General features: G+C 33.9%; 15 protein-coding genes and 4 pseudogenes across 28 annotated transcripts; 9 read left to right on the top strand and 10 right to left on the bottom strand.

The window, feature by feature from the left end:
• Positions 1-2,500: 2,500 nt before the first annotated feature.
• On the top strand, positions 2,501-5,258 carry LOC114373504 (peroxisomal membrane protein 13-like). The gene is made up of 5 exons (XM_028330978.1): positions 2,501-2,642; positions 3,218-3,442; positions 3,538-3,821; positions 4,291-4,383; positions 4,696-5,258. The coding sequence occupies exons 1-5, from the start codon at positions 2,624-2,626 to the stop codon at positions 4,915-4,917; spliced, it is 843 nt and encodes a 280-aa protein (XP_028186779.1). The 5' UTR covers positions 2,501-2,623; the 3' UTR covers positions 4,918-5,258.
• A 3,436-nt stretch (positions 5,259-8,694) lies between these two features.
• Positions 8,695-9,492, bottom strand: LOC114377060 (SKP1-like protein 14). Its single transcript, XM_028335441.1, has one exon. It carries the CDS (start codon positions 9,490-9,492, stop codon positions 8,695-8,697), a length of 798 nt encoding a protein of 265 aa, XP_028191242.1.
• Positions 9,493-15,691: 6,199 nt separating this feature from the next.
• LOC114375183 (B3 domain-containing protein REM20-like) lies at positions 15,692-18,489 on the bottom strand. Of its 6 annotated transcripts, XM_028332947.1 has the most exons (7): positions 18,294-18,489; positions 18,042-18,093; positions 17,517-17,609; positions 16,802-17,270; positions 16,567-16,700; positions 16,238-16,327; positions 15,692-16,115 (listed from the first exon to the last, which is right to left on the bottom strand). In XM_028332947.1, the coding sequence occupies exons 3-7, from the start codon at positions 17,586-17,588 to the stop codon at positions 15,870-15,872; spliced, it is 1,011 nt and encodes a 336-aa protein (XP_028188748.1). In that variant the 5' UTR covers positions 17,589-17,609; positions 18,042-18,093; positions 18,294-18,489; the 3' UTR covers positions 15,692-15,869. The 6 variants fall into 6 exon arrangements, with proteins under 6 accessions (XP_028188748.1, XP_028188746.1, XP_028188749.1 ...); XM_028332945.1 differs by having other exon boundaries at positions 17,720-18,489; XM_028332948.1 differs by lacking the exon at positions 18,042-18,093 and having other exon boundaries at positions 18,157-18,489.
• A 2,782-nt stretch (positions 18,490-21,271) lies between these two features.
• Positions 21,272-29,954, bottom strand: LOC114374427 (ribosome biogenesis protein BMS1 homolog). 2 transcript variants are annotated; one of them, XM_028332062.1, is made up of 17 exons: positions 29,524-29,954; positions 29,337-29,427; positions 29,136-29,254; positions 28,794-28,984; positions 28,476-28,686; positions 27,558-27,795; positions 26,754-27,196; positions 26,355-26,451; positions 25,938-26,134; positions 25,359-25,711; positions 24,473-24,572; positions 24,186-24,404; positions 23,511-23,750; positions 23,171-23,380; positions 22,772-23,041; positions 22,446-22,655; positions 21,272-21,689 (listed from the first exon to the last, which is right to left on the bottom strand). In XM_028332062.1, exons 1-17 carry the CDS (start codon positions 29,821-29,823, stop codon positions 21,528-21,530), a joined length of 3,651 nt encoding a protein of 1,216 aa, XP_028187863.1. In that variant the 5' UTR covers positions 29,824-29,954; the 3' UTR covers positions 21,272-21,527. The 2 variants fall into 2 exon arrangements, with proteins under 2 accessions (XP_028187863.1, XP_028187864.1); XM_028332063.1 differs by having other exon boundaries at positions 25,938-26,131.
• A 2,516-nt stretch (positions 29,955-32,470) lies between these two features.
• Positions 32,471-38,550, top strand: LOC114375745 (TBC1 domain family member 22B-like). 2 transcript variants are annotated; one of them, XM_028333591.1, is made up of 10 exons: positions 32,471-32,792; positions 33,623-33,779; positions 33,890-34,073; positions 34,384-34,454; positions 34,856-34,993; positions 35,082-35,173; positions 36,200-36,471; positions 37,291-37,376; positions 37,521-37,622; positions 38,129-38,550. In XM_028333591.1, the coding sequence occupies exons 1-10, from the start codon at positions 32,710-32,712 to the stop codon at positions 38,288-38,290; spliced, it is 1,347 nt and encodes a 448-aa protein (XP_028189392.1). In that variant the 5' UTR covers positions 32,471-32,709; the 3' UTR covers positions 38,291-38,550. The 2 variants fall into 2 exon arrangements, with proteins under 2 accessions (XP_028189392.1, XP_028189393.1); XM_028333592.1 differs by lacking the exon at positions 32,471-32,792 and having other exon boundaries at positions 33,664-33,779; positions 33,858-34,073.
• Positions 38,551-38,811: 261 nt separating this feature from the next.
• LOC114375747 (peptidyl-prolyl cis-trans isomerase FKBP16-3, chloroplastic-like) lies at positions 38,812-42,757 on the bottom strand. Of its 2 annotated transcripts, none has more exons than XM_028333594.1 (7): positions 42,604-42,757; positions 41,862-42,130; positions 41,000-41,083; positions 40,289-40,338; positions 39,866-39,914; positions 39,637-39,711; positions 38,812-39,130 (listed from the first exon to the last, which is right to left on the bottom strand). In XM_028333594.1, exons 1-7 carry the CDS (start codon positions 42,653-42,655, stop codon positions 39,011-39,013), a joined length of 699 nt encoding a protein of 232 aa, XP_028189395.1. In that variant the 5' UTR covers positions 42,656-42,757; the 3' UTR covers positions 38,812-39,010. The 2 variants fall into 2 exon arrangements, with proteins under 2 accessions (XP_028189395.1, XP_028189396.1); XM_028333595.1 differs by having other exon boundaries at positions 39,017-39,130; positions 39,596-39,711.
• An 832-nt stretch (positions 42,758-43,589) lies between these two features.
• Positions 43,590-51,206, top strand: LOC114377543 (membrane-associated 30 kDa protein, chloroplastic). Of its 2 annotated transcripts, XM_028336097.1 has the most exons (11): positions 43,590-43,801; positions 43,928-44,034; positions 44,126-44,236; positions 44,439-44,503; positions 44,587-44,668; positions 45,288-45,362; positions 48,831-48,901; positions 48,999-49,081; positions 49,719-49,783; positions 50,486-50,560; positions 50,827-51,166. In XM_028336097.1, exons 1-11 carry the CDS (start codon positions 43,684-43,686, stop codon positions 50,941-50,943), a joined length of 969 nt encoding a protein of 322 aa, XP_028191898.1. In that variant the 5' UTR covers positions 43,590-43,683; the 3' UTR covers positions 50,944-51,166. The 2 variants fall into 2 exon arrangements, with proteins under 2 accessions (XP_028191898.1, XP_028191899.1); XM_028336098.1 differs by lacking the exon at positions 43,590-43,801 and having other exon boundaries at positions 44,118-44,236; positions 50,827-51,206.
• A 5,208-nt stretch (positions 51,207-56,414) lies between these two features.
• LOC114377049 lies at positions 56,415-58,294 on the bottom strand (annotated as a pseudogene).
• A 3,185-nt stretch (positions 58,295-61,479) lies between these two features.
• LOC114374207 (endochitinase PR4-like) lies at positions 61,480-63,143 on the bottom strand. The gene is made up of 2 exons (XM_028331822.1): positions 62,766-63,143; positions 61,480-62,086 (listed from the first exon to the last, which is right to left on the bottom strand). Exons 1-2 carry the CDS (start codon positions 63,064-63,066, stop codon positions 61,680-61,682), a joined length of 708 nt encoding a protein of 235 aa, XP_028187623.1. The 5' UTR covers positions 63,067-63,143; the 3' UTR covers positions 61,480-61,679.
• A 3,203-nt stretch (positions 63,144-66,346) lies between these two features.
• LOC114377047 lies at positions 66,347-74,410 on the top strand (annotated as a pseudogene).
• A 155-nt stretch (positions 74,411-74,565) lies between these two features.
• On the bottom strand, positions 74,566-76,212 carry LOC114373437. The gene is made up of 3 exons (XM_028330899.1): positions 75,762-76,212; positions 75,140-75,244; positions 74,566-75,046 (listed from the first exon to the last, which is right to left on the bottom strand). Exons 1-3 carry the CDS (start codon positions 76,104-76,106, stop codon positions 74,744-74,746), a joined length of 753 nt encoding a protein of 250 aa, XP_028186700.1. The 5' UTR covers positions 76,107-76,212; the 3' UTR covers positions 74,566-74,743.
• Positions 76,213-78,194: 1,982 nt separating this feature from the next.
• LOC114373435 (B3 domain-containing protein Os11g0197600-like) lies at positions 78,195-80,528 on the top strand. Its single transcript, XM_028330897.1, has 5 exons — positions 78,195-78,376; positions 78,526-78,823; positions 78,924-79,094; positions 79,675-79,844; positions 80,058-80,528. The coding sequence occupies exons 1-5, from the start codon at positions 78,254-78,256 to the stop codon at positions 80,307-80,309; spliced, it is 1,014 nt and encodes a 337-aa protein (XP_028186698.1). The 5' UTR covers positions 78,195-78,253; the 3' UTR covers positions 80,310-80,528.
• Positions 80,529-85,711: 5,183 nt separating this feature from the next.
• LOC114373433 (putative B3 domain-containing protein Os03g0621600) lies at positions 85,712-88,930 on the top strand. 2 transcript variants are annotated; one of them, XM_028330891.1, is made up of 7 exons: positions 85,712-85,931; positions 86,100-86,397; positions 86,504-86,668; positions 87,018-87,182; positions 87,524-87,637; positions 87,830-87,996; positions 88,429-88,930. In XM_028330891.1, the coding sequence occupies exons 1-7, from the start codon at positions 85,800-85,802 to the stop codon at positions 88,690-88,692; spliced, it is 1,305 nt and encodes a 434-aa protein (XP_028186692.1). In that variant the 5' UTR covers positions 85,712-85,799; the 3' UTR covers positions 88,693-88,930. The 2 variants fall into 2 exon arrangements, with proteins under 2 accessions (XP_028186692.1, XP_028186694.1); XM_028330893.1 differs by lacking the exon at positions 87,018-87,182 and having other exon boundaries at positions 85,715-85,931.
• A 2,758-nt stretch (positions 88,931-91,688) lies between these two features.
• Positions 91,689-95,476, top strand: LOC114373434 (B3 domain-containing transcription factor VRN1-like). 3 transcript variants are annotated; one of them, XM_028330895.1, is made up of 4 exons: positions 91,689-91,739; positions 93,580-94,255; positions 94,352-94,551; positions 94,649-95,476. In XM_028330895.1, the coding sequence occupies exons 1-4, from the start codon at positions 91,701-91,703 to the stop codon at positions 95,003-95,005; spliced, it is 1,272 nt and encodes a 423-aa protein (XP_028186696.1). In that variant the 5' UTR covers positions 91,689-91,700; the 3' UTR covers positions 95,006-95,476. The 3 variants fall into 3 exon arrangements, with proteins under 3 accessions (XP_028186696.1, XP_028186697.1, XP_028186695.1); XM_028330896.1 differs by lacking the exon at positions 91,689-91,739 and adding an exon at positions 91,821-91,946; XM_028330894.1 differs by lacking the exon at positions 91,689-91,739 and adding an exon at positions 91,973-92,300.
• An 8,718-nt stretch (positions 95,477-104,194) lies between these two features.
• Positions 104,195-105,724, top strand: LOC114377038 (annotated as a pseudogene). Its single transcript, XR_003659034.1, has 3 exons — positions 104,195-104,695; positions 104,797-104,930; positions 105,252-105,724. The product of XR_003659034.1 is annotated as a B3 domain-containing protein REM20-like (transcript).
• Positions 105,725-107,257: 1,533 nt separating this feature from the next.
• Positions 107,258-108,645, bottom strand: LOC114373436. Its single transcript, XM_028330898.1, has one exon. The coding sequence runs from the start codon at positions 108,511-108,513 to the stop codon at positions 107,623-107,625; it is 891 nt and encodes a 296-aa protein (XP_028186699.1). The 5' UTR covers positions 108,514-108,645; the 3' UTR covers positions 107,258-107,622.
• A 5,252-nt stretch (positions 108,646-113,897) lies between these two features.
• On the bottom strand, positions 113,898-116,372 carry LOC114373432 (annotated as a pseudogene).
• A 125-nt stretch (positions 116,373-116,497) lies between these two features.
• Positions 116,498-118,428, bottom strand: LOC114373438 (diphthamide biosynthesis protein 3-like). The gene is made up of 2 exons (XM_028330900.1): positions 118,054-118,428; positions 116,498-116,807 (listed from the first exon to the last, which is right to left on the bottom strand). The coding sequence occupies exon 1, from the start codon at positions 118,319-118,321 to the stop codon at positions 118,061-118,063; it is 261 nt and encodes an 86-aa protein (XP_028186701.1). The 5' UTR covers positions 118,322-118,428; the 3' UTR covers positions 116,498-116,807; positions 118,054-118,060.
• A 1,691-nt stretch (positions 118,429-120,119) lies between these two features.
• On the top strand, positions 120,120-135,956 carry LOC114376988 (serine/threonine-protein kinase SMG1-like). The gene is made up of 15 exons (XM_028335342.1): positions 120,120-120,439; positions 120,554-125,504; positions 125,593-125,781; positions 126,206-126,320; positions 126,489-127,539; positions 127,856-128,303; positions 128,703-128,756; positions 128,872-131,701; positions 131,793-131,906; positions 132,050-132,180; positions 132,803-132,895; positions 133,034-133,303; positions 133,580-134,237; positions 134,783-134,858; positions 134,936-135,956. The coding sequence occupies exons 1-15, from the start codon at positions 120,237-120,239 to the stop codon at positions 135,033-135,035; spliced, it is 11,283 nt and encodes a 3,760-aa protein (XP_028191143.1). The 5' UTR covers positions 120,120-120,236; the 3' UTR covers positions 135,036-135,956.
• Positions 135,957-139,826: the final 3,870 nt, after the last annotated feature.

Genomic DNA, 139,826 nt, shown 5'->3' with positions numbered 1-139,826 from the left:
TTTGCTACTCCACTATTTGTGTATATTAGAAAATAAAATGAAATAAGGAGGTAAGTCACAAAGACTTAGTAAGAGCATAAAATACAAAGCGAACAGGAAGAAGAATACAACACGAGTCTTTACATCCAAAAAGAATTTAAATGACATTAAATAAAAGCGAAATGAATACAACTTACTTTTAGAAACTATTATATACTCCCTTAAAACTTTTAGAACTACATATAAACTTGTATTCAAGAACAATAACTTTATAAACAAACTTTCATTCTGTTATGTGCACATAGATTATATTATCTCTTCGTTGTGATGAACGGTAATTATAGAACCATGACATTTAGCTCGTAGGCTGTATTATCTCTTTGTTGCAGCGAACAAATCTTTATGAACTATGAATATTCAACCCGTAGGCTGCATTCTCTCTTCGTTGCAACAAATGGAAAAAAATACATACATACATACATACATACATACATACATACATACATACACACACACACACACACACACACACACACACACATATATATATATATATATATATATATATATATATATATATACACTATGAGTATTTAACTCATAGACAATATTATCTCTTTGTTATAGCAAACGGTAATCAATCATGAACTCACAATAAATAAAATAAACTATAATCTAATATTCATTCTTAAATACCTTGTCGAAAATCTTAGAATAAATTACAATCAAGCGAAAATAAATATTTTACTTTATTCTCAAGAACTCCTAAAATTTCAAAAATCACAAAAGAATATATTTTGAAGTTTACTTGCTTCTCCTAAAAGAATTTTTAAAAAATGACGCTGAGTAGGTTAACTACTCACTCAAAATGAACAAAATTAATGTCTTTCAATGCCGTTGGAAGGTTCAACCATTGCATTTTTTCATGGGATATGAGCCTTTAAAATAAAATAAAAACAAGAGATTAAGCAAAATTCTCAAATTTAACATATTCAGGATTTTGAGGAAACCACAATAATCCTTAATACTTAATTTTCTAACCCTTCTCACACAACCAATAACTAAACTGTTATAGAATAATTATCTAATACAATAGGTTATAAATTTACCCTAAAAAGATCAAATAAAAATTTTAAGGAAAAAGTGGTGTTTTTTTTACTCCAATCACCTTCTCATGCTTGAGAGTGACACAAGGATGTAATAAATTTGATGAATTTTAAAACAATGGAAAAAAATGAGTGAAAGGTTGAGAGATGAAAAAAATTGAAAAAAAGAGGAAATGTTTGAAGAATAGGGGTGGATTATTGAAAGAAGGGAATTAGGAAGGGAGAGAGGGTGTCGCGCGATTTTAAAAAGGGAGGGGTGATTATATATATATATATATATATATAGAGGACATATGAAGTTAGATAAATATTTTATTATGAGAGGTGAGAAGATTAAATAACAGCCTTCAGATCAAGATAGAAGGTTCAGATTTACTTATTAATTAAAACTAAACGTGCATTTTCAAGAATGAGAAAAACACTGCATTTAATATTGATTCTCTCAAATGTAGTATAGTTTTAATTAACAATTAAATTTGGACTTTTTATTTTGATCTAAAGAATGCTGTTTTTCATGATAAAGACTCCTCTCACCTGACCCCTATATATATATATATATATAGTAATTGTTTCTAGAAGACAGAGAGATAAACTCACATGGCAGCACTAGCACTAGCATGTTAAATATGTAGTTTTCTCCATATGCTAAGATTAAAGCTGCATAGAAGTCTACAGTTGTAGACAGGACATTGTAAATAGCTCAATCTTCAGTTTATACAGATTTGTAATTTGAAAATATGATAATAAAAAAAATGTATATTTGAATCCTTGTTTCTTTTTACTTACCAAATGAAAGGAAGTTCAGGAACATAAATAGTGGAGTTATAACCTCCTTAAAAGGGAGTTGTGGTTAGACAAGTTTCAGCTACCATAATTATATGGAGTACTATTTTAATATCAATTCTTTTTAAATCGGTTTTAATAAAAAACAAAACATATTTTTACTTTCTCAAAAATATAAAATAATGATTAAATTTGTCTTTTTATGATAGTACTACTTTAGTTTTACAAAAACAAATATGTTAACAATAATAATATAGTGTAATCTTTAGGTAACAATTAAAAGCGTCGAGTAAGTGAAATTTGAATTTTTGAAATTACTAAAGCATTGAGACGAGAGAGTCAATGCTCAATAGAATTCACGTTGTAGAGAATTGCCTTCTCAAAAAACGAAAAACACGTGTTGGATTAATAAAAGTTGGAACAATCGAGACGAAGGTTCTTGCCATGATGCCAGGGTCGGTCAACACTATAAAATACGATGAAATTATCCTAATGTTTATTCTATAAAATAAATAAAAAAGAAAAATCAATGAAATGTTTCACCGCCAGATCCACTCACCAATGATAAATCAACGGTTGAGATACAGCTATCCCAAGTAATTAATATTTAAATAACTGTTTTAGATATTCTAAGACCAACCAACCTAAGTAAATAACTACCAAAAAGAAAGGAAAAAAAAAAACTAAACATAAGAATGCATTCAACGCGTTGAGTTGTTGTCTGGAAGAGCTTATGCTGTTTGTTCGCAATTCGCATGGAACCATCAGTTTCAGGTTCAGTTCGCCAAACCCTCAATTCTAATTTCTTGTTTTTCTAATTCGTTGATTTTCATTCCCATTCATGCGATTCTTTTCTTAATTATTATTTCTATTGCTGTTCTATTTTTCCTTGGTGAAGCCAAGAAAAAGAAAAAAAGGTAACACCAATCATTACCTTGTTCCTTTGATTCACCTGATTTTTACGTAGATTATTAACAAATTAGATTTCATGGTGTGGCATCTATTGACTTTGCAATTCTTGAGGTTCAGTCAAATGGGATTGATTGATTAATAGCTATATTACTCTCTCCCAAAATGTCTGCAGTTTTAGCCTTTGAAAAAAATTTCAAATTGACTGATGTTCTCACTCTTTAATGAGATATTAAAACATCTATTCCAATTTTATCCTGTAATAAATAATGTTGTCTTGGAAGGCTTAATAATTTTATCCAATGAGATATTCTGAGCATTCTCAAAATGAAGTTTTAATTTGTGGTTTCCTGAGTGGTGTGTGATCATGAAATGTGTCTTCTCAATTCTCATGCCTCTCTCTATGGAATTTCCAACAATTTTATAGCTTTGTGTTGCAGCTCCACCAAAACCTTGGGAGAAAGCAGCATCATCATCTGGGCCAGCACCTTTTAAACCCCCATCAGCAGGTAGCACAAGTGATGTAGTTGAGGCTTCAGGGACTGCAAAACCTGGCGAAATAGTTCCAGCTTCCGATAAGACTGCAACTGTCAATAGGAATGCTCTTGGGAGACCCCTTCCCACAAGGCCATGGGAGCAGAATAATGGAAGTACCAGCTATGGAGGTGCCTTTTTTATTTTAAATTATTTCTAGTGTCACATATTTTGCCCTCTTATTTTACCTATTTTGATGAAGCTTTTTGCTTGGGCTATAATACAGGTTATGGTTCCACAATGAATTATAATTCTGGATATGGATCTTATGGTGGAGTGGGAGGGTTGTATGGCGGAGGAATGTATGGCAGCAGTATGTACAGGGGAGGATATGGGGGCCTCTATGGTTCCTCTGGGATGTATGGAGGGGGAATGTATAATGGTGGCTTTGGTGGTCCAATGGGTGGTTATGGTATGGGTGGTGGTGGTCCTTATGGAGCTGAAGATCCCAATAATCCGTACGGAGTTCCTTCATCGCCCCCAGGATTTTGGATTTCTTTTATGCGTGTGGTGAGCTATATCATTCTTTGTCTAACTTGGTTTTCTTTTTCGTTATTAATCAGCATTGGTTCTCACATTTTGGGTTACTAATTACTAGATCATGAAGTAATTTTGGGTTGTATGATCTTGTGTTTTGATGTTGGTAATAATCACAAGTAACTGAGCCATGTGAGACAAGATGCAATGCAACAGAAACTGGGATAGTATTAATCTTCATAGTTGGGATTATAGATCCATTATGAAACATCTTGTTTTTAGGAGTACTTGTTCTTCCAATCAGCATCTGGAAAGGGAGTGTTATTTTATGTCCTTTTCTTTTTTTGGCATATTCTATTCACTGTTCTCATTCTTTGCCATTACTTGTCTCTCTTTTTACCCTTCCCCCTGGAATTGTTTCATATATATGGGTTTTTCTATTGTACTTTATTGACGAAAACATTGCTTTGCATATGTTGAATTTATTTCCCTTTAATTGCAGATGCAAGGTGTGGTTAACTTTTTTGGCCGGATTTCAATGCTCATAGACCAGAACACGCAGGCTTTCCATATGTTCATGACTGCACTTCTTCAGGTTTTGTATTCATCTTTCTTTTTTCCATTTTATGCTCATTTGTTAATATTATATAGACTATGCTCCTATGGCTCTTTGAAGATCAAAATTAGACTTAAATGAAATAATCTATGCTCAAGTTCAATACTTTGAATTGTGGGAATTTGAATAGCTTGTTAAAATCAAGTTTGTGGGTTTGTCCAAATTAAAAAAAAAAATCAGTAAAAGGTAATCAAGTGATTTGATCAAATCACAATTTGATTTATGCTTTTCCCCCTTTCAAGTGGTATGAATATTATATTAATGCTATATGGATACTTGGTCTCTTTACAGCTTTTTGATCGTTCTGGTGTACTGTATGGAGAGCTAGCTAGATTTGTGTTGCGGTTGCTTGGAATCAGAACTAAACCAAAGAAGATTAACCCTCCAGGTCCAGATGGACTTCCACTACCTGGGCAACACAATTCCTCTGTAAATCAGAACTTCATTGAGGGAACAAAGCCTGCTCCAAGTGGTTCTTGGGACAATGTATGGGAAAATGACGCCAAAAAATGATGATGCAAATTTGTTTTGCTGATAGAGCAAGTCCAAATACAAACCAAGGAATTGAGGAACAGATGAAGCAATACAAGTGAATATACTGAAGCTGTGAAATCGATGCTTAATCTGGAAGTTTAAGTTCATTATTGCTTTGCTTAGATTGCTCTGATAAGAGAGAACAAACTAGCAATACAGTTGCCTTCTAAGCATTTGTTCTGAATCTTGTAGGATGCTATTTGTATAGATAGTTGTATTACTTTGTATTTCAAATGTTTCTTAATCTTTTGGGGGCGACAAATTGAAAGAAGTAAATTGAGTGGAAAAAAAATATAAGGCATGTTTGATTCACTTATCAATTTTTGGTTTTAAGAACTGATTTCTAAAATAATTTTACACTACTTAGCAATTAATTTCTCATCCAATTTCTATTAACTTTTGAAAAATTGTTTTCAAAACAAGTATTTAAAAAACAAAAAAACATAAATAGTAAGAGATATTCTCATTTTCTTTTTCAAGTGTCATGTTGAAGTGTTTTGGTATAAAAATTGTGCTTCAAATTAATTTTGATACACATTTTATAGTATTTAAAAGTTTACAATTAATTCTAACTTCAAAATAAATAAACTCAAAGTATATGTTGTTCAATTACCTGAGAAACTCCCTATTAAACTCGAAAAGAGAAAAAACAAAAAAGTTATGCACTGTAAAACTAAACTCATGAAAATTGCTTCTTCAAAATTCTCGAGATAGTTTAATTAATAGAATCGTAAATATCATCTTTTTTTTTCTTGTTGGATCTCCCATGAGGTTCTTCAGAGCTTACTAAGTGACAAAATACATCTGTGCTTCACAGTTCCGGACCACTGAGCAGACCTTGATAATAAAGACAGAGAATTATACATGGACAACAAATTATATAATAAAATATACAACTAAGAGAGAGAAAGAGAAAAAAGGAAAATGAATTTGAATTCAAAATGTAATAAGTAATAGAAAGGAGGAGAGAAACAGACACAAAATATAATGTTGTATAAATTCAGTACATGTATAAATTAGATAACCTCTTAGCTTTCAAAAATCAGGAGCAGACAACACATCCATTTTTTCACAATAAATTCAGTACAGATGAAAAGCTCCAATTTGACTAACCAAAAAGTCCATGTCATTTTCCTTAGTCGGTCATTTTATTGAACTCCACTCTACATAATGGCTGTTGCACACTGTTGCATTCCCGCATATTGAATTTTCTGACCAAAATATACATTCAAATAAGGCCTAAAACTCTCGAGTTATGAATCAGGATGCTGCCTTTCTTCTTAACATCGCACTATATGTGGGTGTTTGCGATGCTATGAACTCAATGGAGAGGCTAACTGTAGTATAAATGAGTAAACAAATATGTAATTGAAAATACTCCCTGTTAGCATGTCACATTTTTTCTTTACTGGACTTCAACTTTTACAATCTATATAATATAGCAAAAAATTGATTGAGGCTTGCAAAATTCCTTGGTGGAGAGATTTTTCGGTTTTAAAGAATCAATTGAGACTTGTAAAATTCCTTGGAAGGAAGCAGCAAAGCCCTTGCTAAATAAACTCACAAATGGGTAAGCTCATTTCAAAATGCTTTTCTCTGTTTAAACCTGAAACCCTGAGTCCCATTATCATAAGCCCATCAGCAACTTCAATCTTTCCATGCTACTGCAGAATCCAAAACAAAAGAGTTACTCATACTTAACAGACATAACTTTGGCTTGTTTACTATGCTCTCATATGGCCAAGTAATCATCTAATATATTTGCTTTGAATCTGAGTGGTACTCCACACGATGCAAATTTATAAAGCAAGTTAGAAGTTTTCAACTAAAAGGGTTAACTAGAAAAATAAAATCATGCACATTACATACACCACCTTTAGTTATGCCACCATATTTGAGGAAAGTAACATATGCCTATCTGGAAAGGAAGGAATCAGCTCTTCAATTACTTGAACAAAATCTCTTGCATGTTTCCCAGATGATGACTGCTCTTCTTTGCTGCATGTAATAGAACAGAGTAATCAATTTAGATTGCACAATTATCCTAGCAGTATCGGATGTAACTTATCAAATCTCTATATTCATAGTTGATAAATGTGTGCCAAAACACTAGCAAGATGTTATTCACAATAAATTAAACCAGTGCACAAGGCAGACTAGTAAAAACATAATTTGTTTTGTTATTTTGTCATTATATAACTATTCCAAAATCTCATTTCATTTTCAGCTAAAAATACGAGAAAAAAAGGCACACGGTAAAAGTTAAAAATGAAAAGCAAGGTGATCACTAATCTTCATTGCTTCACCCCTCTTGCATTTAATACAATATGTAGTAGCAATAAATTGGTAGAAATAGTGTAGTATATATTATATGTTTTGGTTAAAATAGGTAAGATAGCAGAAACTTTGAATACCTTCAACATCTTCAATCCGATTATTTCCACTGAGGTATAAACTCTTGCTCAAGTTTAAATCTAGGCATTCAATCATGACAAACTCTTCCAACATATGACCTATGAGATTGTATGCAAGCATACTTGTCTTATCACAAGCATACTTGTCTTATCACAAGCATCTTGGATAGCGAGTTATGGGTTCTTGCATTCACTGTACATAGTGGGCATGGGTTCTTTCTCTTTACAAACCAAATTAGCTGCCTGTTGCATCTACTTTAGTATCACATTCAGAAAAATCATTTCTCTTCACCACATTTTCGTCCAATTCTCTGTCAGGCGAAACAACCGAAGAATTATTGTTCTTGCAGGCCATAAATGGATGAAAATGCTCTGTGCTTTCTCTTTGGCATTGGTCAATAAAAATGTTGCGTTGAGTGATGTGAACTTTGGATTCCAAATCCACCATATCATAGTTGCTTGAAGTTGTTCAGAACCACTATTAAACTTATCACTAGTTGTAGGTGGGGAGGATTAAACATTATTTTTGACACATGATTAGCTAATAACTCAAACTTATATGTACCTGTAATATGAAATTACTTAAATAACTTTAATTATATATAAGTTTAAGTTGTTCTAATACAATATGCTTCAAATTTATTTGTTTTCAATTTATTTATTTTTTTTAATTTTTTTAATAGATATTTATGAATATACTTACCAGCATGCACGCATTCATGCATACACATGCACGAACATAAAGAGATATATATATATATAAAATAAAAAACATTACAAATATATCAAATATTATAATAATATAAGAATTTGCAAAATGTAAACCTAAGATAGGCCAAAGCTAATAGGTAAAGAAATCTATACAGTCAAAGAAGGCCCCTGTTCCGCTTCTAAGATAATAAATATCACTTTTCACAAATTATTCATCATCTCCATTTTATTTATTACTTACAAGCTTATGAAATCAAAGAAATAGAGATGAAAAAATGAAGTGAATCCATATAATTAACCAAATGTAATGTAAAAATCATAAAAGAACAAAAAAAAATCATTAATAATACAATTTTAAATATTTCAATAAAATCTCTATTTTTATTTCTTTATTTCCCAACAACACTTGTAAGCATTTGTAAAAAAAAAAATTAAAAAATCAACAGTAATGAAAAAAAGGACTATTTATTCCTTCTAAAGAATCACGAAAAGTTCATGTTGTCTACTATATATTGCGAATTGCGAAGATGATAAATTTTAATCTATAATAATCTCAGTATTTTCACCACTAAACCCCTAATTTTAAAGATAAACTTCAATCTATAATCTCAATATTTTAACCACCAAAACCCTAATTCCTTGAATCCTCATCGACGTTCCGAAAGGCCCAGGCGTTCGTTTCGCGATACTGCGCCTCTTCCTCCGTCGTGTAATCGTTCGTAACCCCAAAATAATCCCTCACGAACTCCACGCTCTTGTTCTTGATGGCTTTAGCAATGCAACGACTCAGAGACTCGAGGAGCTTCTTCGTGTTGAGGTAATTCGCAGCGATGATCAGATCCTTCATCTCGTAGAGGTTCAGCGCCGCCGCGAACCGCTCCTCGAACTCCTTCAGGTTGCCGGCGGAGACGGAGGCACGGCGGTGCTCCTTGCAGTACTCCACCATCCGGGCGAGTTCGCGGCCGGCAACGTTGTGGAGCGGAATTGCGATGGCGGCGGAGGTGTCGGCGGAGGTGTCATCGATGTAGGCCTGCACCGTCTCCATCTCCTTCGCGATCCACGCTTCCACCTCAAAGGTGACACCGTCTAAGGTCTTTAGCGAAACCTTCGCTTCTTCTTTCTCTCCCTCGGTTGTTGCGGTTGCGGCATTCTTCGATTCTTCTACCTTAGTGATCGAAAGCTTCTTCGATTCTTCTTCTGTAGCCGCAATCGGAACGTTCTTTGATTCTTCGTCGGTGATTTTCTGTGTTTCCGTCTTGGATTCTTCTGCCTCCGCGGGCTTCATTGTTACCGTCTTGGATGATTGTGCTTCTGCCATTGCTTCATTGTTAATCTCTAACATTTCAATCTTGGATGATTGTGCTTCTGCCATTGCTTCATTGCTAATCTCTAACATTTCAATCTTGGATGATCCCGATTCTTTTGCCATTGATTTGCTTTTGCAAGAGAACCAAGAGAGGAATAAAACAATAAATTTAGTGAAAAGGGAATTCCACAAATAATTTATATTTGCGATCGGAGCTATTTTGTATGTTATAATTTTTTTCCTTTTAATCGTTGCGGTCCAGTGGGATTTGATTGTGATAAGACTTTTATTTTTTTAATAAGGAAAGATGTTTTTAATTAAATTTGGGCCATGACCTCCCCAAATTTTTTGCAATATCTTTATACATATGAAGCACACATGAACAAATTTAAATATGAAGTAGCGTGCATTAATTTAAATGCAATAATCAATTTGTGAGTTTCCCTTGCTTGACCCTAGTGGTCGTGGAAAGACTTGTCCATATTATATTAAAAACTTATTGTTTACAAAAATATAAAAGTGGAAATATGGGTAAGTATGAAGAGTTATGAGAAGATATGTAAGATTGAAAAAAAAAAGAGAAATTAAATGAGATTAAGATAAATTAAATGAAATTAATTTTTATTCAGATATATATCTCAACATTTAAAGTTAATTGTCAATTTTTAGAATTACATAAAAAAATTAAAAATAAATATATTTGACAAATGATCAATTGATTTTATTTAATATATTATTTTGTATTATGACTAATAATATAAAAAAATTAAAATCTTTATCTGAATAATATTTTTTTTAAAAAAAAAAGAATAGAAAGTTGGTGTGCATCAAATTCTTGGATGTAAATTAATACAAATAAAGTGTAATTGATTATTTTAATTAAATATTATTAGCACATAATTAGTAATTGAATGCTAATTAATTAATTGTTAAATATGATATATAAATTTCTAATTAGTTATTTTGAGTCTCTAAATAGGTAAACTTAAAAAAAATACAAAATAGACTTTATAAAATAGTTTAATAGTTTATGTTAATAAAATAAAAAAAAATTAATAAATGAAAATATAAATTGATATGTAAAATATTTAATTATTCAAAAAATTAAACTTTGGAAATTCTTAAAAATTAAACTTTGTTGACAAAAAGAATTGGGTATGATTTGAATATGGTATTTTTCTATATTTAATGTTAAGTTATAAAATCGTATTAATTATAAAAATTATATTTATAGGATAAAGAATTAAAAAATATACTATATTATTTTTTATTTTTTTAATGGTCAATTAAAAAAATTAATAATAATCTTATTCAGCAAATTGTACGCGCCCAAATTAAGAATAAAGTGGGAATTTAATATTTACATAGATAAGACTAATAGTAATTAATTGTTTGTGATTATATATCTCTATATTTAAAATTAATTACAATTTTTTATACTTAATTTATACTTCTATATAAAAAATTTAACAAAAGTTAACACGGTTAATATATTTTTTAGATATTAATTTTGTATGATTAAATTTACATTATAAAATTTAAATATATTTTCATATATAAATTCTTAATAATGATTTTTCTGATAAAAAGTTTTGAATATATTTATTTGTTGAAAAATGTATTATCACTAATTAATGAAAAAATTATTAATGTTACAGAATTTATCTGTTATTAGTCAATTACAATAATCTAACAGATAAATATTCAATTCTAAATATTTAAATCAAATATATGTAATTAGGATTGTTTATCTTTTCGGTTTGATTATTTATTAATTATTTAAATTAAATTAAATAACATTTTAAATGTATTTTTTATCCATCCATTTATGTGTTTTGCTTCCTTTCTCTTGCTACCATTTAATTTGTATTGTCCTTCATTTTGTTTTGTCTCCTTCATTTTTCACTTTCTTTTATATTGCTTTATAATTTTTTTCCTATTTCACATGTGTAACAATTGGTGTTCTCATCAGGTAATGATTTTTGTCTCTTTTCATTTGTCACATGTCACTTTAAAGAAAAATTCTTTATGCATCCTCCACTACAATAATGTTAAGATTGATTTCTTGTGTTGTTGTTTTTTTAAAGATGGCAGCATAATGCGATGAGTGTGCATGTATAAAACAAAAATGGTGATTATTTTTATAAATGACATTGATTATGATTTTAAATGACTGATATATATAATGTAAAAATATTATTTCATTTGTAAGTCCTCAACTTTTGTTTGATTCATCTTTTAATTTGGGTTAAGTATAACAATTAGAGATTATAAAAATAAATAAAATAATTTGTACTCTACTTGATTGTTCTTGGAACATGAGTAAATAATAACTCAAACTTACATGTACCTATAATATGAAATTACTTAAATAACTTTAATTATATACAAATTTAAGTTGCTCTAATATAATTTTAGTATAAATATAAAAATTCAAAATCATGTAATTTTAGTATAAATATACGTTTTAAAAATATTTGTTTTAATATAACAATACGCTTTAAATTTATTTGTTTTCAATTTAATTTATTTTTTTAATAGATATCTATGAATATACTTGCAAGCATGCACACACTCATACATAAACATGTAGGGGATTCACTAACTTCTCCATCACCAAACGCAGCCTCTGGGCAAGGATCTTATAATTATCTTATAGGTTACATTACATAAACCAATTAGTAAAAAATCCCTAAGCTTGGATACGTTTTCCCCTTCAGAATATGGGTAGTAAGGGTGTCATTGGCTTGTTCCACCTTGTGAGGCTCTTGGAATATGCTTTTCACAAGTTGGCACAAGTCCTCACCCACCACATCGATCCCATTGGGACTGCTAAAAGAATGCTTGTAACCCATCCGAACTAGGAGCTTTATAGCTCCTCATCTCGTGAGAATGGTCTGTTGGATTTCCATCGACTTTAACTACTTACCAATCGCCAATAACTCATGAGCCTCAAGTCTGGGGAAAGAGGCAGTGAAACAAAACGAGGTATATTGACCATCATCAGTGAATAACTTCTTGAAGAAGGCACTAATATAGGCTTCAAGATCATCTACCTTGGATATCCATTCTTCTTGCTCGCTTTGAAGTACATCCACCCTATTTTTCTTTATGTGAATAACAGTCATACTGTAACACAGGGCATTACGATAAAATTCTCATAATAAAAACATTATTTAATAGTTAAATAATATAATTTTTTTAAATTACAATTATCTAAAATACCTCAAATATTATAAATAAAATTAAATTCTTACAAAGTACAATATTCTCAAATATGGACATCTAACGAACATTAACAATATAACAAAATTAACTTAAAGAAGATTAAGTCTTCATGTCTCCATTCTAACAACTTCTTCCTTGTGTTATGAAAACAATACTTCTAATGAGATATAATCTCAGTTAATAAAATAAGTTCTACAAAAAATTCAAAAACAATGTTGTTCTCAATTGACATAGTAATTTTGAAAGTTCAACCATGATACTCATAATAAAATTTTAAGATATTAAAGCAGCCTTCAATAAATATTTTAATAAATAACATTAACATCTTAAAACATTCAAATCAATATCTTAGACACAACAAGACTCAACTCTTTGGTTCTTAGAATCAATGTGAATTTAAATTCTTCAAAATGCCTATGAGCTCATATCCATGCAATGATAATGACATCCCAATGACTTTTCCATCATAGATGAAGATATTCAGAATCTATTCTCATCCTAGATTGAGATATATATTATCATATTCTAATAATAGAACGTTTACCATCATTCCTTCTCAAAACTTAATGATCGACTCTCACATGATTATCAAATAATTCGTTAATTTTATGCGCTCAATAATAATTCAGAAAATCATACCACAACATTATATAATTAACAATCTATGAAATAAATAATACCTACAAACACGTACATAATTCACAATCAAGTTATAATAATCACGGAAATTTATTAACATCAAATCACCAATCACCTCCACGTTATTCATCTTACACACAAAAATGACAAGCACCATCACCAAAATTTGAGGACAATCACAAAACCACCGAATTACATTTATTAGCTTTGATATAATTTTTCCTATCAAGAACCGAAAAGTTATACTTTTCAAGAAATATACCATAGACATTTTGAAAGATAAATATTTTACTCACCTCTTAAAAATAAGTAATCTTACTTGCCTCAGCATATTTTTTCATTTTCTTTCTTTCTCTGGATCTTTGAGCAACTCATTAGTACTAAGAGAGATGTTTATGTGTTTATTTAACCAATGATTAACTTTTTTCCCTGATTGGATGATTTTCCTCTATTCCCAAAACGGTTACCTTTGTTAACTAGCATCCAAGGCCCATAAAGTGAGAGAGGCATGTTGACCCTTGGATTCCGTTGGTGTATTCTCAACCCATGTGATTCAAATCTAGGGTTCCCCGGCCCAACGTCCTCCTGCATAAGAATCATAGGGACGATGCTACCATCCGTCATCATTGATGATTCATTCTCAGTCATCACCCCCTTACTTGGTGGTTGAACCTTCATGTGTATACCAAAGCCACCTTCTAGTTTTTGCTTTTCAAAACAGGTTGCTTCCTTGTGGCTATACTTTCCACAGTGAAGGCATATTGCATGGAGACCCTCATACTTCAGTGAAATAACATGACCTCTTGCAATGAATTTTGGGATAAGATCGAGGTTTGTCGAGATCTAATTCAACACAAATCTGGGCAAACCTACCCCGTGAATGAATGGACGTAACCCAGTCAATCTTTAGCATGGTCGCTAACGTACTTACCACTTTCCATAAGAAGTTTTCATTAGAGTACGATGAACAAGTCATGGACCTTCACCCAAACCGCAACCTTCCTATTTTCCCTTCACTTTCTACATGAAGCCTGATTTCCATCTCTGTACTAGAAGATAATGCACCACCAGGATCAATGGCCCTTCAAAGATAGGATGCTTGAAATCTTCCAATCTCTTAAATTGCACCAAGTAATAATTTTTTGGCATGTCTACGATCTTAATAGTGTCTTTCGAAGTCTAGTCCCTCGTCAGCTTTAACTCAATAACTTTGAAATGGACCCACGTTCCCAAGACTTTATTCCGCTGCAACTTCAGGCATTTCAAAAGATAACCCTTTCAGCCACTCATCATCATCGATCAGCCTTGATCTTATTTTCATCAGCCTTCCGTTTCTCCATCACGCGGCTATGTTGCAGCAAATCCTCCTCCTGTTCAGACTCCTCCTCCAAAACCCTAGCTGAGCTCTCACACTCCATCCTCCGTACAAAATTCTGTGAATTTCACTACTTATAAATAAGTTTCTCTCACAATTTCATATTTTTTTAATAAATTTTAGGATAAACTATGTGTTTTTAGTCCTCAAATTTCTTGATATTTATTTTGTTGGTACTTAAATTTTTTGGTGATGTGGGACTTCCTAAGTGGACTTCATTCCTAGTATTACTATTTGCCGTGTCTTCGTTTTCATGGTCATTCTGTTATTATCTTCACCAGTTATAACCATCCAAATGATTCTGAAGCACAATCTTCAGTTCATGACTGCTTCATAAATTCCGATAAATTTCATACGACAGACTGCTGGTATTGGACTTCTAAATTATAAGGATGTTTCTGCGTATCAATTGAGAGTTTGGTTTGTTGGTTGCATTCATAAGGTTTTCTTTTTTTGTCTCTTGTTGCAAAATTTCTGGTTTTCATTTGTGTTTTGTTATTATAACAAAGCAAAAGCAAACTGAGAAAATATGAAAAGGCAAGAAAATAGAAGACTGGAATTTTATAATTGCAAGCACACTGATTACAAAAATATTATTGCTCTTTATACATGGCTTAAGCATAACTTACAATTAAAAGAGAAACACCAGAAATCAGTGCTTTTATTAAAAGACTTGAAGAAGGATACAATTTTGTTTTATATTAAGACAATAAATAAATTAATCAAATAAAGTTTATGAGATTCTCACTCAGCCTCTTCCAGAGATGCTTCAACTCAAAGAAGAACAAATCCTATGGCAATTCCAATAAGAACAATCCCATTCATGATGGATGCAATCTGGAAAATCACAGTTGCAGCAGCATTACATGTTGTTATCATTATTTTATAAAATGAGGGTAGAAAATATAATAAGGAATTATACACACTTGACCATTCTTACGATCTAAATTGGTTCCAACAAGTAGCAAAGAAAACAATTTTAACAACATTGGTTCACGAATCTCAAATGCGCATAAAAATTACGTTCATATTTGTCCAATTAGTAGCAAAGTAAAAAAGACAAATGGATAAGCAGTGAAATAGTGTAAGCTAAATGATTGGAACCAACTTATAGATAAATATGGTTATCATTCCATGAGAAAATGGACGAAACGGTTACATAAGAAAATTATAAGTACTATCCAAAAAATATTTACAGCATGTAATTAAAAGTAAGCAATCAGTCCATAGTTCAAATCACTGGCAGTATTAGTGTTGTTCATCTCCTCCTGGCAACATGCACCTCAAGTGTTCTTACTACTTGGTCTTCCCCTGATATTACTTCACAGAAGCATGTATCATTTCTTTCAATCTTATTCCTTTTAGAAAAGCTTGCCCAACCCTTGATGCATATTCGATCTTGCCACCTACACACTCTTCCTGTCACTTCCTGATACTTTTTGCGGATGTGTGTCTGTTGTGTCAAGTTATGATGATAATCTCCCAATTCATTCATTGGAATGTCCTGTTTTAACAAAGAAAGTAACCAACTGTAAGTTCAAATTCTCAAGACAACCCAATTAATACACAAATGATAGTCCCTAACATATAGTTGTCAAAAATGTTAAGTAACTATTAGAATTATACCTTGCGCTGGCAGGGTTGACAACATATAAGGGTAACATAATTTTCAGGAAAAGTAAGGGAAAATTCTTGAATGGAATTTCCTGGAATATGCTGCAATAGGGAGGAATCAAATCATTCAATAAGTGAAAAGTACAGTAGATGAAAGAAGGAACATGTAGAGAGATTAAAAGGGCTTACAAACCAAACCAAAGGGAATTCAATTAGCAATGGGAAGAAAGACTTAAAACAAATGGACTCATTCGTCTAACAATGCTTTCATGTCTAAAAAGCCAATATCTAGATACAAGTTAAAAGGACAGAAATAGAAGAAACCAGATAAGAATTCTAACCAATTCGTTGGGTCTAGTTCTGTAGAGCTTTGCTTTAAAAAAATGATTCTCACGCTGAATACACATTTCTGGATCAAATACATATTCTGGAAGAGGATCTTCAGCATCGGGGTTGGAACTTGATGCAGTCTCCCCTAAACAAGACAGAGCAATAGGTAAAGGTTGATTCTTGCACTCATGACACAGAAATGTGAAAATACCAAAAACTAGTTTTCAAGATGAAGCTAAAACTTACTTTTGCAAGCTCTTCTATGATGACTTTGACTCTTGAATCCAGCACCGAATTCTTCTTTACTCTCTTCATCATCATCAAAATCACTGTCATCGCTGTCGTCATCATAGTTCTCATCCTTGGAAGAACTGTCTTCCTCCTCCTCTATATCACAGTCCTCAGCATGTTGCGCTGCTGCTTGCTCTTGTTCATTCTCCTCCTCCATCTTTACCACAGGCTTTTGACACTGTGTTGATGATTCAAGGATGAGTACCTTGAACTCATTACTTCGGTCATGCTTGAAGACAAGAAAGTCTGCATGTCCTAAGCAGTTTTCTTCGTGGAAAGCATTCCATCCATCATCAAAATATAGTTTCTCTCCGATATAGCGTGTTTTGACCTGCCACACTCTCCCACTTATATTTCTGAGGATTACATCCTCAGGGATCCTTCCTTGTGACTGTGGCAACCTCACAAAAGCATTTGGTATAAGCTGCAATTGAGAGAAAAGAAAAAAGTGTAAGCCTCCTCTTATTATGATTTATGACACACTGAGCAGAAGATCAATACTTAGGTAATGTTTTGAAATCAACAACTGCACTGCATTGGTATGGTACAGTACTTCTAAAGCAATATAGAGATAACTATACATACAATGTGTTACAATTAATATTCAATTCAAAGTAGTAATATGAGGATATCAGTATTATAGTTGCAGGAAGTATAATCAAGAAAATACCATTCTTTCAGAGTGCCGCTCGGGAAGGAAGACTTTGAAGAAATCAGGGTATCTCTCAGCACCAGTAGTCATCTATCCAGAATTATTTCTAGTCTTGAAAATTTGAAATGTCCAAATAAATTTGTCAAGAATTGAAATAACAAAAGAGATATAATATACCTTTGGCATTAATATTATACAAAGAATATTATTAATTGTTTTACCAATGTTAGATCTTTGATTCTTTATTCAGACCATTGTATATGAGAATTTTAGGTGTTGGAAAAGTTAATTATCCAGTAGGAGCAAAGACTGACCTTGAGGGATTCTACACTAATCAATTCAAAAGCAAGTTAGTATTGTATTGTTACAACATTGTCCAAAACATGTATAGAAAGAATAACTTTTGAAAGGAAGGGAACTATTAATGATCCTTTTAGAATAAATCACATTTAAATGAATGCACATATAACTTTTGAAGGCTTTAGCACCATACGAAATAATTTTTGCCCATCCAAACATGCATCTAGATATATAGATACCAACCCTGTCTCAAACAGAATTCAGATAAAGTGAGTTGATATGTGCTCTGACTTGCCTGCATCAGTGGATAAAAATGCAAAATCAGGCCTTTAATATTTACCCTAAACACTTTTCTTACTTGGCATTTAAATTTGAAGCCGAGAGATTTGTGGCAAGCTAAAAAATGGTGGGGTGAGAGAATCATGGAACAACCTAACAAAAACATCAAAGTGGAAAAAGTGAGTGAGTGAGAGAGAGAGATAGTGGAGAAGTGACCTGTTCACAGGTACAGGCTCTTAGATAGATCTGTTTGTTCAAGTTTAATTAAGCTTTGAGGGAGAAGAGTAGTAGTAGTAGTAGTAGTAGAAGCTTGTATATATGTGTGTGTGTTGGCTTCTCAATCTCAACTTAACATCAGATATTAATTATATTGAAAGGTGTTGCTGATGTATGATCTTGCTGTTCACAATGGATGCTCAATTTCTTTTGTTTTATTTCACTCAAAACTCCACAAAACTTGTCTCGTGATTCTTTTTTTTCGCTCTTTCTTTTTCTGGAAACTGATTGATGCTGCATGGTGCATGTGCAGTACACTACTAATAGTTATAAGTCAATGCTTATGATGCTAATTAATCTGCCCATTTTTATTCCTGTGGTGTGGTCCCTCACTATTAATGATTTTTAATTATAATATGCTATTTTTGAAAGTTTAACCACCACAAAGCATCTTTCTTTTGCTATCTCATTTCTACTTTTATAAAATAATAATAACGTGCGATATGGACAAGGTTTTATTTCACAATATACATGACTTTCAAAAAGTTTAATTCTTGCTGTTAATTTCTAGAGAAAAACGCGTGCTGTGTTTTGAGAAATACGAATTTGGGAATTAATATATCAATACAAGAAGATATTTAAAAAGAAAAATAACAAAAAAGAAGAAGAAGAAGGGTGTCTTAGAAATAATGGGGGATTCAAAAGTAATTAAGACCAATCATGTTCCATTAAGAGGGTCTAACGCCTAAGATATATAAAACAAAGACCAGAATAAAACCAAAAGAAACCAATTTAAACATATTTATACTTCCTATATTTCGAGATTCTCTGCAACCGGCTCTAGTAAAATTGGAGGTCATGTTACATCAGTTATTAAAGCCACGACGAGATAAAAAGTAAATGTGAATCAACCATCTCAAAAAATTGTTCTTCAAATTCAAGTGCCTTAATTTTTTTTTCTTGGTCTTTTTTATTTATTTAAGGAACAAGTCACAATCAAACTACAGAAAAACCTCTTTTTTCCACTCACACATAGGGAAACTTCTTATGTTTCACTCTCACCGTACGTTAGAGAACTTCTTCGCCTTGATGGGCACATTTACCTTCCCCTGGTTTCCTGGTTGACATTAGTGTTTTTTTTTTCTCCCACCATTTGTAAATGTATGCCTTAGTTCATATACCCATAATGCAATGCAAGTGAAACAGGGCTTTAAGTTATCGTATAATTAATAATACTAATACTAAAACTCTTCAAAAATATATATTTTTAAGAAGGTTAAATTAATTATTTAATCTTTATAGTTTCATGATTCTTACTTTTTTTAATTCTTATAATTTAAAAATGATCTTTTTAGTTCTTATAATTTATATTTTTATTCTCTTTTAGTCTTGTAATTTTATGATTCTTATTTTTTTAGTCTCTATAGTTTAAAAGTGGTCTTTTTAGTCTTTATAATTTATATTTTAATTCTCTTTTAGTCCTTGTAATTTTAAAAATGATCTTTTTCATCTCTATAATTTCATGATTCTTATTTTTTTAATCCTATAATTTTTAAATTATAGAGATTAAAAGAGAATTAAAATACAAGATTAAAAAAAATACTTAGGGACTAAGAATTAAAAATATAAACTATATGAACTAAAAAGATCACTTTCAAACTAAAAAAGTAAGAATCATGAAACTATAAGAACTAAATAAGTAATTTAACCTATTAAGAATAAATGTGTACAACATGATAATTATATTTATATATCTTTATTTAAATAATTAATAAACAATATTTTTGATTGAACATCTTTCATAAATAAATATAAGCTAGAGAAAAAGTAATATATACTATGACAGAATAAAAACAAAATTCACTCTCATTTAATTAAAAATTAACATGTTTGTTAAATTTGTTTACTTTTATAATGTTTAGCTTAAAAATCATATTTATCAAGATTTCGTATGAATTGATAGTGTAAAACTTTCGCATTGAGAATGCATAAAAATTATAATTTTACGCAAAAAAATATAAGCATCAGTAATATCACAAACTTATAAATAAAAATATATGTACATATAAGTTAAATTTGAATTGAATTAGAATTATTTTTTTAAAGTTAAATCTGAAATTCAATTCAACCCAATAAAAACATTTAAATTTTCTTCCAACACAAATGACTTGATATTGATACTTAAGGACCAACCCTAAATTATTTGGTTAAGAAATACAAGTTACTATTATTTAAGTCAATGTTGTTGATTTTTTTAAAATTTATTTATGTATAAGATACGGTGAAAATAAATAATATAAAAATTATATTAATTAAAAAATTGAAATTCTAAAGTTATTGCCTTTTAATATTTTACATCATGCATAATGAGATGGAGCAGAGGGGCACAGGCATAGGAATCAAGACAACCCTGTCACATGAGAATAAACAGAACAGGCAAAAGTATCATTATTATTGGAAAGCAAGAGTCAAAGGAGAAACAGAATTGGATACCATTCCCAGCGCAACATAAATCATTCCTCACTCAATTGCTCTAATAAATCCTCATAATTTACCTATTTTTTTATATAATAAATCTATTACAAAAAGTAACAGAATTCTGAAGACTGTTAATTACTAAAAACTGATCTATAAAACGCATAGAAGCTCCACTTAAAACTCTTATTTAATTTAATTTTTAAAAATAAATACAAAACAATAAATTAACATAGTTAATATGTTAATCTTTTATTTATTTTTATAAACATTACATTACTTTTAATTTAAAAACAAAAAATTATCGTGTTTCTTTCTAAAACTTCACTTCTAAACATACCCTAAGCTTAAGATAATTCAATGGAAAGGAAGATAATTAACCATGTAAAAGCTTATAAGCACAGTTCATAAACCAATAGAAATTATTTTCCATGGAATTTGAAATAATTTTTTTACACAAGCACGGTTGAAGGTCAAATCCTCGATCAAAATTGATGATATTCAGGATAGTAACAACATGCAAAACAATTTTATTATAAATTTGTGTAGTAATACATGTAACTAACATGATTTAGAAGCCGAAGCACGCTTAATTCTAAGCTCACTAATTTCAATCCCCAAGCATTTTTATCTATCAATGTTGCCCCGTAATTCCACAAATCCGTAGAGCAACATTTCAAAAACAAACGACACGATGCTGAATACGTGAAATTTCCTCTTTCATTTTTCTCTTTTTTGGAGTTGGTTCAAGTCGTAAACTCAAACCTCTGCTCTCCGAATTTTCTTATTCTGCTTGTCTTCCTTCCGGTATTTGTCTCTTCTCTCCTCTCTCCGGCGCTTTCTCAACAACAGCTCTTCTTTTGCACTCTCTGCTTCAAGTGCTTTCCTCTTATTCTCTTCCTTAAGCTTTCGCTTTTTCATCTGAAAGAGGCTCAGAAAATAGGTTTATGTCAAAAGACATGCAAAAGTAGTGCTTTAAATGGAAAAAATTAAGCTGCGTCATAACAATGACACTTGTTATGAATGGTATTGCTACAGAACTTTGGGAAGAAAAAAAAAACTCAAGATATCTCTTTTAAGCAAATATTATTTTTCTAAATAATATTATAAGCATCAATAGCAGGAAATTACACCTTAGTCAACATGAAATAAATTTCTCAACAGGAAAAATCTATAGGATGGTTAGTAATTAATACATTGACGATTGACCATCAATACCTTGAAGCAAGAAAAGGAATAGATATAAACCATCAAGAGTTGCAATTGAGTTTTCAAACTTACAGATTAATCCATGACTATATTATTCAGTTAAAAGGAAGGTCCAACCAAAGACCTATATGTGATGGAAAAACATTATTAAATGCACTGTAACTGCTGGGTTAGGAATAGAACCCAGGATCAAGTATTTCCAGAGGACGGCAGCCATTAAGCTACAAAGTCATTGGCTAATGGCTAGTGAAAGCTTTCTTAGAATTTTAGTGAAATAAAAGGAAGATTTAGTGTTTGTAGTTGAGGCACTCTCAAATTTAAGAGACTTGCCATCCAATAAAATGGAACAGAAATACTTTTTAGCAAAGGAGTATAATCCCAAGCCAATTTCACAGTCTGCTAAGAAATCCTGAATAGAAATTCAAATAACAAAAGTCAAGCAAACAAACTATCAGCTAACATACTTACCTTCTCCCTATCTATTAACTGGAGGTGTTGAACAAGAGTATGAACTTTGCGCTCTCGAGGTTCCATGACAACACCCCTTGCCCTTCTCTCCTCAAGTAACGGCTTTTTTCGCTTGGAAATATCCTTCGGTTTTGATGCAAAGGGTAGACTCGCTTGTAGAGACTTGGGAATCACCACTGGATTGAATTTTCTAGGTTTTCTTTCAATTTTCTGCCAAAAGAGAAGGAAAATAAAAATAAGTAGACACAACCATAAGGGAGGAGAGAAATGTATCTAAGTGCATCAGGCAGGTAAATGATCCACATTGGTATCAAACTAGAAAATACCTTGTAAAGTGAATCTTTATTTACAGGAATAGCAAGATTATGCTCTCTTCTCAATTCTGCAACAGTTTTCATTCCTTTCCAGGTCATGTCACGAGGCTGCAATGCTGTTGTCAATGGATTATAAAACTGAGGAACTTCAACTTGAGTCCATGCACGCAGGAAAACTATGTCACTCATCAGAATTTTGTCTTCAAAAGTGCACCTAGCAATTCCTTCTTTGGTTTGCCCACCCTTCCTTTTCGCTTGATTACCTATCTCTTCTTTTGCAGCCTGCCAGATTAAAGAAAATAAATTAGCACAAAATAGATGGCAAATTAAATTATACATGTCCAACAGAAACTACCAAAACAAATCATCAGTATAATATATGGCATTGTCTCAATTTGACAATTAACAGACCTTCTTGACCTGCCCCCTAATCCCACTGACTGTCCGAATAGCTGCACCTTCAAAACGAGCTACTTCAAGATCTGAGGTAAACATATCCTTGATAAGTGCTGTCTTCTTGAATATCTTGCATGGATAACCAACCAATTTGATTTTCTTCACTATCCTTGCTGCATGATTAAACTCAAGTACAACTGCAGTTGCAGTAATCCTAAATGTTGCCTGATAAACAGAATACATCCTCTCAGGCACTAAGCACAATTATAACAGAAAAACCTACAAAAATAAACATCCCATAGTTTGAGATGGAATTAAAGGGCATATAACAGCAAAAAGGAATGTACTGCCTGACCTGATTGTTTGATAAGTTCTGAAAGGCTACAACCCCAGTGTTGGGAGGAGCAAGAGGGCCCCAAAACATAGCAAGGCAATGCATGTGTTCTGGAGTATATTTTAGCATACGATCCCTTCCATTACTATCCTCAATGGCATAAATTGGGGTTGTCTGGTAACGCCTCCATCCAACAGATACAATAATTGGGTCTCTAGTCTTCAAAACTTTCTTGTGCCACCTGTGCCGCTTTAACCTGGCCTGGAAGCAAAGAGGAAACAAAGACAAGAAAGTTTCAACTTTCAATCAACTTGAAAAATTAAACTCAGGATGCTAATTAACATGTAATAACATGTTTTTGAAGCCAAGTTATCACTTCTACACAAACAGCTCATTACATTCCATACATATAGATGGTCCACGTTACCATTCACAAAACAAAGAAATTATTTTGTCTCTTCAACATCAACAGGAAGTCTCATTTTGATGCTCTACCAAGTTTGGTGATGGTGACACATCTCTTGTCTTTGAGATTATTGCATTAAACAATCAAGTCAAATAGAAATCGCAACCAATTTGCTTTGAATGAACATACATTTTCCTTATAATATTACCGCCCAATTGTAGACATTTTTGGCATCTTAGTTTTATTGACTTAAACTTTATAAGGAATTATGTTTTAAAAATTCCACTGACCTGCATGTATCCAACATTTTCCTCCCCTATACCAATCCCTCCAACCAATATTGGATGGTAGGGATCAAAGTATTCAACCATCTCACAAGGAACATCATGAATCTCCAATCTTAGATAAGTTCCTGTTCGGAAGCCTTCTATCTCCAATCGGGTAGCCTCATCAAGATCGTTGAGTTCAGCTATATTCATTTGTTTCTGGAGTTCAATCTCCTCTTTCAACTGGCAAAAACCAAGAGTTAGTAGCCATCATATAACATGGAAGTTGAGACCTAATATAAGCAATTTACCTTGTCAAAATAGCTACTTTCATTAGCTTGACCACGACGGAACTTGTCTTCATTTTCATTACCAGTATCTTCCTCTGATGACCCAGAGTCATCATCAAATGTGAATCACAATTAAGGTAACAAAATATAGAGCCAAAATGCACCCAACAATTTGCTTTTAATAAAATGAATCAGGACCAAACAAAAAGTAGAAGCTTCATCCATATTGTTCATATCAATGGTTGAGCCATAGGATCCATATTATTACTCAAGTTTAGGAGACAGGGCCTTGATGAAGTTTTCTATGCGGTCCATCCATGGCTGACTTAGCTAGGACCTTAACTATGGAGAAAAACATCAAGCATTGGCAGTGAGGAAAGTGAAAGGACAAGAGAGACTCAACTGAAAGAAGCTCCACCACTAGAACCCAGGTAACAAGTGCAAGACAGCATTAGAAAACATAACAAATTGAGAATGTTGCTATTATACTATATCTACTTTCTAGTGCCTGTTTGGATTAAAAGTTGAGAGAGCTCAAAAGTACTTTTACTTCAAAAGCAACAAATCTTTCCTTCTGAATTCATGCATTGGAACACGCAATTTTGTATTGGAATTTGTAAAAGTACTTCTGTAACTTAAAATCAAACATAGGCCTAGTCCTCCAGAGGATTTTTTTTTGCATGTTGGAGAGGGGAGAGGGTGTTAACCTTTAGATAAGACAAACAATGTATGGAATTTAAAGTCATGATTCTATAAAGTCAGAACCTAAAAGCAATAAATGTGGCATTCTCCCTTATTCTGAGAAAAACTAGTCTTTTTACAGGAGGGGGGGTGGGGTTATCAGAAGTAAGTCAAGTAATGGTTCATATTAATTAAATAAGTATACGAAGAGAGATAAAAAGGATATTGAGAGTCAAACTTAGCACGAAGAGCAAGTTTCTTAAGCCTCCGCTCCTCAGCTTCTAAATCATCTCCCTTGTGTGTTGTTGCAGCCAAAGCATCATCCGTCTGATGATTCTCATGCTTTTCTCCTGTTTCCAAATCTTCAAAGTCACCATAGACATCATCATTTTCCTCTTCAGTATTAGCTGCTGGTAATGCATTTCTAAGTGCAGCTTTTGCCAAATTGCCAGTCACAAATCGATTGCGAATCTCCTCATTATCATTCTCATCCCATCTCTGATCCACAAATTGTGTACACTTGGAACAATCCTCAGTGTTGACCATCCCATCGTCATTCAATCCATCTCTCACGTTTTGCTATAGATTTTAAAGACAAAAGGAAACACAGATACTTAGTTTATGAAGCAAATAAGGACAATCTGAGGGCTAACAAATTTAAATGAGGATTTTTAAATATACCAACATATACATTTCAAATGTTGCTTTTTATAATTGTCATTAACCAGAAAGAAGCATAGCAGAGCAATAATTACATGAGAAATTTGGTATAAGTCCTGCAACTGCAAGGTAGTAAAGGACCAACCTTTTTCACTTCTTCTATGGGCTTAAAAAAGTCATCATCACTTTCCTCATCCCCACTATTATCATTATCTCTGTTTATAGTGGTGGAATTAATTGTAGATTCCCCGTACACAAGTTGCATCAAACTAGGAGTTTTCCGTGAGAGATTTCTTTCTGCCAAAGACTCTTTCCATTTGGAAACATTACCCATGTTATCTTCTATGAAAAAAAACAAGAACGAAATGTCAGAAAAAATATAAACCCTCCAGCAACAAGTTACTGACTTGTAGCAATTAACACGGGATAAGAATATTGATTAATTTACAAGGATTTACCAAGACCTAGTACTGAGATGAGAGCATGAATACAACACATTTATACAGCCAGATAAGAACAGACAAGATAAAAAATATAGACAAAGATAGGAGGAAAACTGCACCATTTGTGTCATCATTATCATTGTCATCTTCCTCCTCCTCTTCTGAAGATTCTACATCATCATCACTGGTATCACCATCATCATCCCCTTCTGAATCCTGTCAATGAAGTCAGTCTGAAATTATGAGTAACCCAGTAGAGTACTATTGATGCAAGCCGATACACATATCACAAACAAAAGTAAAACAGAAGAAAAATAATTTTATAGACTACACAATTCAATATAAGTTTTAGCTTGGTCTAAAATTCAATATAGTATAAGCTTGATCCTATGTAAACAGATTCCAGGTAAAAAAATAACTGAAAGGGAATGGCCATAACACAATCTAATTTCTTTCCTGTGGCCTGTGGGTATAAGTGAGGCATGACTCAAAAACAAACACAATTGCTTAAAGCTCACCATCAGATCATTTTGATCAACATCATTTCCAAATATTGCTCTTCTCCTCTGTCTTCCATCATGAAACTCAATATGTTCTTGCAAATGGACTCCATTACTAGCATTACTATTTGGTGCATCTTTGTCATCATCATCAGAACCAGAGGGTTCTCTGTCTGTGGCATCATCTTCATCCTGATCAGATGATTCTGAACCATCCAAATCCATTTTGTTATTATCTTCACCAGTTATAACAGCCCCAGGCTGATATTTATCCAAAGCTTCTGTTTTGCCATTTGGTTCAACTTCCTTGTTTGTGCCATGTGCATCACCTAGAGCTTCTGATGACACATTTGTCTTTTGACCAAAAATATTGATAAAGCTGTTCTCTAGTTTTTCATTAATTGAGTATTTGATATTCTGTAGCGATTTCACCAAATCCTCCCCAATATCTCCACCCTTTCCTGTCCAAAGCGTACGAGAATTTTAATGAAAATAAAATATTTGAATAGGGAAGAAATTGGATAAGTAAAACAAACAAGTATACTATTGTAACCGGCAATTATATTAAAATGATACAGGTAAAAAAAGAATACTATAGATAGCTGGCACGTGTGATCATAATGACTTAATGATAAAAGTTCCATGACACAATACCTTGAAATTTTCTGCAAAAAGATCTGTCATCATATGATCATAATATAATTTCACAATCAAAGATAAAATGCATGAAATATATTCAATTCTGCTACCATATGACCACAATATGATTTAATGAACAAGGATAAAAATATGATGCATGAAGAAAAGAAACTATCCACTGACCTTTACTCGTCATAGCAGAGTTTTCATCAACTTTTGAGAATTGAACAAGGTGATCATTAATATTTATGTATACAGCATCTTTGTCGTACAAAAGATCCCCAAGGCCAGACATGGGAGCATAGAATAACTTTTCCTTATCACGCAGTCCTTTCTTTTTTGCGGCAGATGGAAGAGGACAAGGATCAGGTAAAGCAGTAACAACAGCTAAACTATAATCACCCACTCCTGCTATGTGCACCTGATTTCCAAATTCCAACTAATTAGACTACCAACATTTGGGAGCACATAAACATAATACTTCTGAGTACCATCTGATCACTGTATTGATCTAAGAAGATAGTCTAAAGGAATTAAACACTTCTAGCAAGTATCAAAGCTAAAACAGTGAAACTATGCCATAACTAAACTCCTTTTATGTAATATATACATTGAAATCCCTTACGGAGAAGGAAAGAGTTCTTGGATATTTCAGGGGGGAATGGTTACTAACTATAGTGCATGAATAGAGAATAAATAGCAAATTAGTGGTTGATAAACATGTATCAAATAAATGCACTGAAGTGATGAAATTAAATTTAAGAAAAATTATTATGAAGAAAATTAGAGAAACAAATAATAAGATTAAGATCACATGGAGATCATAATTTCTCCACTTTCGACTAATTGGTTGTCGACAAACATTATACTGCAATAGAATCAGCAAATAAAGCATGAATTTGTTTTAAGTTAAAAAGGACAAAACAATGTGAACTTTGAGCAGACAATAACATGAGGAATATTAATATAATCAAAAGTTATTGCTCTGAACCATCTTAAGTATCAATTGAGAACTATCAGTGGCACATTCTTCCAAAAAGCTCTAAATGATGAATTTAGTTTCAGCTAAAGGCAATAATATAGTTCAACTGTTGAACTCACCTTATTGCCCATTTTCAAATTGCAGCCTCTAAGATAGCCATAAAGAGTGACTTTTCTGTCACATTTATTATTTGCATGCACTTTTTCAGGAGGAGTGATGTCTTCAAAACGATCTACCATAACATAGGGGTGAGAAGTTCGCCAAGATAAAGGATGAAACTTCATGACTGATATAAATCGAGCAAGATTGTGAACTTCACGCTTGACATACCTGTTCAATTAAGGAAAGTCAGTATTATAAAGTAAAACTAGTAACAAGGCTAGACAAATGTAAAAGAAGAAAATGTATAACAAAACAGATTTCTGGTAACAACTTACTTTCCATGAATAAGGCCCGATAAGTAAAACAGTTTAGCGCCATCATATATTTCAGTCCAGAACCGGTGCTTGAGTCGCTGTTTTGTTTTCCTCAACTTCTTCGCATCCTTGAATTTATCAAGGTGGGTGAGAACCCCCATGACCTTAGGGAACCCATGAACTTGCAATATGTTAAGGAACTCAAAGGTTTCCTGCACGTGAAGTAACATCTCAAAAAAACAGCATCCTTATTTTATAAAAACTAACGCCGAACCAACTTCAAGAAAATCACACAGTAGCACCACGACATGAGTACAAACACATTCATTGACAAACCTATCATCATTCAAAAAACTAACTCACCATTTCGAAACCATAACTTCCATCTATAAGAAGAAGTGCTAGATCGGCAAACTTCGCGGCATCTATCATGCCATTGATATCATTCGGACATTCCACAAACTGCACCCGCCTTTGCTTCCCTGACACGTGAAACAAAAATCACCGTTAAGCAAGTCCAAAGAAAACAGTGAAATACACACGCATATATATTGAATCACAAACCTGATACGATGGTAATTGGACCTCTCACATCAGGCAAATTATGTTTCGTGTAATGTTTAACCAAAGACTTAATCAACAGTGACTTCCCAACCTGAAAGCGAACCAGTATAAAGCAAGATTAACAACTAATTGCATTGTGTTGTGTTGAATTGGAGTGAAAGAAAAGAGAAGAAGAATAAGCACGCACCTGAGGAGGGCCCTGCACAACGACGACGTAGGGAGCGGGTTCGTCGTAGGAGCGGTCGATGACGGGAACGTGGAGGCGGCGCTGCTCTTTCTCGACGGCGCGTGATTGCAAGCGCTTGGCTTTGTTGGAGGAAGTGAAAGCGAATGCCTTAGGGTTTCGGTTCTTAGGATCCTCTAATCCTCCGGCGTCATCGGGATTCTGCTTTTGCTTCTTCTTAGTCTTCTTCTTCTTGTTGGTTTTGGCACCAGATTGACGAGTCCTGTGAGACTTATTGGATTGATCGGCGTCGTTGACGGCCATCGAAAGGGCTTCCCTCAATGAAGTCTCTCACCAGTCACCAGTGTAGCGTTTGGTAAGGTTTAGGGTTTATCAGCTTCCAGTTTCAGAACGGTAATGGCGGCAACTTTGTACAATGGTTTAGACCCGGAAAACCTACCCATTTACCCGTTTTTATTTATTTTATGAATACACATTGAAATAATTAAATATAGATATAAATTGGAATACAAATATTATTAGTCAACAAGAACACTCTGTTCAACTTTGTTTGAAATTAGAGTTTTCAGTCATGCAATTAGATAACTTACGCTTAAATATTTGAAAGAAAAGTAGTCTATAAAAAAATATGGAAAAATGACAAAAAAATATAGTAAGTTCAATATAAAAAAGCTTAAATACAACAATTTTAAAAAAATAAACAATTATAAAACATAATCTAATTTGTATTCGATATTTAAAATTATTTATTTGTTCATTTAATTCTTAAAATATTATTATTTTAATTGGTTGTGATGTAGAAATGGTTTCGTAAAAATAATAATGATAAAATAACTTATTTTGTGAATTATTTTTAAAAAAATAATTAATTTTATCCGTCTCGTTAATTGAGAACATCCACTTAAAATAAAAACGTAGCAGTAGTGTTTAACTTAATATTTTTAAGTCTTTGCTTTCTTTAAAAGAAAAAGTTAGACCAAACATATTTAAAAAAATCTTAAAAATAAAAACAACAACCATATTTTAGTTTTTAAAATTTAGTTTTAATTTTTCATCTAATTTTTAGTTTTAGAATAAACTGTTTTAAAACAAAATTTATCTTGGTAAAATTAATTCAAAGATATATTTTGTGAGAAAAATAATAATAATAGTGATAATAATAACAACGATGATGATAGGAATAATAATGACGATAAAATTAATATTGATGATATTAATGGTAGTGATAGTGATAATAAAAATTAAACATAAAAAATAAGATATATCATTAATATGTTAAAAATATTTTTAGAGTTAATTCATGATGTTTATTGGATGTCCTTAATCAATTACATGTGAGTTCATGTTCTCCTGTAATTATTAGGATCACTAACACCTACACCACTACTATCTCTTACAACAGTGAATCTGTTGGTTTAAAATGTTAGGATTGAGTGAAGTTGATCAACAGATATATAAGAAATTGTATTCCAAATGGTGAGTAGTTGCACCGGAAGCGAAGACGAGGTCCCAACAAAAAGTATGCTTTGATATTATGTTAGATTTCATCTTAAAACCAATTGATATTAAGTGAAGTTGTCCAATATATATATATATATATAAAAGCTACACTCCAAGAAATGAATGAGATAATCAATGTGAAATTTGGATATTTCCCAACACACCTCCTCATGCATAGTATTTCTTAGACTTGGTGCATGAAGCAAGAGGTCACATGAACATAATCTAGCTCTGGTACCATGTTAAAGTTCGGTTAAACATGAAGTTGTCCAATAGATTTTAAGAAATGAGACAGTTAATATAGGACTTAGATATTTTCCAATAAAAATATTACTATAATATATATTTATACAAAATTTGTCTAGCTTGTTGTCGCATGGCAGCTGCTGGACAATGCATTTTTTTTTTCTCAATTTATTTTTTTAAAAAATCGCATGGCAGCTGCTTGCTCCTAGTTTATATAAAAGGATATAAATAGACATAAAAGTCTTAAGTATACTCTATATTTTACACTCTTAACTTAAACATTGAAACCTTGCATTTTTATAACTGGAATTCAACTCATGCATACTATATTTGTTTTCGACTAAATATTCTTCATCATTAAATTGTTATTAAACAGTAATTATATATAATAGAATGTACAAGGTTTAGACATATATATATATATATAATGTAAATATTTTCCCTATTATATAATTTATTTCATATCTAAAATAAGAATTCAAATATTAAATTACTTTAATTAATTAAAAAATAAATAATTATTATTTATGTCGATCATTATTAGTTCAATCAAGTATATTATATTTTATTTTTGTTTGTTATCATGTTATTAGTGTGTAATATGTTTTATTAATGATTAATATTTATTGAAGAATTTCACTAATTATCTTTAATAAAACTCTTTTATTCTAATTATAGATTTTTTTATCCACGACATTTAAATGGGAACCTTGCTTGCTTAAGGACACATACTTGTGCTAAATCATATATTATATATTAGGTAGCGGCTTGTTTGAAAGCAAATAGTACAAATTTCGTTTCAGATATAATTGAGCTCAATTATATACTCCATTAGGTAGCGTCTTTATTTTTTTTATTAAAACATTTGTGAAGGATTCAAAGTAAAATAAAATATTTTGATTTCTTCAGATATTAAGTATATATATATATATATATATATATATATATTATTTAATTATCTAAAATAAAATATTTAATAATCTAAACCTTTTAAAATAATATTAGCAATTATTTTTATTTATTTTTTAGATTTAATTATTATTTATAGTTTTTAAATTTATTCTTTTTAGTTCTCATAATGTTTGAAAATTATAATCACTAAATAAATAATTAAACTTTTTTTTTTATTTTTCAAATTTATCATTTCATTCAATGAAATAAAAAAAATGTACAGTATTCTGTATTCCTTGAAACGAATGCACGAAAAGCCACTGTCGGAAAAGAATGATCAAAATTATGCAACGCGATTAGGAATTAAAAAAATACAAAGCTTAGCGACGCGGGTTTCTTCCATAATTAAGCATAATTAGTGGAACAGATAATGTTATTTTGGCGGTAATAGATTAGATGCTGAATGATGATGGACGAATGAGTGTTAGTTTCAGCAATTCTCTTCCGTAAGCAAAGAGCAGTAGCTGAAACAAACAAACGAACACTGTAAGCATGAACAAGCGCCAAGAAGATTTGCGCAACATAGCTACTACCCTCGACTCCAGATTCAATCAGACCCTCAGAAATGTTCAAGGGTAACCCTCAATTCCTCTCTTTTTTCTCTTTTTCAGATCGAGGGTTATTATTGCTTCATCGAGGTTAATTTTATCCATTTTGTATTTTCTAGCTGATTCAAAAACTAATTAGTTTCTGACAGTTTTGACTTTCCTCTTCTTTAGTAGATTGATTAATTGTACAATATTTATTATTTCCCCCCTTTAATTTTTGTATTCAGTTTCGCCTACAATTGGAAGTACATAGCTTACTAGCTTAGCTTCATGTGTGTTTTTGGATAAATTACTTAATTAAGCATTTAATGCATAAGGTAAGCACTTATTTATAAGTTGTTTCTATAACTGAGAAGTAAATAAGATTAAACTGTTTTTCATATATTCCCTCCAGTTTCATGTATAAGAAAAAAAATCTGTTTCATGCTAACCTAGAAAGTTAGTCAATCAAGTTTAGTTGCATCAATCTCAATTAAAAATTAATTTTTTCCAACTTACCCTTCATTGGAACTTGTTATAAGAAATAAAAATGAGTCATTGGAATTAACATCTCAATTAAATGAAAGGTATTTTAGAGAAAGTAACATTAAATAAAGTGAAGTTAGTTGAAATTTTCTTATATTTGAGACCGAAAAAGTGTTTTTTTCTTATATTTAAGTCTGGAGTAGTACTTTGTTAGCTGTTTTCAAAATAAAGTTATCATAAAGAGCTTATTGCATTAAGTTGAAATAACTTATAGACATATCATAAGCTATATTGATAAACTCTCCTAAACACTTACACTAGTGTTTATGTCATAGTGAATGCACCCTTGCGATAGTTAGTAGCAATATAATCTATGTTCTCTTTCTATCAAGGTTACTCAAAGGTCGAAGCATACCCGGTAAAATATTATTGAGCCGTAGGGTAGATCCTCCCGATAACTCAAACTCGAAGATATCCTCACCAAATTACAAAAGGAGCTTTTCTCACAATGATGCTGGTACAAGTGATAACACATCTGGGGCAGTAGAGGTGATATCAGTGTTATTCATAACTATATCATTTCATAGTATATGTCTCTATAAGACTGACATGAATGGTGGGGATCAGTTCATCAAGTGGGACTTCTACTCTTGATGCAGGAGGAGTTTCAGAGTAAAAGCAAACCAATTAGTATTGCCAATGCCAATAAGCTAAAAGTGTCGACCTCCCTTGGAGGGAGCCCACCCGAAGAATTCCACAAGTCTACCATGGGTGCTAGAGCTACAGATTCTGCAAGAATTATGAAGTTCACCAAGGTGCTTTCTGGGACGGTGGTTATATTAGGTATTTTAACTTTCTATATTTCTATGTCATTCATTGACTTCTTCCTTGTAACTCCTACTTTGCTGCATCTATTTCTGGAATTATTAGCCGTGTGCTCATATGAACATACCCAAAATGTGGTAGCCTTTTCCCTAAAGATAATTTTGGCAGTAAGGTTCAAAAACAAATTGCAGCAGGAATTGAACCATGCCCATGATATTGTGTATAATTTGAATTTTATCTTTTCCTTTTTTTTAAGCCATTAAGCCTTTTGGAAACCTAGGGTTATCTACCACAATAAAACATTTCCTCCTTGAAATCTATATTGTAGACAAGTTGCGGGAATTAGCTTGGAGTGGTGTTCCAGACAATATGCGTCCTAAAGTGTGGAGACTTCTGTTGGTAAGCTCTATGGCCTTCATCTATTTCTCTGGCTCTAGCTCATGCCTCCGATGGTAGTTCTTACTTCTTATTCATACAAAGTGCAACGATAAGGAGCTTTTTAGTGCGTATACGAAATTTCCAGGACTTTGTGGATTCTTATTTTATTTTGGTGATGCCTTAAATGAAACTCTTGTTCACAGAGGGTGAGCCATGTGAATATTCTTTCACAATAGATCTAGATGTTGTTACATAAATGTTTTTCAACGAGACTATACAGAAGATTTTAGAACAGAAAATTGAAGTGATTTTACTATAGAAAATCATTTTAGTAAGGGGTCAACATTATTGACCCACAGTCACGTGTGTTTTTATGGATAGCATTTTGTCTTCCTGGAAATTTAAAGATATACTGACAACAGGGATATGCACCACCTAATTCAGATAGAAGGGAGGGAGTTCTAAGAAGGAAGCGCCTTGAGTATCTTGACTGTATTTCTCAGTATTATGATATTCCTGATACAGAACGTTCAGATGATGAGGTCAACATGCTTCATCAGGTATTCCGAGGTTTAATATATTCCTATCCTAATTATTCATGAAAATAATTGTCCTTGTTTTTGACTGTTATCATTGTATATTTGTTAGATTGGTATTGATTGTCCAAGAACTGTTCCTGATGTTCCATTCTTCCAGCAGCAGCAAGTTCAGAAATCATTGGAACGTATTCTTTATGCATGGTTAGATATTGTTGTTACCCATTTGTTGGCCAGATATAATTCTTAGTCAAGTGTTCTTTGTTATGGATTTTTTTAAAAGTTGAAAGATGACTCTTAGCTTGGCTATGAAAGTCACGCAATGTGACTTCCTTAGTATTGGGTATGTACCAATGTGTACCCAACAAATACTGGTACTGGATCTGTATCCATTACATATGTGACAACCATTTGAGTACATAGCAGTATACTCACTTTTTGGGCAATGTAGTAAGTGTAGTCTGAAAAAAGTTAGGTGTTAATGTGTTATTGATCTAGGTATAATGTGTTCCCATAGTTGCTACATCTCCTTTAGGTAAACTGGTAACTGTTTTATGATACTGCATGATACTCATGAGGGCCTAGGGAGGGGCATGATCACACAACCCTTCTAGAAATCAGCAAGATGGTTGGCTACCTTCTGATGCATATGTACTTTGCATTCAGAAGATGTTTAAAATAGTTGATCTAGTCTTATGTGCTTTTGCTTTCTTCTTAGCAGCAGTTTTGAGCAATGACTTGGGAGAAAATGAAAAGATGCCAGAACCACAATAGGCCATTGTGGTCTAGCTTTCCCATTTTATGTTCATTGATCTCAGAGTGATTTGAACTATTGATTATGAATAGAAAGTGTGAGAAAATATAGGATTGTAGAGAGAGAGAGCAGAAAGAAAAATAGGAAGAATTGAAAACTGAAAATGATTTTTGATGTTATTAAATCTCAATGGTAATACAGAGGTGATTAGTCTTTATACAAAACAAAATCCTAGTGCTGATAGTATAACTAATTGACAGCTCTCAATAACAGGATGACAGCTGGATGAGAATAAGCCTGGCTTAGAAGCTGCTGTATATACTGTAACAAATATGCAGACATGAATTGTACTGGCTTCAGTCTTTATCCATGATAGATGCTCTGCAACTCTTTAACCCTTGTCATTGACTTACAAGTGCTTACTAAATTTGTTCTCTTATTTTGTTTCACTAACACAATTCCCAATCTTTTACCAGGGCCATTCGACATCCTGCAAGTGGATATGTTCAGGGGATAAATGATCTTGTTACGCCATTTTTGGTTGTTTTCTTATCAGAACATTTTGAAGGGGATATCGATAATTGGTCAATGTCTGATTTATCTTCAGATATAATCTCTAATATAGAGGCTGACTGCTACTGGTGCTTGTCAAAGTTGCTTGATGGTATGCAAGACCATTACACATTCGCTCAACCTGGAATTCAGAGGCTTGTTTTTAAGTTGAAGGAATTGGTCAGGAGGATTGATGGTAACACTTTTCTAAGGACATTTTGTTTTCCTCCAAGCATTGTATAATTTTATGAAATTTAAATGCCTTACTATTTTTTATTGATTTGATACCATTTTTATTCTTAAGTTTCATTTTCTATTTTGAAAGTGTTATTGGTTCTAAATTTTAGCAATATTATTTGTGTGTTGAATATTTCATGTTTCACTCTGAAAGTGTCACACGAAGATGTATTTGGTTTGTTACAATGTTGTTATTGTTATATGCTTAATAGTATATAAGCTAAACTACCCTGTTTGCATCATAACATATTAATAATTAGAAATAGGTGAATAGGTGACAGAAGCTGACATGTAACATTACCATGCTACCCTCAGCAATAGAAATAGGTGAATAGGTGAATAAAAGAGCTTTTGAAAACTTTACGTGGTTCACATTGTATAGATTGTAAAGCATCTGCAATTTCTGCCTTAAATTCTTCCTTTTGAAATTCTCTAACCTGGCGTGTAAATGAGTATATTTTATGGTTGCCAGTGGGTGTTTGTAAATTAATTATGACTGGTTAAAATTCTGTGTGATCATTTTGGATTTTTTTTCCTACATAGAAGAGTATGATCTGTTTGGGTGTCATCATGGCTTGAAAAATTCAACTAGACATTCCCTACTATTTGCTTTTACATAGAAGTGTCAAAATTTGATCATCATCTTATTTGTGTTCATTTATAAGGAATTCATTGAATGAATTACCAAGCCTTCTCCTTATTTTTGTTCCTATATTATTATTTGTATGTGTTCAAATGTAATCTGATGTGCCCTACTGAAACTTTTGAGCTGCACCAGAGCCTGTTTCACGGCACATTGAGGATCAGGGACTTGAATTTCTTCAGTTTGCTTTCCGCTGGTTCAACTGTCTTCTCATCCGTGAGGTTTGCAATGATATTTTGTTCTCTTATAAGGGGGGAAGTTTTCTCAACATATAATTGATAACTTGACAGAATGGAAACATTGGTCTGAGATAAATTGGGATGATTTTGTGCTTTTTTACTAATGATGTCTGATTATATAATTAGATACCATTCCATCTCATCACACGCCTTTGGGACACATATTTAGCTGAAGGAGATGCCTTACCAGACTTCCTAGTATATATATTTGCCAGCTTCCTTCTAACGGTGAGCTAACTTTCCTTGGCATTTTCTCATAATCTATTTGAATTCAATTTCATATTGTAGCTGTGCTGATTGTGAGTAGTCTTTGTTGGTCAATTTGTTAATGGATATTTCCTTAACTCTTCTGGCACGTAGGATAAAGCTAGGCATGATTTGTATTTTTCTTTGCCATAACACACACTTGTCTTTTGCTTTTCCACCACTTTCTACCACTTAAGTTAAATGCCTTTTGTAGAGATTTCCTTCTGTGAATTAAAATTGGTTAGCTTACTTCCAATGTGCATTAAACTTGCTTTACAAAGGATGCAATTCTAGCATTCCTGGATATACTTTGTATTCCCTGCTTGTCTACTGCCAGTCTGCCACTGCTAAACACATAATCTTTTATGCATTTCTTTGTTTCCTGATGAATTTATGTATAGTTGCTTAGGTTATTTACACGGTCTTGTTGCTTTTGGCAATGCTTAATTTAGTAGGAACTGAATTTTCTTTTTACTTTTTCCCTTTAGTGGTCAGACAAGCTCCAGAAACTTCATTTCCAAGAATTGGTAATGTTCCTTCAACACCTTCCAACAGAGAACTGGACTCACCGGGAGCTTGAGATGGTGCTTTCCCGAGCATTTATGTGGCACACCATGTTCAACAACTCTCCTAGCCATTTAGCTAGCTGAGCAAGCAATTGTGGTTTTCTGAATTTAGTCCCCTTTCAATTTCTCCGTTTCTTTTCTTGCTTTCTATCACTTTTGCTCTTGCTCAGTGTGGTGCTTTTTGTTAATTTTTTTAACCAATTTTACTTGTACGTTACATTGTAATATTCTGTAAAGGAGATACAAAAACAATTGTTAGATAGAGCGAGTCTATTTTTGTTGTATTAACGATATATATTCCAGAAAAGCAATCAATATCCAGTTTGTGTACGCAATTTTTTTTTAATGGATTCTTGTATAAGCATTATGTGTACGGAAATGCTAGTTAGCACGAATTGGCGAATTTAACTTGACTATTTCTCACCCAAATGTCATACATGCCCAACATAATCGTTGATACCCTGTTCTATAGTTATTAATGTGGCTGAAAGTTCCACGTTTAACGTTTTGACCAAACCCCCAAGTGGGACAAAGATCTCGTCTTCCTCTAGGACAGCAGATAATCCAGCATAAACTATCAATAGAATGTTTACTAGCCCATTAAGTAGAAACATAAGGAAATTTTTTCGTGATATTTGAACTCAGAAGTCAGAACAATGTTACTCAACATAGCTAGGAGATTTTTGCGAATTTCTCAAAAAGAATTAACGATCGTATAGAATGGTGATGGTGCCAGTGACAAACAAAATTAAGATACAAGATTGATTAGGTACTACAATTAAAGCTAGAATGGACAAACTCATTTTATTCCTCATCCACTTCAAGCCCCGGTATGTATTCCAAACTAACATCAAATATGACTGGACTGCTTGGAGCCACCCTTGGTCTTCCAGGAGCAGAAGTAAGGCCTTTTGGGAATGCCAGCTGCCAAATTAAAAAGCAAAGAAGAGATATGTGGCTAACAATTAGAACCGAAGACTTGTCATTTTCAATTAGTAAAGAAAATGACAAATGCTAACTAGTGCTCTTAAGGCATTGGTTAAGAAACTTAAAGTAGAAATGTTTTTATTGGAAGACAAAAAATTGCACAGCCCATGATCATTTTTGCGCTTTCCTATGATTTCCACAATAAATGTTTTCCCCTTTTAGTTCCTTAACCAATGCGTCATAAGGACACCTGTTAGCAAGACTCAAAGAAAATTATCAGAGCACCAAGTGATTGCTATAGATTGTCAATGCACACTGCTCATTCTCATAGCCAATGGCCACGGAGAAACTAGGAATATGGAAGCTTAATATTGAAGAAGTTGTACTATGCTTCACAAGGAAAAACACACGTTGTTTAAGATTTTGAATGTGTTACTATGTTGGGAGATGCTACAGGCTTACACATGGGGAATCTAGCATCAGCTATCAAGAAAGAAGCTTACTGATCCGGGTATGTACAGTCGACGTTTCCCTCCTACTTTCATGCTCAGAATACCTTCATCAAGTCCTTGTATCACCTGTTACTCATTGGGTTGAATATCAGTTTATCTTGAAAAGGATTATCCAACAATTGGCCCCAAAACTATTGTTTTTCAAGTTTGAACACTAATAACTACAATGAAGGTTAAATTCTTAAGTTTGATAACATTAAAAGCAACATCCAGAGTTTACCTGACCAGAACCAACACGAAAAATATAAGGCTGACCTTTCTCCAGTGAACTGTAAAATTGAAAAGGGGGGAAAAGAGCAACACATAATGTACCTGCCTATGTCATCTTCAAAGGCTTCAAATTCATTTTTATCAAAGTGCAAACATGATAGTACACATATAATTGTAATCAGGGTTAAAAGTGAAGATCTTCAAAACAAAAATTGGAAGGTGACAAAAAGCTGAAAAAGGAATGGACAAGTTAGCAAAATATAGCTGATTGACGATTCTCTTAATAACATATTTAGAAGTCCAACATATGATTAGGCATGGCTGTACAATTCTGTATAGTCAAATAAAACTTCTCATGTATACACAACAACAAACACCATTCCACATCTAGCAATTCAATGACTGAAGAAAGATTGATAGAAATTTGTAATACCTATCAAATATTTGTCCGGAGGGAACCATTGCAACATAATTAGCAGCCACCTGTAATTACATTTCATCAAGGATTATTAGAGTCATCAGAGAGGCACATGGAAATGAAGTCAGTCTTGCCATATTGAGAACAATATCACCTGCTGACAGAGGACTTAACTCTACTCCAGACAAAAGTCACTTTTAAGTTTATTCAAGGGTGAAAAAGTGAAGATATATTACAAACTTTAGCTAGTTCCTACTTTAGAGTGGAGGAGGTAGAGAGGCCATGCCTGGACCAAAAAGCATGCCATTGTGAAGAAGTTTGGCTCAGTTGTGGGACAAATGCAGCTGCTGCCTCAAATGATATTTTTAAAAAAATATGCCTACAGTGATTCAAGTGCTTGAGAAAGTTATGCAGTGCCCTAAAGATTAATTTTGATGAAAAAGGAAGCATAGAATGGCAAAGTGAATCTGCAGAAGCATATGTTATGTTGAAGAACTTAGTAGATGGCAAGCCCATATAAGATAAGGCCATCACCAATATTTGTAGAGTATTTTCTACATAAAAGGTAAAAATAAATATACAATCAGACCATTTGTCAAGAAAAAACATATTCAGTTGTCTAAGTAGTTAGGCGTTGATCTAGTTCAAATTTGGAATCGGTTGCCATTTTGAAAGGTTGAGACATGCATACATGAGAACCTGAACAAGTCAGAAGACTTTACAGACCTGAAATCCAATTGGTGGACTAGGACCTTGTCCAACTTTAATATCCTTGTATTGCAAACCTGATCCAGTAGTTACCGTAGGCACCTGCATTGCATAAAATATTCAAAAACAGCATCAGTCAATAACTATGGAAATTAAAGTGTTAACAAAGTAAAATTCACTGGCCTAATCATTTTTATTGATGGTCAAAGGTTCCTAAAAGTGTGTCCCTTTGAATTCAAGTGCTATCACGTTGATTAACTATTTCTAACAATAACAGATTCTTCATTGCATAGCATGCACAATTGACAGAATCTGACCCTATAACAGAAATATTGAAACTAAACTGAATATTAGACCAATTATACAACAGTATCATATGTAGAACTATAGGAATCTATGCACATTCCTCTTAGAAAGTTAGATTCTGTTTGCTAGAAACAATGTGGGGGTAGATTAGACACTGTGCAAAAATATTAATTCTTAAATTTCAGCAAGTCAATAAAGCTTAACTGCCAGAGTTTTTTGGGTCACAAAACTTGAAATAAAGGGACAGCACAAGGTGAGCCTTGGTGATCTCTTTAAGACTAGCAACAATTTGTTAAGAACCTTATCAGTGGGGGCTATAAAATCTCTAACCACTTTATATGGCAAGAAAGTTTAATAGAAATTATCATATCTTCAGCAATATTTATATAAATGATGTTTCAACTTTCAAGTCCCCAAGATTTCAGACATGATTCACCTTACAGAAAGTGATTCAACCGTATGAAAGTGAATGCATTCGAAGCAACATACAGCAATCAGTACCAGCAATGTTTAAAACAAATGGAGAAAAACATAGAAATAAGGCAAAAGAAGGGGCTATGTAATCTCACCATACATTTTCAAGCTCTTTCTCACAAGTGTCATCACACAGTTTAGGCTTTTCCTCTGGGGGCAAACCAGCTCCATTTGCATCCAGCGAACCGATGAAGAGACCCGAGACTCCTAAAGCTAACCCAAGAAAGTCTCTACGTGAATTGGCATTAAACATAGCTGTGGTGCATTCCCTTGTCTCTGAGGACTTGACTTTAATCACTAATCTTCGAAGTTTGTCAACCAAAATGCTTTGAGGAGGAGCAAAAGAGGGACTTTTACCACAAGTAGAACCTAGCAAAAGGTAAACTAAGTTCAGAAAACAATCATGGCATTTGAAGAAGGGAAGTTGGGCCAACAACACTATGCAGAAACTGATTTCTTTTTTTCCTTCTATCGGGCAAATGCTAGTTTTTGTTAGCAGGGGACTTGAAACTGCAATCTCTACCCCCTTCCCTTCTCCCTTCACCACTAGATCAACCTTATATGAATTCACATTCTATGAATTTCTACTGCTTAGTGCTTATGAATCCACATTCTATGAATGTCTACTGCTTAGTGCTTGCCATTGACAGTATATATCAACACGACATTTTTTTTTTAATTTATAAAAAGCAATTTTATTTTTAAAGTACATACATGTCATGCTATAAAAAGGTTATAACTTGTTGATGGGATAGAAGAGAATTATACATTGTTGAGATAGAGAGCAAAACAAAAAAAAAAAAATGCAAATTTGAGGAAGAGAAGTGAATGGGATTGATTACCAAGTTGGAGAAGCAGAGAGGAGGCCATGGTAGGCATAACCAAGGATGTCATGTGATGATGTCCGCAAAATGGATAAACTGAATCTTCTCAAACATGGTTTGGAGCTGGAGCAAGTGTTTGTACCTACCACGTGGCAGATAGAAATGAATAGAGGGCACTGAATTTGTATGCACGTAACTTAATATTGCATTTGTGGGCACTTTTTTAATGTATTTTTTTATACAAAATTATTAGAAATTACAAAATTTTATGAATCTTACTTATTATTTAGAGTAAATTACATAAATTTTATTTGAGATTTTGTAAAATTACATAAATTTTATCTATTTTTTTTAACATTTACACTAATTTCCGTTCGGGGATCCCTATATAATGTTTTTCAAGTAATTAAAAAATATTACTATATTAGTGTATACTTTTAAATAACTAAAGAGGATTAATATAATGTGTAACATGGTGTAAATGTATATTTTCAAATAATTAAAGAAAATTAGTGTGAGAATAGATAAAGACAAAAATGTCTATGTAATTTCATTAAATTTCAAAAGATGTAAGTATAATTTATTCTATAATTTAATGTGTTTCAGTTTTGTAGTTTTCTGATAAAATTTAACAAATAATGATAAATTTCTTATAAAACTTTGTACTAATTTCCTAAGATTTTTTTGGTACGATTATCTTCCACTAGAGATAATGTTACTTGATAACGGTAAGATCACACTTTTCAATATAAAAATGATCAATTCAAACTATCAAGTCAAAACTAAAAATAAATAAATTCTTAATTAACAGTTAAAAAACTCTTAACTAATCAAATTAATTCATAAAATTTCAGTGGTTCTTTCTCTGGTCGAAAAAGAAAACTAATGATTCCAAATATACGGAGCAGATTGCGTGGACTCGAGTGCAAAAATAGGCCGATCCAGGAGACGGGCCCAATTCGTTTCGGCCCATTCCAAAAGGAAGGTGCTGGTATCGAGGAGCGTGAGGAGGAGCAAGGCTGAGAGGAGTGTTCCCAAAATCGCAATATCTTCAACTCTATCTGCAACAGCCAACTTTCTCGTTCGTCGATCACAAAAATGGCGGCGAAACTTCAAATATTTACGGGATTGCCCCCCGCGCCATTTCAATCTTCCTCCTCCACTCTCTGCGTACTCAAGAAGCCTCTCACTACCTCCTTCTTCGGCACTGCACGAGGTAATTTACTATCCTCTCTCTCTTTCTGCTACTCGCAATCGTTAATTTCCGTTTAATTTACTTAAACGCTTCATTTATAACGTGATTAGTTTAATTAACTTTGTTTCGAACTTCTAATCGTTGCAGTGGAAGTTCTGAAACTTCGAGTGATGAGGATTGCGAAGCCTGCGCGCGGTGGAGGTGCTCTCGGTGCTCGCATGAACCTCTTTGACAGGTTCGCCAGAGTTGTGAAGGTGAAAAAAGCACTGAAACGACAGTCGCTTAGCTTTAATATTCTCATTGTCGTTGTCGTTATGGTTAGATTTTGTCATCTTAGTAATGCAGTCGTACGCAAACGCTGTCTTAAGCTCGTTTGAAGATCCGGAGAAAATATTGGAGCAAGCTGTGCTTGAAATGAACGACGACTTGACCAAAATGCGTCAAGCTACTGCACAAGTTAGTTACAATTATTTTTAGAAAAATGTTGTTGTATTAGTTGTTTCCTTGTGTTCTTTCAATCACTATTTTACTCTTATAATTGTTTTGCTTGTTTGAGTTTATATGGATTATGATTATACACAAACTATTTAGCTGTAAACTGACTTCAAAAAGGATTGTTAGTTCAACTTTATTTTCATTGAACAATTTTTGTCTTCAGGTGTTGGCATCTCAAAAGCGGTTGGAAAATAAATACAAGGCTGCACAACAAGCTTCTGAAGAGTGGTAATGTATGAAAGAGTTATTATCTTAATTTTCTAATGATGTATGGTATATAAACATGCCTTTGTGCTTTTTAACTGATGTAGGTACCGGAAAGCACAACTTGCTCTTCAGAAAGGTGAAGAGGATCTTGCTCGTGAAGCACTTAAGAGGCGTAAATCTTATGCGGTACATTCTCATTTTGTTGAACAGTTTTATGCTAATATTTGTTTTGAATTTCTATGTTAGGTTTTTAATATGGCTGTTTAATTTGTGGAGTGTAAATGAGTCAAATGAAGTTGTTGATTTTTTCTTCTTCCTTTCATATGGTTATTAAATGTTTTGGCAATTTGTCCTCCTGTCATTGCTTAATAGTATTGAAACATTTAATGCTTGCTATTCTTATATTCCCATTCCTAGAAGCATATTAAAAGCTTGATTGGAACTGTACCCTGTGTTCTGAAGTCATTTTACCAAATCTATAGGTCTATGAATTGGATTAACCATTCAGATTGTGATGGGTTATAATGTGTTTTGATTAGCTTAAGTTGTTAGAATCTTTGGATGACGACACGACAGACTTCACAGTAGCTGACTCTTTAAAGTGCTTTCATATGTACATTTCAACTCATGTCAGATTGATGAAAATTTGAATGCTGATGACAGTGTTGTAGATTAAAAAATTGGAGTTTGCCAAAGTTTGATTTGAACTTTTATTCTATGATTCAAGAAAGTGCATCTTCAAAATAGTGCCTTATATGCATATTGCATAACAGAAAGCTCATTATATGCTTTTAATATGTTGCAGGATAATGCCAGTTCTTTGAAAGCTCAACTTGATCAACAAAAGACTGTTGTTGAGAATCTTGTCTCTAATACAAGGGTAAGCTAAATCTTGTTTTTTCCCAATATGTCAAAACACTGGATTTTTTTTTAATCAGCAAAAATAGTATTGTATTATATATTAAACAGTACAAGTTGTACTGAAGGGGTTACACAGTGGCCAGTTTGAGTAGGACTATGGTGTCCTAATACATAGTTTACAACATGAATTAAGAAACCATAGTTCTGACATTATACTTATCTCACAGTTACCCCCACTTATATAATTATCCCACCCTAATCACATAAAGGCCTCCTTCATGTTGCTGGTATAGTGATGAAATGGCATGTTAAAACCTTTATCCAGATTTTTTAGCCAAGTCCAGCGGATAAATATAGCATCCTCCAACAGCTTACTATCATTAAAATTTTCCTCTTCAAAAACAATCTTATTCCGATGCTGGCAAATACTCCAAGTCAAGGAAATCCACCAGCATTTCCATTTTTGAAAGCTGTTACCATTTTCTTTGCCAGCCACATGCTGGAGGAAGTGCATTCTCTGGTTCTGTGGAAGTGGTGCTGAGATGTTTATCCACAATGATGATTCCCACCAAAGCAGCATGATTTTGCTGCAACTAAAGAAGAGATGTGCTGCATCCTCTTTTTTATTTTTGCAGAATGGGTATGTGGGATCATGTATATCCACATTCCTCCTGCGCAGGTTGATTTTAGTTGGTAATCTGTCCCTGATTAGTCTCCACACGAAGAAAGTGACTTTACTAGGGACCTTGACCTTCCACAGCTCTGAAAAAGTACCTTCCCACCAAACCTGTACCCATTCCCGGCTGTGTATACACCCGATACATCTTCCTTACAAATCCACTTATCTTCTCGATCCAGGTGAATGCTGGTGCCTTCTAAATCTTCTAAGAACCTCACAGTCATATCCATCTCGCCATCAAAGAGTTCGCGTCTCCATTTGAAGTCCCATTCCCATCCTTCATCTATGAAACTGCCCATTTGCTGAATGACATGATTTTGCTGCTTCGATATGGAAAAAAGTGTAGGGTATTTCTGCTTAAGTGATACTCCATCCTCCTTCCATCCATCCTCCTAGAATTTAACCTTTGCTCCACACCCTACTTTTCATTTTATCCCTTTAGCTAAACAACTGCCATCTACGCCAGCAGAAGCTATGCTGTTTATATCCTTCCACCATGCTGATACTCTATTACCCCTTCTTTCTCCCTCCAAATTACACCAGTCACCATATTTTGAAATCAGTATTTTAGTCCACAATTCTCCTTGGTTCACCATATTTTGAAATCAGTATTTTAGCCCACAATTCTCCTTGGTTATGGAAGAGATTCCACTTCCACTTTTTGAGAAGAGCATAATTAAACTTCCTAAGGTCCCTAATTCCAATTCCTCTTTTCTCCTTTGGTAGACACACCGATTCCCACTTCACCCACGCTATCTTCTTATGCTCCATACCTCCACCCCACAAAAAACGCCTATGTATCCACACTAGTTTGTCCAGAATGCTGTTTGGGGCCCTGAAAAAAGAAAAGAAATATATAGGAATAGAATTTAGGACAGACTTTATGAGTGTTACCCTTCCCCCAAATGATAGTAGTTTTTGTTTCCATTTCGCCAATTTTCTCTCACTTTTCTTGACGATAGGATCCCACAACTCGAAACACCTTGGGTTTGCCCCAATCGGGATACCCAAGTATAGAAAAGGTATGACCAGTAGCCTGCAATTTAAGTAACTAGCAGCAGTCACCTTCCAACTCTCCGACATCCCAATTGCCCCAAAACTACTATTTGAGAAGTTAATTTTGAGGCCTGAGACTAGTTCAAAACTTCTTAAAATCACCTTAATCGCTTTCACATTTTCCATGGATGCTTTCCTAAGAAAAAGTGTATCATTTGCATACTGCAATATGCTAATTTTGACCTCATTTTTGCCCACAAGGAAGCCTTGAAACAAGTTTTTGTCCATTGCTTCTCTCACCAATCCATTTAGTCCCTCCACAACAATGTTAAATAAGAACGGAGCTAAAGGGTCCCCTTGTAGTGCATTTTTTAGACAGTATGGATATAGAAGCGGATTTTAGACAGCCTTCAATCCATGATATCCATTTTGCACAAAACCCAATCCCCTTCAACATATACAGCAAGAATTCCCAAGATACTGAATCATAAGCCTTTTCGTAATCTACTTTGAAAACCAAGCACGGCTTGTTCCTTATCTTTGCTTCATGGATCACTTCGTGATTCATAAACCTTTTCGTAATCTACTTTGAAAACACTGGATTGTTATATAGAGACATCAAAGTATAGAAGTCACTAGTGTCAAGAATGCCTAAGTCATAGTTGTAGGTGTATATTCCTAAAACCTTGCTAAATCATAGTTCTATCTTTGGTTCTTAGAAAGAGTAAGCTGTGTTTCTTGAGTTCATTTTTATAAATTTTTTCCTAGGCATGTCTTACTGCCACTAGGAGTTATACTTTGCTTTGGTCCACATTATTTAGGTATGATTGATTATTTTTTAATCCCAAAGTTTTTCTTTTGGGTTTGGACTTTGGTTGCAGTAGAAACTGGAAATTTTAATTTTTTAAGGTTTGGTTCTTCATTCTCCATCCATTTACTTGTAGGATATATTAACGGACTTCTATTTAAACATTGTAGTGCATTTTTTAAGATGAATGATTATTTTAATGGATTGTTGTAGAAAATTGCTATATTCTTGGTTGTGTGGATTGTGGAGAAATCAAATTGTAGCTGTGAAACCTATTGAAGGAACTGTAGGTGTGACCATCCACCATGATTTACTTAGCTTTCCACTTTACCCACTACTGGTGACCTATTTTCATCAGCATGTCACAATAAAATCTTCTATTTCAAAAGTCATTTCTTTCCTTGAATTAACCCTAGAATCCATGAACCATGGTTTCCACTGCTTGTGCGGTTCACATTATAAAGGAATTAATTAACCCATATTACCTCCCTTATTAACTGCACATGTTTCATCCTCTAAAATACATACAATAAATAAGAGTATAAGACTACAATCTGCTAACTTTCTACCATTGCCATCCGAAAAAACCTACCCTTAACCTTGACTTGTAAGCTTGCACTGTTCTACAACTGATCAAACAATGATATCCTCCTATAGCTTCTGCTGTGCCTGTCTTTACCTTGGCTATGAATGTAAAATCATCTTGAGAATGAAAAAAATTAGCAAAATTAATTTCTGGCTTGTAGGCTAGAGCCTAAAATGTACCAGTGGACTTATACTATTGATGGGGAGAATGCAGTTTAAAACTTGAGATGGAAAGTTGTTTGCTGGAAGAAGTGGACACAACAAACTGCACTTTTTCTACCTTTTTTTTGTAAGAGGTGCCTCCTTCTAGAAATGATCGGAATCGGTTGAACAATTTTAGTTTACTACTCTAATACTGGCATTTTTTATTCCAAGTAACATTTATTGATCACAATTATGATAAATTGTTTATTTTGTAGCTTTTGGAGAGTAAGATACAAGAGGCAAGGTCGAAAAAAGATACTCTCAAAGCAAGAGCTCAATCGGCAAAGTTTGTCTTTCAAATCTCTTACCCATTTACTTTCTTCTTGTTACAGTCTATATTCTCTGGCATTTTTAGTAATGATTGTTGGTTGATGTTCCTTCAGGACTGCAACCAAGGTGAGTGAGATGCTGGGAAATGTCAATACAAGTAGTGCTCTTTCAGCTTTTGAAAAGATGGAAGAGAAAGGTAAGAAAACTCATTGAGTCTACTTTGGCTGTTTGGATATGTAAATAATACTTCTATATAACCTGGCCTGTACTTAATGTGTACTCTTAACCACACCACATACAGACATATAATTTCATTGTCATTCCCGAGATATTTTGAGGTTCTATGCTTCCTATCCTGCTTCCCTTTCTTTTTTCTTTTTGCAAACTGATAACGAATTAGCATATGCATAAACTATAAAATCAGGGAAAAGATCTGACAAGTGGAAGCTTCTAGTGGTTCAAAAATCAAAACCTTTTCTATCTGAATGCATTTTGATTTTGACAAATAACAAGGGCTATATTGCACAATCATGATGTATTATGATTAGGCCGAACCTGTACTTTGTGAATTATGGGCATTTTGATCATATGCATGCTTATTCTTAATTATCCTTATAAGTATAATTGTATTCAAAATCTATAATAATGATGAAAATTGAGTAAAATGAAACTTGGTTTATGTTAACATGATATGACATGCTTAAAAACTACAAACTAATCAATAGAATAAAAAATATGTGAACATCTGCCACGATTACGTAAGCTTTTTATGTGCTTTTATTATTGTATATGAAATTATTTTTCTCTGTAATTATTTTCGGTTATCTTGATAGTGTTGACAATGGAGTCCCAAGCTGAAGCTCTTGGCCAGTTGACAAGTGATGATCTTGAAGGAAAGGTAGTAATTATATCATGTAACTTCAAATTTATTTGTATGCATTATATGTTGAGCTTGGAAATGAACGAATACAAGTTAAAAGGAAAAAGAAAACTAGATTTGTTTTACTTAAATTTATTCTTATGGGAAACAGGATCAAAGGACCCAAGCCCAAGTTTATTGCATCTTAGGGATGTTCAAAATAGTGTAAATTGAAATCTTCTGAAATATTATTATCATAGCTAGACTCACTACTCTCACTGGGTCATTGAATAAATTGCCTGCAAATGGAATGTCAAAAACTGTTATGTTTTCTATTCAATAATAATGCAGTTTTCTTAGTGTATTTCACTTGCCATAGGAAAATGTAGAAACCATTTCCCTGGAAGCTATTTAGTAAAGAAATAAACTCTGAGCCCAGTGATTATGTAGCAGAATCTGCATTATGTAAATCTTTTCTTTCGTAAATAATTTGAATACAGCTCTGAACCACAAAAAGCACTTAGAACAAGCCTAAGTTCCAAATATATATTGGGATTTGTTATATAAATCCTTGGCTTGGTCAAATGGATTCATGGGCTGCATCATCCATTAGTTATCATGCATTAGAATTGGGGAGTTTGGACTGTGGAGTGACAAAGGTTGTAAAACTTATTCCTTCACTATATAACTGTTTGTGAAACTCATGGATTTCATTCTCCTATTAATTATTGATTTTTGCAGTTTGCTTTGCTTGAGGGCTCGTCCGTTGATGACGACCTTGCGAATTTGAAAAAAGAATTATCTGGTGCCTCAAAGGTATGCTTCAAATGGGAAATAGTTTGTATGCTTGGTAATAATGAAATGAGGATTTTTTTAATTAACTGTCTTGCAACTTGTTCTCATTCCTTTTTTTGTGACGAAAACCTGTGAAAGAACCGGTGAATATTTTTTCTTTCTTTCCAAAAGCATTATATTTTGCTAAAGAAAGTAAATTTGACGGAGAGGAAGTTTCGTACGATACTACCTACATGCTACATATAATTTTTTTTCCATTTAATTGTTTGACTGTTTGCTTGAAGCAGAAAGGGGACCTTCCTCCTGGAAGAAGTACCACCAGCGCCAACACTGGGATTCCATTTCGAGATGCTGAGATCGAGTTGGAACTTGATCAATTGAGGCAAAGAGCAAAGGAATTTTGAAGCATGGATTCTTTTTTGTTTCTTCATATCAAATCTTCAATTTAGTTTCTTTATTTCTGATATCAACGTTGTACAGCTAAAGGCCAATCACGATATTGTTCGACTACTGGCCAAAAATTGATTAGAAAAATGAACTGATTAGCTGCATGCTCTTGTAGCTCATGTTATATGTTAATTACCTTAAGTGTGATGATATTGTAATATATAATTTGTACCATCAGAAGTCTTTTTTATTCCTATTAAAATGCATGATTTGCACAAAAGCTTCATTTTCTCACATGACAATTTTCACTAGGAGCAATGCTGTATTAAATCTCGTAGTTTGCACGTGAACACCTTCAATGAGGATCAAGGTTAGTAACACCACCATGTTGATAAATCAATAGGATAACCCTTTTGACCTTTTGTTAAGCCAGATTTACGTTTTCTTCGTGTAAAATATTCATTTTTCCGAGTTAAAATTGCGGAGAACAGAGTTTATTTTACCATCAAAATAATGTTTAATGAGTGCGGTGCATATTTTTGTGTGCAAGGACACACCGATAGTGTCTAGCTGCTGATAAAAGTGAGGCCAATTTTTAGTGTATAGCGACAAATTCTTCCTTTTGGTTTTAGTAATTATAAGCTAGATTGCAAATGTGAACGGAAGAAACAAGCATATGAAGCATTCAAACTATGAACTGAAGTTTTCAAAGTTTAATGTGTTATAATAATCGAAAATGAATCACGAGAAAGCTTGTTTCGATCATTAAAAAGAACTTCAATATACGACCCAGTTATAAATTAATTAATCAAAAGCAAAACGACTATAATATTGCAATATATCATTGTATAAAAATTAGAGTATGGTGAGATAATTGACTCCTATAATAAAAATTAAAGTCTTCATTCTTTAGGCGAATATTTTTAAGAGTTATTTTCTCTATCATTAAGTCAAGTGACGTCTCTTGCATAATTGCATTGAGTATCCACTTTTATCATTTATAATTTTTCATTCATTCAGACACTATTACTTAAAATCAATTTTAATTGAAATTTGATTCAATTTTAAATTTTAATTGCTGATAAATTATGATACCTTTCTTCTATATCATAAATTAAATGCAAAATAATTTTGTGTGTGTACAATGAATGTATTAAAAACATAACTTAACCTTTTTTATTAGCAAAATTGATTAATTTAATTATTACAAAAATTACATATGACGGTTGAAGATTCTGGTTGTCTGTCATGTCTGGGCGCGCCTTCATTGTTTTTGCGCTATTTGTCCCATTGGATTCTACTAGCCCAACTAACACGGCTTTGATTTTCCTTCTTTTCCTACTTTATCATTTTTCTCTCTCCCTGATTTGCAAAATAAAATAAAAAAGTAAAAGTGCTAGTTTAGTTAGAATTTGGGACTGAAAGAAAGCACCAACTTGTTATTAAATTCCTCTGTCAAAAACTGAAAAACTATGTGATATTCTAAATAACAGGTTAGGTTTGATCTTGCGAAAAATTAAAAAAAAAAAAAGGTTAGGTGTGATCTATTATTTTATTATCCTTTCATTTTTCTCTGGCATAGTCAAATGTGAGTAGTCTAGTCAATTCAACTTTTCTAATCACAGTATACGACTAAAACACAACACGATCAATCATAATATATTTGCACCTTTGCCTTGTCAACACTATTAACCAAAACTACCCTAGGATCTGGCCTTCATGACAAGGACACATTGGTAATATCAACTTATTCAACTTTAATGCACACATGACATATTCAAACATGAAATCATGTATTCTCTTTTCCGGGCAAATCATGTGCGTCATATTTAGATTGTGTTATATTATTTTGTAACCAAATTATATTAATATAAATTATTAAGTTTAATTTTTATACATCATCTGATAGAATGATATCATAAAAAATATTTGCACTATCAATGTATTTTAATAAAATTCATATAAATTACACATATTATAATTTTTATATATGTATATATAAATTATATTTCTAATGCATCTTTAAATTTTAGAATAAACATTAAAATTGATATTTTTAATTTGGTTAGAATTGTACAATAAGTAATACAAAAAATATCAATATTTCGTCATTCTCGTGTTGCTTGGCAACTTCCCCCAAATCCTTAGTCAACACGTAACACGTTCAAACCAATGTCCACTGAAAATGCCGATTGAGTCCAAAAAGACAAGCACAAATTTAACACATGTACTTGTTCCCTTTGTCTGACTATAAAATGGCACCATTTGTTGCTCCCCAACACCACCAACAAGCCACAACACAACCACAAAAGCTTTCTTTCATTGTTCCTAGCAATTAATTCACAATAACCCTTTTTTTTCTAGCTTTTTCACCAAACTTTCCAAAAATGAATTCCTCAAAGGCATGCACCCTTTTGAATTTGATCATGCTTGTTGTTATGTTGGTTGCAATTTTTATTAGCCAAAGTAGGGTGGAGGCAAGGGTTTTATCTCATTCGGAGGAGTTTGCATTTGCAAGAGCTAATAACCTTCAAACATACAGTTCATCAGCCTATGAACAAGCCAAGAAAACCATGGGGTTTTGGATGCAGCGTTTGGCTTCTGGACCTAGTCCTAAAGGCCCTGGTCATTGATACTTCACCCTAATACACACGTTCACATGTAGCTAGAATAGCTCAATTATTTTATCACTTTCGTCAATTTATTAAAAGATTCTTTAGGTCAAGATATATACAATATGATCTATCGGTGAGCACAGACCTATCTATCCACATAAATAATGGATGTATGTAGAAAAAATGAACATGGATCTAACAAGTGCAAAGATCCATGTGTATTGAAATAGGATTCTTTAATTTATATATATACGTCATTTTTTAATTTATTAGTCTCTCTCTTTATATCTCTTTTCAGCTACTTTTTATGGATTTAATATTGATGTGAATATCGTTTTGGCTAACGATTGTCATACAAAAGCCATCAACTACCTCCTTGCTCTTCCTGACCTCTTCCACTACATACCTTGACTTGATCAAGTTCCAAACGAACAGTTCAACTGTAAATTAATTAATAATAAATGAATAAATAAAAGGTAAGCAAATTTTCAATTCTTTTATATAATAAAGAGGCTACATCGACTATTCTTTATTTTTTTTTACCACTACATACGAATGAGTCTCACACCTATGTTTGAGCTAAATAAATGACATACATCAGAGTAGGTATTTATTATAATAAATTTCTATTATGTCCACACAAGTTGTGCGGCCACACACTCTTAAAAAGGTTCATTCTGCCGCACAAAAATGGACATATCCTCACATGATCGATGAGTTAATTAAGGGTATGTTTACAGAGGGGGCAGAGGAAGGAATTAAGAGATGAAAATAATTATTTTTAGATTGTCTGACATGGGAGAAAATAAGAGGAAATAAAGAATTTTTTTGTTTAATTATATAGGAAGTGAAAGGAAAAAAATGTGTAAAATTATATAAATACCTTTAATAGAAATGAAATGGGAGATAAATAGAGTTAATCTTTCGTCTTTTGTACTAAAGTATTCCTCTCTTTTCCATCCAAATTTGGATGGATAGCATTAGCAGTACTGGATGATGATGCACTTTAAAATGAAAATGTAAGTTTGTTAAAATAGTTTTATACCGTCATTTAATTATAACCTATTATATATAATAAATTTATTAATTTTTTTATAATAATTACTTTAGAAGTTATGTTAAAAATAATTTATGATTAAATGATAGTATAAAAAATACTTTACATTGTAACTATATGATCATTAAACTTATAAATAATTAGCACACAACTATAAAACTCCACATAAAAATCACTATAAATTACTTTAAACACATTTTTTTTCTTTATGCATTTTACTTCCTAATTTAATGCAATTATAGAAGAATATGCAACTTATCAATATAAGACAAATAGATTTTTTTTCATCAATTATTTTTTCTAAGAACATATATAAAAAATTTAGACTATCTCATTTTTAATCCCAAAGTACCTAATTTAGGGATGAGATACACAAATAGGATTATATATATTGTATTATTCAACACCCACAAAATACACGTGACACCCACAAAATACACTATAAGAGGAGCACAGACACTCGGTCCTTAGCAGCTGAGCTTCCTACCTGACAAGTTATCTTTAACATATTAATATTTGAAAATATATTTGAATACATTTATCTACTGGCAAATAGTTAATTATTTACATATTTACACAGACACACATTATCGTACAATTATCTTCTAGTTTTTATCTATAAGCTACAAACTACAGTTTATCTACAACATTATCAATAAAGGTTATAATAGTTCCTACAAACAAGGACCCCGTAACTACACTCCACTCCTATCAATATCGAACCCATAACACATTTGCTCACACCTTGAGCTTACATATACTTGCTCTCGTATGCATATATTTACTTTATTCTCCTCACTCATATATTTACTTGAGCGTCAGAGTTTTTTGTTTTATTGGTCTCCTCTACTATCTTCTTGACAAAAGTCACTCTCGTAACCAACGTGTGAAGTCTAGGAGCTCACTTTGACCACGTCCACCCTAATGTGTATCAACTCCGAATTTTATAAATATATATATATATATATATATATATATATTACTTAATTTATACTATCAATTAATCTATACATAATTTAAATTTAATTCATTTATTTAACAAATTCAATTTACACCTTAAATTCGACTCATTTAGTACATAAATTAAGTTAAGTCACCAACACATAATTTTTAAATTTTTAAAATAATTATGATAAAAATTAATAAATTTATTATAGGTAATTTATTTTTCCCATGGGCAGGAAAAAAACTCCACCTCCACCTTGATTCAGCCCTATATGTCTAAAAGCTGCACATAATGTGGCTCCTCCTTTTCTTAATTTCTCCCACTCCACCCCTTCAATATAAGTGCTGTCAGATTCCACAACTCAATATCCAAAGCAGTTAGAAACTTAGGATACATAATAATTCAGCGGTAAAGAGATTTGCGTCAAGTCAACCCAAGTCGTGCTTTTACTCTTAGGCTAGTTTAGATGAGTGCGAATTAATAAATATTTCAAAATTTTAAAATTGGTACGTTAGTGGGTGACGAGGACCGCAAACATCAATTAATTAGAGTATATAGTAATTGTTTAGGGATGTCAAATACTAATTTTTATCTATAATTAAGGCAACATTGATGGTCAACTCAGGTCCTAGTGTCTCTAACGACCTGATTAATACCCTAACAACCTGATTAATACTCTCTTTTATGAAAAAAAACAAGCAAACTCCTTCTGCTCTTCTGCTGTTAAACACAATTAACACAATTAGATCTCCTTATCTTATGGTGGATATGATAATATATGATAGAGGAAGGATTAAACATGTAACTTCTTCCCTTTCCAACACTGCTAATTCACTACTACTCATATATAAAATCGAATTATGTATGATATTATATATCTATCCTATCATATCCATATCCAATTATCAATGGATACATTTGGTAGAACTTAAATAACTTAATTAGCAAGTGAGGTTTTCTCCATGTCTCAGCAGTTTCAGAGTTTGCTCCATCACATTCAAGATGACCATTGATGGCTCTCATGGTTGAACCAAAGCCCCTGGTTGATGATAGGGCGCACATGTTCCGTCCAGTCCCACAACGCGGTCTTGAAGGCTATAACGGGTCACTGGCCACCACCGTATCCAATCCAGCTCTCCCATGCGTAGTTGAAGTTCCATGATAGTTGGATGGGTTCACGCCCATGGTAACCTTTGTCATGGGCACACGGGTACTTCTTGGTGGTTTTGCCACAATAGTTCTTTGATGCACCTTCAATCTCTCCTAAGTAGCAAAAACCTGCATGCACATGGCCACATTAATTAATATGATTCATTAACAAAGTTTATATATATGAATCCCCAAGACACATTTCAAATGAGAAAGTACTTTTATGCAAGAACAACACTACTAACAATATGATTTTCAAGGACGGTTCTGAGAGTCTACAAGGAGGATAAATATATACCATTAAGCTTTATAATAAAACATGAAAATCATGTGATCTTAAGAAGTCATGGGACAATTTAAATTATCGTAAGATTTTAATTGTTTTTTAGTTTTTTTAACCATTATAAATTAGGATATTTACCTCCTCACTGGAAACACAAGATTTTTGAATAAATTCCAATCTTTTGAATCATAAAATGCATGGGACTAGTGTTTGATTCAGGATTAGTCACATTTATTCTCACTCTTCTCTATAAATAATATATTATGTGAGAATCAAATAAAAATACTCTTTCATGGGTTAAGTGTGTGTTACCAACTGTAAATCATACTAATTGGTAATTGATTTTTAGTTGTAATCATTTATATAGCATGAAGATTTATTTATCTCACTTTTTGTACAATTAGAATAGCTTCTTTTTATATTAAAAAAACAAAACTTAGAAATAGTTTACATACCGTTGGTGTTATTTTCTAATAAGAATTAGATTTTCATTTAGATAATCTGCACAATTCTTGAATGCATACTTTTATTAGACATATTAATATGTTATTGAAATATGAAACTTGCAGGCTGGTTAAATTTAACTGAATTTGATTTTGGGATTCAAGATTTAAAGAGATATCACTTACGTTATAAATTATTCACTAATAATATAATCACATTCCAACGAAAATCGAACCCACTTTTTTTTTTTGTAGGATATGAATTTATTTCTTATCAATTTAATTAGATTGAGGTCTGGTATAGAAGGGTGTATATGTAACACCTAAAAAACTTTATTTAATTTTATCCTCTACCTAATGCATGCAATGTGCATGGATATGGAGAAATTTGAATGAAAGAGTAGTAAGTAATAATACTAACGTCTGGTTTCGTGGGTGAAATGAGCAAAAGCAGCTGCAATTTCACGCTTGGAGTCATAAGAAGAGGCAGTCCTAGCAAAGTGGTTGTAGGCAATGAGAGCATCAAGGAAGGCATCTCGTGAGTAGAAATTCTTGCCAGCACAATGGTCTTCTGCTTCATCAATTATGGCGTTGAAGAACTCGGGGGTGACGATGTCGGCGACGGAATCATCATCGTTGGGTTTGGCAGTGCCTGTGCTATAGCAAGGACCCTGTTTGCATCCTCTGCCATGCCACAGTAGTCATCACCACTCCCACAATACCCGTATTTGCTGCCTCACACCCACAGTTTTGAGCTCTCACACCCTTTGACACCATCATCAACACTAAGGCACTCATCATCACTCCTGTGACACCAATGTCATGCACCTTGTTCCCCATCATCTTGTTGTGGAAAATTCTCTCAAACTAATGTATGTGTGATCACACTTGATAGACAAGGTTGGGAATTGAGAGCACACTGATGCTGGCGCTGCTTCTATTTATAGCATGTTCCTAGTCCTTCTGTTTCTCATTGATTGTCTTTTAAGTTGGGAAAATAATGTAAATGTGTTAAGACAATGATTAATTTTATAAAAATTTAATTATTTTGCACTTCCCTAAACTTTTATTATATTTTTAATTGTGTTTCAGAACTATTTTTTATTTTGTTTAAATCATATGTATAACATAATTTTGTTTGAGTCGAATAAAATTATTTTTTATTTCAATTCGGTTGAATTTTTTTTTTAACTATGTTCTTAAACTTGTATTTATTTATTTTAACTTAATTCTTTAATTTGTATTTATTTTTTAATTAGATTTCTTCTTTATGGACCTAATTAAAAAATTACAAATTCAGGAACCTAATTAACAAAATCATGCATCTAATTAAAAATTGTTAAATAATTCTAAGATCCAGATTAATTTAACCTTTTATAAGTTTTGTAGAAAAATATCATCACATGTTTTTATGATAATTTTCGATGCAATTATTCTACGACGAATGTTAATAAAAAAAATTATTTATTGATCCATTCTTAGAGACTTACTAACAAGATTCATTAAGTTTTTAGTGAGATATTAATGGATAATTAAGACATTATTAAAAAAAAATTTAATTTCTTAAATTGATAAATATTTTAAGGTGAACTAAAAGTAGTGACGTAGTATAATATGAAATTAAGAAACGGAGTAAGTAAAATTTATGTCTCTGGTTTATAAAATATTTTGAACTTTGACTGCAAGACTAGCTAGAATTCTATTCTATTATAGAAGGCATAAATAACAGGGGAGGGGCGAGTGGGCTGACCTATAACAGTATGTAAAGAATAACAGGAAAATTGGGAAGTGGTTGTAATTATTATTATTTCAAGATTCAGCGGTAAATCTTAGAAAATTTATTCTTTTCAATATTTTTTTATAAATTAAATTTGATTAATGTAACAATTAGATTAAGAATTTTTATTAGGCATAATTTTAACACACAAATAATATTCAATTATAAATTTTATAAAATTTTAAAATTATTCGATATGAAATTAAATAATATTAATAGAACGTATATTTAAAAATCTAAATAAATATTGACAATAGTATTACATCACTATAAAATATAAATATATGGCTTTTTAAAACTTTTGTGTGCATAATCTTGAATTAATATCAAAGTTTCAATAGTTAAATTAATAAAATTTAATCTATACAAATTAAAAGTTAGTGGATAAAATAATTTTATTAGGAAATCCTTCTAGAATAACTTTCTTTACTAACTTTGGCACGTCTTGTTTTAGGTTGGTTTTCAAATTATAAATAAATTCGTTTAACTTATAAATTAAAAAAACTTCTAGAATAACATAATTCCTATCCTCTTGCTCTTTCCCCCCTATAAAAGTAAGTAAAAATGATGAAGTTGATATTCATACTTTCAGCTTCTTCACGGTTACATTAAAAGCTTAAAATTAATGTTTTATTAAAGGCAAATAAAAATAATATTATATAAGGAAAGGAAGAGAAAGATACAAATTAAAGGAGTCAAACACACATCACAAGCTGTCATAGTTCTATCTCCACACAGCACCTAGCTCGAACGCTTAAAATTAATGTTAAATTACAAAAAGTTTGATTAGTTACAACTAATGATATATTGGTAAAATTCTTAACTAATGCAACCTAACGAAGCACAAATAAAGTAATATCATAAATAACGTCAGTAGCTTAAAATTAACTACTAACAAATGTACAATTGCTAGCAATTCACACAAATTGGAATTGTACATATTCATAACATATTTATGGACAAAATTAGCATTTTGATTTTTTAAACTTGTTTTCTGTTTTTAATTTGATCTGTCATTATTTATTTTTGTTCTATTATGGTCTTTTTATTTTTATTTGATTTTAATTTAATCCATTTTTTAATTGTGGAGATATTTTATTGCTAAAAAAATTCAATTGTGATATTTTTGACAAATTAATCATCAAAATTGACAAACTGTACATATAATTGAAATCACACAAAATGGATTTTTTTTTTCTTTTTTGAAAAAGGAAGGGAAATATTCCAACTATGTTGGTACCCCAATCCTTCCTAAATCACATGCCAGAACCAATCTAAATTTATTAAGAGAAGAAAGCAACAAAACATAATGGGGATATTAGACCAAAACTCATGTCAAGGAGAATAGAACATGTAGGTGACCCTTTAATATTACGGGAATACAGGCATAAGATTCTAAACAAAAAGAGGGGACTGTGTCTCTCGCCAAAAAGATTGAGTATTATCCATAATCAAATTGGCAATACCATGTACACAATGATTGTCTTCTTTGTAAATATGCGTAGCTATAAATCTGAGAGAAACTATATGCATGTCTGAAACAGAAACTGAAAAAGAAGATGGAAACTGAAAACTCGAATTCTAGAGTTTTCTAGTGTTAATTGTCCCAAATTGGTAAAATGTTTCAAAAGAGTCATGCTTTGGTAATTTGTTTGTAAAATAACGTTCCTTTGGTCAATCAATGTTGAGATGGTTCTTGATAATCTTTTCTTCCTATAAAATTGGCTTTTAGGTGAGGGTTTTTCTCATTGTGAGGACCAGTAATCTGGAACATGATATTTGTAGGGCTGAACATTTATTATATAAATAGAATGATAATAATTTGATAGTTAATAATACAATAATTATGAGAATTTAAGTTTAAATTTAATTCAATTCCTTAAAAAAATTATAAGATGGAAGCTATTTTTTACTAATTATATATACTATTTTCACTAAGCTAGTTGATGTGGCCAACACTAAACATTTTGTTTAAATGATAATAATAATAATAATAAGATCACTAACAACAACATTGTTATGACCCTGCTTGTTTTTTTTTATAGATTATTAATTTTTTAGTTTATAAGGACATATGAAAATTTGAATTTATAAGTCATAAAATTGCAAACACAGCAATATCAAACAGTGAGACCAAACGTTATTATTTATTAGGGTTCAACATCAACAAAATCTATATGTGAACTATTTTGTTAATAAGATTATTGATTATAGGCCAAAACCTGTCATTCAAATTTCAGTCCTATTTATATCTTGGCAATTAAACTGGCTGCTACAAACTAATTATCACAGAAATAACGTATTTTTATTCAATATTGGATGCACAATATCGATGGTAATCAGATACAATATTCCCAAAAGTAGTAATTACATTAATAATCAAAATAAGGCTGTAAGCCTTGAATGGTTTATTTTCTGATATATGTTAAGATATACCGTATGAATGTATGATGTCATCATATGGAACCATCTATACTGATAAATTAGCAAGTAAGATTGTCACCAGGGGAAACACCAAGTTGTGAACAATACTGGGTGTAGTAATTAACACGAGCCTGAACAGTACTAGGGTTTGCACCATCACATTCAAGTCGGCCATTGATAGCTCTAATGGTTGCACCAAAACCCTGGTTGATGACAGGACGCACATGTTCCATCCAGTACCACAAGGCTGTCTTGAAGGACACAACAGGGTCATTGGCCACCGTCTCTGGAGCGTTCAATCCATCAAATCCGATGCTCTGCCCTGCTGGTCCGTAGTTGAAGTTCCATGATAGTTGGATTGGTCCACGCCCATAGTACGCTTTGTTAGGGGCACATGGGTACTCGGTGTTGCTCTCGTCACAGTAGTCCCCTGATGCACCGTTAATCTCTTCTATGTAGCAAAAATCTGCATGCACAAGCCCACGCTAATTAATCACTTCATAATTATAAAGTTTAATGCTCATATGCACTTTTATACTCTCCATCAATAAGAAATTAATCATCATTGTTATGATTTTTAGAATAATATTATAAAAGTTAGCATCACTAACAAAATTCTCATATATACATAATATTTTGTAATTAAAAAACAATATAAGTTATGGTAGTAAGTAGATTGTTTTCTCTTATAATTATATTATGAATAAATACTACACGACAATGTAAAAACTGACGTCCAACTAGAAATTTTTATATTTATTAAATTTATTGATTTTTATAATAATTATGTTAAAAGTAATATTTATTATAATTATTTTTAATTAGTTGATAGTATAAAACTTTTTATCCTATAATCAAGGTTTTAAGTATGGAATGCGATTGCGGTTCCCGTTTTGTTACATTTATTAATATTATGAAAAATTCTAAACAAAACAAATATGACTGATGTTCATAGTTACGCTGTGGCTGCAAAAACTTGAAAAACCTTGACGTTATGACCAAAATTATGATCATAGTTCACAAAACATTTTCAAAGGCCATGCTGAGATCGCTGACAATGCTTATAAATTAAACTCAAATTATATAGAAAAATAAATCCTAGTACTAGTAATTAACTATAAAAAAAGTATAGTAGTAGTACTAACGTCCTGTTTCATGGGTGAAATGGGCGAAAGCAGCTGCAACCTCACGCTTGGAGTCATCCTGATTACCAAGCCTACCAAACTCATTGTAGGAATTGTGAGCATTAAGGAAAGCATCTCGTGAGTAGAAGTTCTTCCCTGCACAACCATCATCAGCCTGACTGATTATGCTGTTGAAGAAGTCTTGTGTGACGATGTCATCACCTATGTTTTGGGCACTCACGTTTTTGGGCACCATCATCATCACCATGGTGACAAAGGTTGCCACGAACCCAGCAACACGAATGAGTAGTAACTTGCTCATCCTAGCTACAAAATGTATGTAATAGAAATTATAATGTTTGATAGACAAGGTGGTTGAGGATTGAGAGCAAAAGGGAGGTCTATTTATAGTGTTAATGCTAGCTAGGACTTTGAACTTTAGGAAAGGAAATTTCAGATTTCTATACGAACTTGGCGAGATAAGAAGAGTATGTCCCATTCTAGAATAGAAAAGCGTAAATTACACGGGGTTTAGATTTTGACTTTATGGCTTTCATTTGTATACCGATAATTGAATGTGGATCGACATTGATATTCTTCTTCTGACTTGTACATGTAAAAACTAAACTAAAAAGACAATAACATGAGTATAGCCTACATCGTTTACTTTTGACTTTAGTGGCGTAAGTTGCCCGGCCGACACGGCCACGCTACCGCCACTCTAGCTATATTTAAATTAGGAAAAAATAGTGTATTTAGGGCCTAGTTTAGATTAGTTATTAGCTATATACCAACAAGTAGTTTTTTTTAAGGCATATACCAACAACTAGTTTATGTGAATGATATTGAATTTGATTTTTTTATATAAAATTTTGAATTCGAATTTTATGAATGAAAAAATATGATTGAAAGAAAAAAATTTCATTAAGATTGGACTAGCAAATTTATTAACAAGGATTAATCATCAATAAAATTAATTAATATTCAATACCAATAACATGAGAAAAAAGAAGATGATTAGATTAGTTATTCACTTCCATTAACTTTTTAATTTAGATAGGTTTTGTAGGCTCAACGTTTAAAGAGGAAAATTAAAAAATATACGATAAAATTAAAAACTTTTAAAAATTTAACTACTGCTCTAATAAACTATGCAATCAAACTTGGTTATTATTGAAATGTTGTGCGAGTAGATCCAAATCTCTTGTACAATCTTAAATTTTATTAATTTAATTTTTTTTTTCAAATTGTAAATACTTTTGTATAAAAAGCAATTTAAATATAATGAAAGATGCATTAAGGATTAATTCAAGAGCGGGATGTAGTTTTTTTTTTAAACCGTGTTATTAGTATGAAATATTTATTGATTTTGCCGATCATTAATTTCTGTCAGAAAATCTAGCTAATCATCTAGTAAAATTCTTCTCATCTAATTATATTTTTTTCATTCACAAAACTTAAATCTTAAATCTTATTAAGAAAATTTAGTTCGATACTATTCGATTAACCAACTACTTCTTGCTAGGATGGAATGTAGTTTATGGTTTTAAGATGGGAAGTTTTCAATATTTATATTTTTACAATTGAACTTACTTTTCATTATCAATAAAGTAACTTTATAGTTTTAGTACTTATTTACCAATTTGTAATTTTTGTCCTCTAAATTTGATTTGAAATTTAGTTTGGATTTCTACTTTTGTGTTCTATTTAATCCTCTAAATACTAGTACTATTTTTTTATCACCATTTTCTCCAACTCTGCTTCATCTTCTAACTTTGTTGGTTTAGAGGGCGTTTTAATTAATGATTAACATGAATATAGCTGCTTGAGAAATATGATTAACGACATTGAAAAAGATAAAGGCCAGGTCTAAGATTTAATCAAGGATAAATTTTATGGTGAATATTAATGTCTAAAATAATTAGATAAAAACAAAGCAAGGACATGCTAGTTGGATAGGCAGCAACTTAGTGACGAAATTAAAGTTAAACTTAAACCCTAAGCAATGGACCAAAAGAAATTAAGTTAACATGAAATAAAATTACAAAAGATGATAAATTATGTTTTTAGTTTAATATTTGATTTTGATCTTTAAATTTTTTGACAATTGATCAATATGTTTGAACTTTTTTCTTGTTGAATGTTTTTGTTCTTCTCGTCTATTTTGGTCCTTAAATAATGATATGACATTATTTTTATTTTTATTATTTTATTTTATTACTTTTTTTGGTAGTTAATAATTGCCGGAAATTACTTAGTTAACTTGTATGAAAGGTCTTATATTCTAGCGGCTAAAAGCTGTTAAAAATTATAATTTTCCAAATCCAATTTCAATTGGACAACGATGATGATCGGAGCACCCCTCGAGATTATGATAGACAAGAAGCAAAAATGACCCTAAACTCCGACTAGATCCTAAGTCAGGAGAGCAACTTATTTTTAAAAAATAAAATTAATAATTAATATTATGAAAGGTGTAAAAACTTATGAACATGGTCAAATGCACGAAATTAGGGGAGGGCAAATTTTACATATTCAATATATTATTTATATGTAACTTTTAAAAAATGAGAGATTCATTTACACCCCTCATTATAATGACGAGCATCTCACAGGCTATTATTTCCCAGAGCTCCAATTCGGATAAGTTTGGAGCTGTGCCAGCAAAGGATGAAGGAAGGTCCTCCAACAGAAAAGACTTAATTGAGACATTTTTAACGATTAAAGAACCTGATAGGAGTGATTTAAAATTTGAGAACTAAAATTAATATATTTTAAATAATTTAACAACTAAATTAATAATCAAGTCTTAAAATTACTCTCTCTTATTCATCCACAAAAATATTTTTAAAATTTAAATAATTTTTATACCATAAGGTTATTTAACATTTGACAAAGACGTACACAGCTGAAGAAATTCCAGATAGTTAGCTACTAATGGCTGTAAAGTCGGTAACTTTTTGGTGATTTTAATGGATAAATGGGAAAGAGTAGTAGTGAATTTTCGTCTCCAGAAAATGCTACTGGATTCCGAGGTGTTAAATATAGTTCGAACTATTGGGAAAGAAATGCCACGAGTCATGGCACTGGGCAATTAAATGCTAATCCTTATCAAAGGACCGAAATTATGGGCAGTTAAACGCTAATTGGATTTTTAACTTTATATTTAGTTGATAGACTTGGAGAATGTTTGATTTATAGATTTTTTTTCTTCATAATTTTTATACGCCATTGATGTTTTGGTGGCAGGAAAAGTCAAATATTGAGAAGTCAGTGCCAGATACCAGTCAAAATGACTATGTATATGTTCATCCTGATCCTCAGTAATTGTTTCTGTTTTCAATTTTCAAGATCATACAAAAGTCAACATCTTGACCCATGAATTTTCAATTTCCCGTTCTCAAGAAAAGTTGATTGGACGATGATGTTGAGGGAAATATTTATACAATTAGTGTAAGTCTTGCATGAAGTTAATCATATTATTGATTGAGATTATCATTTTAAATAATTTTCATAATATTAAAATGATACTAAAGCCACATTAGAGAAAAATAGATAGCTGTCCCTGAAAATAGTGGTAGTTTGGAAATTGGAATTGGATCATGGACCCCGCTTTGTTGCGGCAAACGCAAAACCTCAAAAAGAGTAAGGGATAAGTCATCAGTTCAGTAAAGGACTGTGGGAGAGAGACACGACACGAAGATGAACAATAACATGATGATGGCTTCCAAGTCCAATTCCATAACATTTTGGAGTTGGTTCTTTCACAACTTGCCCATTCTCTAGAACTAAAACATGCTGCATTCACGTTCTTTCCATTCCAAATGCAAAATCCAGAGCCACTTTTTCTCTCGGTTTCACTCTGTCCAAGAGGACGAGGTACTCAAATTACTTCACTCACCATTAGCAACCCTATGATACGGCTTATTTATTTTGCTATAATGTTCTTCCATGCAGCTTAGGTGTTTTTTCTAGTCCCACCAGCACTGAGACAACTATCAGACATCTGATCTCACTATACCAATTTCAGCTCTTAATTCAGGTAACTTTTGGATCCATTTTCCTTTGCTGGAGCTCTTATGAATTGTTTTGCTGTGAGTTAAAGCTAGTGCTATAATGATATTAATATATTATCATGCTCTTGCCTTGTAGGTTAAGAAGCATCAATTACAGATTCCAACGAAATTTCAGCCATCTTAACAAATGCCAAAATAGTAGTAGATTCGGAAGATGAAAATAAGATACAAGTGAGCACATTGCAAATACTGGTTTCAATGTAGATTTTCTATTCTGGCTCTTTCAGGAAAATATCTCATGTTTCTTTATGTTGTCATACTGTTTCTCCGTAACTTCTTTCTCTTGATATTTTCTTCTATCTCTCAGTACAGAACTGTCATTGCTTTATCAATTTATCCTATAGAGTACATTGATGGAAAAATATGATTTATAAAAATAAATAATTAAATAAATCTTATATTTTTCTATGGAGGAATTTGTGTGTCTCAAATTCATATTTCTACTGGCTTTCTTGAGCTTTCAGTTAAAAGGCGGTAGAAAATATAAATTTGGAAGGGAAAGATAGATTTGGAAGAGAAACAACATTGTGCTCATCATTTCTCATTATCAAAAAAATACCAAATACAAAGGGAACTCAGCTTATATAGAGTTGGCTGTATCTATAACAGGAAACTAACTAACAGAAAACTAACTAACTAACTTTAACAGAAAAGAAACTAACTAACAGGAAAAAAAAACAGAATTCAACACCCCCCTCAAGCTCGAATGTGAATGTCAAGCATTCCTAGCTTGGAATGAATATGATTGAAGAGACCAGCATGTAAAGGCTTGGTGAGAATGTCTGCCAATTGCTCATAAGTGGAGATGGGAAGAAGGTGAATCAAATCAGATTGAACCTTGTCTCTTACCACATGACAATTGATTTCAATATGTTTGGTTCGTTCATGGAAAACAGGATTTGCGGCTGTGTGCAGGGCAACTTGATTGTCACAGTAGAGAACAACTGGTTTAGGATGCTCAATATGAAGATCCTTTAGTAAGAACAATAACCATTGTGCTTCATAAGATGCTTGTGCAAGAGCCCGATATTTAGCTTCTGAGAATGACCTGGACACATTGGATTATTTCTTACTCTTCCAAGAAATTAGTGAGGTTCCTAAGAAGAAACATATGCTTGTGATGGATCTTCGAGTGTCAAGACAAGCTCCCAAATCTGAGTCACTGAATCCAATTAAAGAAGTGGAAGATGAAGAGGAGAAGAACAGGCCTCTGCCAACAGTGTCTTTGAGATATTTCAGAATATGGTGTGCAGCTTGCATGTGAATGTTTGTTGGAGATTTTAAATACTGGCTCAATTTTCCAACAGCATAGCAAATATCGGGCCTTGTGTGAGTAAGATATAATAATCGCCCCATAAGCCTCTTGTAAACAGTAGGATCAAAGAAAGGAATACCAGAAGATTTGTGAAATTTTAGTGTAGGATCCATAGGTAAGGAAGAAGGTTTTGCAGCAAGCAAACTAGTGTCTAGAAGAAGATCAAGGCAATATTTTCTTTGATGCAAGGCAATACCTGAGGTGGATCGGGCTACTTCAAAACCAAGGAAGTATTTGAGTATTCCAAGGTCCTTAATACTGAATTTTGCATCCAGGGAGTGCTTTAGTTGCTAGATTTCAGCAAGATCAGTGTCAGTAAGCACCAAATCATCAACATAAACAAGGACAATGGTAAGGCCAGTAGGAGACCTTTTAGTGAAAAGAGAATAATCTGCCTTGGACTGTTGGAATCCAAAATCGAGTAAGGTAGAAGTAAGCTTGGCATTCCATTGCCTGCTGACTTGTTTTAATCCATACAAAGACCTTTGCAACTTGCAAACCAGAGCTGGATTATTAACTGTCAAGCCAGGTGGAATCTTCATATATACCTCCTCATTTAAATCACCATGCAAAAAAGCAGTGTTAACATCAAGTTGATGGAGATGCCAACCCTGAGAAGCAGCTAGTGATAACACAAGTCTGACTGTAGTCATTTTTACAACAGGATTAAAAGTTTCAATGTAGTCCAAACCAGCAATTTGGGTAAATCCCTTGGCTACTAATCTAGCCTTGTGCCTATCAATGGATCCATCGGCTTTGAACTTGATTTTGAAAACCCACTTGCAGCCAATTGGCTTTTTATTACGAGGTAAAGGAGTAAGCTTCCAGGTGTTAGTCTTAATAAGAGATGATAATTCAGATTGGATAGCCTATTTCCAACTTTCATGACATATAGCTTTCTCAAAACTAGTAGGTTCAAATTGTGAGGATACACTAAGTGTGAAATGTTTGTGATTGTGTGAAAGTCTATGGTAAGAAATGTAGTTGGAAATATGATACCTGATGTTGGAGGAGATTGAAGGAGTTGAATTGTGAGTTGTCGCAGAAAGTAGAGAGCAGTGGTAATCTTGAAGGTAAGAATGAGGGTTTTTCTGTCTTTGTGATCTACGGGGAAAGGGTTGAGGTAAGGCTGGTTGATGGTGTGGATCAATGGGAGGGCTTGATATCTCAGGTGGGGAAGGGTGTGAGAGATGAGGCATATCAAACAAAAAATTATATGAAGATGATGGAGAAATAGGCTTAGCATGCTGTGTCGAATCAGTAGAAGTTGGTGAGGGATTATGCAAGTAAGGAAAAATATGCTCATAGAAAACAACATCCCTAGAAACAAGAAGTTCTCTTGTTTTGAGATCAAAAAGTAAATGACCTTTTACACCTAATCTAACACCTAAATAAACACATTTTCTTGCTCTGGCATCAAACTTTTTCCGATTAGCCTTGAGTGTTGAGGCATAACATAAACAACCAAAAACTTTTAGGATAGAGATGGATGGGATGCATTTGAACAGAACCTCATGTGGGGATTTCTGATTAAGAAATTTTATTGGCAATTTGTTTATTATATGAACAGCCTGTGAGATAGCTTGTGTCCAAAAAAAAAAGGTAAATTGGCATGAAAAAGTAAAGCTCTAGCCACAACAAGAAGATGCTGATGTTTTCTCTCTACAACCCCATTTTGTTGGGGTGTCTCCACACAAGAAGTTTGATGGAGAATGCCTTTGGAACCATAGAAATTGTTCAGGGCAAATTCAGGGCCATTGTTTGATCTAATGCTTTTAACTTTAACAAAAAACTGAGTTTCAACCATAGATATAAAGTGTTTGATATGATTTGAAACTTCTGATTTTAATTTTAGAAAAATAATCCATGTATATCTGCTTTTGTCATCAACAATAGTAAGAAAATATTTATGACCAAGTAATGAAGGATGAGCATAGGGACCCCATATATCGATGTGCAACAAATCAAAACATTAAGAGGAAACAGTAAGGCTATCAGGAAACGGCAACCACTTTTGTTTTGCAAAATAACAAGTGTCACAAGGTTTACTTGAGTTTGTACAGTCAATGGAAGAGTACAGTTTAGTCATTTTGACAATCTTATCATGAGAGAGATGTCCTAACCTATTATGCCAAACATTGCATTTATTGAAAGGAATGGTATTGATTTTACAAGTGTAGGACAACTGAGTTGGTGATGAAGATAGGATGTATAAGCCAACACTCAATTAAGTTGCTCCAATCGTCCTCAAGGAGGAGTTGTCCTGTATAGAACAACTAGTAGGGTGAAAATTCAGACTACAATGTAGATTAGCTATGAGTCTTGAAACTAAAATCAAGTTGAATGTGAAAGAAGGAATATACAAGACATCAATGAGGTAAAGTTGATCATTAAAATGTATAGTGCCTGCCAAATTGGTTTGAATTTGAGATCCATCAGGTAGTTTAACAAGTATAGGTCTAATTTGCTTAAGGCATTGAAACTAAGTTTGGGAAAAACACACATGATCAGTAGCTCCACTATTCAGAACCCAAGAGTTTATGTTGGAACTATAAGCATGAAGAGTGGCACAGAAAATACCTGAATTCCCATTCTTATGAAAGCTAACCAGTTGATTAGTGGTGTGAGAGGGAGAGGCTTGAGAAGTTTGCTACAACAAGGAAATAAGAGCTTTATGTTGCTCTGGTGTGAAAGTTACAGATGAACCATCTGCAGACACCTCTTTTTGTCCAAGAGATTGTAAATTATCTTCAATTTCTTGATCATCCATAGAGTATTGGTTGATAGCACCTCCTCTATGCAAGTGAGGAGGGTAACCATGTTTCTTGTAGCAGGTATCTACCATATGACCTGTTTTGTTACAATAAGATCATATCTTGGAGCTTCTACCTCGACCTCTGCCACCTGATGTATAGCCTCCACGACCTCTACCTCTGCCATAAGTAGCATGGCTGGTATCCACTTGAGCAAAAACTCGAGAATCATCAAACTAAACAGCAAGTTGCCTCTCTTGTTGAATGAGGATAGAGAAAACTTTATCTAAATCAGGGAGGGGGTCCATCATCATTATGTTGGATCTAACCGTAGAGTATTGTTCATTGAGGCCCCTCAAGAATCTAATCACATAATCTCCTTCTCTGTAACTCTTAATAACATGAATGAGATCATAAGCACAAACAACAACACATGTGTAGGAATAGGGCGAAAATTGTCTAATTCTTGGATTAAACCCTTCAATTTCGTAAAGTAAGTAGTGATAGTAGTATCACCTTGTTTAAGCAGATAGATTTCTTCTTGTAAATCACTAATGCGAAACACATCTCCTTGATAATAACGTTTCTTGAGAGTGTTCCAGATATCCAATGCAGTCTCCATCCACATAATGGTTTGCAAGATATCTAGATTAAGCGAATGATGAAGCCATGAAACCACCAAGGTATTACAATGATCCCATATAGTGAAATTAGGATCATTAAGAGCAGGGCGAGGCAAAAAACCATCCACAAACTGGACCTTTTTCTTGGTTTTCAAGGCAAGGAGCATAGCACATGACCACGAGTGGTAATTGGCACCATAGAGAACCTGAGCAATAATAGCAACACTAGGATTCTCATTGGGATGAGTATAATAGGGATTCAACAAGTTTGCAAAAGCTGCATTATTGACAACAACATTGTCAGCCATGATTGAGGAGGAGGCTTGAAGAATATCGATTCAAGATGCAGAAATTGGAATAGCAACAATGGTTGTAGGAAGGAGCCGAGGGCACAACGAAAGAAAAAATTTCAAATGATACCATGTAGAAAATATAAATTTGGAAGGGAAAGATAGATTTGGAAGAGAAAGAGCATTGTGCTCATCATTTCTCATTATCAAAAAAATATCAAATACAAAGGGAACTCAGCTTATATAGAGCTGACTGTGTCTATAACAGAAAACTAACTAACGAACTTTAACAAAAAAGAAACTAACTAACAGAAAAAAAATAGAATTCAACAAAGGCTAAAGTAAGATTTGATATATTGATTCACAAATTTTTTGTACTGAAGAATTATTGATTTTTCTGATCAACTGTGTTAATTTGATAACCTTGAAGAACTTGCCTGAACTAAAACCTTTGGTAGTCTTCATGCTCAATTGATCAGGCAAAGTCTTCCCCATGTGGTATTTTAATTAGTTTCTGTCGTCACGATGTACTTCATCATGTTACTTTTGTTTATACAAGCAGGTCAAGATTGAAGCTAATATTTTTTGGTTGCTATCAACCATTGCCGTTGGCATACAATGCAACCTGCAGCTTCAAATATACACAAAAATATGCCCAAATATATCATTAGTCTCCCCCTTCTATCCTTTATTTATTTATTTTTTACTGGAGTGTGTTCATAAATTACTGCATCGAGTTGTTTTTATGATTTTTCATTTCCTACTACTTTTGGGTTTGATGTTGTGATAACTATTTTATGGATTAAATTGCAGCTAAGAGTGGACTTGACTGGTGATCAAACACAAAAGGTATTTGACAGGATCCTAACAAACTTAGGTCGTACTGCCCCACCAGTTCCTGGATTTCGCATGCAAAAAGGAGGTAAGAAGCTGCATTTTTTATACCATGCACTTTCATACCCTGAACATATCTATTGGTCCTTACATTTTTCACTTTCATGCCCAATTATGATTCATACATTGCAAAACCTGCCAAGAACACACATGAGCTTGACATGTGGCATTTGCTGCAAGATTTCTCCCTAATCCTCAAGAGTTTCTTAAATACAAGGTATTGCCATTTGCTTACCGCATTTTGGACTTACTAAAAAGTAAAGACTGATAACCATCTTTTCTGTGAAATACCATTTGGCAGCTGCTTATGCCCACATTAAAAAATATCAAGCTCTTTCTCTTTTCGAGGCTTGGGCAATTAGTCACCGTTTTATTTGCAACTCATATTTTCTTGCTCAACTAAGGCTTGTGAAATGACCAGCATATCCTTCTCATCGGTGGTCTTGATCTTGGTTTTTGCATGAGTGCTTTACCAATTGGATGCCTATTTTGAGACTCTGTATTTGTTAGTGGGAAGGGGTTTCACTGGTTGACCCTCTCTCTCCTCTATAGTAATCAATTGCCTCTGTTAGATTGATACCAAATATGCAACCAATGATGAGAATAGTGGGATAAGAATGGAAACTGGTTTTTCATTTTACTCTTCACAGTTACAATGAATAGATGCTTCCTTCTCAAATTCTTCACTTATTTCTTGCTGTTGATATGATTTTACATTCGATTCATTTTCCTGTTCATCATATTTCAGTATTTTAACAGGTTAAGAATTTGCAGTTCATGAGTTTTAACTGTATTATTAGTTTGTGCATGTGATGTCTGAACTGCTCCAGGAAAATCATCAAAGGCGCGTGATTTCCAATCAAGTTTATTTTTTTTATTTTTTATATTTGATGAATTATTATTTAGTATCGTTTAATCTATAAATTATTTTCTCATTCATCTGTAATATTGTCAATAACATCAATATAATCAAAATGTAAGCATTGATCACTCAGATGGTTAGATTTTTCTATCAATTATCTACCCCAACAACGAATTATCCCTAAAACAAATGGCAAGGCCTCTTTGACACTGAATTCAACAGAACATTCATAGACCGTTATCATGTATGCTTTAGTCTTCCTTGAAGATAACTTGGTAAGGAAATGCTTGCAGATCCCAAAGGACTTCCTTGTACAGATGCTTGGGGAAGAACGTGTCACCAAGTTTTGAATACAAGAAATACTCAACTCTACCATGGCTGATTATGTGAAAGAGGCAAGTGATTTTTACCCGTTCATATGTGGCTGTCATGGATATAAATTTATTTCCACATTTGATGACACAATACCAGGAAAACTTGGATGTAAAGGACCGGAAGATAAGCACTACCCAAACGCAAGAACAACTCAAAAAATCATTCAAGCCGGGAAATGAATTTGGCTTCAATGTTATAATTGAGCCTGAAAATTCATGTGTGTCTAGATAACTTGTTATGGGGGATCTAGTTGTTGAGCGTAACCAGATTGATGGTTATTGGGACAACAAGATTTCTCTCTCTCAATGATATACAGCTTAAAGAGTTATTTTAATGGTCAGTTAGGTGCACTCATGAAAATGGGCTACAATATTCTATTATGAGCTTTGCAGGAAAAAAAATGTATAAAAAACTCATCTTTAGATTTTTTTTCATCCTGATTTTAAAGGGCTACCAAACTGACTCGAGTTATATATAACTGCCTTCTAGCGTGATATATTACGAACTTTCAATCTCTTTTATAGCCTTTTAATTGGGGACTGATGACCTACATTTTTTTATGTCATTGTGAGTGTTTCGCTCAATTTAATGTACCTATGTGATTTTGCATACCGTGATTTCCTCACTGTAGGATCAACACAATTACATGTCTTGTTAAGTGGAAAAACCTCAGTCAATAACTTCAGACTAAACAGAAATAGACAAGTTGTTGGGGATTTTGAATGTGAAGATGAAAGACATTTAAACTCACAAATAACAGTCAAATGGGTACAGTCTCCCTCCCATGCATACAACCTGGAAATATGTAGACTTAAAAGAGATTTTCATATGGCCCGATGATGGAGTCACGAAGATTGGAGAATAGACCATAGAGGGAGTACTGCCGTAGATTTTGCGCTTCATACCAAGAATTAAGAGCATCGAGATTCTTGTCAGTCCCTGAGAATGCCAACTGTATTCCCAAGTTGCAGGCACTCCCCCCATTCTTTTGACACTCTGTGTTTGGAACTGCACAGTCTTGATTGTTCAGGCAAATGCTTCCACTAGGACATGCATTACAACCAAAACTCTTCCAATACAAGTTTTGAAGGGTTCCCTCTTGAAATTCAAGAACCTGTTAGCCAATCAACATTCAGATTCAAAATTTGGTCCTAAAGGAAATCACATTCCTAGAGAAGCGAAGCTTGAGCATGTCAATTGAGTTTACCAAAGTGAAACTAGTAATCGTGTGACTGTTGTCAGCAAACATAATAGGTAGTGACCTTGCTGCATATTTCTGCCCAGCAAATGCAACCATATATGCATCTTTGCCCTGATAAACTCAAAAAGTTAATAGAGAACTAGCAACCAAAATTTTGCTAAAGAATATGTAGCTACAGGAGCATTCAGCTTTGAAATCATAACAAAGCAGAAACCATAAATATCATCAAAACTTCTAGGAATTCTTCTAACTTATGCCAGGGAATATTGTATACCAGTTGAAAGTCACCTAAAATCAATCACAAAATGACCTAAGGTTCTTCCTTGCTATCATTAACACATGAAAAATTGATTATCTAACCGACAGTCTCAATAATAAACTGCTATCAATCAGAACTTAACAAACTGAATATGTCTGATGTCATTATCTAATGCAATGCCCCATGACTGACTTGATGCAGTTACCACAGCACATGATAATGAAAGGGACTAGAAAAGAGAAAGTGGTAAAGCCTTATAAATCAAGTCAAATATCAAACATATCATTCAAATGAATCTTGCTGAGAACATATCCTATCCAATACAAAACATTCAATTTTGAATCATGACAAACATAAAATTACGTATACCGCGTTTACGATGCTCCTGTTGATGGTGAGCAGTGAGATCTCATCAACCGTCGGCCTGAAAACAGAAAGCTGTGCTCCTTTGTTTGCGAGGTCTAGGCGTTTGTCGCAAGGCGAAAGCTGCGGACCATTACCTTGGGAGAAAAATTCCTTGTCTGAAAATGCAATACCGAATGTAAAACCATCTCCTCTCTGAACTTTAGCATCAAGACATGGACTATAAACATCATTTGTATCAGCTGCATCTGCAATAGCCATCACGGCAATGATCACCACCCGTTTCACCAAATCTGCTTTCCTCATCTTGGACATGGCAAAAACTTCATCCATCTTCAAAAGCATGATCATTTTCTAAGCAATGGGTCAACACGTGTGTGACAGAATAGAACAATCTATGTGGTGATAGAAACAAAGTGGTGTCAATGCCAATGTTTGCATTTTGTTTATAAGAATGAAATGAACGTGTACCAATGTTCGTGAGTTAAGGATTTGTACGTGGCACATTAATCCCGAATAGAGTATGATATAAATTAAATTAAACAGTAACAATGTGAAAATGTATTTAAATAAGAGGAATGAAAAAATAATAATTAGTTACTTACGAAGCAAGGAATCGATCTGCATACCTAAAAAATCAAGATATACGAGTTTTGTATTTTAAGAATGTTAAAGAGATTGAAGCTGAAGGTTGGCGTGTCTGTGATTCCAAGACATAGAAAAAGGTTAACTGATCCAGGTGGGATATGGTGGCCAACTTGTTTCAGAAGCAGTTATGGAGGCTGGATTTTACGAGAAATAAAAAAAAAAATCTGTTTGCCACATGGAATTGGAAAGGCCAATTTCTAGGGAAAAAAACCATAACAAATTTTTCCGTACCAAAAGCATGCATAATTATTTTTTTTTTTATATAAGAAGCCTACATAAATATAGAGGATGTGAAATTTGTTTGTTTTTTTCCTGATTGGGCTGAAAATGCATTAAATAATTTTCGTTGTATACTTCAATTTACATTGACGAGGGCCTTGTGAATTTGTAGCTTATGCTATATTTGAACGAGAAGAAAACAATTAAAAATTACAATAATAATATTTTTTATTTAATTGAAAAATAAAAAATAGAGAAAATTTGTTTTTAAAAACAAATTTATTTATTTTTTATTTTCTTTTCAGTTTAAATTTCAAAACTTTCTCCCATCTCTTATTTTATTAAAACATGGCAAAACAATAATACCTAATTCCATCATTTCAATTTTCAAATGAGGCAGAAGACCAATCATGACCGGATTTCATTTTATTCCTTCATTACATTCTTCACATCTCTCATACCATCTTTGGGGTTTTGGTTTGGCTCCTGCTACCCACAAAATAAAAAATAAAAAATCTATCATATCATATCATCTATTGTCAGATCATATCATGCACATGAGTTTTGCTTCTAGACATTAGTATCGTGCCTTTCTTTATTTTTGCCTTCCCGTACTAAGCAAAGCTCACACGGGTTTTCATTTTCTTATTTATTGATTTGTCCACGATATAAAATAAATTTAAAGAAATATAATAATTCATACTTAATTGAGAACATTAATTAATAATTATGAATTCCTAATTTTATTTTATTTTATAGTAATGAATATTATAATGATATTTATGTTAGACTATTTTCCTTTTAGTTACTTTAAAATAATTCATTTGAAATAACAATATATATATAGAGAGAGAAAAAAAATATTTTATCATAATATTTATGTATTTATGTAATTAAATTTTTATATTTGAAAGTTAATGTTTTTGATAGTTAATATTAAGTTATAATATTTATTATCGTTTGTTTGTTTTTAATAGACTTTTAAACAATATTTAATAATTAAAATTATTATTAAATTATCGAAAAAATCCATTGTTATTAAACATTTTTATCTGAAATTGTAATTAATGTTATTAATTCTTCTAGATTAGGAGTTTTGACTTGGAAACTTGAATCACAAGTAGAAACCACACAAAAAGTACGCTGACCATTACCATTTTTGTTGGTGCATCATTACCTTTATGATTCCAGAATTCTATTTCCGTCTCTGTCTCTGTCTCTGTCACACTGCAGGATCCTATGTGTATGACAACCAAACACTTTAATTAAATGCTTTACTCTTGTGCAAGGAAAAATCAGGGAGAGGTAGCAGATTGATAGTGCAAACGCTTCATTCTCCTTCATACCCATAATCCTATTTATTTATTTATCATCATTATTATTATTAATATTAATTATTATTACTATTATTATTATGTCTGCTTTCTTATTGAATAATATCATACAGTATATAATATTTATATTTCTCACTCATTGCATGCCACTAACATGCTATGTACAATTGTACATGTTTGATTTTCTCTTTTTGTTAAACTAAATAACCACTTACTACCATTACCAGTTTTGTGCGTGAACTGGAGCATATATGTAGCTTTATCAAGTATCATTCCAATTCCTATTTCCGTCTATATATGTTCCATTGCTCCTCTATCACTATCACAATGGGAGACTTTTCATTACACGAAAACAACATGGATTATCATCAGGACAACCCTGCAGTCTTCTTCACTATCATCAACAACACCAAGCTACTGGTGATTAATTCTTCTTTTCTTCATGCTGTTCTCTCATTGATCTCATGCTACATTGTTTTATTTTTCATACTGAGAAAATATTAATGTTTCCCTTTCTTTGGATGCTGAGAAACTAGTTCAGAAAATGAATTTTTAGTCATAACTTGCAGAAAGTCCCAGAGGAGTTTCTGAAACATTTGAATGAAGACTTGTCTAGTAATGCAGTTCTTATAGGCCCTTCTGGTGATAAGTGGCAAGTAACTATTTTGAAGAAAGGAAATAACGTCTATATGAACAATGGTTGGTCACAATTTCTGAAAGACAACTCAGTGGTGCTTGATGAGTTCTTGCTTTTCACATATCATGGAGGAAACTGCTTCTATGTTCAAATTTTTTGTGGGAATGGATTGGAGAGGCTATGCCTCAAAGAAACAAGACAAGAACAAGCTGTCACCCCTCAATTTTTAGGTGAGAATGGATTAGAGAGATTGCAGATTTGGCCTTTATATTCCCCCTTCACCAAAAAAATATCTCATTTCTTAAATTTTTCTTTCATGTTCTTAAATAGATCTGACTTTTAGCAACAAAGCCTTAATTTCTGATGGATGTGAGATAAAGAAAACAAGTCAAGAACAAGCTTCCACCCCAAGTTTGGTAAGGATAACAAACAAGAGTAAACAAAGAAAAACTTCTGCTGGTTCATTTCTTCACCATGAATCGAAGTCGTCGTGCCAAGAAGGTAAATATACTGTCTCAAACATACACATTACATGTACATAAATATGCTGTTACAACCTCAAATAAAAATTTGATTTGATTAAATGTTTTGAAATGAAGAACATGTAAACAACATTGTATGTGGATTTGGCCTTTATATTCCTCCTAACCCCCAAAATATCTCATTTCTTAAATTTCTGTTTTCTGTAAATAGATCTGTTTTTCAGCAACAAAGACACACTTTCTAATGGATGCAACACAAAGAAAACAATACAGAAACAAATTCCCACCCCAAGTTTGATGAGGACAAGCAAGTACAAGCAAAGAAAAACTTTTTTCGGTTCATCACACCTCCATGAATCAAAGTCTTATCAGAAAAGTTTTTTTATTTTTTATTAGTAGTTAGTATTGTTAGTTTTTGTTAAATATGATGTCTCAAACACACACATAAATGTGGTTACAATCTCAAAAAAAGGCAAATATTGGTTTGACCAAATGTTTTGAACAGAAGAACATGTAAACAACATTACAGATCTGACCTTAATATTCCCTCTAACCCCAAATATATATCATTTCTTAACTTTTTGTTGTGTATGTAATAGATCTGCCTTTCAGCAACAAAGCCTTACTTTCTAAGGACTTCCCAAAGCCTCTGAGTTCAATCAAATTTGAAACTTCAGAAGCATGCAAATTGGCCGAGTCCTTTACCTCTCGCAATCCTCATTGGAAGCACCTCATGACAAAATGCAATGTGGAAGATCATTGCACATTGGTACATATGACTTTTCTGCATTAGTGTAACTAGAATATATTGACATGCTTATTTCATATGTTAAAATTTAAAATACAAAACCAAATCATTTTTCTTGATTCAAATGTCAGTTGGGAGTGTTTATCTATAAGTCACATCACACACTCTTAAGTCGCAGTTTCATTTAGAACACAGAATAATGTGATATAAATTGAGGTTTATATTTGCATGCAGCACATTGCTACTCAGTTTGCATGTAAGTACATTCCTGAAGTAGTGAAACAGATCATTCTATGGAATTCGGAAGGAAAATTTTGGGAAGTGGAAGTGACTTGTTTAAGATATCAAAATAAAAGGTATACTCGGTTTACGACAGGATGGGGAAAATTCGTTCGTGATAACAAGCTCATGAAAGGTGACACTTGCATTTTTGAACTTGAAGACGAAAATCATATGAGCGTTCACATATTCAGAACCAGTGTCTGACAAACCTGAGCTTTATTACATTTATGGCATGTTATTGATCTCAGTTGGTAGGAATTGTATTACAGAATTAATGGTGTGTATCCATATAGAAACAGCCCACTCTTAGACATTAGTACCATTTATCTTTTAGCAATTAATTAGCTTTAGCTGCGTGCTCTCAACTACACTACAATTTGGTAGTTACTAGTATATTATAAGGCCAACTAGAATATGAACAAACCTTAGCTTATTCTACACTGTTTCTCTTTGAATCTATTAAAATGTCTATCTTAGATTATCTCTAGAATTAATTAACCTAAGCTTATTCTACACTGTTTCTATTGGAATATACTCAACCGTCTATATTTTTTATGGCCCTGTTTATTACAAATTAAAAAAAGAAGTTATTTTGAGGTAAAAATAATGGGTAAATAATCATTTTCGTTTCTGGATGTGTAGAGCGCTGACAAATTCGTTCCCGAGAGATGAAAATTCAAATTTTAGTTTCCAAAAGTGAAAAAAGTGCGACAAATTCATTCATCCGTTAACTTTTGTCTGTTAGTGTTAATGAAAGATGTGACACCCTCTACCCCGATATACATATTTATATAATAAAATACATGAAAATATGAAATTAAATAGAATGAGATTTTATTTTTTTTAAGCATAAAAGAGTTCACGTGGGTAAAATGTTCACTTTCACTTTATTGTTACCAAATAAAACTTATCAAAAACATTTTCAGGTCAAAACAAGGTCGTTCAAGTTTAGAAAAGAACTCACGTTAAGCAGCAAAATAAAATAAAGTAAATTAACATGTTCGGAATATCATGCAATTAAAATAGAAATCCATGTTCAATGTCACATCCTATCAGAGCATTGTATCTTCACATCCTTCAGCATATGGTTCCTTAAAACAATCCACCTAATCATCTGTTCCCATGAACACAATGTTTGAGATCATCGCAGGATCCAAACACAAACAACACGTGGGGAGTGAGTTATCACATTCCTAACTAATAGAGAGAAATGGGACATGCAGATATACATATTATATAAATGAAATAGAACTTACTTAAACATAACTCACGTCATTCCACCACTTGTCGCGTAACATCACATCTCAATATAACACGTCTCATTCATTTTCACATTATTCACGTACTCAAGGATCAAAACACAATATCACTCAACCAATCAATATCGATCAATACACAATCGTTATGCAACAAATATATTAAGACTCAATCTTATATGCAATGTGATATCATGTTAGTGAAAAACCTCGTCGGACGCTTAGGAGTACATGACAAGACAGACCACACACTAATAAGTCAGATCACTCTCACTAGGTAAAATCATAGGGAGACCAGTCAGGGTCACGCTGTTTTGCGAGAATGCTCTGACCATGTGGGATCGATGCAAAATTAAAGGAGCATTCAAACCGGGTGCATTTACCCCCAAGGCTTAGACTCCGACAAGTCTGTCAGGGCCTCTCCCTTCAGGTCCAACCCATAAAAAATTTTAGCACCCAAACTCTATCTATGAATTGTACAAAGCACACGACTCCTCAATTGTTCTCAAAATAATTTTAACTTGTCGCGCCTCAAAGTGATTAAACTCGTTGGGTTCTTACAATGGATCTCATCATAATACTCGTCGCGTATTAACTCATTGCCCTTAAAGGGTCTTACAGTCGTGTGATTGTATGGTTCATAATTCACAACTCAATGCACACAAAATCTGAATACATGTGTGATCTCACAATTTAACACATACTCAACTTATCACTTACACACAGTTCATCACACTTCCATAATCCTAAGACAACACGTTATCACACCTCATACATCATATACATGTCACACAATAATAATATTAATATGTTATGTTCATATGATTAAATCCCTCAAACAATTTCCCATAATCATATCAAAATCAAATGAATCAAAATCATAGGTCAAAAACACAAAAACACTAAGAGCACTCAATGATATCAATTAATTCGCATCAGGGCATCAATTGGTCCGTCAAACATAATAATCTCATAGTTATAATCGTAAAGACAGAATTATAATAAAGTAAATATCCCAAAATAAATCTCAATTTGATCATCTAAGGATCTCTACACATGTTCATTTTAACCTCAATTCCAATAAACTCATACCTTACCTCTAAGTGGGTTCACATGTGTCGTCCGACAGCGATAGCGGCATCTATAGCAATTCCCTAAGATTCCTTAAGTTTTTTCCTCTGATTGTTCTGCTAGGGTTTTCAAGAATTAAAGAGAAGGAAAAAGGATTGAAGCTTCCATTTCACTGTCCCTATGCAAGAAATATTTCCTTCACTACATAAATTATTTCACAAATCCCAATATTGGGGATTTTCATTAATTAGTTCCGAACCTGGTGTTCAAATTTCACGATGATCCAACGGTTAACGAGTCCAAAATCATAGTTTTAATAGAACAGGTTTGAGTGTATACGGGAAAAAAATAATCCACGTGGGGACACTTCTCTCACCACATACATTATTTCGCATATCCCAACGGTGGGAATGTGCGAAAATGAGTTCCAAACCTACTGTTTAACGGTTAACAAATCAAGGATCGTAGTTTTACTGGATTATATTTGAGTGCATATGGGAAAAGATAGAGTTTTTGGGAGAAGGAGAAAGGAAAATGAATTTAAGAGGAAGAGAAAACATAGAGACGTATCGTAAATGCAAAAACTGACCTAATATGAAATCATTATTTTAATTAATAAAATTATTTCTCCTTATTTATTTAATTACAAAAACTCATTATTTTCCTAAAACTCCATTTATTTTTAAATAAAATTCTTTTTAATTTATTTGACGAAAAATATGATGTTACAAAATAGCCTATGTGACATATTCAGGGACGAATTTGTCAACACTCTAGACATTCAGGGATGAAAATATCTATTTATCCAAAATATAATTTTATCTTCATCTTCTCCCTTTTTTAATCATTGCAAACATAACATTACAATAAACAATTAAAAAAATGAAAACAAACATAAGTTAGAACAAACATATTATGTTTGTTTTAGAAAATAAGCATAATATTGATTAATAAGCATAACATTAGAAATTTTAGAGCAATAGACAAATTATATTTATTAATTAATATTATCCTTACTATTATGTTTGTTTTAAATTATGCTTGTTTTCTTATTTTTTAAGCACTTATTTTAATGTTATGCTTGCAATGATTAAAAAATGAGGAAGAGAACGATTAAATTATATTTTGGGTAAATAGCATAGTCATTTTCATGCATGAATGTGTAGAGTACTCACAAATTCATCTTTGAATGTGTCACGTGAATTTTTTCATTAACGCTAACGGGTAGAAGTTAACATATGATTAGATTTGTTGCACTTTTTTCACTTTTGGGGACTAAAATTTGAATTTTCATCTTTCGGGTATGAATTTTTTCACCCTCTACACATTCAGAGATGGAAATGATTGTTTATCCTAAAATGATTTAGTGGTTATAATTTTTTATACTCATAAAAGTCACTTTTAAAAAAACATAAATTATGAGAAGTTATTCAAAATATATTTTTTTATTTCAATCTAATTTTTTTTTATTGTTTTCAGCTTTTAATTATTTTGAAGTTATGAAAAAATATTAAAAGTGATTACCAATAATCTTGCTTGCAATGCCTGTATGTCATTATTTCAAGAGAATTTTGCACACGATACAACTCAAATATGAACTCTCCTATTCAATATATTATTTCTCACTCATATAAATATAATAGAGTCTTATATTACACTGACATGTGCCAATGAAAACTAATAAATTAGTGAATTTAATTAAGTAAAATTAAATTATAAATTAATACTTTTACTAAAATACATGTTTTATCGTAGACATAAATATAAATATAAACAAATTTATTTTATAATAATATTATATATGTATTTATATAATTGAAGTTTTGTACTTGATAGTTAATATTAAATATTTTAAAATATTACTTATTTTAAAATATTTTTCATGAAAGTAGTAAAAATATTTTATCATTAAGTAATTTTAAAATGAGATATTTTAACTTTTAAGTATAAATGAATTATATATAATAAAAAAATACGTTTGGTAGTTAATAGTATACGATACTTTTTCAAAAGAATATATTATATGATAGTGACTATTATTTGTTTGTTTTTAAATTTTTTAAATGATATTTAATAATTAGCATTTTTACTAAATATTTTTAATACTCATTATTATAAGTATATACAATATTTAATTATTTTCTTAAAAAAGATATCATCTTATTAAAGTTTTCCTCTATTGTAATTAATGTTTTAAATTCTTCTAGATTAGGAGTTTGAACTGTGACACTTGAATATCACGAGTAGCAACCACTAGTCATTACCATTTTCGTTCTTGGACCAGTTGATTCCAATATTCTATTTCTGTTCATGACTTTATGTTCCTCTGTCACACTGGTCCCCATGAGTCATGACAATGACAATGAGAGACTTAATTTTCATTTCATCCCAAATGCTTTACGCTTGTGCAAGGAAAACAACAGGAAAATGTGGCTGATGGATTATCATCACCACAATTCATTCTTCTTCATATATGCTTCTTCTGTTTTTTAATATAGCTACCGGTAAAACTACCATGGCCTTTTACTAAACATATTTATAAATCAAATTAAATAAATACAATAACTAATACCAAGTATAAAAATTGTTTACTTATATATTTATACAGAGACTGCATTAATAGTAAGGAATATTATATTTATGTTCAAGTCTATTTTACCTTTTTTTAATGTAGTTACTTTAAAATATTTTTAATAATTAGGCTATATTAGGTAAAACTAACTGAAAAATTATTTATAGAGAAAATTTGGAAATTAATAGCTGAAAATGACAAATTTTATTTTATTAAATTATAGGTGTTCCATAAAATTAATTATTGAAGAATTTAAAGAATATAAAATAATAGAAAAGTAATAAAATTATTATTTATTTAAAAAGAATAGTAAAAAAAATTGATAAATACAGATAAAAATAAAAGAAAATATAAAAAACTAAAAACTAGAAATTATTATTTTAAAAAATATTACTTGAAGTAACGTTTCAAAAAATACTAAAAATTATTAAAAAAATATTTACTGAATAATCAAACAATTTTTTGTGCTATTAAAATAACTAAAAACTAATTTAAATATCTTGTTGAAGATTTCCTTATTAGTATTAAATTATATATTTTTTTATTTTTTTATCTCTCCTTTCTTGTCATATAATATCATATATTTATATTATTCTCTTTTCTAACCCTTTTTCAACTAGTTGTCTACCGACATGCATGTACGTGTATGGTTTTCTTATTTTTCTCAACATTAATATTAACCGCTCACTAGTTCCTACCATTACCAGTTTTGTGCGTGCACCATATATGAACCTTTATCATTTCAATTTCTATTTCAGTCTATGTTCTCTGTCACAATGGCCCCTATGACAACGAATGAGAGACTTTTCATTTCATTCCAATGATTTATTAATCTTGCAAGGAAACAACAGAGAGAGGTGGAAGATGGATTATCATCAGGACAACCCTGCAGTTTTCTTCACTACCATCAAGAACACCAAGCAACTGGTGATTAATTCTTGTTTTCTTTATGTTGTTCTCTCATTCATCTCATGCTACGTTGTTTTTGTTGTTTATACTTCCCTTTCTTTGGATGCTGAGAAACTAGTTCAGAAAATGAATTTTTTTGTCATCAAAACTTGTTTCAAGCCTAGTGTTCTTTGTCATAACTTGCAGAAAGTCCCAGAGGAGTTTCTGAAGCATTTGAATAAAGACTTGTGGAGTAATTCAGTTCTTATAGGCCCTTCTGGTGATAAGTGGCAAGTAACTATTTTGAAGAAAGGAAATAACGTGTATATGGACAATGGTTGGTCACAATTTCTGAAAGACAATTCAGTGGTGCTTGATGAGTTCTTGCTTTTTACATATCATGGAGGAAACTGCTTCTATGTTCAAATTTTTGGTGGGAATGGATTGGAGAGGCTATGCCGCAAAGAAGCAAGAGAAGAACAAGCTGCTACCCCTCAATTTTTTGGTGAGAATGGATTGGTGGAGAGATTGCAGATTTGGGCTTTATGTTCCCCTTTTTCCCCACAAAAGATATCTCATTTCTTAAATTTTTGTTTCATATTTGTAAATAGATCTGCCTTTCAGCAACAAAGCCTCAATTTCTGATGGATGTGAGATAAAGAAAACAAGACAAGAACAAGCTTCTGCCCCAAGTTTGGCGAGGACAAACAAGAGCAAGCAAAGAAAAACTTTTGTCGGTTCATCACACCTCCATGAATCGAACTCTTACAAAAAAGGTAAATATGTTTTCTCAAACATATACATACAAGTTACCAATGAATATAGCCTAATTGACAATGCACTTTGAGTTTGTAGGAAAGAACTTAAGTTCAATTCCTGCCGAATATATTCTTAGAGAGAAATGAGGAGTCTTAAGTGTGACTAAGTCTTGAATTGAATAATTATGATTCTTGTTAATAAAAAAATACATACAAATGGTAATTCCAGCCTCAAAGTGACAAATTCGATTTGACAAAAATGTTTTGAAAGGAAGAACATGTAAACAGAATTACAGATTGGCCTTTATATTTCCCCCTCTCCCCTAAAAACCTATTTCATAAATTTTGGTTTTATGTATGTAAATAGATCTGCCTTCCAGCAACAAAGGCACACTTTCTAAAGGATGTGAGATAAAGAAAACAAGACAAGAACAAGCTGCCACCCCAAGTTTTTTGAGGCCAAATAAGATTAAACAAAGAAAAACTTCTGCCAGATCATCAAACCTCAATGAATCCAAATCTTGTCAAGAAGGTAAATATGATGTCTCAAACATACACAGAAATGTGGTTACAAGAGATGAATGATTAGGGTTTTATTCAATTTAACTGTGGATGTACAAGAGATATTAAAAGATACACAGGACTAGCAAACTTCTAAGCTATCTATAACTTGAATTAAAGATGAATTTAAATTGATACAAAAACTTTAATTTGAATTGCTCCGAATCTCCAATATAACAGAGATATTGATGGCAATAGTCCAATATAAACAACATTGCAGATATCTCATTTCTTAAATTTTTGTTTTATGAATATAAATAGATATGCCTTTCAACAACGAACTTGCTAATGGGTGTGTCTTAAAAAAAACAGGACAAGAACGAGTTGCCACCCTAAGTTGGGCGAGGACAAATAATTATAACAGTACGCAAAGAAAAACTTCAGCCGGTTCATCACACCTGCATGAATCGAATTCTTCCAAAGAAGGTAAAAATGATGTCTCAAATATGCACATAAACATGGTTGCAGCCTCAAAAAGTGAAAAAAAAAAAAAATCAATTTGAACGAATGTTTTGAAAGGAAGAACATGTAAACAGCATTCGAGATTTGGCCTTTACATTCCCCCTAACCCCCCAAAAATATCTCATTTCTTACATTTTTGTTTTATGTATGTCACAGATCTTCCTTTCAGCAACAAAGCCTCACTTTCTAAGGACTTCCCAAAGCCTCAGAGTTCAATTAATATTGAATGTTCAGAAGCATGTAAATTGGCCGAGTCTTTTACCTCTCGGAATCCTCATTGGAAGCACCTTTTGACAAAATGCAATTTGGAACGGTGCATCTTGGTAAATATGAATTTATTTTCGAGATTTGAGTGACATTCTTATTTCAGATGTTAAAATTTAAAAGGTTTATTTAGTCATTTGGTACCTACTGTTGCAACAACAACTTTTGGTTTTAATCTCTATAATTTTAAACATTTCATTTTGGTTCATATAGTAAATATTTTTTACCCTTTGGTCCTCACTGTTCAAAGTTGTCAAACGCCAATTGAGACAAACGAGGATGAGGGTTAGACGACACTTGAGGTCGAATACCAAACGGTTAAAAATATTGTAACTATGCTTTAAACTTCAAGAACATTAAAGACTAAAATGGTAATTAAACCGATTTAAAACATGCTACCAAATCAGTTAGGGATGTTCATCTGAGTCACATCACACACTCCTTTAGAACACAGAATAATGTGACATAAATTGGGATTATCTTGCATGCAGCTTATTGCTGCTGAGTTTGCCAGAAAGTACATTCCTGAAGCACTGGAACAGATCTATCTTTGGAATTCGGAAGGAAAATCTTGGGAAGTGCGAGTGCATTATTTTAGAAATCGAAATACATGGTATGCTGCGTTTAAGAGAGGATGGGAAAGATTCGTTCGTGATAACAAGCTCATGAAAGGTGACACTTGCATTTTTGAAGTTGAAGAAGAACAAGGCCATTGGAGTGTTCACATATTCAGAACCGGATGTGCACCACATTAGTTTGAATCCAGTGTCTAGCTTTATTTGATTTATGTCATGCTAGTGATCTCAGTTAGTATGAATTATATTACAGAATAGTGTGTATCCATATAGAACCACTCCACTATTAGCTTTAGCTTGTGCATTCAACTGCTACATTTTGGTTCTTATATTATAAGGCCAAAATATCAACAAACCTAAGCTTATTCTACTCTGTTTTTTCTGTTAGAATATATATTAAAATGTCTTTCTTAGATCATCTCTAGTAACCTAAGCTTATTATGCAGTACTCTTTCTGTTGAATAAATATTCAAATGGCTATCTTAAGAGTTAGAATTAATTACTAAATTTCCTTACCTCGTTATTTGTTTTCTATTTAGTCAGAATTAATTACTCTATTTCCTTACCTGTCAATTTTCTCCCATTATATTTAAAATTTCATAATTTCAACACTTTCTATTTTAATTGAGCATTTCATTATTTGAACATTACAGAATTGATATGATACCTGACATTGCATATAGTTTTTAATCTCTCACTTTTTATCTTCTTTTTTATTGAGAAATTTATCCTTTTCGTATATACGTATCTAAAAATCACTCTAAAATCAAATTGTTCTCATTTGTTGTTCATAAAACACTTCTATTCAATTAATACGTATCGCAAATGTTGTTTTTTGTTCCTACACTTGAAGGGTGAATTGTTTATTTCACTAATTGTATGGTAATTTGATTTTTCATGAGTAACAGTAAATTCATTTGCAGGCGTAGCTTTTTTTTCCTTGTTCTTTGCCAATTGTCATTTGTGGAGATGATTCTTTGAGCAAATCTTAGACTATTCAGAGAATCATCCCTCAGAAACAGCAAAAAGAGAAATCGTGGAGTGAGAGAACTTTACAAAACAAGGAAATTACATATGGATGTGATCCTTTTCCATGTATTTTCAATCTCTTTTGCCATCAATATGAGATATTAGGAATTAGAAATTACCAATGGATGCCATCTTCAATTTTTCGTGGTCCCCCATCAGTTTTCCTCTTGCCGACACGTGCAAAAAGTTGCATTTCCTAACTGTGCAGATTTTTTTTTAATATTAAAAAAAATATGGAAGGAAAGAATCGAATAAAGTCTTACAATATCTTTTATATATATATATATATATATATATATATAATTGCGGATCTTTATATATATAGTAATCGGATAGGGACTCTCTTTTCTTGTTATGTTAACACCATATTTATTCAATTATTTATTTATTTGATTTTAAGTATTCTCTTGCTAAGTGTGAAAATTTTCTGTTTCTTAAGCCGTAAAATCTGTACAAAGAAAAAACCTAAATGAAGTTGGCCTAACTAAAAAGAATAAAAAAAAACGCGGCAGAAGGTAATAAACAACTAATGTTTGTTTAAAATTTTATTAGAATTCTAAAAAATGTTTTCTTTTTTAACAGATTCTCAAAGGAGTCATTTAAGGTTTTGAAAAAACACATATATTGAAGAATAAAATTAGGGAGAGAGGGAGAGGTGAAAGAAATTAGCATTAACTATATAATTGCATATGAACAGTAAAATTATTTAAATTAAATTTAATCTCAATAGCTATTTCAACTATATGATAAAAAAAATTCACCCCCCACTTTATATAGGAAAAAGACAAAAAAAAGTGGTAAGTATATACTAATCCGACGTTCAATAAATAGAAGTAAACACTGTCAAAAGGTGTTGAGTTTCAATCACAGATTATGAACCAAACACTGTCAAATTGAAAGTCAAGGATAGGTTATTTTACTTATATTAAATTAAAAAAATCTAATTTGACCAATTAATTATTTGTAATTAAATATTTGTTAAAATATTATATTAATTGATTTATTATCTTTCGAACGCATTTTATCTATAATATACACGCATATTACAATCATATCCAAAAGAAACTAAAGTAAAATATGATTTAAATCGTGGCTATACATAAAATATTTAACTAGAATATTTTAATTGTAATATAATTCAAATTCAAGTAATTTATTTCAATTATATTTTTATTTTAGTTTAATCTAATTTTTAATAAAATATTTAATATTTATAAAAAAAATAATTTCAAAATTAATCAAAAATCAAATCATAGTTACTTGAAAATATATTTTTGTTTATAAAAACCATACAACATGTATTATTATTTTATGCCATTTTACATTTATAGTTTAACAATTAATTTTACCAATACTTTATAATTCAACAAATTATCCTAATAATTCAGTTAATAATTCACTTAAAAGCTTTTTTTAATAAAATATCAATTACACGTAAACACTAATGATTCTACTTGAACAAACTTACTAAACATAACATTTAAGAATATTTACATGTACTCATGCAAAATTTCAAACATAATCTTAGGTATAAGTTACTTTTTTAAGAAAATAAATAAATCCTTTTATAAATTATTTCTTTACTAACTTTCTTACTTTCCAAGACATTTAAATACATTTAGTGGGAGGTGTTTAAGAAAGTTTTAGGTAAGTTCAGTCTCAATAATTCACCAGAATCAATACAAGCTCCAAAGCTAAAAAAAACATTTAAGATATTTAAAATTTACCGATCAACCACTGTTGCCATTTAAATACATATAGGCTTTCATTATAAAGTACTGTAATAAAAATATATAAACAAAATATAACATTATCTTCATATGGAGTGCTTTGCTTTAATTTGTTAGTCATTATTATATATATATATATATATATATATATATATATATATATATATATATATATAATTTGTAATTGTTTCTTAGTATAGCTCTGCAAAACGAACTTATGATGTCATTGATGTGGTCTCTGAGTCTCAGCACACGAAGGACAGTCTCCCCAAAGTTTGTGGCCACTCACTTACTAAGCACAAGTCACAAGTGTAATACAAATTGTGACAGAAAATTCAATGTGGTAGGAAAATAATGCGTTTTCCGTTGATGACATTACTTGGCTAGGCAACTCATTGTCGTTTTTTTCTTTTATAGGGATGCCTATAAATGGAGGTGCCGTGGCTCTCTGTGTTTTTTCTACAATTGGTAACGTGTCTTGTGTTAATTTGTTGCGCATTACGGAGAATCATATTCATAGGACCAAACACAACATATAATGAAATGAAATAACCCAATCTGTTCTGTTCCAATTTCCTAACTTGAAAGCCAAAACAAAACAAACGGGGTTTTGGAAATGGAACGAGAAAATCTAAACTGGGAAAAGAAATGAAAGCTTAAGCCTTTGAGTCTGAGGTGAGGTGACTCACCGAGTCGTGGCTCGCTAGCTTTTTAATAACATTTTCGTATATGTCAAGTTGAAGTTTTTTTTTTTTTTTTTTTAAAAAAGGTTTTAAAAAAACCATTGTTTGACTCAAAAAGCAGAGAGAAGAGTGGGGACTGGAGAATGAATAGGGAGTGTTGGCGAAGTAGATCTGAAAGGTGAAGAATTTGAGTAGGTAAAACCCAAAGTTTTCAACTTTGAATCAAAGGGTCATCAAATGCTTTAACGTTTTGGTTTTTTCTGCCTTCCGACACTCTAAGAAAATGCCGCACCCTTCTTTCCACAAGCTTCTTCTACCCTCCACTGTCCAACCCAACCAACAACTGGTACCTAAATTTTCTTTCATTCTTCCCCCTTTCTTTTTTTGGAGTGGCTTTGTTATTTGTTGGGTATATGGGAAATTTGAGTGAAAGTGAAAGAAAGGGGTAAATAATGATTCTGGGTTCTGTTAGGGTTGGGAAGAGAAATACATGGTTCGTATAATAATTTTTTTTGAGTAAAAAAAAAAGACTATTTCTAGTGGACGTATGAGTTCTGAACTTAAATTCCTGGGCTTTGTTATGTTAATTTCATAACTGGCCTGCTTTTAATTTTTTTACTGCTGAAGACAGGTCGAGTGGTTCTGAAGAAAAATCAGAATTTCTTTTGGGGGTCTAGGTCTTAGGATTTTAGAAGAGACACTTAGTAGTGTTAGCTCACTTGAAATTACTCCTGGACTTGAATTCAAAAAAGTGTGGTTGGTTAATTTTGGTGTCTTTTTTCAACAGTGTGCTCCCACATATAGGCCATTCAGTTTTGTCTATGTTCCTAAGTGAAAAACTTCATGTAAAATTGCTAGATATTTTGTTTTCTTAAGATTGCTAGACTCTGTTGGTTGACTAGTGAGTTGATGGGGTTCTTCAGCATGAGAAATAAGGATTTAACTAGAGGGAATTCTGAGAAATAGCATGCTTAATAAATACAAATGAATTTAATGCTTGGTTTTAGAGATCTGATCTTTCAAATTTTTTTGCCACAGGTTCCAGTAAGTATGAAACAGTTATCATGCATTGGAACAGTGTTTTCCCCTATACAAACTGATTTTAATATACCTATGTTATTTTGTTTTGGTGGAGATTTTTAAGTATCACTCAACATACATTAGAACTGATGCAGGAAGCACTTAAACTTGAAATGACACATATCCATGCAACCCAAATATATTAAAATTTATGTATAGAATTCTTATTGAGTCTAATTCCATGTTGGACATTTGAGCTTCATTAGTTGCATTGAAAAGTTCCAACTATTCTGAAGTTGGCTTACTTAAAAGTAGAATTTCTTACAAGATTTAGTCTAGTTTTGGATCTGAAATTGAGTTTTACACACATGTCAAACCATGTTTACTTACAATATCATCTGTACATTATTCTTCTAACTTGGTCGTGGGCATTGGGCATTGGGCATTTTATTGTGATGGAAGTGGGCGCAGTCTGCCTATTGTCTTCATCAGATAAGTTTGGTTCTTAGTGTTTAGAACATTGATATAGTGGAATACTCCTTCTGCAGTCTTGTATTACTAACAATTACCAATATTTGGAATCTAACTTGACTTATGAATTGCAGAGGCTTCCGGATAATTTTATGAGGAAATATGGGGGTGAACTCTCTCCAATTGTTACCCTCTCTGTTCCTGATGGTAGTGTCTGGCATGTAGGATTGAAAAAAGCAGACAACAAGTATTGTTTCCTTGATGGTTGGAAAGAGTTTGTTCAACGCTATTCCATTGGTGTTGGATACTTGTTGGTATTCAGATACGAAGGAAAGTCATCTTTCAATGTCCATATTTTTAATTTGGCTACTTCTGAGATAAACTATCAATCAGTCACACGAAGCAGTAATGAAGGGCTTCACTTCACAAATTGTCTTAAATTTTTTGAAGAAATGGAAGGTGAAGATTCCATTGAAATCTCGGATTCATCACCCTCCCACCTTTCACCCAGTTCATTGCAAAATCAAGCTCTTGCTGGATCAGTAGATAAAATGATGCCCGGAAAGAGTTATAATACACCTCCAGCATTGCAGAATCTGTTCAATGGATCTAAACTTAATAGCATAAACTGGGGAGAAGGTGGTAATGCCCATTCTTCAAGAAGTGCCAATTCACTAGATAATCGATTGACCAGAGACATAGGACTTCAGTTTAATGCAGTCGAGTTTAAAAGATCTACTGAAGAATTGAAATTGCGTGCTTCCATCGAGGAAAGGATGAAAAAAACTACAAGAAAGAAGCGAAAATCAGGTCTTAGCAGTATCTTTTGACTTGGTTTTCTTTCTATAATCTCATTATCTAAAATTGAATTTTATGATCAATACAATACAATTTGTGAAAGTGCAGATGGCCAGGAACCCTCTGCTGGGCACGAAGAGGAGGTAGAAATGCGCTTTAGATTTTATGAAAGTGCTTCTGCAAGAAAAAGAACTGTGACAGCTGAAGAAAGAGAGAGGGTCATCAACGAAGCAAAAGCATTTGAACCATCTAATCCTTTCTGTCGAGTTGTCCTGCGGCCCTCATATTTATATAGGGGATGCATAATGGTGAGCCCTTGAATTCAACATTATATATATACCTTTTCATTCTTGCTTAATAGTTGATCTTGCATACTATATAAACTCATCTTTTTATTTTTTCCAGTATCTGCCATCATGCTTTGCAGAGAAGCATTTGAATGGAGTTTCAGGGTTTATTAAACTTCAGATCTCTAATGGTAGACAGTGGCCGGTTCGCTGCCTTTATAAAGGAGGTAGAGCCAAGTTAAGCCAGGGGTGGTTTGAATTTTCATTAGAGAACAATTTAGGGGAAGGTGATGTCTGTGTGTTTGAGCTGCTTAGAATGAAAGAAGTAGTGCTGCAAGTTACCATCTTTCATGTTACCGAGGATGTGGGACTGTTGAGCCCTCCTTTGCAGCATAACCAAAACATGACCTCAGCTAAACTGTTAAGCACTCCCTTGCAGCAACACCTCACTTCAACTAAAATGGTTAGAAATTAGCAGCAGGTTCATTCTCGATAGCTCAACTGTATCAAAATAACCCCTTGCTTCTGTGTGGAACTTAGATGCTTTTTCTGTCCAAAATTTCAGGGTGACTTGAGTGGAACATAGTTATAGTTTTTATACCTTTTCTTTCCCTTTTGACTTGGGTTGTAAATAGATTGTTCAATCTAGCTGATTAGGAACCGAGTCAATGCTTGTCCTATTGTGTATCTTGGTTTTAATTTTTTTTTTTTTTTCTGTTTGAAGATAAATTATATAGCTTCTTCTGCCTGACAACTCGGTTCACGGTTTTTGTTGATTGCTGGAAGTAACTAGTAAGCTGTGTCTAATAATTCCCTTTCATGTTCATCTTTTCTATGATATGGATGGATGGATACATGGATATTAGGCGACAATAACAATAGGCTCTTTTACTTTTTTATTTTTCATCACAAAATTAAATTACTGTAACATTATCTTTAAAGGCCATCAATTGTGTAATTTTGGTTACCATAATTCTTTCAATTCATGCAAGCGAATGCCACTCTACTATATAATGTTTTATAACAGTAGAAATTCCATTCTCTGGGATGCAAAAGAAGTAATTGGTTTTCGGAGTTATTTTTTTAAATCAATTTATCGGCATGTTGGCACTTTGAAGTGTATTTTTTTATTAATCAAGTACGGATTAAGTTTGTAAATGTAACTAACCAAGGTTTTATTTGAATAAAAAAGATTTAATGGAAAGTAATTTTTATATTATTCTCGGCATGTTGGCACTTTGAAGTGTATTTTTTTATTAATCAAGTACGGATTAAGTTTGTAAATGTAACTAATCAAGGTTTTATTTGAATAAAAAAGATTTAATGGAAAGTAATTTTTATATTATTAATTTGGGTCTATATTTAACTCAAGGTAGTTTAAAAAAATACATTTGAAGATAGTTAAAAATCAGCTGGGATTGCTCATAATCTCTCGTATGTTGACAATGAGAACAAGTAAAGCAACTTAAACATTTTAATGACCTTGTTAAATACGTTTTTGATATTTTAACAAATGAGATCCCATTAAATAGCAATTCAGCCTAATAGATTCTGCACTTTCAAGGGACCCACGCTTTGACCCAACTTGCCAATTAGTGAGTGCCTTAAAACATGTTCTATTGCATTGCATTTTGGATAGCAAATAAAGCATACGTTTTCTTATGAAAAATAAATATATAAATGTCACAAACAGGGGAAGGTAAACGTACCCATCAAGTTTTCTGATGGTGAAAGTGAAACCCTTCCTTTGTATAGAAGCTTATGCATTATAACAGCCAAGTAGTTTCTTTGTGTGAGTGGAAAAAGAGGTTCTTCTGTGTTTCGATTGTGACTTGCTCTCTAAATAAATAAAAAAAGACCAAGAAAAGACAATAAAGGCACTTGAAGAATAATTTTTGATATGGTTAATTCACATTTACTTTTTATCTCGTCGTGGCTTTAATAACTGATGTAACATGATGCAAGCTCCAATTTTGCTAGAGTCAGTTGCAGAGAATCTTGAAATATATAAATTTATAAATATGCATTTGGTTTTGTGGGAAAAGAGGAAAGTGTCAAAATAACACATAAGTATGTTTAAATTGATTTGTTTTGGTTTATTTTGTTCTTTGTTTTATCTTAGGTGCTGGACCCTCTTTATGGAACATGATCGGTCTTCAGAAGAAGAAGAAGAAAAAAAAAGAAGATATATTACTTTACAACTTGATAAACTGCCATAAATTGTTCACTGACCAGAAAGTCTGTTAGCTTTTTACTCTGGGTTTGTTTGTACTAAATTCATTACTAAATACCATTGCTAATCCTTATTCTTTGTTAATTAACATATTTCATTGCGATGGATTACGAAGGGGAAGCCTGTCGGAAACTTAAGTATTTTTAGGCAATGTTAATTAAAATTGAAGTTTTAATTACTTTAACAATTTGTGAAATAAATATCAGAGTTAGTAATTACCAAGGTGAAATTGTACTTATTTCATTGGACCCACTTTACTTATTAGGGTACATTGTCCATAGTCATACGTGATTTACAAAAGTAGAAATGAGATAGCAACTGAAATTAAAGATTCTTGAGGTGTGGTTAGACTTCAAAAATAGCATGTTATAATTAGAAATCATTAATAGTGATTAGTGATCACTGATCAGGGACCACACCACACAAATAAAAATGTCAGATTAATTAGCATGATAAGCATTGAGTTGAAACTATTAGTAGTGTACTGCACATGCACCATGCACCATCTTCATTTCACAATCAGTTTCCAGAAAAAGAAAGAGCAAAGAAAAGAATCACAACTATCACGAGAGAAGTTTTGTGGGAAAAAAAACAAAAGAAATTGACCATCCATTTGTGTTTGTTGTGAACAGCTAGTTCATCATAGAAGCCATCACCAACACTTTTCAAAATGTTCAGAAGCCATCAACACATGACCAAAGCCACAACCTAATCCTACCCTTTCTTCTACTACTACTAGTCCCCAACCTTCAAACACCAACCACACCTCTCAAAGCTCAAATTGATTTTCACGGTTCCTGTTAATTAGTTGAGGTGGCTGCCCCATATATACGCTGGTATGATCGTTTTCTCTCATGTAGGGTTCATGCATCATGCATATGGTATATATCACTTGATCATGATTTGGTGGTAAAGGATCACAAAGCTTTACTTAAAACTTTTTCTCCATTTCAACCTTCTATCTGCTGCTTCTGAAACAGTGAAACCCTTTTGTTTAAAAAGACTATGATAGGGAAAACACAGATCACAGAGCAGGGGTACAAAGAGAACATTCAGCAGAGGTGCAGAATATGGAAAAGCCCAAAAGGAGAGTAATGAGGCCAGCTTACCTTCAAGATTATGCCTAAGGGTAGAAAAGGGATTAGTGGGATAGTGCCGTTAGAGCAGGGGACAAGCTTAACGGAATTGATTCTGTGATATTCCTCTTGCACCAAAAAGATAAGAATTCTGTTAGCAGAGGATAGTATAAATAAGTATGTAAATAAAATCAGAATCATGAATGAGAATATATTTTCCTTGCCTTATTCCTTCTCCCCTTCCTTCTATGGAGGCCCTGGTCCTCGAAACCAGCTAATTAGATCTTCCCCCTAACATTGGTGCTCTCGTTCCTTCACCATGACCGAACCACCTCCTTCTTCCGCCGACAAATTGGAAGAGCTTCTCGTCCGCCTCACCCACCAACAATTATCCCTCACCAGCAAAATTGACGATCTCATACATCACGTTTCCCCTTTGATACCACTCGCCCCGTCCTTCTCCTCACCTTTGCCTCGTCAATTCCCTGCTCCTGTAACCCACCATAGAATGAAATTAGACGTACCACGGTTCGATGGTACAGATCCTTTGGGCTGGATTTTTAAAATAAACCAATTCTTCGAGTACCACGGCACCCCCGAGTACGAGCGTTTAACGATTGCATCGTTCTATATGGAGGGCCGCGCACTCTCTTGGTTTCAATGGATGACCAGCAATGGTCACCTCACATCTTGGCCTGTGTTTCTCCAGGCTTTGCAATCCCGGTTTGCCCCTTCGCAGTACGAAGACCCCACAGGGGCGCTGTGCAAACTCATGCAGAAAGGGACAGTAGCTGCTTACCAGGCGGAGTTCGAGGATCTTTCGAATCGTGTTTCCGGCATTCCTCCAGCGGTACTCCTCAGCTGCTTCATCTCCGGCCTCCTTCCGGAAATCCGCCGCGAGGTGCAAGCGCACCAGCCCCTGACCCTCTCTCAGGCCGCCGGCCTCGCCCGCCTGCAGGAGGAAAAACTCATCGACCACAGACCCCCACCGCCACCCCCTCCCCACCGCCCTCGCCCTCCGCCACCTTCTCCCTCGAACCCCATTTCACTTCGCCCTAACCCTCTTCCCCCTCTTCTCACGCCTTCCCCTCGACCCCCACCCCCACCGCCACCCTTCAAGCGCCTCACCTCCGACGAGATAGCCTCTCGCCGTGAGCGAGGGCTCTGCTTCAGCTGCGACGAGAAGTACCACTGGGGGCACCGCTGCGCCTCTCGGGTATTCCTGTTGCTAGCTGAAGAGGAGGATAACCCTAACCCACCTCTTATAGAGCCATTGGACCACATACCCGAACCCGCTCCTGACCCGCCCGATACCCATGACCCGTACCCGGCCCAACTCAGTTTAAACTCCTTAGCGGGCCACTTAGCCCCTGAAACGCTCCGTTTCGTAGCCACCATTTCCGACCGTGACGTCGTGCTCCTGGTGGACGGAGGAAGCACGCATAACTTCATCCAACTGCAATTGGTCTCCCAATTGGGCCTGCGTCCCATGTCTACGTCACCCCTCCGTGTCATGGTTGGCAATGGCCAACAATTAGAATGCAATTCGTTGTGCTCCGCTGTCCCTATTACTATTCAGACCACCACATTTCACGTTGACCTTTATGTACTACCAATCTCGGGTGCAAATGTTGTCCTTGGAGTGCACTGGCTCAAATCTTTGGGCCCAGTGCTCACCGATTACAATCACCTGACAATGCAATTCTTCTATGAAGGCAACTTGATTCACTTACAGGGGGACATGGATGCTGCCCTGAGTTCACTTTCTTCGTTACAATTTCGCAGACTGAGTCGTAAGAACAGGGATGGGCTCTATTACCATATCACCCTCTTACCCAATGTTGACACCTCCACGCAGGACTTGCCTCCAAGTATCCTTACTTTATTGACCAAATACGATACCCTGTTCCACCCTCCGAACACACTACCCCCAACCCGTGACACCGACCACCACATACATCTCCTTCCCCAAGCACCTCCGGTCAATGTCCGCCCATACCGTTATCCCCATTACCAAAAACAGGAGATTGAGTCTCAGGTGGATTCAATGTTGCAAAAGGGCCTTATTCAGCCCAGCTCTAGCCCCTTTTCCTCTCCTGTTTTGTTGGTTAAGAAGCAGGATGGTTCATGGAGGTTCTGCGTCGATTACAGGGCACTGAATGCGTTGACCGTGAGAGACCGGTTCCCAATTCCGACGATCGATGAGTTACTCGATGAATTGGGTGGCGCAAGGTATTTCTCTAAGCTTGATTTGCTCCAGGGCTACCATCAGATACGCATGCACCCTCCCGATATCCCTAAGACTGTTTTCCGCACCCATCATGGCCATTACGAATTCAAGGTAATGCCATTCGGGTTGTGCAACGCCCCCTCATCATTTCAGGCCACCATGAATGCTATTTTCCGGCCATACCTCCGCCAATTCCTCATTGTCTTCTTCGATGACATTTTGATATACAACAACTCCTTGGATGTCCATGTGCACCACCTCGAGCTCACCTTTCAGGTACTCCTTCATCATCAATTCACACTGAAACTTTCGAAGTGCTCTTTTGCCCAGGAACAGGTCGAATACCTAGGTCACCTGGTTTCCCACCGGGGAGTTGAACCATTGCCGTCAAAGGTCGATGCTATCCAGCAGTGGCCGACTCCAAGAACGGTAAAGACCTTGAAGAGTTTCTTAGGCCTTGCCGACTTCTACCGCCGGTTCATCAAAGGCTACGCAACCATTGCGTCCCCTTTGGTTAAGGCAACCACTAGTGATGCACTCCGATGGACGGCGGATACTCAAACTGCTTTTGATCGTCTCAAACACGCGTTATCATCGGCTCCGGTCTTGGCCCTGCCGGACTTTACCCTGCCCTTCACGGTGGAGACAGACGCCTACGGGGTTGGCATGGGCGCCGTCCTTTCGCAGCAGGGACACCCCATTGCCTACTTCAGTAAACCATTTAGCGCCAAGCTCCTCCGGTCATCAACATATGTCCGTGAATTGTTTGCTATCACGGCAGCCATTAAGAAATGGCGTCAATATCTCCTCGGACATCACTTCATCATCGTCACTGACCACAGAAGTCTGAAGGAATTGCTCACACAGGTAATCCAGACCCCGGAGCAGCATACCTACTTGGCTCGGTTGCTTGGGTATGATTATGAAATCCAATACCGGGCCGGTGCTCATAATCAGGCCGCCGATGCTCTCTCCCGATTGCCGGAAACCACTGCTTCTCTTTGGGTGTTATCCGTTCCTTGTCTGACATTCTTCGAGGAACTTCAGCAGCAATTACAGACCCAGCCTGATTATGTCCGAAAGCGCCAAGATATCATGGAGCAACCCTCCAATCACCCTGCATTCTCTATCTCGAGTAATTTGATTCTCCATAAGGGGCGTATCTGGCTCCCAGAGGGATTTCACTTGATCCCCACTTTAATTGCCGAATACCATTCCACACCCACAGGGGGTCACGCCGGAATCGCGAAAACAGTTGCTCGGGTCTTGGAGAATTTTTCTTGGCCTAAGCTCCGGGAGGATGTCGCACACTTCGTGACCAATTGTGCAGAATGTCAGTGCACCAAATACGAGACTAAGCGCCTGGCCGGATTGTTGTGTCCTCTTCCGGTTCCTTTCCGGCCATGGGAGGACCTTTCTCTCGATTTCATTACGGGTTTGCCGGCATACCATGGACACACCGTCATTCTTGTCGTCGTGGATAGGTTCTCGAAGGGAGTTCATCTGGGTACGCTTCCCACAGCTCACACAGCATTGACAGTGGCCTCGTTATTTGTCGACATCGTGGTCAAGCTTCACGGTGTTCCTCGAAGCCTTGTATCGGATCGAGACCCTCTCTTTATCAGTAGATTCTGGAAGGAGCTCTTCCGGCGCAGTGGTACCCAACTCCGCATGAGCACCGCCTATCACCCCCAAAGTGATGGCCAAACCGAGGTACTCAATAGGATTATTGAACAATATTTGAGAAGCTTTGTTCACCGGCGACCCCACACTTGGGGTAAATACCTTCCTTGGGCGGAATGGTCACATAATACGTCTTGGAACTCAGCCACCGGGACAACTCCTTATGAGCTCACCTTCGGAAGGAAACCATTCAATTTCCTTGAGTACATTGCTGGGACCTCTGCTGTGGATGCTGTGGATTCCTTGTTACAAGATCGTGATGAAACTTTCCAATTGGTCCGCCGGAAGCTTTTGAAAGCCCAAAGTCGCATGAAGGAACAGGCTGACCGTCATCGGCGCGACGTATGCTACAATTTGGGTGACTGGGTTTGGCTTAAATTGCGACCCCACAGACAAACATCAGCTAAAGGTCCTCAGAGCTCTGCGGGGAAACTAGCAAGAAGGTACTATGGCCCATTCAAGATTACTGAAGCCATCGGCAAAGTGGCTTATCGACTGCAGCTTCCCCCGGATACGAAGATTCATGATGTCTTCCATTGCTCTCTACTCAAACCGTTTCATGGTCATTTGGACACCACTTCCTTCGCGCCTCTACCTGCTCAATTTCATAATGATCAACCCCTTATCACTCCGGCAGCAATTGTGGATTATCGCAGAACCCCTTCAAAAGCTTGGGAAGTCTTGGTTCAATGGCATGGCTTATCCCCAGATGATACGTCTTGGGAGGATTGGTCTGCTTTGCTTAATGACTATCACCTTGAGGACAAGGTGATTTCCCAAGGGCCGCGGGATGATAGGGAAAACACAGATCACAGAGCAGGGGTACAAAGAGAACATTCAGCAGAGGTGCAGAATATGGAAAAACCCAAAAGGAGAGTAATGAGGCCAGCTTACCTTCAAGATTATGCGTAAGGGTAGAAAAGGGATTAGTGGGATAGTGCCGTTAGAGCAGGGGACAAGCTTAACGGAATTGATTCTGTGATATTCCTCTTGCACCAAAAAGATAAGAATTCTGTTAGCAGAGGATAGTATAAATAAGTATGTAAATAAAATCAGAATCATGAATGAGAATATATTTTCCTTGCCTTATTCCTTCTCCCCTTCTTTCTATGGAGGCCCTGGTCCTCGAAACCAGCTAATTAGATCTTCCCCCTATCAGACTAGCTAGTTAACTAATGAGATTTTAATTTACTCGAAAGATTTGAGAAAGCTGGTGGTGGTTCTGAAACCCTTTTGTTTATATATATTTTTTCATTCAAGAGAACTTGCATTGTCCACCAAGGCCTTGAGTACTGTGCCCATTTTCTTTATACCCGACGATTGAAAAAGCTAGCTAGTGGTTGGGAAAAACTGGATTTAATTTCAACGCTGGTTTGTTGTTGAATACGAAGAGAAAATGTTATATATATATATATATATATATATATATATATATATATATATATATATATATATATATATATATATATATATATATATATATATGAGTATGGTGGTTGATTTTGGCTGATTTCTCGTGTGCCATGCTTGTGTTTTTTTTGTCGGAACCCTAGTTTAATTTTAGTGGCTCCTTTTTGTCTTGTTTATTTTTTTTTAGGTAAAATTGTATTTTTGATCTCTCGGTATATCTTTAATTTTAGATTTGGTCTTCCGTAATTAATTCATAAATTTGGTCCTCTATTTTGTAAAAATCTTATAATGTTGGTCCCCTATATCATAATTGGACGTTGATACATGACACATGCATCCAATAAGGAATTAAATTTGTGAATTAAATTACTAGGTGACCAAATCCGAAACCGGAGATAAACTGGGAGACCAAATTTACAATTATTTCCTTTTTGGTATTAATTTAACAATGAATAAAAAATTAAATTGCTTATTTATCCATACGTGACACTATGTTCTTAGTGATTAACATTCTTTTATATTGATAAAAATTAAAGAAACAGTCTAGATAAAATGAATAAATAAATAAATAGAAAGCACGGTCCTAACTCATTTAATTAGAGAAGTAATTAAACTGAATATAGTTAACTAATTAAGTAGAGTGCTTCTACGGAATTATAAGGTAGCCCTCAAATTATATATATTATATCTCTTTTGACATTTCAATTTCTTGACCAATTTATTTGAACATTTCAAATTTTCAGGACTAGCAATAATTTTGGATTGATGACTACTGGTGCCGAGAGATACCCTGATTTCTTCAAAGTCTTCCTTCCAGAGCGGCACTCTGAAAGAATGGCATTTTCTTGATTATACTTTCTACTTTGAATATTAATTGTAACACATATGTATAGTTAATTTACTGGAAATAATGAGATATAATGATTTAGCTATCTCTCTATTGCTTTAGAAGTACTATACCATACCAATGCAGTGCAGTTGTTCATTCCAAAACATTACCTAAGTATTGATCTTCTGCTCAGTGTGTCATAAATCATAATAAGAGGAGGCTTACACTTTTTTCTTTTCTTTCAATTGCAGCTTATACCAAATGCTTTTGTGAGGTTGCCACAGTTACAAGGAAGGATCCCTGAGGATGTAATCCTCAGAAATGCAAGTGGGAGAGTGTGGCATGTCAAAACACGCTATGTCAGAAACTATATTTTGATGATGGATGGAATGCTTTCCATGAAGAAAACTGCTTAGGACATGCAGACTTTCTTGTCTTCAAGCATGACCGTAGTAATGAGTTCAAGGTAGTAATCCTTGAATCATCAACACAGTGTCAAAAGCCTGTGGTAAAGATGGAGGAGGAGAATGAACAAGAGCAAGCAGCAGCACAACATGTTGAGGACTGTGACATAGAGGAGGAGGAAGACAGTTCTTCCAAGGATGAGAACTATGATGGCAGTGATTCTGATGATGATGAAGAGAGTGAAGAAGAATTCAGTGCTGGATTCAAGCGTCAAAGTCATCATAGAAGAGCTTGCAAAAGTAAGTTTTAGCTTCATCTAGAAAACTAGTTTTTGGTTTTTTCACATTTCTGTATCATGAGGGCAAGAATCAACCTTTACCTAATGTTTTGTCTTGTTTAGGGGAGTCTGCATCAAATTCCAACCCCAATGCTGAAGATCTTCTTCCAGAATATGTATTTGATCCAGAAATGTGTATTCAGCCGGAGAATCATTTTTTTAAAGCAAAACTCTACAAAACTAGACCCAACGAATTGGTTAGAATTCTCATCTGGTTTCTTCTATTTCTGTCCTTTTAACTTGTATCTAGATATTGGCTTTTTAGACATGAAACCACTGTTAGATGAATTAGTCCATTTGTTTTAAGTCTTTCTTCCCATTGCTAATTGAATTCCCTTGGGTTTGGTTTGGTTTGTAAGCCCTTTTAATCTCTCTACATGTTCCTTCTTCCATCTACTGTACTTTTCACTTATCGAATGATTTGATTCCTCCCGATTGCAGCATATTCCAGGAAAAGACATTCAAGAATTGTCTTGAGAATTTGAACTTACAGGTGTATACTTTCTTTGTTACAACAGGATATTTCAATAAATTTATTGGGAGACTGTCATCATAACTTGGCACAACAGACATTCATCAAAACCAAGTATCAGCAAGTGTCAGGAAGAGTGTGTAGGTGGAAAGATTATAGAATATATATCAAGGGTTGGGATAGCTTTTGCAGAAGGAATGAGATCGAAAGAGATGATACTTGCTTCTGTGAAGTTATATCAGGGGAAGAGCAAGGAGTAAGAACACTAAGGGTGCATGTTGCTAGGAGGAGATGAACACCACTAGTACTTGCTGTAAATATTTTTAGGAATTAGTACTTGTAATTTTCTTATGTAACGGTTTCTTCCATTTTCTCATGGAATGATAGCCATATTTGCCTGTAGTTGGTTGCACAATCATTTAGCTTACACTATTTCACTGCTTAGCCATTTGTCTTGTTCTGCTTTGGACAACTTCTATTAATTGGATTGGAATTTGGAATCTTTTTTGTGGACTTAAATTCTACTTGTTTACTTTTCTACTAGTTGGACAAATATGAACATAACTTTTATGCACATTTGATATTTGTGAACCAATGTTGTTAAAATCGTTTTCCTTTGCTATATACTGGAACCAATTTAAGATAGGTCAAGTGTGTATAATTCCTTATTATATTTTATATATTTCCTCCTCATTTTATAAAATAATGGCAACATGTAATGCTGTAACTGATATTTTCCAGATTGCATCAATCATGAATGGGATTGCCATAGGATTTGTTGGTTTTTTCACACCAAAATGGGTTAAAATAAAAACTAATTACCATAATAAGTTAGTTAAGAAAGTATTTATCAAGATGAATGATTTTTGTCCTATATGTAGGAATATAGAAAGCCCTACCCTCAATGACACCTTGTATTTTTTATTTGTCTTATAGCATGAGGCGTCACCTTAATAACTTCATCTAATCAGGTATTTAGCATCAACTGAAGCAAAATATCTATTTCTTTCATCACTTTTTTCATTATAATTTGAAAGATTAAATTGATCACTCAATTTTTTTTATTTCTTTAATTAAATATTGATATTTTCCTTCTCTTCCTTTAATTATTTTGTTGATATATTTATCACTCATTTATTAATATTTAATAACTATGGCCCATTTGTTTTAAAAAATCTATAATAAATACAAATATTAAATGATTCTTGGATTTTTTTAATGTATTAAATAAATATATTTTTATTATGAACTTTAGAAACTAATTTGATCAATCATCATAATTTCAAAGACTAATAGTGAAATATTTTTTTAGATAAAGTGTTTGGATAGTATACTTAGGTCTTAGATTTAATCCTTATTGTTGCCTTTGTTTAGGTTTCTTTAATTATTTTGTTGATACTTCTATAACTTCTCTATTGACATTTAATAACTATGGCTAGTGTTGTTTTAAAATCTTTCGTATAATAAATACAAATATGAATTTATTCTTAAAAATGTTTAATGTATTAATAGGTATTTTGTGTTGACATACTAAATACCCAACAGGACGAAATGTGTTAAGTGGTGCCTTTTACATTTTTACATAACAAAAATCATCAATTTTAATAAATATTTTCTTGAACAACCCATGATGCTAATTAGTTTTCATTTTTAACCCATTTTGTTGAAAAAGCCAGATTTCTTCTTCTTTGAATTGAAGCATCTCTGGAAGCGGCCGAGTGAGAATGTGAGATTCTCATAAACAGCATTTGGTTAATGTATTTCTTGTCTTAATAGAAAACAAAATTGTATTTTTCTCTAAGTCTTTTAACAGCACTGATTTGTGGTGTCTCTTTTTTAATTGTTAGTTATGCTTAAGCCATGTATAAAGAGCAATAATATTTTTGTAATCAGTGTGCTTGCAATTATAAAATTCCAGTCTTCTATTTTCTTGCCTTTTCATATTTTCTCAGTTTGCTTTTGCTTTGTTATAACAACAAAACACAAATGAAAATCAGAAATGTTGCAACAAGAGACAAAAAATAAAATAAGAAAGAGTTTTTTTTTAGGGTCATCAATGAAACCAACAAAACTAAACTCTCAATTGATACGCAGAAACATCCTTATAATTTACAAGTCCAATACCAGCAGAATGTTGTTTGAAATTTAAGGGAATTCATGAAGCAATCAAGATCTGGAGATGTTATGCTTCTTACATTTAGTAACTTGATAGTTTTGAACTCTACCAACATTATATAGCTAGCTAAGGATTTCCTGACAGGTTATAAAACCTAACAGATTGTTGGACATCTATATTTAAACTTGGTATATAATAAAATACACTGTAGCTTATTTCATTTGCATAACTCAGGTCTCATGTACACTTGAGACCTTAAAAGTGCAAGCAACAGACCTGTTTAACAAACTGTGCTAGTAGATTATATGGCCTGCTTGAAACCTTCATTGGCCAAAGCTGAGTCTGTTGCACCTTTAGTTTGAATTCTCTCATACTCCAACCGGTTTGTTGTAATTGTACATTTCCTAGAAAGTTTCAAGCAAATGATTCCTGCAAATATCAGAATTGAAGAAAGGATCCAACTGAATTGCAAATTGGCCAATCCCCTGGCCCTGAAATCAGCCTCTTTGGAACTACAAGTCACTGCTCCAATGATTTCATGGCCACTTGGCTTGGCCAAATTCACCGCACACCCTTCAGGGACAAAAGATGGAATCCATAGCATAAACCCCATGTTTATAAACCAACATCCTTGGAAGATGAGTGAAATAGAAAGCACGAGAGCCGCGTTGAAATTGTTAGGAAAAATAGTTGCAGCCAAAGATGATACTAGTGAGACAAGCACTATGAGCTGCAGCAGCCAGTGGTAATGGCCTTCAAGTCCAACATGGTCTGTGGAGTGAAAATGGAGAAGGAATAGTTCTTGACTAAACACCGAGGATGCAAGTATCCCAACAAAGCCGGAGAAGAGGTCAAGTGAATCAGTCAACTCAGTGGAGAGGGAGAAACCAGCAAACAAAGCAAGGTGTATGAACATAGTTGCATGCTCAAAGTTGTCAAGCTTAAAGGCATAGTGGAAATGAGGGAAGTCTAGAATTTGATCGAAAAATGCAAGGATGGAAAAGGATAAAATAGAAACAAGTTCTAAGTGTTTAAGTCTAGACTGAGGGGTAGTGTTAAACTGGTACCAGAATCTTACAGTGAAGTTGGCAGGGCCCTTCACCAGGTAAGATCTGATGGTGTGGATGGTGTGCCATAATCCAAGAAGGGCTAGTGCTGATCCTTGCACTACATGTGCTACAAAAAAACCCATGAATGATAAAAAAAAAAAAAATTCTCTTCAGAAGACAACCACTTTCGAACTCAATTCCTTCATTTAAATATATGAAGCATTGGAGCCATAGCAAATATGGTACACACGAAATAAAGTGCTTTATGTGATACTCCTCCTTCTCTTTTATAAGAAAAAAAAAACTCAATTTTTTTTTCTCAAAATAAAATTTAATTACTTTTGTCTTATTTAATAAAATTATATTCAAAATATCATTCATTTTATAGGGATTTGTGTTTGATATCAAATTCTAATGAAAATAGTTTAAAAAAAAGATTTATTTTTTAATTGAAAATGATACAATGGAAACTTAACTTTCTTAATACATGGGGAAATCTCTTTTGTTTCTTATAAAAGAGTTTGGAGGGAGTATAGATTAGACCAAGCAATTGACTAAGTGCATGATGCATGTGTTTCCACAAACGGAAAAGAAGACCTACTATGACCAACATCATGAAAGAAGATGAAAATGGGGACAGCACTTCACTAGAGATTAAAGTAACCCCCCACACAAGTAAAAAGTTGAGGGATGTGTTGTTTTCTTCAAAACTGATTGCACTGTAATTGGAAATCCGCGTTAGAGTTTGGAGGATAAGATACAACTCCACTACCATAAACGCCAAATAATGTAACACCAATCATCATCATCATCAAATACAAACTTGTGGCTTTCGTAGTGAAACTGAAAACTAGCCCTGCTGATAGTGGTTTTGCCTTTAATTTGCATTGAGCCATACAGGCAAAATGCGTCTCTTCAGGGAGTGGAGAGTGAAATCTCTCCAATAAATTCATGCGGCAAGCAATATGTTCCCACTCATTAAAAGAAGTTGATTCTCCATTACATCAAATTCATGTGAACAAAAAACAAAAACAAAAAAGTATATGACAGCGAAAGAGATAAGATTATGGGTATTTTATTTTACCACCATATTGATATACGTGTACGTAACATAATTGATTTGTATTAATAATCAAGGTATATGGACCACTCTAAAAAAGTTAAGTGCTCACTTTAGATATAGATATAAAATGATATTTCGTATTGCAAATTATACAAGTTTAGAAAAGAAAAATAAGATATAGAGCACTGAATTATACGTGTAATGAACGTATATATAAATGGTATAATAAAGCATAAATTTTATAAATTACGTGGTGAATATTTTCAATGTTGATTGAAAAAAAAAGAAGCAAAAAGATAGAGTGCAATTAAGAGATACATCTTGGCAAAGCAGTGGCCAGACATCGACCATCCTCCTTTCAATTCTAATTGTAGTTTTCAAGTTTTGGTTTTTGACTCAGCAAAAGTTACATTTATAAAATAAGATGTTAGAAGCTAGAACACGATTTCATAACGAGACAAAGAGAAAAACTACCTTGGCCAATGGAAGACTTCCACTAATTAACATTCATGTACTGCCACTTTCATCTTGATAGTCCTTGGAAAGTTTAGCTTTAGACCTTACCTTGCAATGGCAACCTATTAAGAGAAACTTATGTGCATTAACAAATAAAGAATGCAAAAAAGTTCAGCATCCAAGCCAGAAATTGATGAATGGTGATTACTAATGATATACTTTCTTTAATATATTCTCGTTATTTGGTAAAACAAATTATGAGATTCATTAAATTATGGAAGTCTTCTACATCGTATTCATCTAATAAAAAAATAACTTGAAAAGAGTATGTTAAAATAAATTGACAACATTTTTTAGTGAATTGGGAAGCATCGTCCTTAAATATATTTGGATTATTTTTTCTATAAAATTTATAACATAAGAGGATTTAAAAATAAATAAATAACTATTTAAAATACAATTACCAAACACATGAATTAATTAATAGTAGTTATGAATTTTAAGTCATAGCTATATATCTACGCGGCAAATGTTCAATTAACATGATTATGAAAATACTATTAAATATACAAATATAAATGCAATAGAAACTTTAAAAAAAATGCAAGGTAGATTGTTTGTTTGCTTGCTGCTTGGCCGATTGTACACATAATTTTGGGTTTTGATATCAGAACTGCAAATTCATTATTTAAGTTGTATAATATTAAATTTTTAAAAAAGGGTTATGAATGCCTAAAATTGTCTTTAGAAATAATTTTTATTTCCTAAAATTTATCTTATATTACATGTTTAATAATACTTACAAGAATCAAAGTACAGGTTATGACATCGGAGAATTCATTGATTCGTAGAGATTCAATTGATGAAGAATTTTGAGTAACAATCCACATGGCCTCAGAAAGTGGAGCTGAAAAACAAAATGATACACAATACAAAAAGGCGTTACCCTTCCAGTTTAGGGTGATAACTCAGCAATTGACTACTCTATTTTTTATTTTCATGCAATAGGATTTAGTCATATTTATACACATTATCCGTATCTATTATCAAGCATCTAGCTCTCGCTTTCTTAACTACCATAACTACAGTTATTACAACAATTATAACAATTTTTAAAAACATGCCACGAACTTTGTAACGCCATCATTTGCAAAGAAAAAAGCACCCTCCGTTAATGAATTAATGGAGAATAAACAATCATAAAAATTAATTTGATAAAAAAATCAAAATTGAATTGGTTTTTAATCATTTTTAAATTAGTTTTCCAGTTTCAAAATAATTTTGGAACATTTTTTTTCAAATAAATAAATATTCAAATAAAAATCAATCTGATTAACTGATCTGATTTTTTGTTTTTATAAAATAATACACTTATTTTTTTCTTAAATTAGTTCGATTCAATTACAATTCATTTCAATGAACCAGATTTTTTATACCATTGCGCTGGGAAGCCAACCAATGATGCAGTAGCACAAATTCGATGTTATATTATTCATACAACAATTTTCTACAACATTTTTTACGACATTAGTTTTTTTTTAAGTATCTGTCTTGATAGCATTAGCCATTTTACCACACACTTCTCCTTATTGTCTTCTTGCCTCTCTCTTTAAGCATAGCATTAACATTATCATTATCAGATTAAAAATCCTAGTAAATACTAAAACTATGTTAAACCGAATTTAGATTGTTGATATACAATAAATGCTATATATATTACTATATCAATAAAATAACATTAAACAACTATTGTTTTTATCTATCATATTGAGACAAGGGAAATGCTCGATAGTACAAGGACAGTTTCGTCAAATCCATACAAATGTGCAATTTGTTCGTTATGCTTATCTTTTATTTTAATAATTTTTAATTAATATTTATTTTGAAGAATAAAATTGACTCATTTAACTGATTCATGTGATTTGTGCAACTTAACTTTCGTACAAAATAGCATCGCGCATTGAGACAATCTACTTAATAGCATTTTTAACATTAGTTACTTATTTTTAGACACCATTGTTTGAATTTTTTTTACCATTGAAAATGATTGACGTATCATATTAGGTTGTTTAAAATTAAGTTCCAATTGCATATATAAACAATGATTGTTTATGAGTAAAAATATTTTTTTATTATTTAAAAATCATTTAAGGAGATAATTTAATAATTGCTTAAAACTATACCATTAAAGCAAAATATATGAGTTGTTTAACTATAATATCAATTATAATGTAACAATGTAGGAACCAAATAACATAAGATAAAGAAGTCAAAATAAATTACTTAAATTTCACCTATTAGAGATGTTATAAGGAAATACAAAAGTATAACGCTAATGGACAATAAATGAGATATTAATGTTGGTGCAGCAGAGTTGAGGTAGGAGCAGGGGTGCCAACGTTCCTGGGATGTCTCCCCTACCTCTTTACCTTTGCACACGCTTTTGCTTAAGAAAATGAGATAGTAATGTAGTTGAAGTAAAAATAAGGAGGCAATGCTTGAACTTGTTTGCAGTATATCTAATGGGTTGGTTGCAGCTTGGAAATTCAGTTGAAATCACATCAGTCTTTATTAGGTTCTCTTGTCTCTTTCAACTGATTATCTTTAACCTTAAACAAATTGTTCATATCCTTTAAGTATTTCTCCCACCAATCTAAGATAACCAAGGTTGTAAAACCCAACAGCATTTGCATCCAATCATAGGATAACAGTAGGTATCGAAAGAGGTGTCTTATGTTCAAAACAAAGAATTCTTTGGATGATGATATAAAAGATACATATGGATATAATTTGCTTATTAAAAGATATCTTCGCTTCAGTTTGCTTTAGCATCACATCTAGGTGAAAGATTGTATTTCAGGAATTACATTATCAAGTTCAGGACCTCACAACATGATTATGGAAGAATTTCATTAATGAGGTGTAGTTCCTTAGGTGTTTTTGGTGATATTATTCAATCAAAATTGGAGTTTCACCTCAATAACCCATGCAATAAAGGTAGACATTAAAGGTCTACGCTAATTACTGAGGTAAAACTCTAATATTAATCGAAAAACAATACTAAAAGCACTTACGGTAATGCTCATTAGTATTGTCCTTACAAAAAACTTGCATAAAGAGGATTTATAGTAAGAAAGGGGAAGAACAGAATAACAGTTAATTGTCTATTGGGTGGTAATTTATGTTACCCACTCCTTGGGATTCTTATATTCTGTTCTCTCCCTTATTCCTTCTCATGTAAACCTTCTTTATGGAAGTTTTCCTAATAAAATACACTCAAAGTGGTCAATACACAATCCAAACCGAATGGTTATTGCAGACTAAGAGGGAATTAAGACATCAATGTGCATAGCAATCAATCTCAAAACAAGGGAAAATTAAGGGATTAATCCATAAGAAGACAACTCAAGCAAAATGCTAAATTGCCAAAATAAAAAAATTGAAGAGTATGTTGACTGAGTAGTTTATATGTCATTGTCAGAGCTAGTGCTTTAGCTTTAATATATGATTTGGAGTATTGGACACAGAAAGCAGATAAAACAGAAAACATGCTTAAATCAAGCATTAAAATCTCTTATTCAATCAACCTGATTAAATGACAAGCCAATTCTCTCCATATAAAATTATTAACTAATAAGTCATCTCGTGTCAACCAAGCACACAAGGACAAACAGGCTGAAAGAGGATGTATTTTGAAGGTGAAACTTTATTCAAGGTAACACAAAACTCTTTCATGTCAGAAGAAGAGCATGGCTATATACATAAATAGGATTGATGTCGTATAATGCTGTAAAAAGCCACAAGCGTCTATAATCAAATGAAAATAACAACTTAACTACAATACAGTGCAAAGACTGAGATTATGAGCAGAAAATAAAAACCAAAAAATAGAAGACTTGAAATTATTTAAAGCAATTATTGTTTTTTTTTTAGAAAAGTAATAAATATTTTGCCCAATTTTGCCCCTATCACAACAATCTTCCTGCATAATTCTATGTACCAAACACATAAATTCAATCATTAGTTATTATTTTCGTTTCTCAAACAGAAACATCAACAAATATTTTGTGAAGCATACGGTACAAAGCTAACAACTATTGAAATAATAATAATAATAATCTTGCTACAAAAGAAATAAGGCAAATTACAGTTTTTCAGGAACTCCATTAACTTGTTCTTCATACACAGGCACATTTGACTCAGTTTGTAGAATAAGGAATGCTGAGATATTTGTGTCCAAACTCCAAAGTTCCACACAAGCCCCTGAATAAACTATTTTCTTCAATTGCAGCCCTTTCTACATTCAATTTCAATTCATTTATCATCATTTTCCTCCAAGTCATCAACCGCTTCCATCGCCTCAATTATAGATAGGTAGGTGCTGTCATCAGGAGGGATGCCTTTACTTACCATTTCTTTGAGGAGCTCTTCAGCATGCTCACCTTCTCGGTTTTTGCACAAACCTTGTATAAGAGCATCATAAGTGAGAATCGTAGGATCAAATCCTGTAGTCATCATTTCATCACGAACTCCAAAAGCATCCTTCATATCGCCTCTTTTACTGTAACCACTAATGAGTGTATTGTAACTAATAAGATCGGGTTTGATCCCCCTTCTCTTCATCTCATCAAGAAGTAGGCGAGCTTCCTCCACTTTCCCCTCCCTGCAGTATCCTTGCAACAAGGTGTTATAAGTGATTTCATCAGGAATAACCCTTCATGTTATCCATCTCTTTTAAGAGTTGAAATGCACGATCGATATTACCATTCGCACAATGACCATCAATCAAAGCATTAAACACTATAATATTGGCAACAGACCTTCTTGTTGAATCTTACTAAACAACGCATTTGCCTCTATCATTCTATTCCTTTTACCCAGAACATATATAAGTGATGTCTATGTGACCAGTGTTGGCTGAATCCCTTTTCCCACCATTTCATCAAAAAGCCCAAAGGCTCTCTTTGCATCCCCACATCTGCAATACCCATTAATCAATATGTTATTAGTAACAACATCAGGCATCATCCCTTTTTCTCCCATTTCTTTTATCATATTATCAGCTTCCCCCATCCTTCCTTCCATAAACAGTGCATGAATAAACAAATTGTAGGTGACCAGAGATGCCATTATGCCTTTACTTATCATCTCATCCTTGAGGCAAAAGCCTTATCCAGATCCCCTTTGTTGCAGTACCCATTCTAACATTTTACAAAGTAAACCAGACGCCTCCTCAAGCCTTCCTTCTTTACACAACCCAGAAATAAAGGAATTATACGTAAGCAATCCGGCTCAAGACCTTTATCTATCATCGTTTGAAAGATCCGACGAGCCCTTTGGAACTTCCCTCTCAAGCAGTGCCCAATAAACTCCTTCACCTTCTTCAACTTCCCTTCTTTACACACTCATTAATCATTATGTTAAAAGTGTACACACTCGATCTGATGTTGATCCTGAACACCTCAGCATACAGAACCCAAGCCATCTGAGTCCTGTTCAATTTCAAGAACAGACTCAACATCTGATTGCAAGTCTCAACGTTGGGCACAAAACCATTTTCCTTCATGAAGTAGAAACACTCCAAGGCCTCATTGGGCTTCTTGAGTTCACAGTAGGCCTGACCAGAAGGTCAAAGATGAGAGTAGTCTTAACATCGACGCGGTCGCGGGCAAGCGCCAACTCATTGAAAATGGTTCTGTTGGTGGCAGTGGAAGAGAGAATGAGGCGTTGTAAGAGGTTGATGGAGGGTTTGGGAGACGGGAGGCGATAGAGGACGCAGACGACGAGGGAAAGAGGGTGGTTGTGAAGATGGGAGAGGAGGTGAAGGACCAGCTGGGGGTTGCGGCGAAGGGTGGTTAGAGTGGAAGAGAGAAGGGAGGGGGTGAGGTGTGGGGCAACCTGTTCGATGAAATGCCACTGAGAAGATTCGATGGAAAGGAGGAGTGTGGTCGGAATGGAGAAGGGAGGTGTTTGGGAATGGGAGAGGGAATTGAAAGTTCGGAGTTTGAAGGGTTTGGAAATGAAGATTTTAAGAAATTTCATTGTGTAAACTCGAAAGTCAGAGAGAGCTAATGGAAGTTAGTTTGTGAAACGCGAGCACCTGATGAGACAACAGATTCTAAGGTGATGGTGCTGTGCAGTAACGACGCCTGTGAATGAATGTGAAATAGAGCAAGAGCAACCAAAACGAAGTAAAGTAAATCGTTACATTATTTTTTTTAATTTCATATTTTTTATACAATAAACAACGATAAAGTTTCAACTTCAAATTTTGTGTAAATTTCTCAAATCTTTCAGGATACGGTTAACTTAATCCAATCCTGGTTGACAACTGCCTCATTATATTATAATATTTCGATTTGATGACCCCAACAAGACGTTAAAGACACTTTGAAAAGAAGAAAACACCATTGTTCCTTTTACGTATTTTACCTGGACGTGTTTCTTTTTGGTTTACGGAATGACTACCAGAGTCATTCCACCTTCTCCATCCCACCCCAACGGAAATGTTACCGACTCCCTAAAACGCACGACGAATCTCAAAGTAAACAATAGCCCGAAATTAAAGGGGGAAAAAGTGGCTAGAGTGACTTGTTCAAAAAGAAACATTAGCACATAAGTAGCTGATATAATTCTGTAAACGGGTGGTATTAAGAAGTCTATTACAACGATATGTTTCACACCAGATAATTGACATGATATCGTATCAAAGTTCAATGGCAAGAATCTTGGCTCCCTCTTCCCTTCAGAAGAGCAAATAACAATAGTATTCTTGCGGTAATATAAATCTATCATATTATTCATTTCTCCATTTCTCCATCAAAAATACCAAGAATTCCTATCTGCAAAACAATATATGTGATGGTATGATAAATCAAAGCCATGACAAAACCTACTCCGCTCTTCATGTCAGGACATCTGCAAGACAAAGCATACAGATTACAGTCATTTAAGCAGAGAATAATATAAATTATTTACAATTCTGTATAAAATCACAAGCAATAGTAAGTAATCAGCTCCCAAATAATAATAATCACAATAAGTAATCTGATTACAACTACATTCAAGTATTCTTCAACTTTCAACTCCTTGAAATCTATACTATGAGAATAGAACCACAACATGAAATCTAGAGTCCCAGACCCAAAGGTACACAGCATATGCAATCGATCACTCTTCCACAAACATAGACGCAATAAAAAGGAAATTTATAAAAAGCAAAATGAATGTCCGGTAATAAAAATAAATCCCAGTTTACAAGAACACACGAAAAATCATTTGCAATGGTGTGAGAGGGAGTTGCTGACCAGAAATAGAAAAGTATGAAAATTACAAGGTAAACTTAGTATAAAAAAACAGAGTCAACAACATTAATTCTGAGGATCCTAAAGCATGTGTTAAAACCCTTCTAGTTGCACAAAGGATGATAGAACTTATGTATTGGAATGAAACCCTTTTAGCCAACAACATGTGTTAAAACCCTTCCTTCAAGTTACATATTCTATGAAGAGATCCCTTGGAATTGATTTTTTGGCGGGATGGAATGGAAACAACAGCACTATGTTTCTTAAAGAAATTTTAAAATAGCAGAGATAGTAGAATCTGGGATAAATAATTTTCTACAAAGGATTCTTTACCACTAACGAGCCATGAGTGCACCAGCACAACCGATCACTGGATAAGAGGCTCTGTTACAAACAAGCACACACTTGTTCTCTAAGCTGTGTACCAAAAATGGCAAAACTTGGGTTACTAGAGAACTTCGAATTCAACCAAAGAGCCATCCTAAAAAAGTTGAATAGTTAGAGACACGCTAACTCCATTTGCTTCAACTGCTAAGCCACACACAGACACCAACAGAATTAGCACTTGCACCCTCCCACAGACCCACTATCCCACTGCTTATTTTTTAAAGTTCACAGGACCACCTTTCATTTAAGATAATCAGTCATTGTACCAACCATATCGAGAACCCCATAAATTGCCTAAAACTTAATCAATGTTTCTATTTTTTCTCTCTACACAATTACACATACTCTGATAGCACGAACTTATGCTTCTACTACATGCAATCCAATAGACTACGTGCAAAATTAAATTCATCAGGAATATAGAAACAGCCTATATCATTACGATTATGGATAAGAAATATCAAATAAGGGACCTGAAATTCAAGCAACGGTGAGGGGTTGCTGCTTGGAAGGTTGGAGGCCCTTGTTTGGTCGATTTTGATCGGAATCGGAGAGGAAATCTTCGAGGTTGTAGATGACGGTGATGTAGAGAGAGCAACTAGGGCATCGAGCAATCTCTTCGCCGAGCTTAAGGTCTTCCTTCGTGATCTGGAACAGGTCCCCGCACGGGCACGGGTACGTGTACGCCTGCAACTCCTCGTTCCACTCCATGTCCTCGATCTCCACATCGTCGTACGACATCGTTTCGCTCTCTCTGCGCTTTCGTTTCGACTTTGGGGTGGGCTTTTCAGAAGTACCAGCAACCCAACAACACTCCTATGCGGAACAAAAGAAGCTGTTGCTAAAATTAGGATTCTCTTAATTTGCTATTTAAATTATTTTTAATAGTTTAATTTAATCTCCAAATTTTAAAAGATTGAAGATATTCCAAATCAGACCACCAATACCCATAACTTGGGATACATTCGATCAACGACCATCAATTTTAAGTTTTACTGACGGATGAATTGGAGGAACCCAATTACTAATTGTAGTATAAGGGCCTAAAGATGCATGCAGTGCCTTGCATCATTGTGCTACCAAATAAAAGAATTTATTGTACTACCAAATTAAAAAACTTGTTACAAGCAACTAAATTTACTTTTGGGTTTTTTTTTTTTATTTGGAGTGATTAAGAAGATCTATCTCAATGTGGATTATTAAATGTTATAAATTTTCTGATATAATATTTAATTCTTATGAATAATAAAAACTTCTAAGTATATTTGTAAATATGATAATGTTTAAGAATTAATTAAACTTTTTAATATTCTGCTTAATTCTTACTAATAAAAAAATAAATTAAACAATTTAGACCCTCTAAAGTATAAGAGTGTAATTTTTAATAAAGTAACGAGATTATTGGTCTATATAACACTTTTTTTTTTTATATAGAAATACTATATAACACTTAAACCGTAGAACTTACCATATTTGATCCATGTTTTTTTATACACTCATATTGTTTGCATTTCAAAAAGTGATTAAAAATCAAATTAAAAGTCCCTTTAAAAATAATATTTTTTTTTATCATTTTATAGTGCAATTAATTGTCTGAAAATTATTCTTTATGGGTTTTGATTTGATATTGGTTATCTTGAAATGTATATAATTTTAAGTAGAATGACCATGGTTCTTTTATTTCATTAGCCTAGTTTTTTTTTTTTTTACTTTTACTAGCCCACAAAAAATATTTATTTTATTGAGGCATAAAAGGTCCACGGACAATCTATGAAACCTATAGTAAAGCCCGTTTAACGGGCAAACTAAAAAACCTACAATTTAAACCAGCTAAACAAATTGAATGCCATATATCATGGAGGGGTGCAGGCAACCCAGATGTCCAACTAGACTCACCTCGTGGTGGGAAGGATTTAGGAATGGTTTTGAGTATTTTCTTTCTATTAAGAAAAGTTTCACAAATTGAACACATCATATTATATTTTCTTTTATACTTTTCTCATGATTTTAGAAGACAAGTGCTCATGAAGTGTTGACTAAAAATTAAATAATTATTTGTCATAAAGTTTTCAAGAATAAAAATAATAAATATTGTTTCTTATATAAAACAATAATAGAATAAAAAATTAATAAGAATCAAAACAAATTTAATCATTTATTGAATAAAAACATATTTGAGTTTTGAGTTTTTTTTACTCTACGATCCTAATAACTTATTGTTGATTAAAAAGGTAAAGAATTAAATTTTTTCCTAACAAATTGATCCTTAAAAAAGAAAGATTTAAATTTAATATCTAAATATGTAAAAGATGTTGGTATAAATAAAATTTAATGATAAATTAATATTTAAATTTTATAATTTAATATTAAATTAATAAAAAAATATATCTTATTTTCAAATTAGTTGTCGAATATTATAAATTTAATAAAAAAATAATCATATAAATTTAGTGATATAATTAATTTATTTTACTTTTGATTTATTAAAAACTAAAGAATGATGAATGTGAATATGACAATTTGGAGGACGAATAAAAGAACATTTTTGGGAGGAGGAAAGGGGAAAGAGAAACGTATTAGCATGGTTGCTTGTGGGGCTAGAGGGGCACGGTAAGCAGCAGCAGCAGCAAAGCAAGCAATGAAATGAAACGCAGTGATGCAAGGCATTCAGCAACACCAGCACCTCGCTGCACTCGTCTCCGCTGCACTCCCCAAGGATGACTCCGCCGCCGACCCCTCCCCTCGTCTCGCCGCCATCCACTCTCTCCACCGCGCCATCCTCCACCCTCACAACTCCCTCCTCCTCTCTCACTCCGCCACTTTCCTCGCTCAGGCCTTCTCCCAACTCCTCTCCGACAAGTAGTTCACTCTTCTCACTTTTACTCCACTTTTAACCTAATTTCAACCTCACTTCACTCACTCACTCTTCTTTTCCGTTTTCAATTAACTTCCTTCTCTTCAATTTCCTCGCAGATGCTACGAGGTGCGCCAGGCAGCCGTCACGGCCTACGGCGCTCTCTGTGCCGTCCTCGCTTCGATCCCCGTCGCCGCCTCCAACGGCCGGCAGAACCACCTCATGCTCGTCGACCGCTTCATCGGCTGGGCCTTGCCGTCGCTCAACACCGCCGTCACCGTCGACGGCACTAAGGAACTCGCGCTCGAAGGCCTCCGCGAGTTCCTCAACGTCGGCGGAACCGACAGGTACGCTTTGCCGATTCTGAAGGCGTGTCAGGTGCTGCTTGAGGATGAGAGAACCTCCCTGGCTTTGTTGCATAGACTTATTGGTGTTATTACTCTGATTTCGTTGAAGTTTTTGAGGTGCTTTCAGCCTCATTTCCCTGACATTGTTGACTTGCTTCTCGGTTGGGCGTTGGTTCCTGATTTAGCCCAATCCGACAGGCGTGTTATTTTGGATAGCTTCTTGCAGTTTCAGGAGCATTGGGTTGGTAGTCTTCCCATGTCTCTGAGGTTGCTTACCAAATTCTTGGGGGACATGGAGGTTTTGCTTCATGATGGAACTCCCGGTACGCCACAGCAGCTTCGCCGGCTTTTTGCTCTGCTTTCTTGTTTTTCCACGATTCTGCAGTCCACTGCTTCGGGGTTACTAGAGATGAACATGCTTGAACAGATATGTGAGCCGCTTAGTGCCTTGTTGCCGCGATTGCTGAGGTGTTTGTCTATGATTGGGCAGAAATTTGGGTGGTCTGAGTGGATTGAGGATTCTTGGAAGTGTTTGACTCTTTTGGCTGAGATATTGCGGGAGAGGTTTTCGAGTTTTTATCCTCTTGCTATTGATATCTTGTTTCAGAGCTTGGAGTTTGGAGCAACTGTGCAGCGGGCAGGGTTTAGGAAGATTAGCTCTTTCCAAATTCATGGGGTTTTGAAGACTAATCTCCAGTTGTTGTCATTGCAAAAGCTTGGCCTCCTTTCGTCTTCGGTGAAGAAGTTATTGAAGTTTCATGCGGCGATTTCTCAGCTGCGATTGCATCCAAATCATTTGGTAACAGGGAGTTCTGCAGCTACTTATGTTTTCTTGCTTCAGCATGGGAATACAGAAGTTGTCAACGAAGCCATTGCCTCCTTGATTGAGGAACTGAAGCTGTTGAAGATTGTAATAGGAAATAACACTGGTCATTCAGATGAATCTAATTCTGTTGTAGATACTAAAGCATTTTCAAAACCTGAATTGTTGGCATTGATCAAGTTTGATTTGAAAGTTCTATTAGCGTGTGTTTCCATGGGCGGGGATAACAGTTTGATTGGACAAAAGGATGTTGCTTCATTGTATCTTAGTAGGTCAGAAAAGTTGGTGTCCTTTATTACAAAAGAGATGAATCCTTTTGAATTACCCATTCAGGCTTTCATTGAGTTGCAGATCACTGTTGTCAAGGCACTGGAGAGGCTAAATTCAGTTGAGTTCTTAATCAAGTGTTCTGATAGAGAACAGAACTGTAACAAAGCTTTTGTTGAGTTTCCAACTAAAACGGAGGACAGTGATGATCAATTCAGTAATGGGTTTTTGGCTGTGATTACTGAGCATTTGGAGAAGTATAGCAAGCTCCTTATAAAAGCCTTTCATGTTTCTTCTCCTCTGGCAATTAAATTAGTTGCTCTAGATTGGGGACAAAAGTTCTGTGAGAATGTAATGGCTTTTAATAAGATCTTAGGCACAAGAGATTTCTCCCATGAAGAATGCAAGTATGCTGGTGTAATCATGAACTTAGTTTTCTCACTTTTAGGTGGTACATTTGAGAGAGAACCAGAAGTAAGGTCACATGTTGCAAAAACTTTGGAGATGTTTATGCAAGCAAAACTTTTGCATCCTGTGTGTTTTTATCCCTTAGCTGAAGTGATACTGGAGAAACTTGGGGATCCAGCTACAGAAATACAGGATGCATATGTGAAACTACTTGCCCATATTTTGCCTACTACTATATATACATGTGGCCTCTATGATTATGGGAGATTTAGGCCTGTTGACCCTGTGTTAGGCAAAAATTCTAACATGCACTGGAAACAATTATTTGCCCTGAAGCAGTTGCCACTGCAACTTCACTCACAACAGCTTGTATCAATCTTAAGTTACATTTCACAAAGATGGAAGGTACCTCTTTATTCTTGGATCCAGCGCCTCATTCATGGTTGCCAGAGTTCAAAGGATGCTTTTTTAAGTCTGCCTGAGGAAACAGGAAATTTTGGTGCTAATTCTCCATGGTTGGATATACAAGTGGACGAGGACATACTTCAAAAAATCTGTTCTGTCAATAATTTAGCTGGTGCCTGGTGGGCTGTACAAGAAGCTGCTCGGTACTGTATTGCTACAAGACTACGGACTAACCTTGGTGGCCCTACCCAAACATTTGCTGCTCTAGAACGCATGCTTTTGGACATTGCACACCTTTTGCAACTTGATAATGAACAAAGCGATGGAAACTTAAGTATGATAGGGTCTTCTGGTGCTCACTTGCTACCAATGAGATTACTGTTGGATTTTGTCGAGGCTCTAAAGAAAAATGTATATAATGCATATGAGGGGTCTGTCATTTTACCACCTGCTTCCCGTCAGAGCACTTTATTTTTTCGAGCAAACAAAAAAGTATGTGAGGATTGGTTTTCTCGTATATGTGAGCCAATGATGAATGCTGGATTGGCTGTACATTGCAATGATGCCGTTATTCAATATTGTACACTTCGTTTGCAGGAGCTCAAGAATCTTTCCGTGTCAGCTTTGAAGGAAAAATCTAGGGCTCAGGTAACTGATAATCTCCATAATATCAAAGGAAGGTATAGAGGAGATGTCTTAAAAGTATTAAGACATATTTCACTAGCTCTTTGTAAGAGTTCTGATCCAGATTCTTTGATTGGTCTACGAAAATGGGTTTCAATTACCTTCTCCTCCTTACTTGGGGAGGAAAACCAGTCCTCCAGTGAGGGTGGAACTGCTGGACCCCTTTCTTGGATAAGTGGGCTTATATATCAGGCAAGAGGTGAGTACGAAAATGCTGCGGCTCACTTTACTCACTTGCTACAGACAGAAGAGTCACTCAGTTCCCTGGGTTCTGATGGTATACAGTTTGTCATAGCACGCATAATTGAGTGTTATGCAGCTGTATCTGATTGGAGATCTCTTGAAACCTGGCTATTAGAGTTGCAATTGCTTCGTGCTAAACATGCTGGAAGAAGTTATTCTGGTGCTCTGACAATGGCTGGCAATGAAGTTAATGCAATCCATGCATTAGCACGTTTTGATGAGGGTGATTATCAGGCTGCATGGTCAAGCCTTGATTTGACGCCTAAAAGCAACAGTGAGCTTACCCTTGATCCAAAAATAGCCTTGCAACGGAGTGAGCAGATGCTTCTGCAATCATTGCTCTTCCAGAAGGAGGAAAAAAGTGATAAGGTGCTGCATGATTTGCAGAAAGCAAGGTCAATGTTGGAGGAACCACTTTCTGTTCTGCCACTTGATGGCTTAGCTGAAGCAACACCTCTTGCAATTCAGTTGCACTGCATTTTCCTTGTAGAAGAGAATTGTAAGCTTAAAGCAACTCATGAGAAGGCCAAACAAATACCATCAATACTAAATTCTCTTAAATCACTGCCATCTTCTATTAGTAAAATCCGTCAAGATTGTAATCCATGGCTGAAAGTCCTTCGGGTTTATCAAACCATTTCCCCAAGTTCTCCTGTTACTCTAAAATTCTGCATGAATCTGCATAATTTAGCTCGCAAGCAAAATAATCTTTTGTTGGCAAATCATCTGAACAACTACATCAAAGATCACGTATCTGCTTGCCCTGAGGAGAGACATCGGAATCTTCTGGTCTTAAACTTGCAGTATGAGAGCATTTTACTACAGTATGCTGAAAACAAGTTTGAAGACGCTTTCACAAACCTTTGGTCATTTTTGCGTCCCTGCATGGTTTCTTCAACATCTAGAATACCTGATACTGAAGAGAGGATTCTGAAGGCCAAAGCATGCTTGAAACTCGCAGATTGGCTGACACGGGAATATTCAGACTGGAGTCCAGAGAGTATTGTTCTCAAGATGCCAGCAGATTTTGAAATGGCTGAATCAGCTACACTTGGCAAAGATGGCAATGAAGAAAATATAATTTGTAAATCGAATTTGGGTTCTATCACTGAGGAAATTGTTGGTACAGCAACAAAATTGTCTTCTCGTATTTGCCCCACCATGGGCAAGTCATGGATTTCTTATGCTTCTTGGTGCTTTAAGCAAGCCCGAGACTCACTCCTTGTTCAGAGGGAAACTATCCTCCATTCTTGCTCATTTTCTTCCATACTAGTTCCAGAAATTTTACCTGAGAGATTTAAGTTGACTAAGGACGAGGTGCAAAGAATTAAGTCATTGGTTTTGGGTCTTTTTCAGGACAACATTGATATGAAAGGTTTCATAGATGAACAGGAAGAGAGAAGCTCTTGGCTTGATTCTGCAGAGCACTCAATTAGTAGCAATCCTCTGCTGACATTGGTTTGGAATATAGTGAATATTATAGAAACTGCCGCAGGGGCACCAGGTGCAGAAAACTCTGGTGGTGAATGTCTTTCTGCTATGGTATCTTCTCAATTGAAGATTTGTTTGTTAAACACAAATTTTGGGCTGGGAGAATTTGACATAATATCTGCATTGGATGATTTTGTTGATATTTGGTGGTCTTTGAGGAGGAGAAGAGTGTCCTTGTATGGACATGCTGCTCATGGTTACACACAGTATCTTTCGTATTCTTCTTCCCCTATTTGCCATAGTCAGATGCATGGTTCTGAATACGAGGCTTTGAACCAAAAAACTGGCAGCTACACCCTGAGGGCTACATTGTATATATTGCATATACTTCTCAATTATGGTGTGGAGTTGAAAGATACTCTTGAATCTGCTCTTTTGGTTGTTCCTTTGTTGCCATGGCAGGTTGCATGCTAGATGGCTTTTACTTTAACTTATTTCAGTTTCAAGGGGAGGATAGTTTACTGAAATGTTACTGAAATTGTCTTTGTAGGAAGTTACGCCTCAACTGTTTGCACGTGTAAGTTCTCATCCTGAACTAGTGATTCGGAAGCAATTGGAGGGCTTACTGATCATGCTGGCCAAGCAATCTCCCTGTTCTATAGTGTACCCGACACTAGTTGATGTTAATGCTTATGAAGAGAAACCTTCAGAAGAGCTTCATCATGTGTTGGGTTGCCTGGTAATATGAAAAGTTCTGTGTGCATTTTGTAGCTTATATATTCTTTTTAAAACAAATATCCTCCCCACACCATGTGGATAATTAGTCATCAAAATTCTCACAATGTGACAATTCAACTGATCTTATTCTTTTCAGATTGATAAATGATTTCTTAGTCCCAAAGTCTGATGTGTATTAGGTATTTTAGTAGTTCTAATGTCTGTAATATACTTTGGAGGGACAGATAGATACTAATCTGGTTTTCAGCATAATAAACATCCTGATGGGTACTCATTAGTTTGACCTGGCATATTTATCAAAACACGTGATGTGCTTATTAATTTGACCCACATTTATTATTGTTATGGCTTTTATACTGACCTTTTGTTAGCTTGCTTGTTCAAAGTAGTGTATAGGATGATTAAAAATTATTTGTTTCATGCAGAGAGAACTTTACCCCCGATTGGTTCAGGATGTTCAGCTGATGATAAACGAACTTGGAAATGTTACTGTACTCTGGGAGGAATTATGGCTCAGTACTCTTCAGGATCTTCAAACAGGTTGCTTACCTTTTTTTCCCAACATTTTGTTGATTATGAGATCCATTTTTATTGAATTGCAATGAATAATTGATTACTCTTTTTTAATGTTTGGGGGATGTATATCATCATTTCTTTTTATTGCATAATTAGGTGAAGAGAAATGGGGTTAACTATATTTTGTTGCAGATGTGATGAGGCGAATAAATGTGCTGAAAGAAGAGGCTGCAAGAATCGCAGAAAATGTCACACTTAGTCAGAATGAGAAGAACAAGATAAATTCTGCTCGATATTCTGCAATGATGGCTCCAATAGTTGTGGCTTTGGAGCGTCGTTTGGCTTCAACGTCTCGAAAACCTGAGACTCCTCATGAAGCTTGGTTCCAGGAAGAGTATAAAGACCAACTGAAATCAGCTATAGTATCCTTTAAGATTCCTCCGGCATCTTCTGCAGCTATAGGTGATGTGTGGCGACCTTTTGATAGTATTGCTGCATCCTTGGCATCATATCAGAGGAAGTCTTCTGTTTCCTTGCGAGAAGTTGCACCTCATTTAGCTTTGCTATCATCTTCAGATGTTCCAATGCCAGGTCTTGAGAAACAAATGAAAGTACCTGACTCTGGCAAAGCAACTGATCTCCAAGGGGTTGTCACTATTGCTTCTTTTCATGAACAAGTCACTATCTTATCAACAAAGACAAAGCCTAAGAAACTAGGTATACTTGGTTCAGATGGTCAGAAGTACACATATCTCCTTAAAGGACGAGAAGATTTGCGCCTTGATGCTAGAATTATGCAATTACTGCAGGCTATAAATGGTTTTCTGCATTCTTCTTCTTCTGCATGTAGCAATTCTCTTAGCATTCGCTATTATTCTGTGACTCCAATCAGTGGTCGGGCTGGCCTAATCCAGTGGGTGGGCAATGTAGTAAGTATTTATAGTGTATTTAAAGCTTGGCAAACCCGTGTCCAGCTAGCACAGTTTTTGGCATTGGGCCCTGCAAATACAAAATCCTCAGCTCCTCCACCTGTTCCCCGTCCCAGTGATATGTTTTATGGGAAGATCATACCTGCACTTAAAGAGAAAGGAATCAAGAGAGTGATTTCCCGAAGGGATTGGCCTCATGAAGTCAAATGTAAAGTTCTTCTTGATCTCATGAAGGAGGTGCCTAGGCATCTTCTTTACCAGGAGCTATGGTGTGCTAGTGAAGGATATAAAGCTTTCAGCTCAAAAATGAAGAGGTACATTCAAGTAACTTCTGAGCCTTTATTGATGCATTTTGTGGTTATGCTATTTATAAATAAAGTTGAATGGTTAAAGTTCTTTGCACGAATATGGATTTGTTTTTTTTTTAAAAAAAAAAACTATCTATCCCTACAAGCATAGATGTGAGACTAATCCATGAACTTGGTTCCTCTTTTAAACCAAAAGTTTTGGTCAATCAACACTTTGAAGTCTTGTAATTCTTTTTTTACATACTCTACAGTTAGCTTTATAATCATCATCATCATTGTTGTTGTTGTTATTATTATTATTATTATTATCTTCAATCTGTAGGTATTCTGGAAGTGTTGCTGCAATGAGTATGGTTGGTCATGTTTTGGGGCTGGGCGACAGACATCTGGACAACATTCTTATAGATTTTTGTAATGGGGATATTGTACACATTGATTACAATGTGTGTTTTGATAAGGGACAAAGACTAAAAATTCCAGAGATTGTTCCCTTCCGTCTGACCCAAATGATTGAAGCAGCTTTAGGGCTTACTGGAATAGAGGGTAGCTTCAAATCAAACTGTGAGACAGTTATTGGCGTTCTAAGGAAGAACAAAGACATACTTTTGATGTTATTGGAAGTATTTGTTTGGGATCCACTTGTGGAGTGGACACGTGGTGATTTTCATGATGAAGCTGCAATTGGCGGTGAAGAAAGAAAAGGCATGGAGTTGGCTGTTAGCTTGAGTCTATTTGCATCTCGAGTACAGGAAATTCGTGTTCCCTTACAGGTATGTACTGATCTAAAAAGCTATACATGCCTTCTATGTAAGCAAGTATTTGTGTCTGACATAATTAGATAAGCAGTGTTCCAAACTCTGATATAGTTGATATCTGGTTCAGATGTGTTAAGAAAAATGTGTGCATGCACATGAATATTGTGTTTCAAGCATTTGTATAGTTTTTGGATATTACATGAGACATTTTAGAATTTGTGTAATGTATTTGATATCGATTTGCATACTTGTTTTTGTATTTAAATTCTTTAATTTGTAACCTTTAATTATAAAATCCAGTGTGTGAAAATTGTTGTAATACGATTTAGCTAGGTGTTTATACATTTGCTTATACTTGAGATCTATCTAACATGACTAATAGCTGATTTTTTTCTACCCCAAATCTGTGAATAGGAACATCATGATCAATTATTGACTAGCCTGCCAGCTGTTGAATCAGCACTTGAGGTATTGATGAAATAAATGCCATGAATTTTTTTTTGGCTACATTTAAATTGTGGCTTTGTTTTATTTTTTTCTCAATCCATAGTTTATTTAATTAACTTTGAGAATTATGTACCAGAGTTTTGCTGACATTCTAAACCACTATGAGCTTGCCTCTACTCTATACTGTCGAGCTGACCAGGAGAGGTCTGGTCTTATATTGCGTGAGACATCTGCAAAGTCGATTCTTGCTGAAGCAACCAGTAATTCAGAGAAAATTCGAGCTTCTTTTGAAATTCAGGCTCGGGAATTTGCCCAAGCAAAGGCTATGGTTGCTGAGAAAGCTCAGGAGGCAATGGCTTGGGCTGAGCAGCATGGAAGGATTCTTGATGCTTTACGGTGCAACTTAATCCCAGAAATAAATGTTTCTTTTAAGCTGAATAACATGGAAGCAGCCTTATCTCTTACATCTGCAGTCACTGTAGCAGGGGTTCCACTAACTGTTGTTCCTGAGCCAACACAAGCACAATGCCATGATATAGATAGGGAAGTTTCTCAATTCGTAGCTGAGTTGGGTGATGGACTAACTTCTGCCACAACTTCTTTGCAAGCATACTCCTTGGCTCTGCAAAGAATTCTACCATTAAATTACCTTTCAACCAGTGCAGTCCATAACTGGGCACAAGTTCTACAGCTATCTATCAATGCCCTGTCATCAGAGATTCTCTCTCTTGCCAGAAGGCAGGCTTCTGAACTTATTGCAAAATTTCATGTAGATAGCATTGATTCTATCAAATGCAGTCATGATGATCTTTGTTTCAGAGTGGAGAAGTATGCAGTAGAAATAGAAAAATTAGAAAAAGAGTGTGCTGAAATAGAGAGTTCTATTGGCTCTGAATCAGAATCAAAAACTAAAGATCGCTGTTTATCTGCTTTCATGAAATTCATGCAGTCCATTGGTCTTTTAAGAAAGGAAGATGTGATGTCTTCTGTTCAATCTAGACCTTTAGGTGAGCTAGAAGAGGAGAGGGAAAAGGCACTATCAATTCTCAATATTGCTGTGAGTTCACTTTATAATGACGTTAAGCATAGAATACAAAATATATATAATGATATGTCTGGAGGAAGAAATCAATACAATATGTTGCAGAATGACTCTGGAACTATTTTTGCTGAGTTTGAAGAACAAGTAGAGAAGTGTAATCTTGTGACAGAGTTTGTTAATGATCTATGTCAATTTATTGGAAAGGACACTCCTTCTGTTGATATTAACAAAGTTCGTTCAAAGTTTTCTTCTGAAAGTAATTGGGTTTCCATTTTCAAAGCCATTTTGATTTCCTGTAAGGGATTGGTTAGTCAAATGACAGAAGTTGTTCTGCCAAATGTAATACGAGCTGCTGTTTCATTAAATTCAGAGGTTATGGATGCATTTGGATTGATCTCACAAGTTCGAGGATCTATAGAAACTGCACTGGAGCAGCTTGTGGAGGTTGAAATGGAGAGAGCATCACTGATTGAACTTGAACAGAATTATTTTGTTAAGGTTGGTCTTATTACTGAGCAACAGCTTGCTCTTGAAGAAGCTGCGGTTAAGGGCAGAGATCATCTTTCATGGGAAGAGGCAGAGGAACTTGCATCCCAAGAGGAAGCTTGTAGAGCACAACTGGACCAACTTCATCAAACTTGGAATCAGAGGGATGTAAGGACTTCTTCTCTTATAAAGAGAGAAGCTGACATTAAAAATGCCCTGGTTTCTGTGAATTGTCAATTTCAATCTCTAGTTGGTTCGGAAGAAGAAAGGGAGCTACATATTTTGAGAAGCAAAGCACTATTGGCTGCCCTCTTTAAGCCTTTCTTGGAACTGGAGTCCATGGATATTATGCTGTCTGCAGCTGATGGTTCAGTTGCATTGCCCTCAAGTAAATTTCATACTTTGGCAGATTTGATAAATTCTGGGAATTCTATATCTGAGTATGTCTGGAAAGTTGGAGATCTATTGGATAACCATTCATTCTTTATTTGGAAAATAGGCGTCATAGATTATTTTCTTGATGCATGCATACATGATGTAGCTTCGTCAGTTGAGCAAAATCTAGGCTTTGACCAATCACTCAATTTTATGAAGAAAAGGCTTGAAATCCAACTTCAGAAACACATTGGTCATTATTTGAAAGAAAGAATTGCTCCTAGTTTACTGACTTGTTTAGATAAGGAAAATGAGCACTTGAAGCAACTTACAGAGTCATCAAAGGAACTTGCTTTAGACCAGGTGAAAAAGGATGGGGCTGCGAAAAAGGTTTTACTTATGCTTGAAGAATATTGTAATGCACATGAAACTGCTAGAGCAGCAAAATCAGCTGCTTCTCTCATGAAAAAACAAGTGAATGAATTGAAAGAAGCTCTACGAAAAACTGCACTTGAGGTAGTTCAGATGGAATGGATGCATGATGTTAGTTTGAACCCATCATATAACAGAAGAATCAGATTTGAGAAGTATCTTGATACTGATGACAGCTTGTATACAATCATCTTAAACCTCAGCAGATCTAAATTAATGGACAATATACAATCTGCCGTGTCAAAAATCACAACATCAATGGATTGTCTACAGTCTTGTGAACGAAATTCTCTTATAGCGGAAGGACAGCTTGAGAGAGCAATGGCTTGGGCGTGTGGAGGTCCCAATTCCAGTAGTTCTGGAAATACTTCAACTAAAAATTCAGGAATTCCTCCTGAGTTCCATGAACATATTAAGACTCGGAGGCAGATTTTATGGGAATCTAGAGAAAAGGCATCTGATATTGTGAAGTTATGTGTGTCAGTGTTAGAGTTTGAAGCATCAAGAGATGGGTTTTTGCTTATACCAGGCCAACCATATCCCTTCAGGAGTAGTGTTGATGGTAAGACATGGCAGCAAGTGTACTTGAATGCACTAACAAGATTGGATGTTACTTTCCATTCTTATACACGTGAGTTTACTATATTCCTCTGTTGTTGAACTCTCCTTGTTAGTTGAACTTCTGCATAAAGTAAATATGTACTCTACTGTTCTTTTAATAGGTACTGAACAAGAATGGAAGCTTGCTCAATGCACTGTTGAAGCTGCTTCCAATGGATTATATACTGCAACTAATGAGCTCTGCATTGCCTCTCTAAAAGCAAAGTCAGCTTCAGGTAGAGCTTGCCATCTTGGTTACTGTAAATGTATACATTGAATTTCATACATGCATAATGCATATGCTTGTTTTCTTTCTATGTTGATGTATCAGCATTGCGGTTGTGTATGTGTTGATTTAGCATTCTTTAACTGTTCATAGGTGATTTACAAAGCACGGTTCTTTCAATGAGGGATTGTGCATATGAGGCTAGTGTTGCACTGTCTGCTTTTGCTCGGGTTTCAAGGATCCATACTGCTCTAACTTCTGAAAGTGGTTCTATGCTTGAAGAGGTAATGCCCAAATTTGATATTTTCATGTGTTAATGGGGAGTCTAATTTTGAACAAATTTTTCCAGATGATTTATAGAATTTTATATCTGTATTGATGTCCAATCTAGGTATTATGCACATGGTTCTACATAGATAATTTTAGAGCTTCTAACTTGCAAGTAGGCAAAAGGATTTTAGGTTAATTAGATTTTGCTTTGCACTTGGTCTTTTAAATTATAATCGTAACATGACCCAAGTTGTTCACAAGTTCACATGATCAAATATAGCATCTGAACATAAATGCAATTTGATGCATTTGTTTCAAAATCTTCTGGCTCTGTAGATCATCCGTTAGCGATCCTGAAATAGGCAAACCCTACTTGTTAACGAAGTAATGTTAAATTACTGACTCCTCCCTCTCCCAAAACAATCCCAATTCATTAAAAAGGATTATATATACAAATAAGTGAAAGTGCCCATCATCACCAGATCTATTGTTTCTTATTATGAATATATGATTACTGTTAAGTTATTACAAACAATCTACAGAAAGTATGCAAATAAGTTACTATTTTTTCCATTCATTACCATTAAGTCCCTTCCTATGGATTTTTTGCAACAAAATGTTGCTTTGTTTTTGTAGGTTCTAGCAATAACTGAAGATATACATGATGTTTATAATCTGGGGAAAGAGGCAGCTGCTATCCACCTTTCTCTTATGGAAGGCCTTTCGAAGGTTTTTTTTTAACCCTTGTATCTCAGTTTGTAAAATATTGACCTTTTTAGGCTTCGCCTAAAACTGTCAATTCTATATTTTGTGATATTTACTTCCCTAAAGCCAAATTGTACTTTGGTGGTTTTTTGTTTTTGGTAGGCAAATGCAATCCTTTTTCCACTTGAATCAGTGTTGACTAAGGATGTAGCTGCTATGGCTGATGCTATAGCTCGGGAAAGTGAGATCAAGAAGGAAATATCACACATCCATGGACAAGCTATATATCAGTCGTATTGTTTAAGAATCAGGGAGGCTTGTCATACCTTTAAGCCCTTGGCACCCTCTCTGACGTCAGCTGTGAAGGGACTTTATTCATTGTTGGCTAGACTAGCAAGAACTGCTAATGTCCATGCTGGCAATCTGCACAAAGTAATGTTTCAAGATATTGTTGTTCTGTGTGTGTGTGTGTGTGTGTATGAAGAGGGATCAACTTACACCGAGACTAACTCTTCCATCCTCCCCATTCATTTTCATGGAATCTAACAGATAAGATTAGTGATTTATTACAACCATTAGATTTCAAAAAAATCAATGGTGAGGATGGAGAGTAATTCTAAAAGAGTTACTCATATATATATAAAATTATTTTGACTGGCCAAAGATTTTTTTTGTTTATGGTTTGAAAGATCCCTTTTCTGTTTTCAGGCGCTTGAAGGAATAGGAGATAGTCAGGAAGTAAAATCAGAGGATATTGCTTTGTCAAGATCAGATGGTGGTGGTGGTGATGCTGTTGAATTTGATGATAAAGAAGGGGAAAGTCTCTCTAGGTCCGAAGATGATAAGACTGATGATTTTATTGGCTTTTCTCGACTTTCTTTGGAAGACAAGGGATGGGTATCACCACCAGATAGCATCTACTGTAGTAGCTCGGGATCTGACATCTCATTAGCTGAAGTTAGTCTTCCTGATAGCTTGAATGATTCAGCAGGAAATAAAGACCTGCTTTCACAGGGGTCTGGTAGCAGAATCCCCACAGGTTATATGCATACCACTCTATTGTCTCAAACTGATGTGGAACAAATCTCACCTTTTGAGTTGTCAGAATCTTCTCCTGTGGAAACTGATCTTAATCGTGCTGGTTCTGTGAAGTCAATTAATGAGGCTACTGAACATGCTGAAGCTATATCTTTATCAGGTGATAAATCTGTTGCCATCCCTGGCAACTCCCAAATTCCATCGAATGAGAACCTAGACAAATTTGATGGTGAAGATGAACTGCTGTCTGCAAAAGAAGTTAAAAATGCTGCTGAACATCATGAAGCTCCTGATCCCTACATAAATGCCAATACTCGTGTTGGAAGGGGTATGTACAGAATCTTTTGTATACTATTTGTTCCTTGACCCTATTTATTTAATATACTAATTCCATATTAGTAAAATAACAGCCAGTTTTTCATTCAGAACTGGTTTAATCTTCTCCTGTGGTGTCCCACTCCCAATAAATAAACACATGAAAGAATATGAACCTTTCAAAATTGATGTTTCCTATAAAATAATCACAGTTTAAATTATCTATAAAATTTTAATTTCAAAAGGGACCAAGGCTTCAGGTGATATGCAGCTCAGTTTGCATTTCTGATATTTTAAACATCTAGAATAGGTTTTGAAGATTGCACTTTGATTCCCAAATATATTCGTGAACTGTAATTTTTTGAAAAAAGAGAAAAAAAAAAAAAACAGAAGTGGCTTTCTTTTCCAATGTATGAAGCTCAGAAGCATAAACATCAAATAATCTCTTACACCTACAAGTACCTCATAATATCTGTGTCCATTTGACGTCATAATATCTTATGAAAATAAAGGAATTGACGTGCCCTTTTTTGTTTGTCTTTTTGCACTTTACGCTAGGTAAAAATGCTTATGCCTTATCAGTATTGAGGCGGGTTGAGGTGAAAATTGATGGTCGAGATATCTCTGAAAACAGGTAAGTGTGGGTTTTTGGCAATCACAATATTTTGGTGAGTTTTTTTGTATTAATGCTGGGCCTTCTTTGGATTTCAGAGAAATTGGTACTGCAGAGCAAGTAGATTATCTACTAAAGCAAGCTACTAGTGTAGATAATCTCTGCAACATGTACGAAGGTTGGACACCATGGATTTGAGGTTTCAAGAGGTTCCTCAGACTCAAGCATCTCAAGTCCCATTATATTATGCAAGATTTGGCCTCAAGAATTGTTGTGTTGACCATGGTAAGGAATAAGTCCTTTGGCCTGATTATTTCCTGATGATAGGAAGCTGCCAGGACAATGTTTTTGCAGGTCCCATTAGTCTGGACTCGGGCCATATCTTGAAGTCTGCCATTGATCACAATCACTGATCTATCCATGGCCAAACTGTTTAGCTTCTGCCATCCCTTTGATTTCAGCATTTCTCCTGGCAGAGTTACTATTTTCCACCTTGCAGCGGGCTTGCTTGCATCTGTCATTCCATGTCATCTCACAGGGAAGTCCTTGGCTCCCAGCTGGTCTCGTGAGAGATGAAAAAGCATCACCATGCCTTCAATTCTGCTGGTTTAAACGGTAGCTTTTAACACCTACCACTTGCATTGCCATATTGATTGAGGAGTATGTTCTGGATCCTTAGCTCTTGAAGGCTGAAAGAAAGAATATCGTATGCTAACAACCAGGCAGCGAAATGGCTGGAGCATCATACTTTTGCAATAGTGAAGTCCAGATATGAGTTGCACATATCCATGTATCATTTATCTGTTGATAGGTGAAAGAATCAACTGCACATTGCTGGTTTATTCTTCATGTGATTGGACGTATTGAATCCAACATAGTGATTGTTCTTTTTGATCAATTGACGGAATTGTAACTTTTTTAATCCATTTACTGTCTTACCGCTCTTGGATTCTTTTTTCCTTCTTTTTAGACTGGAAATACCTTACGAGACCTTGTATGTGTATCCGAAAGCTGTCTACATATGCCTCACTTGTAGTACTGTTAGATCTAGTTGCTTGATGTAAGAGATTCAAACATGAAAATTTTCATAATAAATATCCTATTATCTCATCAGAATAATCTTACTATCTCATAGATTCAAACTTGTAGTACTGTTAGATCTAGTTGCTTGATTTAATAGTTTGCATCCCAATATCCTATTATCTCAGAATAATCATATTCGTATGACGCTAGTCCAATGTGGACATGCAAAGAATCAAACATGAAAATTTTCATGATAAATATATTTGGCTAAAGATAAGGATGCTGTGGATGAGCACCAAAAGTTAAAGAGTCATCCTTGCGCAAAACACTTGCGAAGGTGCCACTTGGAGCATTGAATCAGAGTGCGAGATTCTTCATTTGGGTTTGTGTGCCGTTAGCTAAAGCAAAAACCTCGTACTTGAGGCAGCCAACAGAAAAGAGCAATTGCAAAACTAAGACAATTTATTTATAAGGCGCCACGTCCTCATTCCACGGTTTCGCGCCAGCGGTTTTGCATGTTAATAATATAATACTATTATATTATATTGCTAGCACAAGATGAAACTAAAGCTTCTACTTCCCGTTTTACGTTGATTTCAGTTTCGAAGCACCCAGACAAAAAGAACACCTTTACATTTTTTATTGATAGTAACGAAATAAAATATTATTCTTTCTTATTCTTTAATATTATTCTTACTTAACCAAATGACTGACCTCGGTCTCATTATAAATATAACGGTTTTGGTTCAATTCTCACAAGAGGCAAAGCATCTCATATTTTTCTTGCTAGCTCTTTAGTGTTTGCTGCTTATTTTCAAATAATGTCTGCACTGGTGGATATATGGTCAAGGGAACTGACCAAGATCAGGGAAAAGGAGCAATCCCTTAATTCTGCTGCCCAGCCCCTCCAGGAAAATATGGACAAGAGCTCATCTGGGTTCGCTGTGGTTGCTGCCAAACTCATGCAATTTAACAAGCCTAGGTTTCTCTTTTCGGATGCTTCAATTTCCATCCTTGTTGAATGTTTTAGCCCTTGATGAGAAAAGAAATTAATGCTTCAGTGAGACTTTAGTTGGTTTCTTTTAACCCATAGAAATGATGTGTGCATAGTCTGTCTAGTAGAGCCAGAGGGAAAGATTTATTAGATAATATGTATAAAGTCATATGTTCCATTTCCAGTGACACCATTATTTTCTATTTGTGTGTTTTGTGTACAGATATATTTGTAAAAGAATGAGATATAATATGCAGAGAAGACACTTGAATATTTCATTCATGATCATGATAACATTTTATGAAAAACTTGTAAACCCATGTACATAATTTTCATCACAAATCCATTTTTATTATATCTATTAGATTTTATCAGATTGTTTAAGGAAAGATTTTTGAACCTTCCTCAGCCTTTGAATAACAAATGGTGGGTGTTTGGTGGTGTTTGTCACCACAAAGCAAGGACTAGTGGAAACGTGGTCCTGACTCTCTGGTACCATCTTAGAATGAATAATGTGAGAAGTATAACTCAATCTCAAAAGTTAGCTCAAGGGGTGAGAGTTGTTCTTCATTTATATGTATTCTAATTTGGCTTTATTTGTAGAAGACGTGGAATTTGGATTATTTTCAATATTTTCAAACCCATCTTTATTTCTCTATATTAATTTAAATTGAAGTATTTTACAAATTTAATTCACTTTAAATAATGATAAATAAATTCTTACTTTTTTATTTTACGAATTTCTTCATTTTAAAGAAATTAAATCTAATTAACAAGGCAAATGAATGGGACTGTCGTGGGAGTGCGACATGCTGGTTCATGTCAGTTTGTCAATCTGACTCAGGCTAGAGACTTTTCATTGTTGTTTGTTGCGTTTCTTTTCTTTTATTTGTCTCTCTCTTCCATTATAACAGATTGAACATTTGAACCATCACAATTCACAATGAGAAGAAGATTGGTTAACAAACAAAACTTTTGGGGACACATCTTGTTCGAAGTATCCCATTGACATTTTTTTTTCTAATAAATGACATTCTATATGTATTTTGTAAATAAAAAGTGAAACTCATGTAAATTAAATGAGATTTACATAAAATTTATTTAATAAAAATGAATTATAAAGGATATATCAAATTAATGTCAATTTTGTGTCGCAAGAAGGATTAAATGCATATCACGTCCTACTTCAACCATACATCAACATTCAACAGCAAACGAATTATATAAACAGCAGCATAAAGCAGAGGAGTGGTGTGTATAATTTTTATTTTCTATTATACTGAGTTCAAATAAGCTTTCAATATAGTTTAAGTACCTTAAAATTTTAATACAGGATAACGCTGTGTGTATTAAAATTATACACAACTAATAATAATTGATAAAGTAGTAGTAGTTTATGTCTCTTAATCAAGTGATCCAGAGTTTGAATTCTGATTGACCCTTAAATATGAAATAAATTATGTTGGAAGGAAAATATTTATCTTGTGAGCGCTCACGGAATGAAAATTGATCATTAATTTCAACTTAAAATTATTTTGTACCAATATCATCATTAAAAAAAAAAACTTAACCCAAAAGTTTATGCTGATAGGATTTCCCTTGATTCTTAAACACCTTCTCATTTTGTTGAAGGAGGATTTTAATTTAAAATATTTTCTATTTTATGGGAAGTCCTCTTCTAATATGTTTTAGATCGAATATTCCCATTGTCAAATAATTGACAATTGATATATGCAAATATCAAGTAATTATATTCTTATTGCAAGCAACTGTGATATGCAAATATCCTCATTATCAAGTAACAAAATTTCACGATTTGTTGCACATCTGTTGAAATTTTATGGTGGCCTGGATCACCGAACCTGTTTCTCTTTCGATATGCAAACAATGAGATAGCGAGAGTTTAGAAAAGTTGGAAAAAGGTTAGGGCGTCACTGAAATAAAGAGAGAACAAATCAAATAGAAATGCCGGGAGGTTAATTTTCTTAATCTGTTTAAACTTCCGCTGTTTTGGTGGTATGAATATATTGATCTGTGTAACATGTTTTATATCGTTTTATAAATCTTACATATGCATCTTTTGTAAGAGAGAAATGAACTACCTGAAATTCAGTAAAATTTGGGGGAGAATGGTACAATATAAGGAAAAAGAAAAGCAATAATTGAATGTTGACACTCATCTTATCCTTGCCCTCAATAAATTTCAAACCATGGTGCTATCACAATCAAATTCCATACCACTGGGGCCACAATTCTAGAAAAGTATTAATAGTAAGCCAATAGTATTCTCCCACCGAATATCCCAAACTTTAGAGTATATCCAATTGAATTGACTCGGTCCTGTGTGCCACCGCATCCAAGGTGCGCCAAAAGCTCATAGTTTTCAGACACAACACTACTAAGCCCCTTTCATTAGCCTTTCTACTATTCCTATATAAACCACACTCACCTCAGCTCCAACCTTCAAGCAAAAACAAGAGAACAAAGAGTTTTAATTATTGCCTCATTAGTTTCTAAGTGCTGAGAAAAATGTCTGCTATGGTAGAGGTATGGGTTGGGGAGCTGACAAAGCTTCGAGAAAAAGTTCTTGCCCGCAAGCCTTTCTTATTATCCAAAGCCAAAGAAGGATCAGAAAGGAACCAAGAAGAAAAGGAAACTCAAACTGCGGTGGTTAAGAGAGACACTACTAATGGAACCATGTCTGAGGCAACGGTGTGTTTGCTTATGGATCGATTTGTGCCTTGGTGATATGAGCAATAGCACAACCAAGATGTCTTGTATTTTCTTCAACTTTTTGGGGTTATGATATGTCTTGTATATTTACTATTTCCATCTATGAGTTCTTAGTCAGCGAAATATGTAATGGAAATGTTATCAACTATTGTACAGAAGTACTGATATCTAATCAAAACAAAATATTTGGTATGAAGTTTTGCGTTTTGGGTTTAATTTTATAGTACTTTATAGAAAAT

Source organism: Glycine soja, chromosome 11 (genome assembly GCF_004193775.1).
Source record: "Glycine soja cultivar W05 chromosome 11, ASM419377v2, whole genome shotgun sequence".
In the NCBI taxonomy this organism is placed as follows: domain Eukaryota; kingdom Viridiplantae; phylum Streptophyta; class Magnoliopsida; order Fabales; family Fabaceae; genus Glycine; species Glycine soja.
Note: the sequence above shows the minus strand (reverse complement) of the source record. Positions and strands in the feature narration are given on the sequence as shown.

Excerpts from the sequence above, each read along its gene's own strand:
- LOC114373437 (XM_028330899.1), bottom strand. The coding sequence starts at position 76,106 with ATGATCATGCTTTTGAAGATGGATGAAGTTTTTGCCATGTCCAAGATG. Across the intron at positions 75,245-75,761 it reads ACAGGAGCATCGTAAACGCG|GGCAAAGATGCATATATGGT; the intron begins GTATACGTAATT and ends TGAGTTTATCAG. Across the intron at positions 75,047-75,139 it reads CGATTACTAGTTTCACTTTG|GTTCTTGAATTTCAAGAGGG; the intron begins GTAAACTCAATT and ends ATTGGCTAACAG.
- LOC114376988 (XM_028335342.1), top strand. The coding sequence starts at position 120,237 with ATGCAAGGCATTCAGCAACACCAGCACCTCGCTGCACTCGTCTCCGCT. Across the intron at positions 128,304-128,702 it reads AAATTCGTGTTCCCTTACAG|GAACATCATGATCAATTATT; the intron begins GTATGTACTGAT and ends ATCTGTGAATAG. Across the intron at positions 131,702-131,792 it reads TACTTTCCATTCTTATACAC|GTACTGAACAAGAATGGAAG; the intron begins GTGAGTTTACTA and ends TTCTTTTAATAG.
- LOC114373504 (XM_028330978.1), top strand. Across the intron at positions 3,822-4,290 it reads GGATTTCTTTTATGCGTGTG|ATGCAAGGTGTGGTTAACTT; the intron begins GTGAGCTATATC and ends CTTTAATTGCAG. Across the intron at positions 4,384-4,695 it reads TCATGACTGCACTTCTTCAG|CTTTTTGATCGTTCTGGTGT; the intron begins GTTTTGTATTCA and ends GTCTCTTTACAG.
- LOC114377060 (XM_028335441.1), bottom strand. The coding sequence starts at position 9,492 with ATGGCAAAAGAATCGGGATCATCCAAGATTGAAATGTTAGAGATTAGC.
- LOC114375183 (XM_028332944.1), bottom strand. The coding sequence starts at position 17,588 with ATGACTACTGGTGCTGAGAGATACCCTGATTTCTTCAAAGTCTTCCTT. Across the intron at positions 16,701-16,801 it reads TCATAGAAGAGCTTGCAAAA|GGGAGACTGCATCAAGTTCC; the intron begins GTAAGTTTTAGC and ends TGTCTTGTTTAG. Across the intron at positions 16,328-16,566 it reads GAACTAGACCCAACGAATTG|CATATTCCAGGAAATTCCAT; the intron begins GTTAGAATTCTT and ends TCCCTATTGCAG.
- LOC114375745 (XM_028333591.1), top strand. The coding sequence starts at position 32,710 with ATGAACAAGCGCCAAGAAGATTTGCGCAACATAGCTACTACCCTCGAC. Across the intron at positions 32,793-33,622 it reads ACCCTCAGAAATGTTCAAGG|GTTACTCAAAGGTCGAAGCA; the intron begins GTAACCCTCAAT and ends CTTTCTATCAAG. Across the intron at positions 35,174-36,199 it reads GAACGTATTCTTTATGCATG|GGCCATTCGACATCCTGCAA; the intron begins GTTAGATATTGT and ends ATCTTTTACCAG.
- LOC114373433 (XM_028330891.1), top strand. The coding sequence starts at position 85,800 with ATGAGAGACTTTTCATTTCATTCCAATGATTTATTAATCTTGCAAGGA. Across the intron at positions 85,932-86,099 it reads TCAAGAACACCAAGCAACTG|AAAGTCCCAGAGGAGTTTCT; the intron begins GTGATTAATTCT and ends CATAACTTGCAG. Across the intron at positions 87,638-87,829 it reads ATCGAATTCTTCCAAAGAAG|ATCTTCCTTTCAGCAACAAA; the intron begins GTAAAAATGATG and ends TGTATGTCACAG.
- LOC114373434 (XM_028330894.1), top strand. The coding sequence starts at position 92,238 with ATGCCGCACCCTTCTTTCCACAAGCTTCTTCTACCCTCCACTGTCCAA. Across the intron at positions 94,256-94,351 it reads AAGAAAGAAGCGAAAATCAG|ATGGCCAGGAACCCTCTGCT; the intron begins GTCTTAGCAGTA and ends GTGAAAGTGCAG. Across the intron at positions 94,552-94,648 it reads TATATAGGGGATGCATAATG|TATCTGCCATCATGCTTTGC; the intron begins GTGAGCCCTTGA and ends TATTTTTTCCAG.
- LOC114374207 (XM_028331822.1), bottom strand. The coding sequence starts at position 63,066 with ATGAGCAAGTTACTACTCATTCGTGTTGCTGGGTTCGTGGCAACCTTT. Across the intron at positions 62,087-62,765 it reads TTTCACCCATGAAACAGGAC|ATTTTTGCTACATAGAAGAG; the intron begins GTTAGTACTACT and ends TTGTGCATGCAG.
- LOC114373436 (XM_028330898.1), bottom strand. The coding sequence starts at position 108,513 with ATGGGTTTTTTTGTAGCACATGTAGTGCAAGGATCAGCACTAGCCCTT.
- LOC114373435 (XM_028330897.1), top strand. The coding sequence starts at position 78,254 with ATGTTCCATTGCTCCTCTATCACTATCACAATGGGAGACTTTTCATTA. Across the intron at positions 78,377-78,525 it reads TCAACAACACCAAGCTACTG|AAAGTCCCAGAGGAGTTTCT; the intron begins GTGATTAATTCT and ends CATAACTTGCAG. Across the intron at positions 78,824-78,923 it reads TGTCACCCCTCAATTTTTAG|ATCTGACTTTTAGCAACAAA; the intron begins GTGAGAATGGAT and ends GTTCTTAAATAG.
- LOC114373438 (XM_028330900.1), bottom strand. The coding sequence starts at position 118,321 with ATGTCGTACGACGATGTGGAGATCGAGGACATGGAGTGGAACGAGGAG.
- LOC114374427 (XM_028332062.1), bottom strand. The coding sequence starts at position 29,823 with ATGGCCGTCAACGACGCCGATCAATCCAATAAGTCTCACAGGACTCGT. Across the intron at positions 26,135-26,354 it reads TGATAATGATGACACAAATG|AAGATAACATGGGTAATGTT; the intron begins GTGCAGTTTTCC and ends TTTTTTTCATAG. Across the intron at positions 23,042-23,170 it reads TTAGGGGGCAGGTCAAGAAG|GCTGCAAAAGAAGAGATAGG; the intron begins GTCTGTTAATTG and ends TTAATCTGGCAG.
- LOC114375747 (XM_028333594.1), bottom strand. The coding sequence starts at position 42,655 with ATGACATCCTTGGTTATGCCTACCATGGCCTCCTCTCTGCTTCTCCAA. Across the intron at positions 41,084-41,861 it reads GTGAGAAAGAGCTTGAAAAT|GTGCCTACGGTAACTACTGG; the intron begins GTATGGTGAGAT and ends TATGCAATGCAG. Across the intron at positions 39,915-40,288 it reads TCCGGACAAATATTTGATAG|TTCACTGGAGAAAGGTCAGC; the intron begins GTATTACAAATT and ends TCAATTTTACAG.
- LOC114377543 (XM_028336097.1), top strand. The coding sequence starts at position 43,684 with ATGGCGGCGAAACTTCAAATATTTACGGGATTGCCCCCCGCGCCATTT. Across the intron at positions 49,082-49,718 it reads TGAAAAGATGGAAGAGAAAG|TGTTGACAATGGAGTCCCAA; the intron begins GTAAGAAAACTC and ends TTATCTTGATAG. Across the intron at positions 50,561-50,826 it reads AATTATCTGGTGCCTCAAAG|AAAGGGGACCTTCCTCCTGG; the intron begins GTATGCTTCAAA and ends TGCTTGAAGCAG.